Source organism: Vipera ursinii (assembly GCF_947247035.1).
Source record: "Vipera ursinii genome assembly, chromosome: 1".
Taxonomy (NCBI): Eukaryota; Metazoa; Chordata; class Lepidosauria; order Squamata; family Viperidae; genus Vipera; species Vipera ursinii.
The window spans coordinates 318,713,787-318,857,965 of NC_139512.1; the positions used below are offsets into that span (position 1 = coordinate 318,713,787).

A 144,179-nucleotide genomic window follows, 5' to 3' on the forward strand; every position below is an offset into this window, starting at 1 on the left:
AGTACACACACACACACACACACACACACACACACACACTGTGCATTTTCCACAAACACTCTATACTCAAAATAGTTATATAGATATAAATTATATTAATTATATTTCATTTGAAAGTACCTTTAAATAAATTTTAGACATGTCCATTATACTATTGAAATAACTTTCTCAATGGTTGAGTTTAAAAACAACAACAAATTAACTACTTGGAAGGATAATACCCTTTAAAACAATCCATCAAATCAAGGAAATTGCATGATTTTCTGAAATTATTTAAAAATACTTAAGTCCCACATAAAAACTTTCAACAATAACCCTGAGGAACCTTAGGTGTGAAGCTACACATTTCCCAGTTTCTCCAGTTACTGAAAACTTGATTTGTGTTCTTAGGGTTCTAAAATAATTTCCTACAATACATGTTTACTGTTTCTTTCCTAGATTTATATTTTGCATTTTTTTTCAGGGACTCTCATAATTTTACATAGGATCTCCCTTCATTTAACCCCACAATAATCCTACCAGATTGATGAACCCAAAATCATTCTCTGATGTTCCAAAACTGAGAGTACATTTGAACAGATCTCCAAATCTAATACCTGAGCCATCACTCTACTCTCTCTCTCTCTCTCTCTTAAATACAACTTTAATTGATCTAAGGTATAGATTTGCCAAATACTGAAGTAATATGGCAAATAGTGAGGTTAAATATCAATCTTCTAATGCCCACTCTATTAGTAGCATCACTAGTTAAAGTACTAGTTAAATCCATTCTCTACCAATAGATTCAACTATAAAAACCTGAAGAATTGATTGATTTCTAACATTTGTATAGCCATCCATCTTAAAACAACTTATTATGACAGCATAATAAATATTATTTTAGTCTTTTAACTATGACATATTATTAATTAAATCTAGGATCATCTTCATGTAAAGTATCTATCTATCCATCTGCACACAATATATATTGTATTATGTGTGCATTCCTCCCACACATATATATTGCTGACTTTAAAAAACTCTCAGTTTTCTGTTATTAAATTGTTTCCTATAGAAATAGGCAAAAAAATAAAATAAACGGTTTTATTTGGGATACTCCCTTTAAAATAACTTTATCATTAATCTCCTCATTATAAAAACAAGACAAGAATGTCCAGAACTCAACTATATGATAAATTACACACTTCAGTTATATTTATTGTCCCGCTGTTCCAATGCAGAATAGCAAACCATTCATGCTAGATTTTTGTCAAGACAGATGGATTTAACTCACCTGGTATGCTCAGCACAGAGGGAGAACTGTCAGTTTTCTTTGGGATTTGGTTGCTGTTCCAATGCCAGCGAATCTCAACAGGCTCAGGAGGCCCCACAGCATGACATGTGAGATTGAACGGTTTATTTCGGGTAACATTCAGCCCCTGGGGCTGCTTAATGAAATGTGGCAGTCCTGCAGGCAGCAGAAGTAAAAGCACTACTAAGAAGTTGAAAACAAGAGACATGTAGAACTACAGTGGCCTCTCCAACCCATGATGGTTTCTCCATTGTGGGACTGTGGATGACAGCAGTTATAAACCATAACATCTGGATTTCCTCAAATTGGAAAGACTGGACTTATATGATTAAGCTTTAAGCATTAAGTACAATGATTTCTCATTGCAGTGTCATTCAGTCTCGAACCTGAGATACTAAGTGCCATATTTAATAGCTAGAGACGAGCAATCTTAATATGATCAAATGATAAACACAAGAGTTCAGTGTTTCTCAAACTTGGCAACTTTAAGATGTGTGGACGTCAACTCCCAAACTCCTGCCACCATGCAATTTTAAAACAAGCAAGGAGGTTGTGGGTTCTTTTGATGTTTTATACAGTAATCTTCAATTATGGTATTTTTAAATACTATTTTTTTACAATCACATAAGAATGAATACACACACACACACACACACACACACACACACACACATGAATGATCACTGAACCAATTCATGTTGTGTATTTTAAAAATGGTGAATTATATAAAAAAAGGTAAGGAAAGAGCCTTGATACTCAGCACAATGACTAATGGCGTGCTGGAATTGTTGTTAATAAATCAATAAATAAAAATACAACAAAGTTAAGTGCACCAGCCAAAATGGATAGGAGCACTTGAAACTCAAGCCCCAAAATAGTACTTTCAAAATAATTTCCAAAGGTCTTCACTGCATGAAAGAATTAAGCAATTGAGCAAGATGGAGTAGTAATCTTGCTATTCTCATTTTTACCCATATCAATTGAGATAGGACTTACGCTGTACAAAATCTAAAAGCTCTGCATGCCTTTAGAGCGTTTCCTCTTTGCCTTCATATTTTAATTAATAGATAATATAATTGATTATAAAATCAATCTGATAGTCCATCAAGATCTCCTTTAACCTGCTATTTCTACCAGTCTGGCATGGTGCTGGTCTGGCTCACACTGCCATCCATACCCTATTAAAATTATTCTGTTTTCCTACTGTAGGGTTTTTTTAAAGAAAAATCTGTCTACTTAGATGGAAATTATGCATTAAGGAAGAAAGTCACAGCGATTCCCCAAGGCCTTGTTCTCTCAGTCTCTGTGCCCAGTCAGGTGCCCAGTGTGGTTCAAGTCAACAGCCTCCATGGATCAAGCACTAAATACTAGATCTTGACTTATTACAGCAGATCTGAAGTGGGAGGTTTATGGATTGGTGATAAATCTTCCTCCCCAATAATGGAGCAAATCATCAAATGTAATACCATGATGTCCCAACCTTCCAACAGCTTCAAACTGGTGCATTAGGAGCTACAGTTTCCAGTATTCCCAGTCAATGAGCACACTTGTAGGGGTCCAGCATGAGAAAAATTACTTTAAGTCAGTTTTCTCAGCCTCAGCAACTTCAAGATGTGTAGACTCCCCAAATACCCTAGCCAACATGCTATCTATGGAATTCTGAGAGTTGGAATCCATATTAAAGTCCCTTAGGTTGTTTTTGAAGTCCCTTTTAACTTAACAAGGTAGTGACTTCTAAGTTTGTAACGGAAGACAGCCTGAAGTATACTTTGAATAATCCAGTCCCATTAGATGCATTAAGTACTTGCTCACTAAAGTGGGAAGTGATTGGTCTCCATTCTCTTGAACAGTATGTAACCAATGATGTTATTTAAGTGAACATAAAAAGATCTCAGGGACAACCAAAGTATCTCTATCATTCAGGTAATACCACCATATTTCTATCTCTTCCTTGGCAAAGGAGAATGTGAGAATGTAGACAACGGTCCTCTTTTTGCATTTAAAAACAATTCCACCTACCCATGGAGTTTCTCACCCTCAGCTAGAACTGATGTGAGAAACATTGGGTTTTGCCAGGTGATGCTAAATTGCAGTTATCTAGACAACAAGTACCAAAATAAGAATGTTAAAAGTTATAGTAAGTAGCATCTATGTAGGGGGGCAAGGGGTAGTCAATTTCCACTTATTTCCTAGAAACTGATAGAGACACAGAGAGAAAGATAGATTTTTCTCCAATATCTTCAAGGAATCAGCATGATGGGAAGCACCTCAGCCATGCACTTCCTTACTTATTCTATAAAAAAATTTCCCTGTCTTAGTTTAATTCATTTCTCCTGTACCTCTGGTTATCTAGGAATTATCACTGTCAGATTATTTTGCAAAATCATCCCACACATTAGGCAACAAGTATTTATTTCAGATCTAAACGTACCTTCCAACAAAACCAAAATAGGATCTGATTCAATTTCCTCATTCTGAATTTTCAACTTGCAGCTATAAGACCCATTATCAGAATGATGAGCATTGGATATACTACAGAAGAAAAGGGGAAAAAAGACTTATAAGGCCATCAGTGTTCACTCTGTGACTTAGTCAAGACTCTGGTATTCCTTCTTCATAATGAAATAAATGCTGCAGTATTTTAAGGTTCATTAAAAATAAATATCATAGGAAGGCAGCCCACAAGGGAAATAACTCTGGGACTTTTTAAAAAGAGCATTCTCAGCACTTAAAAATGTTTCCAAGTACTGGAAATAGCGTGGTGTATCCTCATTCTTCATAGTCCCAAAATGGATGCATATAGCTCTCATTAGCAAGAGCGAAGTAGAGTTTTACATATGTGGCTTTCAGAAAGCCTCCTGGGATAGACAGAATAACAAGAGAGAGTAACAATTCCATGGTTTGGGATTTCATTTTGCTTTGCATATATATAGTGAGGGGAAAGATGTATGGGTAATAGAGGATGATTCTTAGCCTTCTGAAATAGTCCACATAAGAAGCACACCTAAGAGCACTAGCTCTATCCTTATTATAAGGTTACATTAATAGAATATTGCAAATATGAAAGTACCTCTCCCATCCCTCACTTTTACGCTCCAAAAAATTAGGGAAGGTTCCTTCAGAGACATTTTTGCCACCCCTTCTCCTTCACACTCATATTTGTTTATAAAACCATTGTATTACCTAGGGCTTTTCCTCCTATCTCCCAAGGTCATTCTCACATACCACTACAAGGAGGCATCTGCTCACACAATCCAAACTCAAAAGTAATGATGCTGTGTTTTGCTACAAGCTCTCTAAATACATTTCTAGATAATCTTTTCTTTGCAAACACAGTGACTACATTCATCCCATAAGGTACAGAAATATTTTAGCAAGAGAACCCTTGCTGCTGCATTTACTGAATTTCTTTTATCTTGTCTCGGGGTGTTCAGTGAAATAAATGTTCCATAATTCAAGATGAGGAGATAATGAAATCAATTCACTCACTGTCCCTATTTTGTTTCATATTTGAATTTTTTACAACAGTCCTAAAATTAGATTTCTTAAATGTGGTGTGCCTTTCAAACGCATTGTATGTGAGCTTTCAGATTTCTTAGTCAGCATGTGTCTGATAGTCTCAATATATCTGGAGAGTAGTACATAAGTTGATTTTGGGATCATTGAAGAAAACACATAATTATAACAGGTGAGAAGAAGGAAGGCAACAGGTTAGGAAAAACTGTCCCCTAGGGTGAGTCTAAATAAGTAAATGTGAAAATCATCTGTGATCTATGGATTCTTCCATAAATATTTAACTCCAGAAAATTTTAAGAAGTTAAAATTAAATGGAATAAACACTGATTACCTGAAAGCAACTTTCATAGTGGTTACTTCATTATCATCAAACTGGTAATATTGGCTGGCTATCCTGCCAACATCAAGAATTTCCTTTCCATTTTTCCACAAGGTAAAAGGTGGGAAGTCTTGCTTGACCAGTGATTTGGGAACATCGATCGAGCAATTAAATTTGATATCCATATGTTCAGCGCTTAGTATAGTTCCTACTGTAGGATTAAACTTAATTGACTGGAGAAGATGACCTGCACGATCTCCTGATGAGGTGACTGTATTGATCTTTGCAAGCCTGGAATCCATAGGAGATGACAATGCAGTGACTGGAGAAGTATAATTTAACCAGGCCAGAAAGGACTGCGCTACCGGTTGTATACCGACTGAGTCCATCTCATATGAATATGACTTTGTAGATGTTGTCAAGGCAAATTCCTTTGTTTCTCTTTTTCCACTAGCAAGACCTGTAAATTAAGAGGTATAGTTTTATCATGTTCAATTTCAATTTCGGAAACAATGTCCTTCCTCCCTGTTATCTTCAAAGCTTCTTATTGTCTTCACCATATTTCAGCCAAATAGTTTTGCTTCTGCATTTGTGTGCTAGTTTCTTAACAAAACCTTTTACAACAGCTCTTTATAAACATTCCTTTACAACAGTTTTGTAAGAATTCTTTTTTTTCTGTATTGTTTTCCTTGATTATTTTCTGATATGAAAAATTATTACTAAACATCTAAGGTGCTTTTGTGGGAGGGATGTTTGTGTGAAGCCCTTTATTAATCCATGGTTGTCTCTGATAGTTAATATCCTATTGGGATATGGAGGAAAAGACCTTCTCCCAGCGGCTGTACTTTGCTAGAGGTTACCCACATATACAGATAGACAGACACCCCAGAGCCTCTGAGACATTTATTAACAACTTTTCTCACAAAGAAATGGGTTATAGACTCCAATGCATTTATACATTAGAATGTTGTGAAAAAAGCATAAACAGCAAATATCGTCTTCAGCAAAACTAAAGTTCCACATGACAAATATTTACTACATGGGGCTGCCCTTGAAGAGCATCTGGAAGTTTCGGCTTGCCCAAAGTGCAGCAGCACAGGCAGTTTATGTGAGCACTCAGATCAGCACACATTACACCTCTGCTCTGGGAGCTACATTGGTTGCCAGTTTGCTTCCAGGTTCAATTCAAGGAGATATAGGAATATAGCCAGCCGTACCAACAGGCTGAAAAATAGCTTTTATCCGTGGGCTGTTAGGCTTTTAAATGGGATATAATCTCTGAACTTATGCAGAATTGACTTGGGAGGCCGGTGTGTGGTGTAGTTGGTTCACATGGTGTGGTAGGATGGAGGGTTTGTTGTCACTGTGTGTTGGGGGGAGGGAGCACGGGGGGAGGCTCAGCTAATCTCAATGTACACATGTTGTACTTTGACTATAAAGGTTTATTATTTATGTAATAATCTATATAGTACTAAAACTCTCCTGCCTGCTTATCTGTTTGTAACCTTTAATTATCCCAAACAGGGCAGGATAGCACAATAATTTTTGAATAAAGGACCTTAAACCTGCTAACTTGAAGAATGCATATAAAATCCAGGACCATTCACTCCTGTGCAATTGAAATTTTAGGGATCCTGCCACGCTACTATAATCATGTGATTGTGATTTCCAATGCTCCCAGCCAGCTTCCCACAAAGTCAAAGGAGAAGCAGGCATGAAATTGGAAATCATTCCTGCTCCCAAAATAGAACTTCTATAGGACTGCATGTGTGAAACCTTAAACTCACTGTTGTAAACACAGACATTGTGATTAATTAATTTCTGCATATTTGCAAACTTCATCTAGAGAAAAAGTTAACTGAACTTTCCATTGTCTACCTTCCAAAGTGACAGACTTCTGCCTTACATGTTGTCAGAATGCAGAGGAGCCAGAGAGGTGCTAGAAAGGGGCGCCTGCACTTGTCTTTCTTTTGCCATTAATTGCATTTCTTTATGTCTCCTTCAGAATCCATGATCTTCCGAATTGTTGTATTTCCAGAATTTGTCCCAGATATTTTATTTTTTAAGGAACTGGTGGTAGGGATTTTAAAAGTTTGTCAAAATTTGACTGTACTTTCAGCTGAATTCTAGTGTATAATTAATACCTCATCTTGTTTGGAGATACAACGTGTGATTCATTCAATAATATGTCCATACACAGTGGAAAAACTCATCTCACCTATCCCCATTATTATTTTGCTCGGCAGGAAGGCTACCTTCTGGATTTGGGAGAGCCCATTTTTGGAGATGGAGGGGTTGCTGTTTAGAGTTTCAAAAAGAAAGGTGAAATTTATAGGGCAGATGAAGAGGAAACCTTATCAGATCACCTTATTCAAATTTTAAAAATGCGATCATACTCAGCCTGCTTCTTTTCAACACTATTGCATTTTTACTGTTTTTGATTTAAAGAAAAATCAAACTGTCATAACTTCCCCTTAATACTATTGCTGACACTGCACTACAACTGCAGACAAAAAAGAAGGAAAAATTAACAAAACTAAAATATAGAATTATAGGGCTGAAAGGGATTTCAGAGGTCTTCTAGGCCAGGGTTAGGCAACCTCGGCTCTTTTATGACTCATGGACTTCAACTCCCAGAATTCCTGAGCCAGCCATGCTGGCTCCGGAATTCTGGGAGTTGAAGTCCATGAGTCATAAAAGAGCCGAGGTTGCCTACCCCTGTTCTAGGCCAACCCCCTGCTCAAGGCAGGAAACCTTATTCCATCTCAGTCAATTAGTCGTCCAGTCTATTTTGGAAAACCTTCAGTGAGGAGTACCCACAAGTCTGGGAGACCAACCTTTTGGGCACCAGGGACTGGTTCCGTGGAGAGAGGTTTTTCCACGGACTGGAGGGTGCATGGTTTTGTATGCTGCCTGCATCCCGTGGATGGGGCTTTGCTTGTTTGTGCAGACCAGTTGCTTGCGTGCCACAGCCTGGTACTGGGCCATGGACCGGGGGTTGGGAACCCCTGATTTATTCCATTAATTGTTCTTATTGTTGTCAGAAAAATTCTCCTTATTTCTAGGTTGGATCTTTCTTTTAATAAGCTTCCACCCATTACTTTTTGTTTTTGCTTCTGGTGCTTTGGACAATGTCAGTCCCTCTTCTCTGTGACAGCCTCTCAAGTACTGGAAAACAGTTATCACGTCCCCCCTAATTCTTCTCTTTGACAGGTAACCATATCTCCCTCCCTCAACTGTTCATCATATGATTTAGCCTCCAGACCCTTTATCATCTATGTTGCCTATCTCTGCACACTTTCTAGGGTCTTGGCATCTTTTTTGTATTGTGGTGACTAAAACTGTACACAGTGTTCCAAGTGTGGCCTTATTATTGCAGTCTAATAGTTATCATTTCTCTTGATTTATCCGCAACTGTATAGTAATAGTTTACCTTCCTTATGGAACAGAAATTAATAAGAGAGAAAATCTTGAAAAGTTCTTAGAAAGAATAGATGGGGTATTCTAGTTAAAAGGGAGAGGGGAGCTGTTCCCCTTTTCTGAAGCAATAGCAGCAATAGAAAAATAAGCACATTTTACCAGACATGGGCAAATCATGAACCTCCACATAATCATGGACCTCAGTCTAATCAGTTCAGCTAGCGTGATTAATATTAGGGAAGACTGAAAATGTAGCTTGTGTCACTATACTTTAACGGGAGATAGGCATTGCTTGAAGATGTCTTAGAAGAGATCTAGCAGGCACTTTGCCTTTAGAAGCATGAATTGACAAAGCATCTCTGGCATATCTACCATTTGTGCAGACACCTCACTGCATGGGTACTATGGATTTTGCCTTTAGGGAGGAATCCATGGGGGACTTGCTTAGCAAATAATTACTATGATTTGAAAAAAAACAACTAAAGGCTGAAGAAGCACATGTTCCAGCCTCACTCCCAAACTCCAGATTATAGTAAAATGACTTTGGTATTTCAGAGGACTTTTTTAAGGCAAGCACCAAAGGAATCAATTAGCTTTGGCTTTTATAAATAGCTCCCTCCTATCCCCAGAATAATTACTGTAGATTAGCCTTTTAATGACGCTATATTTTTCTTTAGCATATTTTTCTTCAGATATGGCCTGATTCATATTACCAGCTGGCATGCATTTCCTAAACCCATGCCAAAAATGGTACTGGATCTCAGTTTTCTTGCATACATGCATTATTAAATGCAGGTTTGGTATATATTTTACCATGCTAGTTCATCACATTTGCATCCAAGAAATGCAGAATAATGTTTTCTGAGAATAATTTTATGAGCTGGTAAAACTGAGTAGAAGATAATTTTATGAGATTTAGAATTGGGGTTCTTGTACACTGTTTAGCACATCACTGTGGGACACATCCATTATTCCTAGTTCTTTATTTTTATAAGAACAGCTAGCAGTAAAATCAATGCAAGCACAGATTATAGCATGTATTTATTTGTGTAAGATCTATCATTAATTTTAAAAAAATATTGTAATCTAATCATCTCTGTTTAATTAGGGCATTCTGCCCTTCATGACCAATAATTCAACATAACACAAACAATTATCTTTGTACATATCTCACCCTGACCAAATGGTTCTCTAAACACAGAATTTGTCTTACAGCAGCATAAGTTTGTCTCATTCAAAATAGGCACAAACAAAGCATTCTTCAACAGCCCCATCTAGCATTGTCCTTTACTGATTAAGCTGCCTTTTTGAACATTTACTAGAATAAAGAAGTGGAAGAAGTATTAAGTAACCAGCATCAGCCTGAGACAGGCTTCAGAGGGGATTACTCTGCAGATGCGAGTTTCCTCTTTGCAATCTCCTCAATCTCCTCGCTGGACACTACAGCGCCTGGCTAAGTATTGCAGCCTGAGGATTAGAGCCTCATTCAGAACAAGGAAGGAAAAGAGGCGCCAGGCAGGCAACTGTCTTCGCCCCGGGCATCCCAGGAAGCATATCAGGCCTCTCCAATGGAGATTTCCATTTGGACTTGGCTCCCCGTAGTAGGAAACATTTGAGGATTCGGTGAGTTCAGACAAAACCCACGTCTTACTTTCTGGTTCTGGCATAGTCCTGCCTCCGCGATAGAAACTAGTCAGGAATACTTGGTATGCGGGAAATGGAAATCAGCATTCATTATGGGTGTCCTAAAGGTGTTTTTTTTTTCCCGAAACTGGACTTGGTTTTTCCTTGAAGACCTTTCATTTCTCATGACAAAGAAAGTCCGGTTGCCTTTCGAAAAAACACCTATTGGACCATCGCGACCTGGATGAGCGAGAAAATCCGCAGACATTCTTTTATGGGTGTTTTCCAAATCCCTGCCTTGAAGGGCTGTACTCTGTCCACCAGCCTCTGAGGAGAGGACCGGTAGTAGCCTTTTCTGTGTATACAGCTGCAAGTGTCAGGTCACGACCCATCAGCCCTCCACCCCGACTTTTGGCCAGTCTCTTCGGGCGCCCCGATATTCAGGATAGTCCCCAGTGAGGCACAGCACCTTTCTGCCACCTCCGTAAGAGGGGAACCAAAGAACTGCTTGCGTCCCGCCCGTGGGAACCCAGCAGGCTGGAGAGACGCCCTTACCTTCGGCGGAGGAGGCCAGCAGCAGCAGCAGCGGTAAGAGTGGCAGCCCCCGAGACCCCTCCATGGCGGCGAGGGCAGACTTCTGCAGAATCCGATCCGGGCACTCTGGGGCTCCCCTTTCTCACCACCTCGACCACCCCGATCCGCGGTCGAGCGGATCTCGGGCGCCCAGCTGCCTCCACAAAACTTCCCTCCGGCCAGAATGCTGTGCCCAAAACAAAAGTTCTCGGGCAACTCACGGAGAGGCGGCGCCGAGGAGAAAGCCCCGCCTCCAACTCGGTGCTGGCGGCGAGAGGTGGGTTACGCGGGATGGGACGGGCCCTGCCTGCGGCTGAGAGGGGATAGAGGACGGCGGGCGGGGGACGGGAGGAATTCTGCATAGGGAGGGGGATTGGATCCCATATAGCAGGGGTCTTCAAACTTGGCCCTTTTATGACTTGTGGACTTCAACTCCCAGAATTCCTCAGCCAGCTTTGCTGGCTGAGGAATTCTGGGAGTTGAAGTCCACAAGTCATAAAAGGGCCAAGTTTGAAGACCCCTGCCATATAGAGAAATAGCTTCCAGAAGGAGAGGGAGGAAGCGAGAAAGAGAGTGAACCATTTGTCTGAACCGGCTTCCTGCCTGAGAAAGATGGTTGGACTAGAAGGGACCTCCAAGGTCCCTTCCAACTCTGTTAAATCTGTTCTGTTCCGTTTGTACTGTGAATCCAGTCCAACTGTGACCAACGTTTGTATGAAATAGGAGTTGTAGTCTAATGTGTATGGAATGAAGTCTGAAGAAGGAAATCTATTTCTAAAATAATTTGTGTTAGGTCAAGCGATACACTTGTCTTGGAGAAACTGTAGCCACCTGGTGACTTTCATTGCCCATCGTTTCTAGGTGGCACGGGCAAAGGTTGGGCTTCCCGGAAAGGACGATAAGCGTCCTGATGATCTGGACTGGAGGCTCTGCAGAAGACTGCCGACAGAGCTACCTTCGTGAAATGCAAACTACTGATACTGCTTCGTCAACCTTTAAACTTTGTATCTTCATTTCTATAACAGCCCTTGAGTTTGTTGTAGAAATGAACCCTGAAATGTTACCTGAATTTCCCAAGTTTTTTTTTTAAAATCCTCTTCCTCTATGCAGGTTTTATGTGCGGGCATGTTAGCATCAAATGAAAATCTATGGTGTTGTAAAGAACTCTTGAATCTCAACCATTCTTTTCCTAATTTTGAAGATAAAATGATGGAGAGTGATTGGTGCGATTTAATAGGCTTTATTTAGATTTCCTCTAGAGTTCCTCTGATAACTAGAGAATGATTTCTCCATAACCTGACATCTGCTAAAATATTTTTTCTAAAAAGCTATATGGCTTTCTAAATTCTCTAGATTAGAACTTATGAAACTTTAATGTGTAATTCTACAGAATGTTTAATACAATTTATGAAATTTAAAAGAAGCAGAACCGAATTCATGCAATGGCCTTTGTAATCAAAAAGATTTGAAAGACCCCAGATAATACTTCCTAATCTAATACATATAAAAAGCACGTGCCTCTCCACTGAGCTACAAACATTGCCCTATAAATGATGTATAATTTAGCTACTATCTTTAAAAATAGTTTATCAGAAGTTCAGAACTATAAAGTAATTCAAGTGAGACTGGTATACAAATCAATGTTGTCCTGAACCTAATTCTTCAGATCTATCTTTCCTCTTTCTAAAAAGTCCCCTGATAAAGAATTGAGTTTTTTCAAATCTAGATTATTAATCAGAAATGAAAACCTAGCAGGGAGTAAATGGTTAAAAGCTTTCTCTCAGCTTTCACATTAAAAACCCACTCTGTATGAAATCCCCAGTGTTTATTTTTCCATAAAATGGGGAATGGGGTAGCAGGGGTGTGGGGAAAGAATGAGAGACATGATCACATGTTCATTAATGGTACATACTATTAATTTAAATCTGACCTGAACTTTCATAGGATCTGAAATGTTTACTTTTTGAAGGGAAAGATTTTCTATATTTTTGCTAGATTAGCATTAGATTATGCTAATCTTTAATTATAGTTGCTGCAGTGGATTAATATGTCTTTCCACTCAAAAATAGAGGAACATGAAAGACATTGGACCTTATAAAGTGGATATCAAAAGCAAATAAATAAAAACACAAATAGGAAGCCAATACATTCTTTTTTATTTTTATTTTTTTTAAATGTGCAGTATACCGTATATTCTAATTCAGTATCTGCTCTAAGCCATACTTCTGGCAATGTATTGAATTTCTGCTTCTCGCCTTTGGCCCCAGCAACAGTTTAACATCTTGAAGTAATCAGAAGCTAAGAAAAGGCACATGCTGTGCCGCTAGCAAGGAAGGACCAAGCTAGACGTGATGGCAGCAGCCATATGTTGCTGCCAGGTTCCTCTGAAACGGAGGGGAAAATGAATATAAAGCACAGAATCCATGGATGGAGGGGGACTGTTGATCCTCCTCAGAATTTCTTCTTCCCTTTCCTGGCTGTTTTTCTTTGAGTGAGGTAATCTATACCATAAGGGGGAATATGCACATTTTAAGAAAAGCAGTTTCAACCAGAAAAAGGCAGTTGGGGAAGGGGTAACTGAGCACCCACTCTTGTGCTTTAATTCCCCTCCCCCTGTTTTTGTAGAAAATTAAGCAGTGGCAATACACTGACATGCTGGCTCTCACAGATGAGAAATCTAATTAACAAAATAATTGAAAATCCTACGGTGACCCTTTTCTTTTCTTTCCAAATTAGGTTCCATTTTCCTTATAATTCTCAAGTAGATGTTCTGGAATCTGAAAATTCTTAAAAAAAACAACGTATTATTACTGTTGCCTGATGATGATGATAATGATGATGACGATAATGATAATGATAATATTATCAAAGTAGACAACTGCCTTCTACTGGGCCGGATCCTTCATCTCACCTCTCTTGAAGAAATCTACGCTGACTTTCAGCACACAACTTTTTATCAAATCATGTGGGGATAATACGATCCTTTTAACCAAACGCAACCAGATTTTGTGCACAGACCATATGCATTTGGAAAGTCCCATTAGTAGGCACTCTCTTCATACCTGTTTGTGCAGGTGTTTGCACTGATGCTAGAATATGAGAGCTTTTCACAGAAGTGTGACATGTGCATAATGGGACAAAAAGAGTCAATACAGTATGAATGTGTCATTTACAGCAGCTCACAATCAAGAAAACAAGATTCTTACAGATCTAGAAGAGGTACTAAATATACTCACATATATGCCCAAGGAGGTGGATCTAACCATCAAGTTTTTATCAAAACTATCATGAAAAATGTGCCACTGGCAAATAAACTCTCTCACGTTTTTTCATGATACTTTGATTATCAAGTTAAGGGCCTGCTTACCTAGGTGTGGGCATACCTGGTAATATACATGAGAAATATAGGCACTTTAAAAATATTACCATTTGTAACTGCAGCTAAATCCATCCACAGATCAGCCAAACCTGATTTTAGGTGCATTTTGGCAGCTAAAATTCTCAGCTTATACATGAGCATATACAGTAAGTTTATTACAAAGTGCCACTCCCACATATTACTGGCTATTTCACAGAGTCAGGAATGTTCCCCCCCCTCATTTTCCCTCCTTTTCTAGAATAATACCTGAGAAAGATGCTATAATACTTTTTCTCCTTTATTAGTCTAATGGTAATACTTGTCTTATATCCAGAATGTCCTTGGTTTGAAGCTGTTAGAAAAATTTTAATTAATGCATAATAGGTTTATTCAATAATGCACTTATTTTTGAACATTTTGGGGAGTTAGTTCAAATTTCCAGTCAGATTCACAATCTGTAGCAAGTGATTACCACAGAATTAGCATTCATGCTTTACAGATGAACAGGCTTTAAAAATAAATGCCCATCCCCAAAAACTCAGATGACTCTGTCTTTTTAAGGGAAACATTTTTTCTGTGGGTATCTGAGTTCATAGTATGGTAAAAAAGAAACAAGAAGTTTTCAAAGTGGGTGATGCAAAGAATGTTCTCGGTCTAATATATTAGTCAAGCCAAAATACAGATAATCTAGTCTACGTGTACAATTTTGAACAAAATCTATAAAGGACTTTGTAATTTAAAGGTACTTGGGAAAGGGCCAGAACAAAGAAAGCAATAGATGCAACTTGGAAAGTGAAAATAATATGGAGACACGCTATATGTTTCCTTACAGTAGTTTAATCTTCATAACTTAACAAGCTTGCTAAAGTTAAACAATAAAAGGATTGAGACTTTCTGTTTCATGATCTGCTGGGTGTGGGATGTTAGTCTTAATGTTTCAGGGTTGGGCTATTTTCTTCTCAGGGCTCAGGATTGACAAATACCGAATGCTTGAAATTAGGTATACATTCAAAGTTGATGCATTCACTCAGAATTGTTTGGTGGGATTTAAATTTTCTATTATTTTTTTCAACATAGCCTGGCAAATCATTTTGATTTTGTGAGCTCCTGAAAGGGTTTTGGAGGTGGGGCACCCCCAGGGGTTTTAGGACCAAACCTTAAGAAATACTGGTATAGAGTGACTCTTCCAGCTCAGTGTTGCTTTGTTACTAACCTTGTATCCTTTTCTCATGAATGTTTCCATTATTTTTACTGCTCTAGAAAATTTGTCAGGAAGGAACATATGGATTGCTGCACATATATTTTGAGAAGCTGATCAGAAATTGTTCATCAAAGATAAAAATCCTTTAGTAAGAAATTCTAGGGCAGTGATGGTGAACGTATGACATGCATATCAAAGGCGACATACCATGTTTTGAGTGACACATCAACATTCACCAACATCCAGCAACAACTATTCGAAAGCACACGCCGTTCTCACACAATTTTCAGAGGCCCCACAAGAGTGAGGTGTGCTCACGCAATCTCCGGACCTTCTTGAGTTTATTTCACTCGTATTTCATTTGTGTAATTATTTGATGTTCTTTGCAACAACATACATGATTGGGCTATATTTTTTCAAATAAATGTTTATGTAAAGAATTGTTTCTCTTTTATTCAGTGGGTTGGGGATGACATGCCAGGAGAATCAAGTTAGGCATTTTCTGAATTTTTGATGCACCCAACCCAAAAGGGCACGATGAAGGTTGCCTGACACCTAGTGGTGATGTATTTTATTGTTCATTATTTCATTGCTTATTTCAAATCTTTTTCAAAGTCATCCATAGACAGTGGTGGGATTCAAATATGTGAACAACCGGTTCTCTGGGTGGATGCTGCTTCCAGAAGTCTATTCTGGGCCTGGGCAACAAAAAATTAGCTACCAGTTCTGCCAAAGTGGTGTGAACTGGCTGAATCCCACCACTCTCCATAGGTATGTGCTTATTTCTCAGGAGCTGCAGAGAATTTAATTTGATTAATATCCTGAAAACAGATAAGAGTGTCTTGTAATAATATTAATATTTTATTTAATGGAGTTTCCAAGTTGGACTTTCTCTCTGGAATTAGCATCATGTGTAGATTTCAGGGTTTTTCTTTGTTGTCTTGTCAAACTAGCATCTATTTGAATTTCATTTTATTAGAGAGCGCCCAATGTTCAAGTCTGTCAACATCCTTCTGTATCTTAAGCCTATCTTCTGGAGCATTAGCTATTCCTGCCAGCTTGGTGTCATCTGCAAATTTGATGAGTTCTCCATCTATCTCCTCATCCAAATCATGGGTGAAGATGCTGAAGAGTACTGGCTTAAAACAGAGCCTTGGGGTACCCCGCTGCATACTTCCCTCCATGTAGATACAGTTCCATTGAGAACTGCACATTGAGTGCAGTTGATCAGCCAATTACGAATCCATCTGGTGGTGATGCTGTCTAACCCACATTTTTTTTATCTTATCAAGTGGTAGGTTGTGGTCTACTTTATCAAATACCTTACTGAAATCCAAGCAAAATAATATCCACAGCATTCCTCTGGTCCACTAATTTTGTCACCTTGTCAAAGAATTGGACAAGAAAACTTGGAACTGATAGAATGCTAACACAGTCCACCTAATGAAAGAGAATATATGAAACATATGAGGGAACTATGAATGGACAGATAACTTGCACCCACACTAACTAAGAAACAGTATTTCAACATAGTGAAAATGAAACTGCTCTCACAGCTTGAGATAGACCAGCTACACATTATCTCCTGGACTCAAGAAGACTCAGAAGAACAACTCCTTTCTTTGCCTCTTGTAATAACTTATATTTATCTTGTGTTTTTCCCTTGCCACAGAAATTTAGATATATCCTTTTGCCATTGTTTAAATGGTGAATCAGTTGTCAAAGCAAGTACTGTCTGAAACAAATACAACATTCTAGAAAAGACATTCACATTCAATCACAGAAATTCTCCCCAGCAATGAATGACAATTGTATTTTCTTTCACCTTAACATATCTTTTTAAACTTAATTCCACGTCTTCACTTGGTTATTTTGAAATAACATACAATTCATATTTATCATGGTGATACTCAAATATTTTACTTTCTTCTCAATCTTAAAACCTGTTGAATTCAGCAATGGTTTAATCTTTTATTTTCATATTTTTGTTAACATCTTCATCTTATGCTTATTAAACTTAACATTTTCCTCCGAGCTGACATCTGGAGAGATAACTGGGGAAACGCCTGGGGGAGTCATCACACCAACAATCTGAGCCCTCATTTTACTGACCTCATAAGGATAGAAAGCTGAATCAACCTTGAGCAGGTCAGGATTCAGTTCCTGGCAGCTTGCAGAGTTAGCCTGCAATACTGCATTCTAACCACTGCACCACCTTGGCACCTGTTTGTTTTCCTTTGTTACAGTATATCTCCATTAACAATTATTTGTGCTTTCTGTGTGTTCTGGATCAAGCACATTGTAATCGTGATTTAATTCCTTGTTAAGACTCTTGCTGGTCTGTTTAAGCGAATTTAGTCACATTTAATGGCCCTTTCCAGACAGTGAACTCATAAAGCACCTGGTTCATCTGAAATACCTTTATTTTGCATGTAGAAGAAGGTTACAGCAGAGAAGGTGTGGTCAGGTGAAGACTGGACGGTACTTTAAAGTCGAAAGACAGTAACAGGATTACTGTCCGCATGGCTTGTGTTCAGATGTTACAATGGAGGATGGAACACAAGGGAACAAGGAGAAGGAGGAAGTCCAACCCAGAAGGGGTGGATCCTAGTGCAGCATCATGAGCAGGATAGGAAATACATCACAAAGGGGGAAGGTACTGGTGGACCCAATTAGCATATTATAATTTCCCAAGAACAGCCACGTGGTGGCAGCACACTCTCCGTCTGGTATTTCATAATACCACCATATAAAGCCCATAACGGTAGTTATGCAAATGCAAATACATGTTTGTGGTTTGTTGTTGTCATAAAACACCTAAGAAATATTGTAATAAATCTGAGAAACATATATAAAAATAAACATGCATACATATAAGACATGAATCAGAGGAATACAAAATAAACATGATATATATGAGGCATAAAACCTGAGAGTCATAAGAGGTAAACATGCGTCCATATAGGACATAAAACCTGAGATATATAAAATAAACATGCATATATAGTGCAATAATAAGAACTGCCATTTCAGGCTGAGGTTTTGCTTGTTGCATTCGAGACCTGAAAGATATAAAAGAACATGCATATATATTGCAATAATAAGAACTGCCTTTTCAGGCTTCAATAGTCAGGATCAGGTTGAAGGCACTTTTCTTCTTAAAGGCAGGATTCAAGAAGGAAAACGAGTTCAGTCTTCAAGAGGTAAAAGCAGAACGAGTTCTGTAATGGGTTTGATGAAGGTTTTTATGGTGCCTTGCTTTGCGACTCTTACTTCCACTTTACGTACCTTCCCATCATCACTAAGAATGGCCTTCTCTATAAGTCCCATGGGCCACTCAATTCTTTGAACTTGTTGGTCTTTGAGCAGAACAAGGTCTCCAACTTGAAGATTGGGGTATTGATTTTTCCATTTTCTGCAACTTTGCAACAGAGAAAGATATTCCATCTTCCATCGATTCCAGAAGCAGTTGGCAAGGTGTACTACTCTCCTCCATTGATCATGATACAGAGTTCCTTTTCTGAAATCTCCAGGTGGAACAGGAACAGATCTGAGCTTTTGAGTGAGAAGAGTAGCTGGAGTGAGGATAGTCGGGAATTCTGGATCAGTAGACACTGTAACTAGTGGCCTTGAGTTGATTATAGCAGACACTTCTGCTAATAAAGTGGTCAAGACCTCATGAGTAAGCCTTGTGGAGTTCAAGTCCATTAACATAGAGTCCAATATTCTATGTGTGATTCCTATCATTCTCTCCCATGAGCCGCCCATGTGGGAAGAGTGAGGAGGATTAAAGATCCAAGTGCAGCCCTTTCCAGCTAAAAAGTCCTGGACTGACTTAGAATTGATTTCTAATTCTCTGCAGGCTCCGATGAAATTAGTTCCACAGTCAGATCTTAATGAGTTTACTGGTCCTCTTATGGCAAGAAATCGCCTTAGAGCATTAATGAAACATGAGGTATCCATGTATTCCAAAACCTCAATGTGTACTGTCTCAGCCCTCGTTCGGAGAGCAGGGAAAAAAGCAACCGAAACGAGCGCCAAGTCCTCAGGGAAAGGTGTATTGTCAACAGACAGCAAATCCAAGGAAAACAAAGTCAGCGTTGGCCGCTACCCGCAACCAACGCTGCTAAATACTTGTCGAATGTAAACGCCCACACCCCACCCAACCGCACCCATATCCGCCCATCCCATACTTAAAGACCGTCCCTCCCCGGAAACTCCTTTCGATCCCTGTCCTGGCACCCGGCACCCTCCATCAACCAGGTAAGCCCCCACCCGATACCCTGACCCACCACCATCATGTGCCACCCTCACACCCCTCCCCTGGGCCGGCGCCACCCATCCCAATCCCCAGACACCTCCCCGCCCTGCCACGGACCCCCGCACCATCAGGTATGTAAGCCTGTCGGGTTCTCAGCCTTGCTAGCCGGTCCACAAGCCACAGTCCCTCGTCCTGCACACAGGAGGGTGGGAGGCAGAAAGCAGTTCCCCGCAGGCCTGCCGAGGCCGAGTCCTTCCACCGGCTCCGGCGTCGTTTCAGTTGCAGGCCTCGCGGCAGACTCAGGCCCATCCCCCAACGAGGCCGCAGAGCCTGTCGGCACCGAGTGGAGCCGACCGGGCCGTTCTGCGCATGCGCGCGCTTCCCGTGGAAACAGGCGCCGCAGCAGAAACAGGCTCGTCGTGCGCATGTGCGTGCCTCCCAGCTGGCCGTGCACCCCGTGTTGCCGCCGCTGCTGCTCCAGCGAAGGGCAAGGTGCAGGAGCTGCCCGCCTCAGATCAGGCTCGCCAGGGAGACGGGAGGAGTGCAGGTGCCTCAAGGCGAGGGTCTGGGGGTGCAGCACTAGTTGTCGGAGCCCCACTGAATGTCGGGCCCGCAGGGCACAACATGCCGCCCCTCCTACTAGGGCCCCTCCTGCAGGGAAAGACATAAGGGGTAAGCAATCGTTCACCCGGCTTGCGGCCTCCACCCGTCCCCCACTCGGCTTGCCGGGGTGTTGTCGCTGGAACGCCCGCACTAGCCAAGGAGCATGCGCATCCGTTTCCCACACCCATGTTGCCTCCTCTACGGGGTACCCCTTCCATCTGATCAGTCCCCTGGAGTCGAGGACTTCCTGTACCTCAAAGTGCTCGTCGTGAATGGGCCCAGGTCCCCCCTCTCCTGCCGCAGTAGAGACCGCGGTGGCGGGCTTCAGCAGGCTACTATGGAAGACCGGGTGGAGTCTACCCAGGATCTTTGGTAGTTGGAGCCTCACCGTTACGGGGTTAATCACCTGTACCACCCGGAATGGTCCGATGTACTTGGGCCCCAGTTTCTTACAGGGAACCTGCATACGCAAGTACTTGGTGGACAGGTAGACCAGATCCCCCACCCCTGGTACTGCGAATGCCTTCCGTTTTTTGTCAGCCTGCTCCTTATACATTACCGCAGCTTGCTCTAGTGCCTTCTTTGCTGCACCCCAGGCCTCCTCTATCTGCATCATCCATTCCTGAGGCTGACAGGGGGCCCCGTCTTTCGGGGTGCACTCAGGGATCGGGACAAATTCGTTGCCAGTCACTAAAGGGGGAGAACCCCGTACTACTGTGAACGGCGTTATTGTATGCCACCTCTGCAAATGCCAAAAGGTCTACCCAGTTGGTCTGTTGGTAGGACACATAGCACCTCAAGTAACGTTCTACGGTGGCATTGGCCCGTTCTGCTGCACCATTGGTGCTAGGGTGATATGCTGTGCTGAGCCCCTGTGATGACCCGATGAACCGAACGAACTCCCTCCAAAAGCGTGCCGTGAATTGCACGCCTCGGTCTGATATTATACGGTGCGGCACCCCATGTAGACGGTAAATGTGTGTCACGAAGAGCCAGGCCAACCGACAGGCCGAGGACAAACCCTTACAGGGGACAAAATGGGCCTGCTTGGAAAACAAGTCCACGACTGTCCAGATGACATTGTGGCCTTTGCTCTCAGGTAGCTCAAGGATAAAGTCCATAGCGATGTCTTGTCATGGCCGGGTGGGGTCAGCTACCCTCTGGAGAAGGCCCAATGGTTTCCCAACCATGGGTTTGGTGGTAGCACAGATGTGACACCTTCGCACGTATTCTTCTACGGTCTTCTTCATATGGGGCCACCAAAATTGTTGGCGTGCCAGGTGTAGGGTTTTCAGGAACACATAATGTCCTGCTTGTTTGGTGTCATGGCACTGGTATAAAATCTGTTCCCGCAAGGACGCAGGCACGTATATCCAAGTTCCGTAGCAAGCCAAACCATCCCGCATTGTCAGGAGCCCTGGGTGGGTCTGCAGTCAGTCGTCCCCCTGAAGAGCCTTTCGAAGGTCCACACACAGCTCATCCTGTGTCGCTAGGACTACGTCCCCCTCCCAGGCCGTTCCCTCTGCCCCGGTTGGTACGAGTGCCTGAACGATGTCTTCCCTTTTGCTCTCATATTGTGGCATATGCGACAGCGCATCTGCCAGGAAGTTTTTCCGCCCCGGGAAATACTTTAACACAAAACGGAAACACCAGAAGTAGAGTGCCCACCGGACATGCTTGGGCAACAACCGTCGGGGTGCCTGTAGGGCCTCCAGATTTTTATGGTCTGTCCACACCTCAAATGGGTGGACAGCCCCCTCCAGGTGATGTCGCCACGTTTCAAGGGCCCAGCGAACCGCGAAAGCCTCCTTCTCCCATATCGCCCAGGCACGTTCCGTGGGAGTAAACTTCTTGGACGCATAGGCGCATGGTTGGAGCACCCCTTCCTTGTTCCGTTGGAGGAGGACGGCCCCGAGAGCAACATCACTCGCATCCGCCTGGACCACATAGGGCAGGTCAGGGTTTGGATGCAGCAAAACCGGTTCTTTGGCAAAGAGGGTTTTGAGTGTCTCAAAGGCCCGTTGGCACGTTAAAGACCATGCCAGTCGAAGTCCGGGTTGTGGCTGTACCGTCAGCTGTCGCGTACGAAGGAGGTCCATGAGCAGCAGGGCGATGGCTGCGAAGCACGGTATAAACTGCCGGTAGAAGTTAGCAAAGCCTAAGAAGCTTTGCAGTTGATGCCGCATCCGTGGGGCTTGCCATTGTTGGATGGCCTCCACTTTCTTGTGATCCATTTCCACCCCTCCTGCGGAAATCCTATACCCCAGATAGTCGAGCTGTGTCTTGTGGAATTCACATTTAGACAGCTTTACGTAGAGCCGTGCTTCCCGTAATTTAATCAGCACTTGCCGTACCAAGGCAACATGTTCCTCCAACGTTGCCGTGTAGATTAAAATGTCGTCCAAGTAGACCAGGACTCCGCGGTACAAAACCTCATGCAGGACTTGATTGATCAGCTGCATGTAAACAGCAGGGGCTCCCTGTAACCTGAACGGCATCACCCGGAATTGGAAGCTCCCCAGGGGACAGTTGAACGCTGTTTTCCACTCGTCCCCGGCCTTAATCCTGATCCGGTAGTATGCCTCTCTGAGGTCCAGTTTGGTGAAGACACGGCCTTTAGCCAGATGTGCTAGTAAGTCCTTCATCAGCGGGAGTGGGTAGAGATGCTCGACACATACTGCGTTCACTCCGCGATAATCCACACACAGCTGAAGCCCTCCGTCCTTCTTCTCGCGAAACAGGATGGGCGCCACCATTCTGGACCATGCTGGCTGTATGAACCCCCTCCCAAGTTCTTATCGATATATCGCCGGAGTTCTTGCATTTCCTTTGGTGACATGGCGTACATCCGTGGTTTCGGAAGTCTGGCACCAGGTTCCAATTCGATAGCGCAATCCATAGAACGATGGGGTGGCAGTGTGTTGCACTCATGCTCATCAAACACATCCATCAGGTTGGAGTAGTCCCGAGGCACCTGGACTTCCTGGACCAACCCGCCCCCACAGGCCCTCTCCCGCTCCCCCGTGTTGGCTGGACCCATAAAGGTGTGTTCTGGAGGGGGCTGGGGCCTCAACCCCAGTTGGAGATGGCGACAACCCCCCCTCCCACCAAATTGTGGGGCCCCACCGGTCCAACCACGTGAGCCCCAGGATGATCGCCTCTGTCATGGAGGGCACTACTATGAACCGCAGGGTCTCCCAATGGTCACCCATCTCCAACCTGACAGGCTCTGTGACATGGGTGATGGGCGCGCCCCCAGGAGAGACCCGTCCACCTGTTGGAACCGTAGGGGAGTTGCCAGCCACCTTGTCGTGACCCCCAACCCAACCACCACTGCCTGGCTCATGAGGCATCGAGTACTGCCCAAATCAACCAGGGCTTTGTATGCTCTCTTTTGCCCCATACGGGGACTGACTAATAACACAGGGAACACAAAAGGGCACACCGGAGCACTCACCATTGGGTCCTCCTCCTGTTCTTGCTCCTCAGTGCTCTCGTACTGCACGGGCACCACTGGAGTACTGTGCCTCCCACTCCTAACCCCTTGAGACGTCGCAGCAGGATACCATGGTCGATGGTATCAAAAGCCGCTGAGAGGTCTAAAAGGACTAGGACAGAGGAGCAACCCCTGTCCCGAGCCCACCAGAGATCATTCACCAGCGCGACCAATGCCGTCTCCGTGCTGTACCTGGGCCTGAAGCCCGATTGGTACGGGTCTAGATAATCAGCTTCATGCAAGAACAAAGGGAGCTGTTGCGCCACCACGCTTTCAACAACCTTCGCCAAAAAGCGAAGGTTGGAGACCGGACGAAAGTTGTTTAATATTGCTGGGTCCAAGGCAGGCTTCTTGAGGAGGGGTCTCACCACCGCCTCCTTCAAGGCGGCGGGAAAGCTACCCTCACTCAAAGAGGCAGTAATCACTGCCGGGAGCCAGCCTCGTGTCCCATCCCGGGCCGCATAAGTCAGCCAGGAGGGACACGGGTCCAACAAACACGTGGTGGAGCTCAGCTTCCCCATGATCTTGTCCACTTCTTCAGGAGTCACAGGATCGAACTCCTCCCAGATAACATCGACAAGGCTGCCCGTATCCTCGTTGTCAGACTCTGCCCAGTCGGAGTCCAAACCGGTCCGGATCTGAGCGATTTTGTCCGACAGAAATCGACTAAACTCCTTGGCTCGACCCTGCAAGGGTTCCTCCCTCATCTCCCGATTAAGGAGAGAGTGAGTTACTCTAAACAGGGCAGCCAGGTGATTATCTGCGGACGCGATGAGGGTGGCAAAGTGTTTAGACCTTGCCACCCTCATCGCCGCGAGATAAGTTCTCGTGAACGACCTTAGTCGTAACCGGTCAGATTCGGATCGGCTGGATCTCCAACAGTTCTCTAGGCCCCATCTCCGACGCTTCATCTCCCGGAGCTCCATGGAGAACCATGGAGCCCATTGGGATCTGCGCCGGGTCAAGGGCCGCATGGGTACAACTTGGTCGAGTGCCTCTGTGGCCGCCTTTTCCCAGGCTTCCACTAGGGCATCGACCGAGCTGTGGGCAAAGGAGGCAGGTGGGGGCCCAAGCGCTGCCTGGAACCACTCAGGGTCCATCAGGCGCCTAAGACGGAACCATCTCATAGGCTCAGCAACCCCACAACGGGGAGTGGCAAAACGGAAGACCAACCACAGGAGATGATGATCGGTCCATGACAGGGGTGTAATAATTGGGGAACCCCCACCAAGATCATCTAACCACCGTCCGGATAGAAAAACCAAATCGAGCGTATGACACCCCCCATGAGTTGGGCCCTGAATAACCTGCATCAGGTCCATCGCCGTCATGGAAGCCATGAACTCCCGAGCTAACTCAGATGATCCTCCCAGGGATGGTAGGTTGAAGTCACCCAAAACTATAAGCTTGGGGAACTCAACCACCAACCCTGAAAGGATATCGAGAAGCTCAGGCAGGGCTGCTGCTACACGACTAGGCGAAAAGTACACCAGCAGCAAGCCCAACTGAGCTCTAGGGCCACATCTCAGGAGGAGGGACTCACACCCGACTATCTGGACTATGGTGGCCTCCCGCGGACATAAGGTCTCCCTCACAACTACTGCCACTCCACCGCCCCTACCCTGAGCCCGAGGCTGGTGCAGCACCCGGAAGCCTGATGGGCAAAGATCAACCATGTGGACCCCGCCCTCTGGGCCCAACCAGGTCTCCGTAATGCAAGCCAGGTCTGCATGCTCCTCCTCAATCAGCTCACGAATGAGAGGAGCCTTATTCATTACGGACCTGGGATTAAAATACACGAGCCTGAGCTCAGGTGGCTGCTCATCCTCGCTCCCGGTACCACGGGCCAAAATCAGAGGGTTGGAGCGCATCACCGCTTGGAGACAGCGGGGACGCACTCCCAGATATTGATATGGCCCTCTGTTCATACACCTGCGGCCATTCCCTACCGCCATGGGAATAGGCAATCCCACACCCCACTCTGGGGCCCCGTAGGCCCCCAACCCAACCCCCACCATGGCACGATCAATCCCCGACCTGGTCTGAGAAACGGTTGGTGGAACCCCCCCCAGTTTCCAACCGAACCTGTAAACCCACCCCCCTCCCTAACCCCACAAAATATTTCGCTAAAAAACACGCCAGGGGCCTCTTGCTAAATTTGCAAAGGAGGCTCCTGTCCCTGCCCAGCCATCTCTTGGGGGTCCCAATAATTGGGCCCGTCATCAAGAGGAACGATGGAAAGGAAGGTGGGTCGCGCCCAGGAGAGGGGGGCACCCCTGAGCGCAAATAAGTCTGTGCTGGAGTAAGATAAATAAACCATTTGTCCGGGTAAGTCCAGTCAGGCAGTCCGTCAGTCTAAAAATGAAGAACTGGAAGGTCAAGAGAGTCCAGTCCACCAGCTCCCTGCCACTGAGCTGGGTACCATTCAGGTGACTTCCAAAATAGAACAGGCACCTCCCTCTCACAAAGGTCCCGAATCTATCATGGGATGGACAAAATACCAACCCAGTAGGGCATACCTCCCTAGATCTCTTACCTCTAGGGAGGCAGCAGGTGGTATAGGTTGGTATCAATGAAAATACAAATGAGCCGCCCTCTCAGGGAGGCTCGTTCAAGACCTTCTTAATACAATAGGGACCATAGGGAGAGAAGGAAAAGAGCAGCAGTTATCAGGCATAACCTGAAGGTAACCATGGTTAGGTTGGAGAGCACGGTTCATTTCAAGGCGGGAAGAGCAAAGCGAGGAGAGCAGGAGACGCCGGATGGCAGACAGATGGACCCCAATGCAGGCAGCCGAAGACCGGGTGGCAAAAAGCATGTTGTTTGGCCAGCCTCACAGCGCCCAAAGTCAGATGGCCCCACGCCAGCCACAGGTCTCCTGGTCGAGAACAGGCAAAAAGCAGCCTCAAGCAATCCTCCACAGACCTCGCAGAGACCACGAACCGGCAAAACGCCTCCATTCTGCTCGCCGCCGACCACCGACCATTCCACCACTCTATCCCAGTGCCGAGTCAACCTCCATTGCAGAGCATACGGGGGTATCAGAGGCCACTCTAGGCCGCGGCTCTATTGGCTCCGAGGATCCACCACTCAGAGCCCTCCAAGCCGCGGCTCCTCCCAGCTCCACTGGGACCTCCAAGATGAATACGCCGAAGCTCGGATGGAAAAATGGAGGGCTGAAACTCCAACAGCGTGCCGACCCTTCCTCCCTCTCATTTCAATCGTCCCTCCGAGCCTCGACACAGAGGAAAAGCATCTCCGTGGGCTCGTAGGGTCCCCAGAAGACCGGTAAGGACGCCAGGACTGGAAACACTCCATTGAGCTCAGCCCAGCACGTCCGCCATCTTGGGCATGCGCTCTTACGGTCTTTGCCTTCTCAGTGGGCCGCCGGCCACCAGGAAAGGCTTTGGGCCATCCCCGAACGTCCTGCAACCCCACATCCAGCTCCACAGCCACGTGGAACCACTCCTGCAGCCAAGCCGGGACACCACGTACCACACAAGCCAAATGAAGGGCACCGTCCAGGCCGGCCCTGAAATGGTGAACAAGAAGGCGCTCTGGCCATGAGCGCAGTTTTCCGGCCACCTTACGGAACTCTCGTACATAATCCACTGCCGATTTGCCTCGCTGCCGTAAAGACAGGATGTCAGCTTCGGCCCGATGCACTCGGGAGATGTCTTCAAAGCGGGCCCGTAACGCTTCCAGAAAGAGGCCAACATCCGCGAGCTCGCGGGCATGGTCGCTGTATAAGTCGACCGCCCAGGCCGCAGCCTCTCCTTGCAGGCAAGCCGTCACCGCCACCACCATTGCCCACTGAGATACATAGGCCTGGGCATACTGGTCCATGTGGCCTATCACCTGGCTTAAGAACATCGCCAAGCGGTCAGGGTGGCCGTCGTATGAAATCGACAGTGGTGGTGGGCCCCATACTACACCAGGTCCCCAAGAGCCCACCTGTGACCCCAAAGCCGGGGGGGCCCCAACCACGGCTGACCGGGTCTGCCATCTGTTCCCGACCAAATCCCCGCAGCACCCCGGCCGAGGGCTGCGGGAGCCAGGCCCTCACGGGGCACACCGAGACCGGGCGGACTCTGGAATGGTGGACCAACCAAAGGGGAATGGGACGGCCCAGACCAGCCTGCTGGAGCCCTCAGCAAGGGACCACTGGCCTGGTTCCACCCTGGAATCAGCGGCCACCCATGAGGTTGGCTCCTGGCCGCCAACCACCCCGAATCTGTCTCACATACGGCCCCACAAAGTTCAAGTCTAGGGATTCTGTGCTCAGGCTTGGGTGCCAACATGGCTTTGCCAAACAAAAACCCTATTTATTTATTTATTTATTTATTTATTTATTTATTTATTTATTTATTTAGATTTATATACCGCCCTTTCCCGAAGGACTCAGGGCGGTTTACAGGGCATTTAAAAGACAGTCAATACAAACGTTAAAACAAATTAAAAGAGATTAAATAGAACCCTGAGAAAATTAAAACCCAGTTAAAATTAAAGTTAAAAATATTCTCAGCCTGGGCCAGAGAGCTCGAAGAGCCAGGTCTTCAGGTCCCGGCGGAATGAACGGAGGTTGGGGGCAGTCCTAAGCTCCGCAGGCAGCTGGTTCCACAGGGCAGGCGCACCCACTGAGAAGGCCCTACCCCTGGGTGTTACCCGCTGGCAGTCTTTAACTGGCGGCACCCTGAGGAGACCCTCCCTGTGGGAGTGCACTGGACGAAGGGAACTTGATGCTGGCAGCAGGTGTTCCCTCAAATATCCCGGACCCTTGCCATTTAGGGCTTTATAGGTCATCACCAGCACCTTGAATCTCACCCGAAGGGCAAATGGAAGCCAATGCAGCTCGCGAAGTAGAGGTGTTACATGGGAGTATCGGGAGACCCCCATCACGACTCGCGCGGCCGCATTCTGCACCAGTTGAAGCCTCCGGGTGGTCCTCAAGGGCAGCCCCATGTAGAGAGCGTTGCAGTAGTCTAAACGGGAGGTCACGAGCGCATGAGTGACTGTGCGTAGGGCATTTCAGTCCAGGTAGGGTCGCAACTGATGCACCAGGCGAACCTGGGCAAAAGCCCCCCTGGTCACAGCTCCTATATGGTCTTCAAAAGTGAGCTGCGAATCCAGGAGGATGCCCAAGTTGCGAGCCCTATCAATGGGGGGTAACACCTCACCCCCCATCGTTAGAGATGGAATAGTCTGGTTGACCTGAGATGCCGGTATGCACAGCCGCAGTGGAATACCATGTTCGATGGTATCGAAAGCCACTGAGAGGTCTAATAGGACTAGGACAGAGGAACAACCCCTGTCCCGAGCCTGCCAGAGATCATTCACCAGCGCGACCAATGCCATCTCCGTGCTGTGCCCAGGCCTGAAACCCGATTGGTACGGGTCCAGATAATCAGTTTCATCCAGGAACAGAGGAAGCTGATGGGCCACCACACTCTCAACAACCTTCGCCAGAAAGCGGATGTTGGAGACCGGACGAGTCCAAACCGGCCCGGATCTGAGCGATTTTGTCCATCAGATGATGACTAAACTCCTCGGCCCGCCCCTGCAAGGGATCCTCCCTCACCTCCTGGTTAAGAAGGGAGCGAGTCACCCTAAACAAGGCGGCCGGGCGATTATCTGCGAACGCGATAAGGGCAGAGAAGTAATCAGCTTTCGCTGTCCTCATCGCCGCAAGATAAGACCTTATAAAGGTTCTTAACTGCAATCGGTCAGATTCGGATTGGGTGGATCTCCAACAGCTCTGTAGACCCCATCTCCAACGCTTCATCTCCCGGAGCTCCACAGAAAACCATGGAGCCCAATGGGATCTGCGCCGGGTCAGGGGTCGCAATGGTACAACACAGTCGAGTGCCTCAGTGGCTGCCTTATCCCAGGCATCAACCAAGGCCTCAACTGGGCTGTGGGTGAGGGCGATGGGTATGGACCCAAGCGCCATCTGGAACCGTTCCGGGTCCATTAGGCACCTGGGGCGGAACCACCTGGTCGGTTCCGCCGCCCAGCAGTGGGGTGTAGCATAACGGAAGACCAGCCACAGGAGATAATGGTCGGACCATGACAGGGGAACAATGACCGGTGAACCCCCTCCTAGAACATCCAACCACTGTCCGGACAGGAACACCAGGTTGAGAGTGTGACCCCCGCATGAGTCGGGCCCTGAATTACTTGGGTCAGGCCCATGGCTGTCATGGAAGCCATGAACTCCCGAGCCAACTCAGACGACCCTCCCAGTGAAGGCAGGTTGAAGTCACCCAGTACCATAAGCCTGGGGAACTCCACTGCCAACCCTGAGAGAGTGTCGAGCAGCTCGGGCAGGGCTGTTGCCACACAGCTGGGCGCCAGGTATGTGAGCAACAAGCCCATCTGAACCCGAGGGCCACATCTCAGGAGGAGGGTCTCACTCCCGCCAGTCTGGACAATGGTGGTCTCCCGCGGACATAAAGTCTCCCTGATAACCACCACCACCCCTCCACCCCTGCCCTGAGCCCGCGGCCTGTGTAGCACATGGAAACCTGGGAGACAAAATTCAGTCAGAGGGACCCCTCCCTCCGAGCCCACCCAAGTTTCCGTAATGCACACCAGATCTGCGCATTCCTCCTCGATCAAGTCACGGATGAGGGGAGCCTTGTTGACAACGGATCTTGCGTTAAAATAAACCAGCCTAAGCTCAGGGACCTGATCACCCTCACCCCCGGGCAAGAGGGTGCTAACCGGAGGGTCGGAGTGCGCCACCGCTCGAAGACAGCGGGGGCGCGATCCCAGATGTTGATATGGCCCTCCGTGCAACCACCTGCCACCATTCCCTATCGTCGTGGGGATTTGCAGCCCCACCCCAGCACACACAGAACCAGCAGTCTCCGCCCCCAACCCTATCTCGCCAGAACCCTTCATAGGCCCAGACTGGGTACCAATTAAAAAGTCCCTCCCCACCCTACTGTCCCTCCCCATCCCTAACCCTTTAAAATACCTAGCTAAAAAATATATCAGGGGCCTCTTAATGCGTCTCCACCAGAGGCCCCTAGTTAAGCCCAGCCACCTCTCGGGGTCCCAGCAATTGGGCCCATCATCAAGGGAAATGTTAGAAAGGGAGGCTGGTCGTATCCAGGAGGGAGAAACCCCCCTGAGGGCATACAAGTCCGATCTAGAGTATTGTACTCGAGCCATGAGATAGAACTGTCCATATGACCCATTGTTCACAAATGGGGTCAGATGTTATTAAGATGATAAGATGTTAGTTAAGATGTAAAAACATTAAGTCTGGAACATGTCTTCATCCAGCAATCCGCCAATCCGGCTCTGCTCTCACCTGAGCCGGTCCAGACAAGAGCCCATGACTGTCCTCTCACCTAGCCATGAGATCCAGCCTGGGATGGATAAGGGCAGCATTGCTGGGGGAGCAGATATCCCCCTTGCTAGTCTGTCACACCAGCAGGGGATTGATAGCCAGTCCAGGGCCCTCTCACCATGGCCTGTCCTAGACTCCTTCCGGAACATCATAGGGAGGTCACGGGAACAGGAGAAAAAATGTCCCAAATCCTGTTCCAGCCTCCAATCCATCTTGGAAAGTAACAAGGAAAGACCATCCAAACACGCTAAATCCATTCCTAGGGCAGCAGGGAACTCAGTCATAAATGTCAAGTGCTCAGATTCAAGCAGCCAAATCTCCATCGTCCTTTGAGACAAAGAAGGAGACAGAAAAGTCTCCCCCATAGCCTCCACGCTGAAACGGGAATCCGTGGCCATTTTATAAGCGGAAAGGCCAGTAGTAACAGTCAGGAGTAGAGAGATCCACGCGGCTGCAAACGGTGCCCTCCAATTGAGTTCAGGCACCTGATAATCCATCCAGGGGTCCGCAGCAGGATCCTAGGCTGCCGAAGTCATTTCAGTCTGACGAAGCTCCCCAGCGCCCGAGGCAAGTGGAAGCCATTTTATAAGCGGAAAGGCCAGTAGTAACAGTCAGGAGTAGAGAGATCCACGCGGCTGCAAACGGTGCCCTCCAATTGAGTTCAGGCACCTGATAATCCATCCAGGGGTCCGCAGCAGGATCCTAGGCTGCCGAAGTCATTTCAGTCTGACGAAGCTCCCCAGCGCCCGAGGCAAGTGGAAGCAAGCGATCAATTCAAGCCAGCACAGCGCCCGACAGCTGATCCAGAGCACCAGCTGATCGGCGGCAGGTTACAGGCCGCCCGGCCGCTGCCGCTACCGCTGCTACTTCTCTGGGGGGGGAAAGGCTCCACACCGCGAAACGGTGCTAGCCTGTTGTTCCTACACCCCCCCTCTGAATATGCCCCTCGGCTGGGCTTTTGTGAGCCTCCCAGTCCCCCATTGTGTCGGCTCACCGCAGAGCTCAGCGAACGCCGCCCGTGGTCGCTGCCATCTTGGGCAAAAAATAAAAAATAATATAAAGTCTTATAAAGTTTATAAAGTCTTTTTTTCTGGTTTATAAAGTCTTGAACCTTGAGGTAGGCAACAGCTGCTATGGCCTCAGTGGATGCGTCTGAGAAAATGTGAATTTTCCTTGTCTGACTTGCTGTAAGGGAGGCTGGAGTGTAGCAGCGTGGTATGTCGATCCCATCTAAGGCATGTAGAGATTGTTTCCAGGACTCCCATTTTGGGAGCTTGTCTCTTGGTAATGGTGTGTCCCAGTCTTTGGTGGACTCTGAAAGCTGTCGTAGTAAGGATTTACCTTGTATGGTGATGGGAGCTACAAAACCAAGTGGATCATATAGGCTATTCACTACTGACAAAACACCACGTTTGGTGAATGGTTTATCGATGGAGCTGACATGAAAACCAAAGGTGTCGTTAGATAAGTTCCACCGTAGACCCAAACTTCTCTGTTCGGGGTGCGTGTTCACTCCCAAATTAAGGTCTTTAAATCCTTTGGCATAATCACTTGGCTGGAAGGCTTTCATAACTGCAGCACTGTTTGAGGCGAATTTGTGGAGTCTAAGATTAGCTTCAGAAAGCATACTTTGTGTCCTTTGGAGCAGGTCTATGGCTTCTTCATCTGTGGGTAAGGATTTGAGTCCGTCGTCTACATAGAAGTCCCTTTCGACAAAATGTCGAGCATCTGCACCATAGTCTTTCTCACCTTTAAGAGCAGTCCTTCGTAGACCATATGTTGCAACAGCAGCTGAGGGACTGTTTCCAAAGACATGTACTTTCATGCGATATTTGGTTACGTCATTGTCCATGTTGTTATCACTGTGCCACAGAAACCTTAAGAAGTTCCTATGGTCTTCTCTTACTTTAAAGCAATGAAACATTTGCTCAATGTCAGCTGTTATGGCTACGGGTTCTTTTCTGAACCTCATAAGTACACCTACAAAGTTGTTGGTTAAGTTTGGACCAGTGAGAAGGGCGTTGTTCAGGGACACACCTTGATTCTTGGCGCTGGAGTCAAACACTACTCTGATTTGCTTTGGCTTGCGTGGGTGATACACACCAAAGAAAGGCAAATACCAGCACTCATCATGTTCTTGAAGAGGTGGGACTGGCTCAGCATGGTCGTTGTCAAAGATCTTTGCCATAAAGGCAATGAAGTGATCCTTCATTTCGGACCTGTTCTTTAATGTTTGTTGTAGTGATTTGAGTCTAGATAGTGCTTGATTGCGATTGTTTGGGAGTTTGGCTCTGGTAGAACGAAAGGGTAAAGGTGCAACCCAGTTGTTAGACATATCTTTGGAGAATGCAGTGTCCATCACTTTGATGAATTCTCTGTCTTCAACAGACATGGCTATTCTGTTGTCATCACGTGTAGTATGAAACACTGTGCTGCCTAAGTTGTCATCACAGGTGACGGAGGTAAAATCAGATACCTTGATGATGTCAAGAGGTTTCTCCTTCATTTCATAGTGGTGAGGACATTGTCTGAAGTGAGATGCCCGTCCATTGTTTAAAATATTGGTTTTAGAGGAGTTGATCTCAGCCGGCGTGTGCATCCTATTTAAGCATACATCTCCCACTATTACCCATCCTAGGTCAAGTCTTTGTGCACGTGGGGCATCAACAGGTCCTACGCACTGCTGGTATATTCTATGAACCCTGATCATGTCCCTTCCCAGCAGGAGTAAGATGTCGGTGTCCATATCCATTGGTGGAATCTCCGTAGCCAGGTGCCTTAAGTGGGGGTGGTGATACACAACTTCTGGGGTGGGAATCTCTGCCCTGTTGTCTGGTATTTGGTCACACTCAACCAATGATGGCAACGGTATGCCCTTAATCACTTTGATATGGGAAATCATGAACCCATCAGGTCTTCTGCCAGAAGTCTCTATCCGACCAGAACAGGTGTTGAGCATGTATGGTGTTGCATGTCCTTCTATGCCAAAGATATCAAAGAATTTGGGTTTGACCAAGGATCTGTTGCTTTGCTCGTCTATTATGGCGTACACCTGGACGGCCTTTTCAGGCTGACCCTTTGGATATATTTTAACTAGAAATATCTTGGCACAGGATTTATGAGTGAAATTGTGTCCACACACTTCAGTGCATGAAGCTGACACATGTGTAACTGGAGCATGACGTTGGTGCTCCCCGCCATGGTTTGAAGCAGGGTTGGATGTAGGTGATTGCTGTCGGTTGCCTGGAAGTGGGGCAGGATGCATAGCTGTAACGTGCTTGTCGCTGTTGCATTCTGTGCACTTGACAGGGGCTTTACAATCTTTAGCGATATGGTTATATGAAGCACAGCACCTGTAGCATATTCCAAGTTTTTGGAGAACCTCTTTCCGCTCATGTGTAGTCTTGGCTCTAAGCTCATGACATTTCCTGAGAGGGTGAGGTTTTTTGTGAATAGGACACTGATGATTGGGATGTTCCTCTCCACCAGCTGCCCCACTCCGTTGAGTAGGGGATGATACAGGAGGTGAGATGTCCGTCTTGTTTGTAAACACAGCTCCACGTGAGTTTCTGTGTTTAGGTGTGGTGCAATCATGCCTTGATGATGATGATTATGCAGTAGGCACACTGGATTGATGTTGGTTGAAACTGTGATCGTTTCTTGTCCAGGTGTGTCTGCCGGTGAACCTTGATGATGATGATGTAGCATGCGCACTGGATCGAGGGTGGTTAAAACTGGGATCAGTGTTCATCCAGGCGTGTTGACTTATGAATTCACAAAAAAGTGAGAACGGGGAAAAGAAACATCATGGCGTCGTTTGTAATCTGTGCCCTGCCGTTTCCAGTCCATCTGCATGCTGTATGGCAGTTTGGACACCAGTGGATTAACACCGTAGGAGGAATCCAGGTGGCATAGACCAACTAGACGTGGGTCTTTTTTTGCCGATTCTATTTCTGTAAGGAGATCACTTAGTTTCTGAAGCTTATAATGGTCATTGTTGCTTATCTTTGGAAAGTTATATACTCTTTCGTATAAGGCAGCTTCTAACGCTTCTGGGCTTCCGTAGGTTTGGTCAAGTCTTGTCCATGCAGCAGCAAGACCTGTGTCTGGGGAGTCAACGTGTGCTACGCTCAGCCCTTCCACATGATCTGTGGATTCTGGGCCCAGCCACTTTATGAGTAGTTCAAGTTCCTCTCTGGTGTTGAAGTTGAGATCGGCAATAGCAGCTTTAACGGTTGCTTTCCAGAATCTGTATTTCTCTGGACGGTCATTAAACTTTGAGAGGATAGAGTTGAGAAGCTCTCGGCGAAACATATATTTGGCATGATCAGAGCGTTTTGACCCCTCAGTCCGTGATGCCAAAGAAATCTGTGGGATTCTTTGGTTGTGAAGGTTCTCTGGTGAAGCAGGATGAGGTGCACCGGGATGGAAAGATGTTGCAAGAGCATTCAGCTGTGGTGTATGCCCTGCGGTTTGTGCAGGCTGTGGAGTCAACCATTGATCATTATTGGGAATTACATTGTCATTGACAAGAGTTGATGCCGTTTGAAGTGTTGGCGCACCTGTGTTGTGGGGTTGAATAGGTGCAGGTCTCTGCATGCTTGGGGTCTGGGTGCTGTTCGTAGGAAGCACGGTTGACACACCTGTGTCGCTTTGAAGAAGAGGTGTAGGCCCTGGCAGGCACGGGACTTCTATGCTATTTGTGGGAAGCACAGTTGATGCACCTGTGTTGCTTTAAAGAAGAGGTGTAGGCCCTGGCAGGCACAGGACTTCTGTGCTGTGTGTGGGAAGCACGGTTGACGCACCTGTGTTGCTTTGAAGAAAAGGTGTAGGCCCTGGCAGTTCTGTGGTCTCTGACTGGTGAGTGGGGAGTGCTGAAGATGAACTTGTGCTGTGGTGTTGAAGGTGTGCAGGCCCTTGCAGTTCTGGGGTGACTGTGATGTTTGTAGGCATAATTTCCCAAGAACAGCCACGTGGTGGCAGCACACTGTGAAATATAAATCAGACCTACAATTTTATAAATTTCTTTCCAAAATTTCTATTTTCTAAAACCTTGAACAGAAACTCCCAGTTCAAATTGTCAAAGGTCTCTGCATCTAAGAAAATCATTGTGACTTGTTTTTCATTATGTTGCTCCAAATATTCTAAAATATCCAACACTGTTTTGACATTGTTTTTAATGGGGTTTTTTAGGTAAAAATCCACATTTATCCTCACAAATAAATTCTTCCAAAATTATGTTCACTATATCAGCTAGAATTGTTATGAATAACTTGTAATAATTGTTCAATAATTATATCAATCCAGGATTTCTTTTTAAAATCAAATAGCAATAGCAATAGCACTTACACTTATATACTGCTTCATAGTGCTTTACAGCCTTCTCTAAGTGGTTTACAGAGTCAGCATATTGTTCCCAACAATCTGGGTCCCCATTTTACCGACCTCGGAAGGATGGAAGGCTGAGTCAAACTTGAGCCTGTGAGAATCAAATTACCAAAATATTGTCCCTCTTCAGATATTACTGATATATTGGGCTTTTTTCAACTCTTTGGTATCTGTCCTCCCAGTAGGATAAAGCTCATTGTATATTGGTAGAGATTGTACAAATTCATTCTCAAAGCATTTATTAAATTGCTTGTTAAGCCCTTCTTTTATCTATTTTCAGTCTACATATGTTTCATTTTCACTGCTTAACATGGTCTAGTCCCGTGATGGCGAACCCAGGGCTTTTTTTCTCATAGAACACTCAGAACGGTGTTCCAGAACCTTTTTTTTGCAAAAAAAAAAACAACCAAAAAAACAACCCAGCTCCCTTATTGGTTTTCCTAAGCCTATTGCAGGGCTAGCAATCTTGGCTCTTTTTTATGACTCGTGGACTTCAACTCCCAGAAATCCTGAGACAGCCATGCTGAGGGGAAAGGGAGAGGTTTCCAAGCTGAGCCATGCTGGCTCAGGAATTCTGGGAGCTGAAGTCCTTGAGCCATAAAAGAGCCTGCACTAGAGGAGGACATTAAAAATATTTACAGGATTACTTCTTTAGAAAGTAAACTTTTAGAATCTAAAACAGCTAATTCAGAAAAGCCAACAGGAAAGAACCTCACATTTTTCATCTGCTTCTGTCTTTTGGAAGGTAAAATTAGATAACAAAATAATCTATTATGTTAACATCTCTGCAATGAAATCAAAGGTAACAGGAAAGAAATGAGAAATATTTTTCTCAATGTAATATGTCTAATTTAGCTGATTCTAGAAAAAAATAGTATCTTTTGTACACTCTTGAAAACTATTTTGAATCTAAACAATTCTTAAGAATGAAATATTCTTAATTTGGACTTTACTTTTACTGTTTGGACTGGTGTGTTTTGAAAAATAGATTATTTAGAATCTAGTTAGGTTGCACTTCAGTCTTTAAATAATTACGTAACCTAGTACCTAGTTTCAGCGTATAAGACTACTTTTTAACCCATGAAAATCTTCTCAAAAGTCAGGGGTCGTCTTATACGCTGGGTGCTGAAAATTTAGGGACAGGGCTGGCTGGAAAACCTGGAGCGGATCTCCCATTTAGTCTGAGCAGGGAAAGCGGGACCAATTGGAGAAGAAGCTGCAGTCTGTGATTTTTTACAGGCTGGGGTCTGGGCGTCTTTCCTTCTAAAGTTGAAGAGCAGCTGTAGTATATCCCAACTTGAAAGGCAGGTGGGGAAGGCAGCAGCCAGAGCAGCAGCTTAGCTCTAAGGACACATTTGACTCAGGAACTGGGCGGGCTGGCTGGAAAACCTGGAGCGGATCTCCCATTTGGTCTTTTTTTAAAAAAATCCCATTTATATCCTGCCCTTCTGCGAAGACTCAGGGTGGCTTACAATTTAAAGCACAAATCAATGTGCTTAGCAATAGCCTTCATTCTGTGTATATGCCTGTTTATTAGGGCTTTCACCCCCCCCCAAGCAGCATTATTACAAAGTCAGCTTATTGCCCCCAACAATCTGGGTCCTCATTTTACCTACCTTGGAAGGATGGAAAGCTAAGTCAACCTTGAGTCTGGTGGGATGCGAACCTGCACTAATTGCAGGCAGCTTGTGTTACTTAAGGCTTTGCGCAGGGAAAGCTTTAGAGTGAATTAGGAAAAGTGAAAAAGTGAATTAGGAAAATAGGGAATGGTTGCTGGAATCAGGGGCTGCCACAAAGAAGAGAGAGTCAAGCTATTCTCCAAAGCACCTGAAAGCAGGACAAGAAGCAATGGATGGAAACTAGTCAAGGAGAGAAGCAACCTAGAACTAAGGAGAAACTTCCTGACAGTTAGAACAATTAACCAGTGGAACAACCTGCCTCCAGAAGTGGTGAATGCTCCAACACTGGAAGTTTTTAAGAAGAGACTGGACAGCCATTTGTCTGAAATGGTATAGGGTTTCCTGCCTTAGCAGGGGGTTGGACTAGATGACCTCCAAGGTCCCCTCCAACTACTTCTGTCCCTTCCATCATCATCATCTTCTTCTTCTTCTTCTTCTTCTTCTTCTTCTTCTTCTTCTTCTTCTTCTTCTTCTTCTTCTTCCTTCTTCTTCTTCTTCTTCTTCTTCTTCTTCTTCTTCTTATTATTATTATTATTATTATTATTATTATTATTATTATTATAGTTTAATCCACTTGCACTGTTTTATGTTTACATGTTTGATGACAAACAGCCTTATGTTTATAAGTGACAGTTTTCCTACTAAGCACCTGCATGTCATAAGCATTTGAATTAAAATTACCATATTAAAATCAAATCTGATGTTTTTTAATTTTTATTTGGTGTGCGTTGGAAGAGGGGTAGTCTTATACGGCGAGTATAGCCCAAACACCTATAATTTAACAGGAAATGTAGGGGGTCGTCTTATACGCCCAGTCGTCTTATACGCCGGAAAATACGGTATATACATAACAATATATGATGTTTTCCCTGGTGAGCTTAACATCAATAACAACATTTATTAAAAAGGCTAAAATAATTTCTGGGGGTATTATCTGTATAGTAAAATTTTGGACAAGCAGTGATCATGTTACATATGTGCATAAGCGTAGTCAGTAGCATATGCCTTTTGAAAAATATCAAACATGCAAAGAAACAAAAATAAGTCCAAAATATCTGTATTACATCCAGAAATGCCAACTTTGCAACCAATATTTCTCATCCATAACTATGGCACCCTAAGGATACCTGCATACATGCAAATGTTTCTCTGGGATCAGTACCTGCATACATGCAAATGTTTCTCTGGGATCAGTCCTTCCAGTAACATATACCTAAAAACAGTTTATTGCATTTGGCAATTGTACTAAAAAAATCTCATTCATTTAATTTGAAATCAAGTGAAAAATTGATTTAAATTATTTTATTAAAACAAATTAATGGCAATTCTTTTATAAAAAGTTGCCTCAAACAAAATGAGTTTGACATGCCTGCTCTAGATAGTTGAATGCTCCAAAATAAATTCTAAACCAGGCCTGTACATGCAGCCTACCAAGCACCCTTGGACAGAGCACAGACTTTTTTTTTAAAGTAATAAAATCACCACCACTGTCCTGAAAGTCATGTTGCCTAGTGCCTCCATGGCTTATGATGACCACAAGCTCCAACACTGTAGATGCTCCTCTAGTCACCAAATCATTGATTAGCCCACCAGCATTCCTTTGCAGACCACAAAGATTTTTAATTTATCAGTGTGGGCCTTTCCTTTCTACAAGATAATAATAATAATAATAATAATAATAATAATAATAATAATAATAATAATAATAATAATAATAATAAGAAGAAGAAGAAGAAGAAGAAGAAGAAGAAGAAGAAGAAGAAGAAGAAGAAGAAGAAGATGGAAGGGACCTTGGAGGTCATCTAGTCCAACCCCCAGCTCAGGCAGAAAACCCTATACCATATTGGAACACTGCTATCATGTCACCCCTCACCCTTCTCTTCATTAAACTAAAAAAGGTAAAGGTAAAGGTTCCCCCGCACGTGTGTGCTAGTCGTTTCTGACTCTAGGGGCCGGTGCTCATCTCTGTTTCAAAGCCGAAGAACCAGCGCTTGTCCGAGGACGTCTCCGTGGTCATGTGGCCGGCATGACTAGATGCCAAAGGTGCACGGAACGCTGTTACCTTCCCACCATAGTGGTCCCTATTTTTCTACACATACCCAATTCCAGCAACCGTTCCCTATATTTTTTAGCCTCCAGTCCTCCAATCATCTTTGTTGCTCTTCTCTGTACTCTTTCTAGAGTCTCAACATCTTTTTTACATCGTGGTGACCAAAACTGGATGCAGTATTCCAGGTGTGGCCTTACGAAGACATTGTAAAGTGGTATTAGTACTTCATGTGATCTTGATTCTATCCTTCTGTTAATGCAGCCTAGCACTGTGTTGGCTTTTTTGGCAGCTGCAGCACACTGCTGGCTCATATTTAAGTGATTGTCCATTAGGACTCTGAGATCTCTCACACAGCTACTACTGTTGAGCAAGGTACCACCTATACTATACCTGTGCATTTGATTTTTCCTGCCTAAATGTAAAACCTTACTTTTTTCACAATTGAATTTCATTTTGTTCGATAGTGCCCAGTATTCGAGTCTGTCCAGATCCTCCTGTATCTTAAGCCTATCTTCTGGAGTATTGGCTATTCCTGCCAGCTTGGTGTTGTCTGCAAATTTGATGAGTTCCCCATCTATCCCCTCATCCAAATCGTTGATGAAGATGTTGAAGAGCTGCACAGACCTCTTCTAGATTTTCCTCTTGCCTTTCCAAGTTAACTCTTTGGTCTGTCATTGAGCAAGAATTGACTTTGTAGGGAAGCATATTATCATTTGATATATATTTAACATATGTTCTACCTTTATTTACCAATTATATAATATTTGTATGCAATCCACATGCGAGGTTTGGGGAAACTTACAATAGAAAAATATATTTTTAAAATCATAAGATTAAAACATCGCTGCCTGCATTGCGCAGCCCCGCCATATAAGAGTGGTGCTCCCACAGCACCAGCCGCGCCAGCTCCGGCCCCAGGGAGGGGAGCCCGCCGCCAACTCCCTTTGCACCTGTGACTGCAGCAGCAGCACCCCCACCCCCCCACCTCCTGCACCCGCCAAGATGAGAGTTCCGGCACCTTTTTTTTAGAAAAAAAGCACTAGGCGAACCTATGGCATGCGTGCCACAGGTGGCACGCAGAGCCCTCTCTGTGGGCACGCATGCTGTCACCCCAGCCCTAAGCCTTCAGCTGGGTTTTATAAAACCTTTTTGCTTTAGGCCTCTGCCGCTGTGTGCAAAAATCAAACAATAAATTTCAACTTCTTGCGGGGAAAACAAAGATCTCACAAAGTTGGAATTGATAGATTGAACTTTTTAGTCCCACCCAGTCTGCTCTTACCACTGCAGCCATGCCCACCCAAAGGGCCACACCCACCCAATGGGCCACACCCACCCGGCACCTGATGATACATAAGTGGGTTTTGGGTTGCAGTTTGGGCACTCTAAAAGGTTCGCCATCACTGGTCTTGTCATAGGATGTGTCTACCAAAAAAAAACAAAACACCCCCAAAACCCCAACAGAATATCTACTACATGACTAGAATAGCAGCATCTAGTCGTGAAAAATAATAGTTTCTCCTTAGGAAAAGTCACCTTGAGAATTGTGCTCCATTTCTAGACTCTTTAGTTTAAGAAGGAAGCAGAAAATATAAATAGATTAAGAGGAAGGCAACAAAATAACCGGTCCATGAGAAGGAAGGTTGAAGGACGAAGGGAAGACATTACACTTGAATGACTGTCACATAAGAAAGGCCAAGGTTTAATAACCACAGCTCTTGAGGACAGAATCCTGACAAAAGAGGGTTTGTGATAGGAAATGAACTTCTGGCTGAACATTAGGAGAAGCTTAACTGTAAAAGCAATTCAACAATGGAACTAATTATCAAAGTGGATACACTGTACATTTTCCTACTTCCAGAGAGATCTTACTAAGGGAAGATGAATTGAGCAGCTCTCAGTTTCTATTCCACCATTACTTATTATTTTGCAGGTAACTATTTTTTAACCTTTTCTCTTTTCCTACTTAAAACTGTTGGAAGTAAAATCTGGGCTGTGTTTTATTCCAGGCCGGGAGAGAGATGTAAGAAAAAATGAATTGGAGGCAGGCTGCAATTTTGGAAAGAAGGTCTCCATTCATTTGGTAGCCAGAAACAACAGTAAGAGTAGCATATTTCTGGGGTGGCTGACAAATTGGGGTTGAGAGTATATGAGTTTTTATACAATTTTAGGGTGATTGAGATGTCTGTTCCTGTGCAATATGTCCTTTAATAGTTTAATGGCTATTGCCAGATTCCTATGGGGTCATGTAGGGGTCATGACTGGCTCCACAGGCAAAAAGGGAAATGTAAATCCTAGGTGTTTTGTTTGAACTAATCTTGTCAGTTTAGGCTCCTTGCCTATTGTGCTGCTTATTCGGAGCTGCTGGCTGTCCTTTGTTTATAAATAGACTGGTCCATGTTTATCAAAGCATACAAAATGCCCATTTATAATCCCTAGCCCAGGGGTCAGCAACCTGAATCAGTGAAAGAGGCACTCGGAACCGGTTTATTTATTTATTTATTTATTTATTTATTTATTTATTTATTTATTTATTTATTTATTTATTTTATTACATTTATATACCGCCCTTTCCCGAAGGACTCAGGGCAGTTTACAGGGTGATTAAAAAGCAAAGATACAAAAGTTAAAAACAGATTTAAAAAATTATATTCATCCCTGCATAAATAAAACCCCAGTTAAGATTAAGATTAAGGCTAAAATTAGAATTCTCAGCCTGGGCCAGAGAGCTCGAAGAGCCAGGTCTTCAGGCCCCGGCAGAATGAACGGAGGTCGGGGGCAGTCCTCAGCTCCACTGGCAGCTGGTTCCAAAGGGCAGGCGCCCCCACTGAGAAGGCCCTATCCCTGGGTGTCGTCCACCGGCAATCTCTTACCGGTGGCACCCTGAGAAGACCCTCGCTGTGGGAGCGCACTGGACGAAGGGAACTTGATGCCGGCAGCAGGTGTTCCCTCAGATATCCCGGACCCAAGCCATTTAGGGCTTTATAGGTCATTACCAGCACCTTGAATCTCACCCGGAGGGCAACCGGGAGCCAATGCAGCTCACGGAGTAGAGGTGTTACATGGGAGTATCGGGAAACCCCCATCACAACTCACGCGGCCGCATTCTGCACCAGCTGAAGCCTCCGAGTGGTCCTCAAGGGCAGCTCCATGTAGAGAGCGTTGCAGTAGTCTAAACGGGAGGTCACGAGCGCATGAGTGACTGTGCGTAGGGCATCTCGGTCCAGATAGGGTCGCAACTGGCACACCAGGCGAACATTGTTCCCTCACAAAAGGAAAAACTCGGAGCCGCAAAAAATGTGTGCGCATGTGCAACAGGGTTTGACTGAAGTGGAGCCAAGGCGAGATATGCACCTACCCTGCATATTTGAATTGATTGGTTGAACCTTTTAGTCCCACTTTTTTTTTGGACTGCACATGGCAGAGGACTGGGAGCCGCAGGAGACGGCTGAAAGAGCCGCATGCGGCTCCGGAGCCTCGGGTTGCCTCTTCAGGCTCCTGCTTGGAGTGGCTTTCCTATAGCACAAAGACTGGCGCTGCTTTCTGCCTTTGTTAAGGAGATTTTTTCTTCTCTACTCCTTTAGAGGAAATATTCTATTCTGTCTCTTTTAATATTCTGTAGAATATTTTATTCTAGTGAGGGGGCCCTTCACACAATTCCCCCCTTTTGGGCTATGTATATTTACATATATTGCCCAACCTATACCTTGTCAGAACAGTCTCTGTATTTCTTGTCTATCTGGCACATCATGAGGGATATTTGGTTGGCTTCCTTACTTGGGTGTCTGTTGAGATGGGAGGTTATTTTGCAGGCTATTGGGGCATGGGAAAATACACCTGTGAAGACAGCAAAGAAGGATTCCCATGATGGTTATGGCAGTGGTTTTACAAAGGAGAGCTTTCACCCAGTGAAAGTCTGGCAGCCAGGACAATAGTCCTATTAAGTCAAAAGGAAATTTTATAGTACCCAATATTTTGTGCCAATTTTCTTAGACATTTGATGTCATTTTTTATGAGCTGTGAGCTTCCAGTCAGGTTGAAGCAACACATGCCCCCAAATTTTTCACAGCCATAATTATGTTTTAAGAGTCAATAATCAATGGCTGCCCTATTTTTGAGAGTTGCTTCCTGAACCTACCTTGGCTATCGGTTTAGTTTGTCCAGGGCTTGGGATGTCGACTTGAGGTTTTTAGCCAATGTGCAAGCCAGGCTATTAATATTTGTGAAATTAGGCACAGTGAGCTCTGGAACTCCCACTAATGAGACTGCCAGTACAACAAATTCTGCCTTCCTGGGCAGCACTGTTTGTGAGTCACAATCAAGTATTGGGAATAGGAGCTATCTTTTCTGCCACCTTTTCAGTGAGGGAATAAGAATTGTTACTCATCTGGGGGTGCAAGTTCCTACCCGTGGAATTGGTAAGGAGGTATGAATAGACCTTAGTGCCTAGGGTGCAGTTTTATGTAGAGGTAGGTGAAGGTTTTGAATGATGCGTGGGTGTGCAGCTATTGCTACAAGAAAGGTAGAAAAAAATATCTTTGACAGATTTCCCTCCCACCAGACAAAGGTCCGAAGTGTTCAGGACTTGTTGTGCCAACTATTCCCAAATGTTACCTTCCATGAATTCATTTCTCTGGTTAATGACAGAATAAATGAGGGGAAAGAACTTACAATGAGTTTCCGCCCTCCAACCATAGTTTTCCCATTTGTCTTCTGAAGCTTTGAAGAAAGTCTTCAAATCCACAGAAGACAGGAGGTTGGTCTAGTTGTCATCGGTAGTTGATGAAGCACTGAAGACACTGCTCCAAAACTGAGTTTGTTTGTTCGATGCCCCTATTCATTTGCAGATGGTGACTAGAACTGAGCCCTTGGTCAGTACATAATAAGTCCAGAAAGAGTCTCCAAAATTTTGATGTTAATTGGACCCCCCTGCCAGAGATAAATCATTGTGGTGCCCCATGCAGGTGGTAGATGTGATGTAAGAACATCTTTGCTAACCCCTTCACAGTGGGTATCTTCTATTCAATGCCTAGGAGGTTTTAGCTCTATGTTCTGTCCCAGCCTACGTGAGTCCTTGTTATGCTCACAAGGAGAAACCCCTCTTCCAAGAAACAGGCAGGAACCACAAGAAAAAAACCAACCCCTTTTATTCTCACAGGCCTGAGTAAATGTCCCAAGGAAAACAAACACAGTCCACAGAAACGTGATCCTCAACACGAACGGTTGCCTTTGGTAACTAGCACTTCCCACACCTTCCCTTTTATAATTTAGCCAAGGCGTGGCTTCCTAATGCCTTATCCTTTGCCTTTGGAGCCACTCCATTGCATTGTCTCTGTCCTACTCGCTTCTCTTGCCTGCACTTTTGTGCATCCTGGATTTGTCCCAACTGTTCTTCATCACTGTCCAGCTCAGGCTCCCAGCACAGCTGTATCTCAGCCTGAGCGTGAGTAGAGGGGCCAGGCTCCTCGTCCGACTGTAAGTCTTGGAGTCTTCAGAGCCTTCCTCTGACTCTAACATCACTCCCTCCTCCTCATCTGATACCTCAAACTCAGCTGCTGGATCCACTGGCTGGCGAGGAATCACAACATTCTATGGGCATGGTGATAGGAGTGATCAGGCCACTTATCAAGGGATTGTCATCTGAATTGTTATCAATAAACCCCTGGTCTTCCTCTTGTGGGGTTAGTTCCCTCCTCTCATTTAGGTGAGGGGGTGAACTCTACAACCTCCGTGCTCCTCAGGGCCGTTTCCTTTGTGTGGGGTTGTGGTTTTTCAGCTCCTCCTCCAGTGCCTGGTTTCCCTTCTTAACAGGATGGTTAGCTCAGCAATCTATGGCTCTGTAGCCCTCTTTCTACAGTTAAAGCAAGTGGTGGATTCCATCAGTTGGGCTTCAGCTTTGACTACCTCTCTCTTCCTTTTGGGAGGTGGCCTCTTCCGGGCTTTGCCAATGCGGTACTTGTCTTGGGTTTGGTCAATTTCTGCTTCTTCAGCTAGCATGCCCTAATCATGGAGATGAGCAGTCGGGGCTCCTCTCGTGATGACTCTTGAAACAAGCGTTATTTCAAAAGGAACTTTTACTGAAAGTAATTGCAGAGAGCTCAGGTGGAATCTGAGGTTCCTGCACAAAACCTTAAGCTAATTTCCCATTGTTCAAACCCCACCTCAGTACCCCAGACCATCAGGAGGCAGTGCGTTGCCGCCAAGGTGTTATGAGAACTCCAAGATGAGAAGATGATAACAAGTCATCCTCTTGGCGCTGCAACCTTGGTAACAAGCTGAAACTGGCCAGGAGTCCATCCAGTTGGCCCTGATGGCCCATTCCCTTTCCCTAATTCCCACACAGACACTTTCGCTTTCCCATCAAAGCGAAAGCATGCAAGCCCACGCCCCCCATCCCTGAGAATGGCAGTGTTCTGACAGGGACCTGACAATAGGCTAGTGATGGGATTCAACCAGTTCACACTGGTTCAGCACAACTGATACCTAATTTTTGTTGAGTTCGGCAAATCGGTTATGATAAATCTGAGTCTCCACTCCTGGCCTTCCTGTCTCTGGTTTTTCCAAGTTTTTTTCAATCCAGTGCTGAGTTCTCTCTCAGCTCCTCCCTTTAGCTGTTTGAGTCTTGCTGCTCACGCTCCTTAGGGTGATGGAGGAGGTTCTCCAAAGTACCGACTGAAGCTGATGCCATGTTCCTTGCCCAAGGGAGATCTCCTCCATCACCCTTCAAGCGGAGGCGGGGGAGGGGAAGGCAGGAAATCTGGATGCGCTGCACAGTGGCAGCAAGCAGAGGCAGGCAGATGAAGCCTTCCCCCCTGCCTCTGCTTGCTGTCACCATGAAGCATGTCTGGATCACCTACCTTCTCCCCACTCTGCCTCCGCTTGCAGGATGATGGCAGTCTTCCTTGGGCATGGAACAGGGCATCAGCTTCAATTGGTGCTTGCAGGGTGACAGAGGAGGTCTCCCATGGGCTTCTCCCACTTTCTCCTTCCTCCTCCTCCTTTGAACAGCCATTCGCTCCCATTGCTGCTTTTTTAGTCCTGGATCTTGGTTTGTCCAGAGCCTGTGCAGAGGGTCTTTGGAAACGAAGCCCTGCAGCGATTGGGTGGGGTGGGATGGGAACCATTCCCTTTGTTTTTGGACCAGCTCCAAAATGGGCTGGAAGGAGCAGCCCAAGGACTCCAATCTGACTTTGCAGTAAGCAAGGCTATTGGAGGCACATGAATGCATGCTAGTCTGGTGTCTCAAAAAACAGGTTTTTTTTCCTCTGTGCTAGATTTTCGCTGCCATACTGTTTAACTTTCTTTAAAGTTTATTTGATGCTGAATGCGGCTCTTTCTGCACAGGCTCTGGACAAACCTCTGGGACTGAAAAAGCAGCAACGGGAGCAACGGGCTGTTCAAAGGAATAGGAAGGAGAAAGTGGGAGAAGTCACTACCAAACAGGCAAGGTGCAACAGATGTTGGGGCATGATAGGCCTGGCTGCGGGGGCCCTTCGGCATGGTAAGTTTTTGTGGGGTGCATGGGGCAGCAGCCCCCTTCCCCACCTGCCTCATAGCAGCAACCCCCTCACCTACCCCCCTGTAGAGAACCGGCTGTTAAATTATTTGAATCCCACCACTGCAATAGGCCTATAGAATATTTTATTCTGGGGAGGGGACCCTTCCCACAAAACAAAGCTAGATTCTATTTATTTCTTGTGAGATTAATTTATCTCCCTGTAGACAAGAGAGGGATATATACCTCAAGGCTACATGGTTTGAGAATTGAGACCAACAAAGTTTTGTCCCACAAGTTCAGCAAAGCCACTAATCATTGATTAAAGATGTTCTAGTTCTGGATTGACCGGTTCTATGAAGCCCTACAGCACCTTATAGAACTAACACCAAAAAATGATGTCCTTATCATCCTGGGGGATTGGAATGCTAAAGTAGGAAGCCAAAAGATAACTGGAATAATGGGCAAGTTTGGCCTTGGAGTACAAAATGAAGCAGGGCACAGGCTGATAGAATTTTGTCAAGAGAATACGATGGTCATAGCAAACACTCTTTTCCAACAACCCAAGAGACGGCTTTACACATGGACATCACCAGATGGTCAACACAGAAATCAGAATGAATATGTGCTCTGCAGCCAAAGATGGAGAAGCTCTATACAGTCAGTAAAAACAAGACCATGAGCTGACTGTGGCTCAGACCATGAGCTTCTTGTTGCAAAGTTTAGGCTTAAATTAAAGAAAGTAGGGAAAAGCACTAGGCCAGTCAGGTATAAATTAAATCATATCCCTGTTGAATATACAGTGGAGGTGACAAATAGATTTAAGGAATTAGATCTGATAGACAGGGTGCCTGAAGAACTATGGACAGAGGTTCGCAACATTGTACAAGAGGTAGCAACCAAAACCATCCCAAAGAAAAAGAAATGCAAGAAAGCAAAATGGCTGTCTGAGGAAGCTTTGCAAATAGCTGAGGAAAGGAGGGAAGCAAAAGGCAAGGGAGAAAAAGAAAGATACGCCCAATTGAATGCAGAATTCTAGAGAATAGCTAGAAGAGATAAGAATTCCTTCTTAAATGAACAGTGCAAAGAAATAGAAGAAAACAATAGAATAGGTAGGACCAGAGATCTTTTCAAGAAAATTGGAGAGATGAAGGGAACGTTTCATGCAAAAATGGGCATGATAAAGGACCAAAATGGCAGGGACCTAACAGAGGCAGAAGAGATTAAGAAGAGGTGACAAAATTACACAGAAGAACTATACAAGAATGAGCTTAACGTCCCTGATAATCACGATGAGGTGGTCACTGACCTCGAGCCAGACATCCTAGAATGTGAAGTGAAGTGGGCCTTAGAAAAGCTGAGCAACAACAAAGCTAGTGGAGGTGATAGTATTCCAGCTGAGCTATTCAAAATCTTAAAAGATGATGCAGTAAAAGTGCTACACTCAATTTGCCAGCAAATTTGGAAAACTCAACAGTGGCCACAGGATTGGAAAAGATCAGTTTACATTCCAATTCCAAAGAAAGGCAGTGCCAAAGAATGCTCAAACTATCGCACCATTGCACTCATTTCTCACGCCAGTAAAGTTATGCTTAAAATCCTACAAGCTAGACTCCAGCAGTATGTGGATCGAGAACTACCAGAAGTACAGGCAGGATTTCGAAGAGGCAGAGGAACTAGAGATCAAATTGCTAACATACGCTGGATCATGGAGAAAGCTAGAGAGTTCCAGAAAAACATCTACTTCTGCTTCATTGACTATGCTAAAGCCTTTGATTGTGTGGATCATAACAAACTGTGGCAAGTCCTTAAAGAGATGGGCGTACCAGACCATCTTATTTGTCTCTTGAGAAACCTATATGTGGGCCAAGAAGCAACAGTGAGAACTGGACACGGAACCACTGATTCGTTCAAAATTGGGAAAGGAGTCCGGCAAGGCTGTATACTGTCGCCTTGCCTATTTAACGTATATGCAGAGCACATCATGAGAAAGGCAGGGCTAGATGAATCAAAAGTTGGAATTAAGATTGCCAGAAGAAACATCAACAACCTAAGATATGCAGATGATGCCACTCTAATGGCAGAAAGTGAAGAGGAACTAAAGAGCCTCTTGTTGCGAGTGAAGAAGGAGAGTGCAAAACTTGGGTTGAAACTAAACATTAAGAAAACCAAGATCATGGCATCTGGCCCTCTCAATTCCTGGCAAATCGATGGGGAAGAAATGGAGGTAGTGACAGATTTTATTTTCCTGGGCTCCAAGATCACTGCAGATGGGGACTGTAGCCAAGAAATTAAAAGACGCTTGCTCCTTGGGAGGAAAGCCATGGCAAATCTAGACAGCACACTAAAAAGCAGAGACATCACCCTGTCAACAAAAGTGCGTATAGTCAAGGCTATGGTCTTCCCAGTTGCAATGTATGGCAGTGAAAGCTGGACCATAAGAAAGGCTGAGCGCCAAAGAATTGAAGCCTTTGAACTCTGGTGCTGGAGAAGACTCCTGCGAGTTCCTTGGACTGCAAGGCGATCAAACCGGTCAGTCCTAGAAAAGATCAACCCTGACTGCTCTTTAGAAGGCCAGATCCTGAAGCTAAAACTCAAATACTTTGGCCACTTAATGAGAAGGAAGGACTCACTGGAGAAGAGCCTAATGCTGGGAAAGATTGAGGGCAATAGAAGAAGGGGACGACAGAGAATGAGGTGGCTGGATGGAGTCACTGAAGCAGTAGGCGTGAGCTTGAATGGACTCCAGAAGATGGTAGAGAACAGGAAGGCCTGGAGGAACATTGTCCATAGGGTCGCGATGGGTCGGACACGACTTCGCAACTAACAACAACAAGTTCTGGATTTCTTGGATTACCAATTCCAATTCAATAATTTCCTGGTCTTTTAAATCAAAAGTCATCAAATTGGCTGTTTAGCAACAAGACTAAACTGTGACTTTTATTAGTATTTGCATATACTTTTTGTAACATTGTGCTACAATTATTTATTGTGAAGAATGTTTTCTTCCATTTATTATAGGAAATGAATGGGTATTTGTTTATTCTAAATTTAAAAATAATCCCAAAGACTCTTTTAACAACCAAGGGAAATGGTAGGACATGTAACAAAGACAACCACATACTCATTGCCATTGCAAGAGTTTCCACGGGCTTAATGAATCCAACAAAGAAAGAAAAAAAACAGGAAATGAAATGTTAAAATTATTTCATATCCATTCTTCCCCCAGTGACCAAAAAAAGAGTATATAAAACACTATTGCTTTGAGTAATGCAATTTTCAGGGATGGATAATTTGTATTCTGAAGAATTATTCTGTACATACTAATTTGGTATAACAATGATGTACTTCAGAAAGCATTTTGTACAAATTTAAAGGTCATGGTGTAAAACTGAATGTACGGTAAATTGTCTCAAATATGTGCCCTTTAGGGCTTGATTTATTGGTCATCTGCAATATCAAAAACCAGGCCTAATAAAATGCATTATATAGACTGAAGTAGCAGTGATCCATCTCTTTCAAAACAAAAGTCATAGAATTTTGCATTTTTTGAAATTTCCAAAAGATCAAGTGCTTTCCAACAATAAAAATGGTGCAATAATTTCTCTTTGAAGTTATTATGGGCTGCATCTTTGAGATGCTTATGATTAACATGACTATTTTATATTGAGTGGTTTTAAAATACCAATCCATAGTTGTTAGTTATTTAAACTTATCATGCGAGAAATGAGATCAGCCATCTGTTGGGGACATATGAACTATTAAATGCTGTTATATTCTGTAGCTTAATAAACTGATTGATCATTCTTAGGATCAGATTTATATAAAAACATTAATATATCTGAAACACAACAGTACAACCAGCAAATAAACTTGTAACATTTAAAAAGCCAATACATTTATTATATATATATATATATATATATATATATATATATATATATATATATATATATATATATATATATATATATTTATATTTATATTTATATTTATATTTATATTTATATTTATATTTATATTTATTAAATTTTTATACCGCCCTTCTCCCGAAGGACTCAGGGCGGTGTACAGGGCAATAAATATCAAAATGCAAAGTACAAAAGTTAAAAAACATTAAATAATTATGCCCGATTTGCATGTAGAACTTATGTTAGAAAGTATGTGAAAATTTATCTTCAGTGCCAAATGTATTTTTATTTATTTATTTTTTATTTTAATTCCATTTATATCCCGCCCTTCTCTGAAGACTCAGGGCGGCTTACAAGCTTAGCAGTAGCCTTCATTCTATGTATATGCCTGCTTATTAGGGCTTTTACACCCCCCCTAAGCGGCATTATTACAAAGTCAGCTTAATTGCCCCCAACAATCTGAGTCCTCATTTTACCTACCTCGGAAGGATGGAAGGCTGAGTCAACCTTGAGCCTGGTGGGATGCGAACCTGCAATAATTGCAGGCAGCTGGTGTTACTTAAGGAGGCATTAGCCCACTGCTCCACCAAGGCTCAATAATGAATTCAAAGGGAAAATTTTTTAAACAAATTAGATGGATGTGACATGCAAAATAATGATGATGATGATGATGATGCACTACAGATAGTAAAAACCTTTTTTTGCTTTTCTTAAAGTAAAGCAGCCTTGGTATACCTGAAGAAAAGGGAAAGTTCCTTCCACTCACACATGATAACAAATTAACAGTGACTGTCTCATCATTCCTATAAAGGGTGAACTACATTCTGTTCTCGGTTAATGAACAAAGAACATCAGAGTGTGAACTTTTGAAAGGGTCTTTGTATTTGTGCAAAGTGAATTTATTGGTATATTTAGTTCTGCTCCTCAACAATATGAAAAAGAAAAATGTTTTCAATCAGTTCAATTTTTTTATACATTGTCTGCCACAGTTATACAATAGCTGATGCTTGGAACTGAATGAGGCTGCTGCTGCACTAGAAGAATTGATTTATCCCACAGGTTCTGAATGAGTTGTCTCAGTCCAAGGCACAAATTGCTGGAAGCATCGCTTGGCATATTAATGTGCTGGATGACTTCCAGGGACTTGTCACTAAGAAGAGGGTTCTTCAACAGAGCCTTATTAAACGCTTGCATAATTGTGGCATTTGTATTCATTTGGCTGAAAACAACTTGAACTAATAATACAGTATCTGGAAAATAATAAGAACTTGCTTTGGTGGGTTTGTTGAAATTTGTGAGGTTTGCTTGTTAGCCATTTCCTGGAATAGTAAATCATTGAATTATCAATTACCGTATGTGCTATTAAAAATAGAATAATACATTTTCTAAAAATTATTATTAGTTGTTTTTACAATCTAACAATTAAACAATTAAGTTGTAATTGAAGAGCATAATTTGTTTGTTTACCTAAATGTAGGAGAAGAACTGGAAGAGCCAGGGACAGGAATAAAAAGAGGGATCGGTTTAGAGTTGTTATGTGCCACAAGTGAACCTAACCCTAACCCTAACCCTTGATCGACATTGACCCTTATCTAACTCTAACCAGATGCTGATCATTGGGAAGATTCATGTGCATAAGCTTTAGCAATAAACCAGTACGGACCTGGTTTTCACACCCGATATTAAACATGTTTGATTTCTAAACTGTATAATTTAGGATTGTGCTGAATATTCTATAGGGTAGATATTGACTAGAATAATTTCAGTGGAGGAGATTTCCCCCATTCCAGAAAGTCTGACTGTGTGATTATCAAGTTTTTATAATATTGTTTTATGTCCTTTATGTACTCTCCTTGCAGAGGACAAAATACAATATGACAAACTTGAATCAAAGATGAGACTTTTCTCTATTTAATGTAGATACTCAAGGTTTTGCAGTATATAGCTGGGATTATCACTGAAACCTGTATAACAACAACAACGTCAGGACAACTTTCTGACGAGCAAAGTCAATGGGCAAGCCAGATTCACTTAACAGCCATGTTACTAATTTAACAAGTGCATTGATTCACTTAACAACTGTGGCAATAAAAGTCATAAAATGGGGCAAAACTCAGTTAACAAATGTCTCACTTAGCAACAGAAATTTTGGGCTCAGTTGTGGTTGTAAGTCAAGGACTACCTATATCTGTTTCAAGCACATTGGTAGAAATAGTAGTCAAAGAAAAAAAATACTATATACAGAGGACCATGCTAAGAACTCCTGCCTTGGGTGGGGGGAGTTGGATAGAAGACTTCCAAGGTCCCGTTCATCCCTATCATTCTACGCCTTGATTTAAAATGTCAGCAAAGATTCCATCAAAGTAAACCCAGCTATATCAAACAACTAACTTTTTTGAGAGTGTCAGTGAGCATATGGTTGGAGGTGAAATTTGCTAATAATTTACTGTTTGGATTTTTACAAACTGTTGATGGGGTCTGACTGTTCTTTAAATAGATAGGAAAAAGATATTTGGATAATTGCAAATACTTTAATGAAGATGTTGACTTGGGGCATGACAGTTTTGACAAAGGCAAATTTGAGGTATCAAGAGAAAAAAAATTGAACTAAAACTGCTAACATTAAAGGTAAAGGTTTCCCTGTCCAGCTGTGTCTAAGGTGCAGTGCTCATCTCTCTTTCTTGGCTGTGGGACCCAGCATTGTCCGAAGACATTTTTCTTGGTCATGTGCTATGTGCTGAAGGCACACGGAACACATGGAACAAAATTTGCAGATGACACCAAGCTGGAGGAATAGCCAACACTCCAGAAGATAGGCTTAAGATACAGAAGGATCTTGACAGACTTGAACATTGGGTACTATCTAACAACACCAGCTGCCTGCAATTAGTGCAGGTTCGCATCCCACCAGGCTCAAGGTTGACTCAGCCTTCCATTCTTCCGAGGTAGGTAAAATGAGTACCCAGATTGTTGGGGGCAATTAAGCTGACTTTGTAATAATGCCGCTTGGGGGTGTGTATGAAAGCCCTAATAAGCAGGCATATACATAGAATGAAGGCTACTGCTAAGCTTGTAAGCTGCCCTGAGTCTTCGGAGAAGGGCGGGATATAAATGGAATTAAAATAAATAAAATAAATAAAATGAAATTCAATGGTGAAATAAGTAAAGTTCTAGGCAAGAAAAACTAAATGCACAGGTATAGTATAGGAGGTACCTTGCTCAATAGCCGTAACTGTGATAGGGATCTAGTGATGACATACAACGCCCTACATGGCATGGGTCCGGATTACCTACGGGAGCACCTACTGCCAGCGTCAACACCCCTCCGTCCTGTGCGCTCTCACAGAGAAGGCCTCCTCAGGGTGCCACTGGTCAGAGAATGCCGGCTGGTGGCCCCCAGGGGGAGAGCATTCTCAGTGGGGGCGCCAACCCTCTGGAACTGCTTGCCTGCCGAAATCCGGATGGCCCCCGACCTTCGCACCTTCCGGCATGACTTAAAAACCTACCTATTCCAGCAAGCCGGCCTGGCCTGATAGATAGATTTTGGGGTTTCATTTGTTTTTACTATTGTTTTACTGTATACTTACCTTGCTCTGTACACCGCCCCGAGTCCCTCGGGAGAAGGGCGGTATATAAAAACAAACAAACAAACAAATAAATAAATAAATCTTGAAGTCCTAGTAGACAATCACTTAAATATGAGCCAGCAGTGTGCTGCAGCTGCCAAAAAAGTCAACACAGTGCCAGGCTGCATTAATAAAGGGATAGAATCAAGATCACGTGAAGTGTTAATACCACTTTACAATGGCTTGGTAAGGCCACACTTGGAATACTGCATCCAGTTTTGGTCATCACGATGTAAAAAAGATGTTGAGACTCTAGAAAGAGTGCAGAGAAGAGCAACAAAGATGACTAGAGGACTGGATGCTAAAACATATAAAGAATTTTATTTTTATTTTATTTATTTTATGGTTATAGAATGGTTGCTGGAATTGTGTATGTCTAGTTTAATGAAGAGAAGGACGAGGGGGGACATGATAGCAGTGTTCCAATATCTCAGGGGCTGCCACAAAGAAGAGGGAGTCAAGCTATTCTCCAAAGCACCTGAAGGCAGGACAAGAAGCGATGGATGGAAACTAATCAAAGAGAACTAAGGAGAAATTTCCTGACAGTTAGAACAATTAATCAGTGGAACAATCTGCCTCCAGAAGTCGTGAATGCTCTAACACTGGACGTTTTTAAGAAGAGACTGGACAACCATTTGTCTGAGCATGGGGTTGGACTAGAAATTCTCAAAGGTCCCTTCCAACTCTATTACTACTACTATTACTACTACTACTATTACGGTTATTGTTATTACCTTCCCATCAAAGTGGTACCCATTAATCTACTCACATTTGCATGATTTTGAATTGCTAGGTGGGCACGAGCTAGGGTAAAGATTGGGTCTTGGGTCTTGAACAGGGGCTGTCAGCACAAGCTCAGCATCTTTAACTGCTGAGCCATCACACCCCCTTGTATAGCCTCCATTTGTATAATGGGCTAATATTATAATGCCCATTATACAAATCTACATTATTGCAGATAACTCAGGTCTCCACATATGAAAGAAAACATAATATAACTGGAAAAAATATAAAACAGGGGCTCAAATACTTCCAAATACTTCCATTTAAGTGGGAAAAAACCATGCAAAGGTTTTTCTGCATCTTATGAACTAACTTATAATAAATAAATAACTTATTTATTATTGCATACTCTTTAATGGCCCATAGTCCATTTCATCAGACACATCCAATTTTGTCCATAGTACGATTATCTTCTCCAATAGTCAACATTCTGTTGTTTAAGTGAGATTAGATTATAATGAGATCAAAGGGAATTAAAGCCAACTGGGAAGTAAGATCCTTCCCAGCACTTGCCCCTTGGAATGTCTACCAAAGATTTGTGAGAGCTATACATGACCTTATTTAAATAAGCCCCTAAAATCTGGTCCTATCCCTAGGCTGATTGATATAACCCCAGTGTAAATTGTTTTGGTGGTACTGGCAGTTTCTTGGACATTTGTTTTGTATAGTTTATGTAATGTTCTACTTTTGTTTCATGTTGTATTCCATCCAGAGTTGGGATGGAGTCAGGAGACCTAAACATTTATTAAATAAATAAGTGGTAAGAAGTCAGTAATTAGCTTTATTAACAGCTGCCATGTTGGTAACATAGGATTTTATCTGAACTGATTGGTTAAAAAGGATCTCTGCTCATCTAACCAGCCAAAAATCCTGTTAGTGTGGAATGGATATCATGTAGTTCATTAAACAAACTGGTACTTTCCAGATAAGTTAAAACTACAGCTCTTATTCACAGCATGGGCAATTGGAAACATAATCCCAACAAACCTATTAATATCTGAGTACCACTTCTTTTAGAAACAAAATATGGCAACAAACTATAGTGCCCTCACTGCTTTGGTTGCAAAGCAATCCAAGTACGTTTGACACGTCTTATTTTAGAAATCAAACCTAATCTGCACAAGCTATTACATTTTGATGTGCGCTCTTACTATGTATTGTTTCAGATTACAAGAAGATCTAATTTTAAAAAGCATTCACAAAAACAAAATAAGGTTTACAAATAACAAAAAACCATGAAGCACATTAATGTAGAACAGGGGTCTTCAAACTTGGCCCTTTTATGACTTGTGGACTTCAACTCTTTGCTTTGCTGGCTGAGGAATTCTGGGAGTTGAAGTCCACAAGTCATAAAAGGGCCAAGTTTGAAGACCCCTGATGTAGAACAATATAGGTGTTGACTTCAATTCCCAGAATTCCCCAGCTTCCCTATCTGGAAGTTGAAATCCACACCACTTAAAGCTGCCAAGGATGAGAAACCCGATTTTAAGATCATTCAGTTCATTTCTATTATATCAGGCCAATATTTCAACAGTTTGCATGGATCATCCTTTCCATATCAAATGACAGGCAGGAGGAGGCCGTCTCTGAGTTCACTAAGCAGAGATTGGACTATGCTACAACCAACCACATAGCCCTTCCCTACAGCCAGCAACCAATTGCCATAGAAACAGCTGAGGGTTTCATCCTTATCACCATAGTAACTGCCGAAAGATTCCATTCCTTCGCTCTCTTCTTCATGCCAATAAGACGAAACGGAAGAAAGGTGCTTCCTAGGCCAGGGGTCAGCAACCTCGGCTCTTTTATGACTCGTGGACTTCAACTCCCAGAATTCCTGAGCCAGCACAGCTGGCTCAGGAATTCTGGGAGTTGAAGGCCACGAGTCATAAAAGAGCCGAGGTTGCCGACCCGTCCTAGGCTTTCTCTTTCGCCAACCCTAGACAGTCATCAACTCCCGCTGTAGTCCCGCCCCTCATTCCTCGCGAAGGGTGATGGGAATTCTAAGATGGCCGCGCCCGCTTGAGAAGCTGGGAGACTTGCTGCTGCAACTGCAATCGCTATCTGAGGGGAGACGGGGACACGGGGAGAAGCCGCTGCAGCTTAGGCCCGCAGCCGATCGCCCTTTCCTGTGTCACTCAGGTCCGTGAGTCTCTCTGCCTCCCACAGCTTATCACAGTTAGTTCCCGTCTTCCTTTAGCTTTCCAGTCCACCAAGGGCTGGCTTACACGTTGCGTGCCCAGGGACTCTCCCGAGTGTTTCTAACTCATTCATTCATCGTTATCAGCAGTTATGACAAATTTGTGCTGTCAGAGTGATCGCTGACATAGAAGGCCGTTATAGTTATTTTCCTTCTTTTTCAATTGGCATGTGTTGGCATTCTCAGGCTTTCTTTTCAAAATGTTCAAAGGATGTACCAAAGAGGGGAAAAGTTAAGTGACTATTTTTATTTGAAACTACAAATGAGTAATCATAGGTAGAAACAGTGCTTTTTTTTGTAAAAGAAAAAGGTGCCGGAACTCACACATGTCATACAACCCACCTTGCCTACCCTACAAGGTTCCATCCAAAAAAAGGTGCTGGAACTCTGTTCTGAGCGTTCTGTGAGAAAAAAAGCCCTGGGTAGAAACAACATCAACAGTTGTATTGAAAGGGAGTGAGGAAGAATCTCACTCTAGCAATTTTTAAATATAGGCAGTATAAAAGTGTAACAATTTTGCATTATTCTATAATTTATGCCCATTTATTTGACAGAAATTTTTAACTCATATAGTTTATGATTGTTATCTGGCAGCGTTATATCTTACAATATCAAGATATATTGTTTTATTGTATCTGAAGGATAGTCCTGCACATATAATAAGAGGTGTGTTATTGGAAATACTTTGTTGAATGAAAGGCATATAGCATCTTTGGAATTCAGCAATCCATTTCATATGCTTTTCTAAATCACTAGAGATAGCAATTTGTGTCAATTATTAGGTAGAATTTTAGAAGAATATTTTAATTGATGATTTCCAGTGCAATGATGGTTTAGATGTTAAGATATTTTAGTTTAGTTCCTTCTTTAGTTACAAATTTATGATTTTCAGGAGTATTGGTATCAATGAGGCTAACAAAATCAGTAAGAACTGCACAGTATCCTGTATGCTTTGAAGGATCCTGTGTAATCTGGTTTCTGTTTTGGACTTGCTGTAGAAATAATGTTGATATTTGGAACTCATGTCGAACATCTATGAAGAGAGGTTAACAATGATTGCAGCAGGGGATTTGCAGGAGTTTGTCCCTTTTGGCCGTGACCACTGCAAACATCATCCTAATGCGCTTAACCTGCAACTACGACAGCTGCAACCAGCTTCAGAACTTTGGTCATCAGATGGAGCAGCTGGTTTGGTGGGATCACTTCAAGAAGTTACCATACATGAGAAACACAAGGTATAAATGCGTTTGAAAGTAGTATTTTATATTTAGCAAACTTGTATTTAGCATAGAATGAGAAAATGGTAAAGCACTAAAGTGGGACAGGATAGGGGAAATATATTAAGAAAATGATTAGTCCATTAGTGGGGGAAAGTGGTAAGAAGGTGACAAGCAACAGGGAGAAAGCAGGACTATTTAACTCGTTTTTTGCATCTGTCTTTACACAAAGGGAAAAAAACAGTCCAACCTATCAAAAACAGTGCCATAAAAAACAGCATAGAAACACAAGTTAAGATAGGCAAGAAAATGGTAAGTGAGCACCTGTCCAACATAGATGAGTTCAAATCACCAGGACCAGACGGATTACACCCCAAAGTTCTCAAGGAACTGGCAGACGTGATCTCAGAACCACTGAACTATATTTTTCAAAGATCCTGGAGCACTGGGGAACTACCAGAGGACTGGAAAAGAGCTGATGTAGTTCCCATCTTCAAAAAAGGGAAAAAAATAGATCCAGGAAACTACAGACCTATCAGCCTGACCTCAATAACTGGGAAGATTCTTGAAAAGATAATCAAACAACGAATCAGCGAACACCTAGATGCAAACAAAGTCATTACTAAAAACCAATATGGGTTTGCCAAACAAATCTTATTGACCAAGTGACAAAATTAGTGGACCAGAGGAATGCTGTGGATATAATTTACTTGGACTTCAGTAAGGCATTTGATAAAGTAGATCACAACCTACTACTAGATAAGATAGAAAAATGTGGGTTATACAGCATCACCACCAGATGGATTCGTAGCTGGCTGACAGGCCGTACTCAGCATGCGGTCCTCAGTGGAACTGCTACATGGAAGGAAGTGTGTAGTGGGGTTTCCCAGGGCTCTGTTCTGGGCCCAGTGCTTTTCAACCTCTTCATTTGGACGAGGGGATAGATGAGGATCTCATCAAATTTGTAGACGACACCAAGCTGGCAGGAATAGCCAATACTACAGAAGATAGGCATAAGATACAGGAGGATCTGAACAAACTGGAACACTGGGCGCTATCTAAGAAAATGAAATTCAGTGGTGAAAAAAGTAAGGTTCTACATTTAGGCAGGAAAAATCAAATGCACAGGTATAATAGGTGCTCAATAGTAGTGACTGTGAGAGGGATCTTGAAGTCCTAGTGGACAATCACTTAAATATGAGCCAGCAGTGTGCTGCAGCTGCCAAAAAAGCCAACACAGTGCTAAGCTGCATTAACAGGGATAGAATCAAGTTCACGTGAAGTATTAATACCACTTTACAATGTCTTGGTAAGGCCACACTTGGAATACTGCATCCAGTTTTGGTCACCACGATGTAAAAAAGATGTTGAGACTCTAGAAAGAGTACAGAAAAGAGCAACAAAGATGATTAGGGGACTGGAGGCTAAAACATAAGGAACGGTTGCTGGAATTGGGTGTGTGTAGTTTAATGAAAAGAACGGCAAGGGGTGACATGATAGCAGTGTTTCAATATCTCAGGGGCTGCCACAAAGAAGAGGGAGTCAAGCTATTCTCCAAAGCACCTGAAAGCAGGATGGAAACTAGTCAAGGAGAGAAGCAACCTAGAACTAAGGAGAAACGTCTTGACAGTTAGAACAATTAACCAGTGGAACAACCTGCCTCCAGAAGTGGCGAATCCTCCAATAGTGGAAGTTTTTAAGAAGAGACTGGACAGGGGGTTGGACTAGATGATTTCTAAGGTCCCTTCCAATTGTTGTTGTTGTTATTATTATTATTATTATTATTATTATTATTATTATTATTATTATCGTGTTTCTGAGTTTTTAGAAATACATAGGTAAACATTGAATAGATACAACATGTAAAAAGTGAATTAAAAGCATTGATCACACCAGTAGAGCATAAACAGTAGGTTTATAGAGCTTAGAATGTAAGAGATAAGCAACAGCAGTAAAAGACCTATTCTCTATTTTGGAATGCTTACTATCTGCCAAATTGCTCTTATTCTCTCTATACTTAAAATCCCTTCTGTTCTCTTTCTTCTACCAAAGCAAAATTTAGAGCTGTCCCAGGGTATTCATGGATAAACTAAAGAAGAAGGCTATTACTTTTTTTGTTAGGGCTAAAATATTAAACAATGTAACAATGTTTAACACTGGAGAAGAGCCTAATGCTGGGAAAGATTGAGGGCAAGAGAAGAAGGGGACGACAGAGAATGAGGTGGCTGGATGGAGTCACTGAAGCAGTAGGTGTGAGCCTAAATGGATTCCAGAAGATGGTAGAGGACAGGAAGGCCTGGAGGAACATTGTCTATGGGGTCGCGATGGGTCAGACACAACTTCGCAACTAACAACAACAATGTTAAAATATTAAGTACCATAATGATTTGTTGAGACTTCATTGTGACTATTATCCAGTTTGGATAATAATGATTAAAACATCAGATTAAAAACCAGGAGACTGAGTTCTAGTCCTGAAAGCCAGCTGATGACTTTGGTGTAATCACTTTCTCTTAGCCTAACCCACCTCCCAGGATTGTTGTTGTGAGTAAAATAGGAGGAGGAAGGACTATTACATATGTTCGCTTCCTTGAATTGTTTATAAAAAAAATAATAAAGATGGTATAAAAATAAATAAAATGTTTCATATCTTCTGCATTCTACTTTTGACTACATTAATAGTTCTGAAAGAAACAAATATTCTGAATTTTTTGTCAGATGTTTTTATCAGATTATTACAGATTATGTCTGTAATTGTGCTGTATCGCCTATCAAACATATTTTATCCATAAGCATACACTATTAGTACCAAAAATTGCTGAGAAATTCAGGAAAACATGGTGATACTTAAAGCACATATTGCTTTTGAAGCTGTTTCTAGAAAACACCTAAAATTTTGTGGTTAGGTTTTAAAATAATTTTTGCATTAGCCATTTTAGAAAGCTAAATCAACTAATCTTCAACAACCAACCAGAACAGGGTTTACTTAGGTTATGTAGTGCAGAGATCCCCAATCTTTGGGGCACCAGGGACTGGTTCCGTGGAGAAAGGTTTTTCCGCGGACCGGAGGGTGCATTGTTTTGTGTGCTGCCTGCATTCCACGGATGCGACTTTGCTTGTTTGTGCGGACCAGTTGCTGGCCTGCCGTGGCCTGGTACCGGTCCATGGACCGGGGGTTGGGGACCCCTGATGTAGTGTGTCATCATTTTTCTTAAAAGCCATTACTGCACAGTAATAATGATATTCATTTTTTTTTTCCTTTTAGGAAAGTTGGAAGTTAAGGAAGGGCATCAGTGAGGTTGGGGAAGAAGTAGAATATGATGAAGAACTGTATGTGGCTGGTAATATGGTCATTTGGAGCAGAGGAAGTAAAAACCAATCTTCAGCAGTTTATAAAGCATTTACTGTTGACAGCTCTGTTCTGCAGGTACGAAAAGTAGTATTGTGTAGAGTTTGTTTAGCTACATTGCCAAGGAAAGTTAAGATCATGATTGCTTTTATGCTTTATGTTCAGGAGAAATTTGTTTTGAAAATAATGACCAGAGAATGGGAAAAAAGCTTCATTAGCACAAACTGCTCAATGTCCATGTGATTTATAATTTCATTTCCTGGTTTTTTATACATACTTCAGCTTAAAAAACAGCTGTTCAGAAGAATGTGGCATATGAGAACAAGGCTGCATGACTGAAAAAAAGGGATTTTTCCCTCAGCAGATGGTATCATTAAAAAAAATTCCCCTGAAATGGTTATTGCCCTATTAATAATGAGAGCATTCTTTCTTCTACTTCAAAATAAAATAAAGCATGAGACACAAGTTATTTTCAGGAGGAAAATAGGGAAAAAGAAGAAGATTTATCATTTCTCATAAAGTCCTGACCTAATTTTAATGTCCCACATCTCTGCTTTAAAAAATCAGGCAAGAAAGCCAATCTTCATTTAATGTCCACTTGTTCAGCAATCACCCAAAGATACAAGTCCTTACAATGAGTCCTCACAGATGTGGCTGTCACAGCACCCTTATGATCACATGATTGCAGTTCAGGTGCTTAGCAATTGGCTCACAATTACCACATTGCAGCATCCTATCCTCATGTGATCACCATTTGCAACCTTCACTGCTGGCTTCTAACAAGCAAAGTCAATGGGGAAATGAGGCCTCAGTTGGCAGTTACATGATTGCAGGATGCTGCAACCATACAGGAGTCACCTAACAATAGCAACTTGTAAGTCAGTGTCAACCGTCAAACAATTTTTGGCTGCAGCCATCATCACTTCATTTTCGGTTGCCACAGTGATGGGAGGGGGGAGATGTATTCTCTTAGTTTAGACATAACTGTTCTGTGGGAACCAAGGTCAAGTTACCTAAGTTTTGGCGGGATGAGGCTTCTGTTAGCAAGCCCACCAACGAAGTTAATTGGAGCTTGTGATTAATGACATACAGTAGGGGTGGGAAGTTCAACTTTTTCCTTTGTAACCTGGGAGGAGGGAACTTTCAGTCTTGGTTTCACCTTTGAATGTGCCCATATTATGTAGCTATTAAATGTGTTCTTTGAGGAAAACAATTGCCTTCGAGTTCTTATTTCTAGTGGTCTCATCTATTGGAACCATGACAGACAGTGTGTTCATGTGATATTGCCACTTACAACCATATTGCTTAGTAATTGCTTAGTTTTCAGTCCCAATTACTGTTAAGTGAGGATTTCCTATAATATCCTGCACTTTTGGCCTTAGTCTTCAGGACAAAATGTTGGCATTTCAGACTTAATCGATGAAATCATAAGAAAAGCATGCAGCTTCAGGTTTTTTTCCCTTTCCTTCATCTCTAGAGTAAGAATGGCGTAACTGGGTAAAGTACCATGCTATTGAGTGAATTAACAGTGCTTTGGTGGGTTGATGGGGTAGACAATTGTTTTTTCCTTCAGGATATTTTTTTCATTTTATTTTGCCTTCTAATATCTCACTTTTACGTATGGTTGTTGCCATTTTAGCGGAGCTATACTCAGCCAGCATTTGAAAATCAAAACGATAATAGCATAATTGATGATATCTAGTTTTAGATATATAGAACAGAGAAGAAAACAAAGTAAATTGCTTACTTCACTGAATATTTTTTTTATTTTAGGCATTGTGGTGTGATTTCTCAATACCCCAGGAAAAACCTGAAAGAAATAAAGGTAAAAGTAATCTTTTAGACCATTTAAGATTGGAATAGGAAAAGCATTGTACACACTGATATGAAGCTGTTTCAGAAATCAATGCAGAAAATGCAGCCTTTTTGTGACAGAAATAGATGAATGGAAGATAATTTGAATCTCAATTGTCTCCCAATTTAGACAGCTGTCAGGTCGTAGAAAAGTGTATCTGCATATTACAGAGCTCTTGCATAAATATCCACAGTATTGAAGGAAAGGATTACACTGCTGCTTTACCCTTTCAGGTAAGCTGTATTGAAGTATTATTTCACTTCTTTCTTTTCTAAGCAGAAAAGTAGCTGCAATAGATTCTGGATTTTTTGAAATGTTTTTTATGGTTGCACATTGTTAAAGGACAATTATTCAGCACAATAAAAATGTATAAATAATTAAAACATGAAATTTCTGTTAGTTTGATTGAATTGCATATTTTTCCACTATAATGAAATATATTTTAATATAACTTTTTATAGGTAGCAAATGTCTGGCCAACCAAATATGGCTTGTTATTTGAACGTAGTAGTTCATCGCATGAAGTATCTCTAAATCCAAACAGGTAAAGAAAGTTGATCATTGCTTAGATCAGAGCTCCCCAACCTTTTCAGCTTTGTGGACGGGGCGGGGCAAGGGGTAGAGGAGATGGTTCCGCACTTGCACATCCTCACTTGTGCAAACAGTGGGCGAGTGCATGCATGCACATTCCCTTTGCGCGCATCCCCACTTGTGTGAACAGCGGACAAGTGCTTGACCAGTCAATCACAACACATCTCCCAAGATTGTTGTTGCAGTGATAAATTGAGGAGACTCCCCCAAATAGGCTACATGCAGTCAGAGAAAAAAATGAAATATAAAGACAAAATATCATAATTGCCATATTCCCAGGTTTCAAACTATTGTTCAGAGTAATGGATGGGGATTATGCAAATATGCATATGTGTATGCATACCATCTTATTTCCTTCTACTTTAATTTGTATGCCTAGCTTATTAGAACATTTGTAATCAAATCATAGTTCATTGTTAGTATGCAAATTGTCACATCGGATAATTTTGGACATGGCCTTCAATTTGTAGTTGTTTATCAGAGCATTTCATTTTTTTTTTAGAGAACCTTTGCCTACTATGTTCAGCATGCTCCACCCATTAGATGAAATAACACCAATGGTTTGTAAGTCTGGAGGTAAATTACGTAATGTACAAAAAGATAATTTTAGATCTGATGTAATCAGAGACTTAGCTTTGTTGACTATTCTCTGCATATTAAAATATTTTTTAAAATGTGGGATATTGGGATACATAGTGAATTGTTTAAAATACGAGTTCAGATATACGTATTTTATATTTATCTTGAAATTGAATACATAGAACAGTAAGTTTGAATTGTTTAGGTTTCCCCAACCTTTTAGATATTTTAGATGGCAAACTCCCATAAGTCCAGTCACCATACTGTACCCAGTGGATTAGGGTGATTAGAACTGTAGTGCAACACATCTGGAAGACATTAAATTGGAAAAGGATTATCAGGAAACAGCTCTGCAGCTGGCTAACCTTGCTGGAAGCTAAGGAGGACTAGACTTGGTTAATACTGGGATGGGAGGCCTATAGGGAATATAGGGCTTTAAGCTAAGCTGAAAAGTTGAAAAAATATTGAAAAAGCCAGTGGCAGACCACTTTTGTGTTTTTGCAAAAAACCATGGACGTGTTCATGAAGTCATTCAAAGTCCAGCTAGACTTGGAGGAGGCTAATTTTCACTTTTAAAAAAAGTTGACGTTTATCCCATTATTTTCAGTGGTGGAATTTAGACACAAAAGAAAAAGGGACATAACAGACATACCAAGGAAAAAGATTACGGGGGCATAAGTTGAACAATTGATTTATTTAAAACTAAAGCTATTTAAAAATGTAAAGTATACAGATAATTGTTTTTAAATCATGTCTCTTGACAGGTAATCAGTTTGATCCTCTCTCTATTTAGCAGCCTTGTTTGCCTCTGCCAGAATACAGTATGTTGCTGATTATTCCATGAGAATTGTTTTCGTCAATGCTGAGCCCTCCATTCTCATGACGTATGATGCCTCTCAGTGCTTGCATTCCATATGGGCCCTTCGAAGAGTAAAAGCAGAGGTAAAAAAATAAGGGTGAGGTGAACATGGTATCATAGAAAACAAGGAGGATAATTGATGGCTTGCCTATTCTGTGACTATTTGTTGTTCTGTGTAGCTTGTAACAGTCACCCAATTATGTTGGGTTCTAAGATTTATATATTGGGCAGAGGTCAGCAACACAGTGGCCTCCTAAGATTTTAGATTATAACTCTCACAATTAATGATCATTGTCTGAATTACTGGAAATTTATGGAAGTGATACTTAGAACTTCGGAAAGACCACTTTTTAAAAAATCCTGTCTTAAAATGTGAAGTTATGCATATGATTACTTGAATCACACAAACACATTTTCTATTTATATGTAGGAGCAAAGTGCAGTCTTGAAGGTCTCTGAGCAGACATGGACCGCACAGCAGGCAGCTGCCAGCAGTTCCTTCACTGTCCATCTTAAGAGTCTATCTAAGGGTGACTCACCTATGGCTTCTCCATTCCAGAACTATTCCTCCATTTGTAGCCAAAGCAGGTCGGCATCATCCCCCAGCATCCATTCCCGTTCACCTTCCATTTCCAACATGGCAGCTTTGAGGTAGGTTGTTCACTTTCTCCTGTCCTTGTATTTTCTCTTATTTCAGATTATAATTATAGCAGGGATCAAGCAGGCTGCTGAGATCTACATTTCCTTTATTTATGACTATTTTGTAAACAATGAAACTAAGTGAAATTTCAAAAAATTTTAATTTTAGGAGTTCCTGCTATAGTCATAAGTACTTGATTTCTTAATTTCCCCTTCACAGTTTTTGAGTAACCCTGAATAATTTCAGTGTCACAGTTATCTTATATTTATATATTGCCATAATTGCTTATAGTGTTTTATTTCACGAACGAAGGCAATTATGCACATCTCAGGATAATGTTGCAGGATCCAATCTGGGTCGGTCACCAGGACCAGAGGTTTAGTCATGTCACATTCTGATGAGAGAGAAGTTCCCTGAGGATAGGCTCCAGCACGAGTCCAGAAATTCGGAAGACTAACCTTCTGGTCCCAGTATTTTATTTCATTTAGTTTATTGGTATATAGGAGTCCTTGTTCTGTACTAGTACTCGGTAGTTGGCCAGGGGTACTGGCTGCCAAATTTGGCTGGCTTCAGAATTGGATTGGACCAATTTAGTCATGGGGATGCCTGTTAGCCTTAATGGCAGTGTCCCTGCCTCCCCATTGATTGGGAGACTAGTAGCTCCCTTGTGTAGTTGGTTGGCCAGTGTGAGAACAGACTACTAGACTAGGTGGCCCAGGGTTCCAACCCAGAAGAGCATTGCTTACATTCTTATGCTATGTTCTTAGTTTGTAGTATTTGAAATCCTAAGATGTAAGAATTTGGGCCTGTAGTGGAAAGGGAAGTTAGTTGCTGTACATGTATTCTCATAGAGAAAATAAATATATTTCTCTGTCTTTGCAGCCGATCTCATTCTCCAGCCTTAGGAGTGCATTCTTTCTCAGGGGTACAGAGATTCAACTTTTCCAGTCATGTTCAGTCGCCTAGGAGGCACAGTGCCTGCCATTCTCCAAACAGTGCTGCTGAGTCATTTCTTGCCCCAGAAACAGAACTCATTGTTCCAGAACTTTGCATAGAGCATCTATGGACAGAAGCCTTAACTACCCTGAGGTTTGGAAGAATCTATTCCGTCTAAAAGTATAGTCTTTAGAGAATCCTGACTTCCTCAAACCAAATGATTTAACTTTCAGAGAAGAATACATTGTGTGGCCATATTTTTGCATGTAACGATAAGCCAGCCTCTGACTTGAAATTCTCTTGCAACCATGAATGCATTAAGCCTCTATTTCCATTTTCTTTGCCTAATATGTTTATCTTCTTGTATAAATGACATGACAATATTGAGTTCATATGAGTGGACATTCACATTGTGATTTAATAAGCCAGGATCATAAGCTTATTGTGTAGTAAAATATAGTTACTGCACTGAAACAATGAAGAGCATTAATAGTGTCTCCCCCCACCCCCCAAAAATATGGAAACTTGATAAAACCATAGTATGGCTACCCATTCAGTCTGATTGAACTCTGTGATTTCCTTCTGAGTTCATATATATAAATATATATTTAGCATTTAGACCGATAAGACAAATACTTAAGTTTTTTTACTTGAAGGTCTATATTAATTATTTTTTGCTTATAAATGTTGATAGGGAGAAGAATTGTCAAGCCTCCAAAGTATTCATTACAACTGATTTTTGTGGGCAAAAGTTTTTGTGTTATTTAGTGGAATCCCAGCTCCAATTACGGTGAGTATGTTTTGATATTTATTATTTTTATATATTGTATACATTTAAAAATACAGCTTAGTTTTCCAAATGCATAGGAAAATATTGATTTTTTTCACATTTCATGTATTAATCGGCTCAAGGTTGATGCAGCCTTTCATCCTTCTGAGGTCGGTAAAATGAGGACAGATTGTTGGGGGCAATATGCTGACTCTGTAAACCACTTAAGAGAGTGCTGTAAAGTACTGTGAAGCAGTTATATAAATCTAAATACTATTGCTAATTTGTAATTATCTTAGTGAATCTGATCAGAAGTTTCATTTTTAGAACTAAAGTGAATACCCTATGCCCTACCATTCAGTTATGCCAAACTATACTTAACAATTCATGGCTTATAACCTACCGGTATGTATAAATCACATTTTTGATTCTTAGTCATTGCCTGATAACAAAGCATAATCTGCCAATTCAGACATTTGCTCCAAATCAAAGGAAAGCTGTTTTTTTTGTCAAAGTTAAATGCACTCCATCTAAATCTGATGCCTGGGGCTAGGTCAAATATTTATGCATATTGTATTGTATCTCACTGATAAACATTTTTTAGTTTCTAGAAAAAATTGCTCCTGTTGTATTACAGTCACTTTTATGTAAGATTGTTTGGTTCCCCCCACTCCACTTTTAGGTGTGTCAAGTTTCAGCAGAGTAATGACAAGTCACAGTTGATCTTTGGTGCTGTTACCAATATCCAGGCAAAAGATGCAGCTCCAGTTGATGTAAGTATGAGTGTGTGATTTTCATGTAACTTGTATTAATTGACAGCATTTACCCAGATTATTGCAGATTAATGTATTCTCTTCATTTGATGGATTTACAGAACGTTGAAACAATGCTTGTTCTGGAAGGCAATGGAAACCTAGTGCTATATACTGGAGTGATTCGAGTATGTAACTTATTTTTCTTCATTAATAGCTTATATATGCTTTATCCATGGTATCTATTGTAATATTTCTCTCTCTCTCTTATCTTATGCAAGTCCTTTCTATTCTGTTTATGTGCCCTCTTTTTTCTTTAGTATTTCCCCTATGTGTAATAGCAATTCTGTTCTTCTTTCCATTTCCCTTTCATTATATTATGTATGAATCTTGTTTTCTTCAGATGTGCGCTATTGTACTTCATTGCCTCTATTTCAATGAAATGTAGGGTCAGACATGTGACAGTCATGTCTGTTTCTTCCTCTTTCCTACTCCCACTTATTTTTGAAAACAATATAAAAAATGAAAGCTGCAATTAACAATAAAAAGGGAGCGCCTTTTAAATTTTTCTACTCTGAGAGAGCTTTTTTTTCCTTTTATAGTAGAAATCATATTGCTCAGGGCAACCAACACAAAAAGGGCAATTTCCAATAGAAAATGCTCCAGAAGATGAAAAATAAAATAAAATAAGGGAACAGGAAATTCAAAAGCTGATCATTAAATCAGCTGCTTATGAGGGATGCCAACATTTACCTGAAGTAACCAGGTCCTTTGATGTACTGTAGGGAATATCTGTTTCTTTCAACTCAATAATGAAAAGAATAAACAAAAGTTTCATAAGATTTTTAAATATACATTATAAACATATACTCTTGCATAGTCTCAGAGTGAGCGGAGACAGATTTGGGGCATTATTTATTTATTTTGCTATGTCTTGGGTATGCAAAAATTGCCAGTTCTGTGAGTAGGCACTAATAGGTTAAGTAGTAGTTAAGGTAAAATCTAAGGTAGCTGCGTATTGTCAGGATTCATTCAGACTTGAACTAGAAGATCTGCAGCTAGAGATTCAAGAAAACACCTTATTAAATACTTTCATTGTAGATATTAGAAACATCTTAATAACAAAGCTTTTGATATTTAAGCTCTATATACAGGTTATTTCTTTCATCCCTACTATGTAGTAAACTGACAGTTGTTCATTTCTCATTGGGAGAAGTGATTGGCACCCATGGATCTTCAGGTTTTGCTTGTTTTAGCTGTCACACATAAGACATTATCCATCTCTGTCCAATGGATATTTTATCACAATAGTTGTTAAGTATAGATCTTGTTCCAGAATTCTGGATCAGTGTTCTTCAAGCCTGACAATTTTAAGATGTTGAGCTGTTCAACTGTTCTAGAATAATTGCTTAGTCTTAAAGTCTTAAGGACAGGAAGGCCTGGAGGAACATTGTCCATAGGGTCGCGATGGGTCGGACACGACTTCGCAACTAACAACAACAAAGTCTTAAGAATGTTTTACCTTTAAAAACTACCTATATTGAAACGACTGTCTGCTTTGTTTCCTATTAAAAGGTAGGAAAAGTATTTATACCTGGTTTACCAGCTCCTTCAATGACAATGTCAAATCAAATGCCTCGTCCAAGCACCCCCCTGGATTGTATCAGCACTCCTTCCAAGCCTTTGAATAAACACCTTGGTCCCTTAGATGAGGTAAGGAATAATGACATTTCTTTAGCTGGCAAGGCTTGCATTGCGTATTTTTTTCCACATCTCTGTATGTTACTATTAAAGAATCACTTCAGAAATTTTGCCTTACCAAGTGGTCTTGTTTTCCTTAGGGCGGCTTTGTATCAGCAGTTAATCAGTCTTCTTTGTACATTGATGCCAATTCACCTATTCCAGTTGTCAGTAACCAAGATTGTAATTAATACAGTCAAGTGTTTTTCAGACTTGGCAATTTTAAGATGTGTGGACTTCAACTCCCAGAATTCCCTAGCCAGGCAGAGAAACACTGGTTTATACTGAGGATTGCCCATAGTCTTTTATTACAAAGTCCAAAAATTACACATCTAGGCCATATTACAGGTTAAGAAAACTACACGGAAGTCAACTAGGACTTCAGGCAATGTGTTGGTAGACTGCTGTTCCCATTGCTCACTTGCATGTTCACTTGAGCTATATGTTACTCATGTTTGATTCAAATAGCAGTCAGTGGGAGTTGCTAATTTGAGAGAGGAATGAACTACATCATCTTAGATTTTTCCCCACTATGATTTCCTGTAATGGTTTTTTCCTTTTCTCCTTTTATAGAAAGGTGTGCTGTCCCCTGTTCCAGAGTTGAGGGATTCCTCCAAACTTCAAGACTCCTCTTATATTGATGATTATACTTTTCAGCAACTTTCAACTTTTATTCATTCTGTAAGAGATCCTGTACAGAACAGAGTGACTCTGGTAAATTTTACTCCTTAAGTCTAATAATTTGCTCAAATATCGCTTGTATTTGGATCTCTAAACTGTGGCTTGAAGGATTTACTCTATTTTTGGTGGTTTGGATGTAAATATTAACCCAATGTTTTTGTGTTAAACTGGCCTGTATCTGGAGGAAATAAGAGATTTATTAATACTGGGAAATGCTTGGAAAACTGGAAACTTATCTGAATAGATAAGGTTTGAGACTAAAACTGCTTTAGAAGTAGGACATAATATACACGATCAGAACATCTGATAGTTATTGGTCGAAGGAATCCTGTCTGTTTCCTTGTCATGCTAGTATTTAGGTACTTGGGCAAATTTCTTTTACTGTATTTAAGTACATTTTACAACATAGTACAGTACAGAGTGATTTACTGCTATAGGAGTAATTGATTTTTAATCCCACCAATTATAAAAGGGTCCTGCAATTAATATCTGTATCATTAAATTATTTTATAAAGAGATGTCTCCTTGTGCTTTACTTAGGTTTCTTGATGTATTAACTTTCTTGAACGATTAAAATGGAGGATAACAATGAATCCTTTCTAACTAAAACTGTCACAAGGCTGGAAACAACAGCTTTCTAATTGTCTTTGGGATACCTTAAATCTGCTATAGTTTATATAATAATACATATTGCAGATGCTGAATGTACTCCTTGTGGAATAATGTAATGAATCTTCCTTCTTTTAGGAATTTAATAATGGCTCAATGGTTAGAATCACCATTCCTGAAATTGCAACTTCAGAATTAGGTATGATGTTAATTCCATACTCTCATTTTCTTTTTATTAATAACTGCTGGTAGAATCAAGCAAATTAAAAGCCAGTCATCATTAGAACTGCTGTTGAATCTGAGGCCTTAACAATTCATTTCTCTGTCTAATTAAGTTAAAAAAAACCCAGCTAATGTTAAAAAATGCTATTCATCTCATTTCATTAGAAACCTGTCGCATTCTTCCACATGCAATGTGTCATCTTGATTTTATTGAAATATGCAAGCTGATCTTTTGCTGAAATAATTGTATTGGCCTCAAACATGCCAAGTGAAGCATAGAACAAGCCTTTGGCTTACAAATAACTGGGTTCTGGATTACTGACTTACTAACATTCTTTTTTGTGTTCTTCCTGTCTTACCTTGAATAGTCAGAACATGTTTACAAGGCATTAAGAGTATCCTGCCCAAAGAGACTGCTATCCAAATACTTGTCAGATGGTATAATGCCTACAATGCACCTGGAGGGCCAAGCTACTATTCAGAGTGGACCTTATTTGTGACCTGTCTCTTGAACATGATGGGTTATAACACAGATAGAGTGGCATGGACACGCAACGTAAGTAAACTTGCCATCTTATAAATGACATTGGCTGCCTTGGAAAGTGTGTTGTTACCTTTGCTGTAGGTGTTTAAACAATGACCGAATGACCATTTATCTAGAATGCTTTAGTAGTGGATTCTTACTAATAATGGGCTGATCTTCAGGTTCCTTTCTAATCCTTCCATTCTGTGATTCTTGATTTCGAGTCATCTGCTAATGTCATTCAAAAAAACCATTCCCTATAAGTGCTTATTATTTTCAGATGCCCTCAATAAGGTAGTACTTGCCTTGCTAATATTAATAAAAGAGACTATTGAAATCATGTAGCACTCTTCTTCCCCTCATTTCATCTCTCCCCCATGTTTTACTTTCAAGTCCTATATTTTGCAGAAATCTAGTGCTTTTTGTTTGACTGAAGACACAATATTATTTGGTATTACAGGGATCTTAGATTAAAAGAAATCTTAGATGCATATGAATTTCTATTATAGGAACATTTGCTCATAATCATTTTTTGTGCACAAATAGAAGTGATACATAGAGTTACTATTCATTATTTTGAATTTAATGTAAGCGTAACATTGAAATGTGAATTTTCTATTATTTTATAATTTACAAATATTTTCCTTGTGAGTGAAACTCCGAAAGATGTTTTTATAAACAATACTAACAACAACTTGATTTGGGCTTGCTGTCAGAACAGATCTCATCTACAGTCTCCCAGTGGCTATTCCTAAATAGGTTAGCATGGTAGTCTTAATAGAAATTCTTATCTTACTGCCCTAGCCATTCACACTAAATTTCTATTACTATACCAAAAATGATACATGGAAACAATTCATAAACTGCCTTACATGAATCCATCTTCTCTGCATACATTGTGGTCAAGAGTAAATTGTTGTCTGGAAGCAATTCACCAACCAGTTAAGATGGTTACATCTGATTGCTTCTCCTTAGCCCCACTGCATCCAGCTTTTTTTTATTTCCAAGTTGGTTTCATTAAATTGGGGGTATTGAGTTTTTGAAAAGAGTCGTTTTGAATCCTTGTATCCATAATTTGTGGACTAGGAGATACAGTAATGTATTCATTCTTTGAAACTGCTTATAGCAGAAAATACGTAAAAGAATAATGGAAAATGTTATGTGGAAGCTTTGAATTTCATCACAAATGGATCTGAAATATTCCTGTGATATCCTGAATTTCTATGTGATGATTCCTTTTCTGTTCACTTCAGCTTGATTTTGAAGGATCTTTGTCGCCAGTCATTGCTCCCAAAAAAGCTCGGCCTTCAGAGACAGGATCAGATGAAGTAAGAGAAGAATTAATTAATTAATCATTCCAGACAGGTTAATGGATCATGTATATACACAGCAAAAAAGAGACTTGTTTTTGTCTTAAGGCTAATATAATTTGTTGATTTATGATTTAACGAGTAGCAACTCTATTTGTAATCTTCAAAAAAGTTTCCATGTGTTACTGAAGGAAATTGACATAGAGATGTGCAAAACAATTATTTTGAGTTTGAAACAGGCTATTCTGATCTTGAGACTAGTTTGGTACAGTGATTAAAGGTGCCAGGTTAGAAACTGAGAGGCAATGAGCTCTAGTCCTACCTTTGGCATAAAGCCAGCTGGATGACTAATCTAGTCACTCTGAGCACTAAGACGAAGGTGATGAGAAAACATTGCCAAAACTCTTGCTGAGAAACTGCATAGACTGCCAGGCAATTGCCAGGAATCAGGACTGACTTGAAGGCATAGATATGCATGCACAACCCCCCCACACAGACACCTTATAGGAAATTTTCTGACACTTTCTCAGTTACACAGAAATGTTCTCATGTTGTTCGGACCTTGTTGAAAAAAATGGTAAAGCTTTAAATAACGCTTTTGAACTAGGAATGCTTACAATAAAATCAGATGAGTTGTTCAAAACAGTAGTATGCATATCTCTAATTACAAATGGATGTACGTAAGTATGTACATATTGTACAAATCAGGCCATAGTCTACCTAGCCAAGCAGGTTTTACTCTAACTTAAGTTCCCTCATAGCGGGGAGCTCAGTCAAATATTAGGAAACTCCTGCAAAAATCTATTTGAAATCTAGGCATTTTGGGAGAAATGATTTATTTTGATTTATTGATCAAATGTATATAGCGCCCCCCCCCCAAATATCACAAGTGTTTGAAGTTGAATGAACGAACATTACAGGATATGGTTCCCCACCATCTTGCAGACATGTAGGACCAGCTCCTCAATCTCAGCCATCTTAGTCAATAAGTGTAATGCTATGTGAGAGTGACCTTGTGAAATGAGGCGACGAGATGCTGCCTAGGAAATGATCAGACTCGAAAGGGGAGAACTGCCCCCACTTCCCGTGGTCTAAGGCTCAGAAGAAGAAAGTTAAGAAGGAGCCATCCTGATTGGTCAGGCAGTTAAAAGTGGCAGTATGTATAATTGACTACTACAGTGCACTGGACATGAGGCTGCCCTTGAAGACCATCTGAAAGTCTTAACTGGTCTAGAATGTGGCAATGCAGACAGTGATGGAAATGTCTCATTATGCCCAGGTAACACCTATGCTTCATGAACTGATGCCAGTTTGTTTTGGGGTGTGATTCAAGGTGCTGGTTGCTACCTATAAAGCCTTCTATGGCATAAGGCCTAGTTACTTTGAGGATCATCTGTCCCCCATTGTATCTGCCCAGCTGGTTTAATTTGGCAGGGTTGATGTGCTTTGGGTTCCATGGATTAAAGAATGCCACCTATTAGGACCCTGAAAATGTGTCTTCTCCATAGTAGTACCTGCTGTTTAGAAGGGGTTTTCCCCAGAAAGTTATATAGTCCCCACCTTATTGGTATTTTGAAGGCCCTAAATATGTGGTTCTTTGCCCAGGCCTTTGATAAGGATAATTGACACGACTTTTCTTCCTTTTCTGTGTTATTTATTTATTTATTTATTAATTACTCAACTTATATTCCCCCATCTCACCTTATTAAAACCAATAAAAACATTAAAACAATGCATAATAACATTAAATTAGTTTAAAATTAATAAGGTGGGATGGAATGGAGCAAGATGCGCAGGTGGGACATTAATTTTAGTCTGTTAACCGCCTCCAGAATGATGTACCCCAGACATGTCAAACACAAGGCCCGGGGGCCAGATCTGGCCCGCAAAGTGGTTTCATGTGGCCTGTGAAGCCATCCTGGAAACAGTGAGGGAACAGCCCCCACTGCCTTGGCCCTGGCTCAGAGACCCTCCTTCTGCCAGAGACCCTCAGATCTGTCCCACTCCTGCCCAGGCCCCCATAGGCACCCTTGATGCGAACGATGTAGAGCTGGCCACGCCCACCCAGTAGGCCATACGCACTGTAGCCACGCCTACCCAGTAGGCCACGCCCACCCTGGCCATACCCACCCGGCCCCTTGAGGGCAACCGCAATGCTGATGTGGCCCTCAATGAAATTGAGTTTGACACCCCTGATGTACCCCTATTGGGATCCCAGGCCACTTGGCGGAACCGGATCTTCAGGCCTTTTTGGAAGATCAAAAGGGTAGATGCAGATCTCAGGGGGGCCACACTGTTTCAAAGGGCAGGAGCCTTGGCAGAAAAGACTCTTTTCCTGGACCCCACCAGTTGGAACTCCTTGACTGACTGGGTCCACAGCATGGCCTTTCTGTTGGCATGAGTGGGGTGGGCTAATTCCATCAGGGTGAGACAGTTCCTCAGCTAAGCTCGGCCCATGTTATGAAGGGTTTTAAAGGTGATGGCCAACACCTTGAATTGAACCTAGAAGCAAACTGGCAATCAGTGCAGCTCCTGGAACAGCGATGTAACATGGATTGCCTTAGAGATCCCAAGAACTGTCCTTTGTGGCTGCATTCTGTGCCAGTTGTAGCTTCCAGATACTCTTCCAGGGTAGCCCCTTGTAGAATGCATTGCAGTAGTCCAAGCAAGAAATGCCAGAGTTTCCTTCTTAATTTATTTTCTCTGCCATCTCTGTTCTTTTATGTTGTTCTTGTGTTTTTGTATTCATTTTTGTTCCTTCTTTTAAATGTTTTTAACAATTTATAAACCATCCAAAGTTGCTGGAGGTCAGGCAGCATATAAATTTAATAAATTATTTATTATAATTATTATTCCCAATAAAGTACCGTGCTGCAGGATATTAATTATAATAATTATTTTTTACTAAATTTATATGCTGCCCATGTCACCTAGAAATTACTCTAGGCCACGGGTGTCAAACTTGCTGTGTCTCGTGATATGTTGCAACGTATCGCGACTTTTTTCGCATTACCAGAGCTGGGGTGGGCGTGACCTCCGCATGATGCAAACAGCCCATGGGACAGCAGTTTGACATCCCTGCTCTAGGCAGCTTACAACCAAATAAAAGCAACAAGATCAAACGATAAAACAATAAATATTAACTAAATATATTTAAGGTGCCTCAATTTTTTAAAATTCCAGTATAATACTAATATGTACATTTTAAACATCTTTGTTATTTTTTTGGCCTCAGTTGTTATTGTGTCAAAATGCTTACTTCAACCTAACAATCCAGTATGAAGCACTCTATTACCTGTTAATGTTTGTTTTACCAGGACTGGGAATATTTACTAAATTCAGACTACCATAAAAATATTGAGTCTCACCCTTTGGCTAAAGCTCTGCGACTGGATCCATTGGAAGCTAAATTCCCTAAGGATACTCCTTCACACAACCACTGCTTGGATTCCACCACTCTTCTCTTCCCCCACATCCCTGTAATTTTCTGTGTGCTGCATTTAATCTATGAGGAACTCAAGCTGAACTGCTTGATGAGTGAAGGAATTCGTTCTCTTGTTGTTCTTCTGGTACAACTGGCAAGGTCAGATCTCCTTGAAAGAAATTTGGGCTAGTTGTATTCTTTTACAGTAATGAAGACATCTTTGAATGAAACTTGCAAGCAGATATACCTTAATCGAAGCTTTATCTGCTGCATTTCAGTCAGCAGAGTGAATACAAGAGCTTCAAAGAAAAAGGAGATAAGGCTTCTTTTGCCTGGTTCATTTTAGTTTGCCACTTCATTGTTATAGGCTGCCATCTTATAAATCTTGGAAATATGCCACAGAGGAAATAATATTCTGGGGATCTTGCTAGCTACAGGCTAGGAAAACTGTTAGTGCTCTCTACCTGTTGTGGTAGATGTATTCCAAAAGTGAGACAAGTGGATTTGGAATGGTATTTGATCCCCTGAATTTAAAAACGGGTGGGGGTGGGGAAAGAGTATAGATAGTCCTTGACTTACGACCACAATTGACCCAAACATTTATGTTGTTAAGTGAGACATTTTAAAAAGTGAATTTTGCCCCATTTTAGAACCATTTTTGCCACAGTTACTAAGTGAATCATTGCAGTTAAGTTAGTAACACAATTGTTAAGTCAGTCTGGCTTCCCCATTGACTTTGCTTGTCAGAAGGTCGCCAAAGTTGATCACATGACCCCTGGTCACTGCAACTGTCATAAATATGAGTCAGTTCTCAAGTTGAGTTTTGATCACGTGACAATGGGGGGATGCTGCAACGGTTGTAAGTTGTAAATCCCAAGTTGTAAGTCAAAAGTCACTTTTTTTCAGTGCCGTTGTAACTTTAAACAGTCACTAAATGAACTGTTCTAAATCAAGGACTACCTGTGTTCTGTCTAAGCCAGGATGACAGAGTAATTGGCAGTTCTTTTTCGTGAAACCTCTTAATGTTTCTTGAATTATTATTTTTTCATTAATGTTTTTAGGTTTATTTGATCTATTGTAAACCTTTGTAAGCATGAATGTAACAGGATATAAACTCTGGAAAAGTCAAGAATGTTTAGCTATTGCAATGCACATTTTCTAAAAGGTGCCTATAGCATTGTGCCTGCTTCTGCACTGCAGAAAATGTAATGTAAGGTATGGCTTTGTATATTGTGATCTTAAGGTGGAAATCTGTTGAAATCAGTCAGAAACTACAGGGATGTCCTTATCACTAGGCAACATATAAAGGCATGGTTTTGATTATTACAAAAATGGGAGAAAAGTGGCAACTATATTTTTTATCCCCATGAGCTATCAATTGGCTTTTCTGCCTTGGATGCCCAAATATCAAGGACTGCCTGCTCTTGCTTTCCTTATGTGTCTGTGAGCTGGAGTTTGGAAAATAGTTGAATCCCCATTCTCTTCTCCCCTTTCCTTAATTACCTGAAGAAGCATCTTCTCAGGTATCTACCTACCTGGAACCTAGGAACTTTCAACTAAGGTCTTTTCCAAATGCTTCCTCCACTGAGACAATTTCCCTCCACAAAAGAAAAAGGCATGTCAGCAATGTCCCAGAGAACCTCATCTGATGCCTTCATTATGGTCTGTCTGGCACCAAGAGAATATATTTTTTGTTTACCCCAACATTTAAAAAAACATTTTAGAATAATGAAATACTGTTTTGATCCAGTTTTACTGTAATTTGTGCTGCTGCTGCATGCCTACTTTTGTTTTGATCTATACAATGCTGGCATTTTTATTGTAAACCATAGTTTATATGTTGCATGCTTTTAACAAATAGGCACTCTAACAAGGGAAGTATGAGATAATTTAAAAATGTAATAAGTAAATATATTTTTTGTGTTCATCATTCAGTTTTTATATTATTCTCCTTTTAGGGATTTAAAACTGGAAGCTTATCTTGATTATTACTACAGAGACTATCCCATGCTTGTCAAGGATTCCAAGCAAACATGCATAATTGATCCTAGTAAGTATCAAGAAAACAGTTAGAATTCTTGACAGAAGATAGTGTGCATTATTAATAATTTTAATAAAAATATTTGAATTTTTTTCCAGGTTTATCATAGAGGTATTAAAATAATCAAATCTCAGCTGATATGAGCTTGCTTTCTGATTTTTGTGGGAGATCTAGTAACATTGTTTTAGTTAACTATGAAGGTGAACAAGAAATATGCAATGTTTTAGGGTTATTGTAACCTATCATAAACAATTCTTATTAATTTCTTCTAAGCACACACATAATAGGTTTTTTCTTCTGTTTAAAAACAGCTGCTGGTCTCAGAACATTTATTTCATAAACGTGAATTTTGAAAATGAGAATCCTGAGGAGATTTTTTGGGTGACATTGTTTTGCCTTCTGAGTAAATATGGGAGAAAGCTCAGCAGATTGCCATTATAATAATAGCGAGGAAAACAAGTAAACCCCTGCCATCAAAGAATTTAGCACTGTTTATCAAACGGTGACTTTTTTTCATTCAAAAAGGACTTAGGTATCACCAATGTCAATTTATATCAGTGCTTTTCAAAATTGGCATCTTTAAGTTACGTGAATTTCAGCTCCCAGAATAGTGTCGGTATATTTCAACTCCCACAATGGCAAGGGAATTCTGGGAGTTGAAGTCCAGATATCCTAAAGTTGCCTGCTTGGAAAAATGCTGGGTTTATATATAGAAAGCTTAATGCCCAGAAAAAGTAGCTTGGTTCTCTATTTTTACAGGCAGTAAGGCAGCTTTGATATAATTTTTAAAATGCTATATGAATGACTCCAGTTCTTTATGATTAAGCCCAAACAGGCTTTATGCTTCATCCTTCCTTTTTTTCGGCTGAGCCACCAAGTATCTTTCAGTGGCTGTCTTCTTGCTTGAAAGGAGAAAGTGTGGGACCTTATCCTTACTTGCCTGGAATCTGTGAAAGGAGCAAGCTGGTAGTGCTGGTATGTATTAAACTAACATTCTAGAGAAGTGATTTGATTCATTGAATATAAATTAAAATAATCAAGTAATGAAAAAAAGTTTTCAGCTGCAAACTACCTAGAATTTTCTGCATATGAGAAAAAGATAGATTGAAGGAAGAGAGGAAGACTCGCTGAATGCACAAAGAATTGATTTGTTAGGAACGGATTATTCAACAATCAATTGCTGTTATGCTATAATTCTGCTTCAAATAAAGGAGAAATTTGTATAAACTACTCAGATATGTTTGACTACAGCTACTCAGCATGTGGTTCTGGATGATATGTTTATGCACACAATTATTGTGGTATTAGTGAACTATTGGAGGCTTTTTTAAAAAAGAAAAATGTACAGATAGACAGGTGCCACTTTTATTAGTCTGTTTTTGCCAGAAAATACCTTGGATATCACTTAATATAGAAAAGGACATATTCTTCCTCCCTCCTCTGTTTAACTCTGAGGATGCTTTCTAAACGAAAATTTATTACAGTTGAACAGATTCATAATGTACCTTTAAATAGTTTTCTTCTATTTTCTGAGAGCTAAATACATACTAGAATTTGGAATTTCAATATTTATTTTACTTAGTTATTACATTTCGATCCCTAATATAGAAATGCACCTGTTTTCCTTAACAAAAACAAAAAAGTTGTAAGTACATTTATTGAAATAAGATTCTGAGCAGTAACCTTACATCAGATGTGCTGAAGCCAAAGTTCTGGAAGCATAATTTCGGTATTAGTATCGATACCCTTCCTAAATTATAGCACTATTAGGCAACTTGTGAAGTTGATGCCATGGCAACAGGATGTGACTCCCCAGCAGGGTCTCCTGCTTATGGCAACATTTGTTTTACATACAGATTTCAAATAATACTCTTGGCACTACCAGCTGAAATGATCTGAAGGTGCAGAATCAGAAAGACTCTGTCTAGGGCCTTGAATGGTTACTGCTTATAAATAATATTGGTTTTAATAGGTTAATAGTCTGGATCTAAATAATGCTGCTTCACACCTTCATGTAAATTTGCCACTGAGCCTGACTTAATTTGGTCTTGAATATAGAAGTACATCCTCATATGTATATTTAATAAAGATCTCCAGATTCTTTTAAGCCCAAATATTGGCTCATCTCTTTTCCCGGTAAGATGAATTTGCTGACTCTTAATGTAAGTGGACTCTAACGCAGCATTGCTTTCTCCCGAGCAGAGCGTTGTACTGTATATACTTGGTGATGAAAGTGCTGTTTCAAATGAAGCCTCCAACTATTTGTCCAGGATAACAACAGGTAATACAATTTCAGAGCTACACAGATTCTGAAATGGATGGTTTTGCCTATTATTTGATGCATCATCCCTGCTATAAAAGGATAGGAGTGCTTGCATTTCCATTGCTTCTCCTTTTCTTTTTTAGGACAGCGAAAGCAGCAGACTGAACAGGAAGAAACTAGGTATGTTATTTGGTGGAGGAGAGAATGTTGCCATTTGGAAGCTGTCCTCGTTTGTTAGCTCTCATGAATAACATTAGAATGTAGCTCTAAGGATATTTAAGGGCCTCCCTTGTGTTTTTGCACCCTCTCCAGTTTCTTCCTTCACTATGTTAAGTATGCTGTACTTTATGCTGTACTTTATTTCCATGCAAGGCTGCAAAATGAACGTGTTAAGGTGAACAGAGAGACTAAGAGCCGGCTAAGAAGAAGAATCTTGCCCTTATTCTTCTAGATTGGCTTGCAGGGTTCCATCCGTGTGGATTTTTCCCCTTTTCAGGCAATATTTAAAACCGTTGGGATTCAAGGTTTCTTAAAATTGTGTATTCTGATTTGTTGCAGTTATAGTCCTTCTTATCAGCTATCTATTACATAACACTAGCAAAGCTAGAAGAAATTTTCCTTCTGCCCTCTTCAGCAGCCCAAATTTCATAGCTGTAAGTGCTTGGGAATTTTTGTAAGCAGTTTATCTTCAAACATCCTGACTTGCCTTTCCCTTATTTTCCATTTGTAAATTTCTGGAATATTGTTTTATGACTCCCATAATACAATAGGAAGTAGGGAATAGAGGTCCTTTTAAAGGGGCAGTATGTTGGGAAAGGATGCAACAGATATATATTTGGATGTCAAAAGTATCAGTAACTTATATTTATTTCCTTTTTAGCAGGTGCAATGTGAGGAACAGCCCATCTGCTTCTAGTCTTGCAGAAAAACTAGTTGTCTGGATGGCAAATGTAGGTAAGGAGATCTATTATTATTATTTTTTGTCAAAGATAAGGATTTTGTACATCAAACCAAAGACATTTGAATACATTTGGCATGCAGTGTTAGACTTCCTAAGTATATATGGAGAATGGAAACTTACTTTTTAAGTGACTGATATATGAAGCTAGAAAGAGATAGTAACTTTAATGAACCGGTGGCAACTTGAATGGTGGATTGTTGCTTGTAAAATACCCCATTGTTGTCACAGGCCAAAACAGATTTTATAGTTTGGTTATTCCAATTTAGTATAGGAAAAATAGTGGGATAAAGGAAATATGCGTACCCAGCTTAAGAATAGGCTTTGAAGTTCGGTTCCATGAAAACTTTTCTGTCTCTTTGTTCCTGGGGCTTTAAATGGACTTATAAAATATGTAAATATTCTGTGAATATGGACTTATAGAATATAGAATGTGAAATGATTCTCATTCTCTCTCTTAAAACAGGATTCACTTTAAGAGACCTGGAGTCTTTGCCGTTTGGAGTTGCTCTTCCTATCAGAGATGCCATCTATCACTGTCGACAACAGCCTGCCTCTGATTGGCCAGAAGCAGTCTGCCTTCTGATTGGTCGTCAAGATCTTTCCAAACAGGCTCGTGAGGGAAACCTGCCAAAATGTAAAGCAGTAAGTAATTGAATTTCAAAAAAGCAAAATTGAGAAGATCATTTTTGTTTAGCTTTGATGTAATTAGATGTTAGTATTTTTGTCATTTAAATAAAAGTTACTTTTTGCTGGAAAGAAGGTTGAACAAATATTTGCATGTGCATCCTTGTATTCAGCAGTTGAATCAAAGTGCATATCTGTGGAAAGTAAGATGACCTTGATGGAGCAATGCAAGAGCTATTGCCTAGGCCAGTGATGGCGAACCTTTTAGAGACTGAGTGCCCAAACTGCAACCCAAAACCCACTTAAGTATCGTCAGGTGCCGGGTGGGTGTGGCCCTTTGGGTGGGCATAGCTGCGATGGTAACAGCAGACGGGTAGGAGTAAAAAGTTCAATCAATCAATTCCAACTTTGCGAGATCGTTTTTTTTCCCCGTGAGAAGTTGAAATTGATTGATTGATTGAACCTTTTTTTTTTGCACACAGCAGTGGAGGCCTAAAGCGAAAAGATTTTATGAAACCCAGCTGAAGGCCTGGGACTGGGGCAATGGCGTGCATGCCCACAGAGAGGGCTCTGCGTGCCACCTGTGGCACGCGTGCCATAGGTTCGCCACCACGGGCCTAGGCAAAAGGGGCTGTAGCCATTTTTAAGTTCAGAACAACCAGATAATGTTAGGAAGCAACTAATACATGCTTCCCTAATTCATTGAACTATAAGAATGAGGAAGAGGTACATCATGGTCAGATTTGCAAGTTTCTGTTATAATAGCTCCTCTCAGTTAAAGCAGATGTAGCTTTCTTGTAGAATTGATTTCTTGGTCAGGTCCATCTAGTGGGGATGACACTATCTTTCTTTTCCACAGTCTGACCCACAAATGTTGTCATCTGATATGCCTGCCACAGTGGAGGCAGAGGAGGAGGATGATGGGATGAATGATATGAACCAGGAAGTGATGTCACTGATATGGAGTGAAGACCTGAGAGTGCAAGAGGTGCGCAGGCTTCTACACAGTGCCCATCCAGTCCGTGTCAATGTAGTTCAGATGCCAGAAGTCAGTGACCATGAATATATTGAAGAAAAAGAAAATCGGTAATTTTTCTCGCCTCTTAAAAGTTTCTATACTTTGTACAAAGAATTGTACTGTGTTGCAATACAGAACATTATACTGCGAAGTACTGGTTCATATACTTTTGCTGGAGTGAATTACCATCCTATCCAAGACACTGCATATGCGCCTCCATTATAACAGTTACAGCCCTTGCAGTGTTAAGTAGTTCTTCCCGCTCTTTCCCTTGGCTGGTTAAACAAGAAACTCCGCTGATTGGCAGAAAAATAGATCTCTGTTTTGCATTTGCTATTAACAGAAGGAAACCAAGCAATCTGAATCCTCTCAGTCACTGACTGGCAATTAACATTGTCTCCTTGTTGCCAAAACAGAAACAGTGACATGCAAGGAGAGCAGAATAATGGGGCTACCCTTAGAAACTCAGGTTCTGTGGGTTATTTATGGTTTATATCTTTGCAAAGAATTGGAAAACGGGAAGAAAGAGATGGATGGTGGCTGAATTGCTTCCTCTACTACTCACAATAGCCCCATCCTTACTGGCTATTGCATATGAGGGACAGAAGGCACAGGGAGAAGGAACAGAGAGCTTAGAAAGTCCTGGGAGGACTGAAAATGGGTTTTTCTCCCCTTGTTGATATACTGCCTGTGCATGGGGTAAATCTTTATCCCAGGGAGATTTGGTCTACTAGATCATGCCAACCACTGCCCAAGTTTGTCTGAGGAAGGAAATGGATGAACTTGAGGTCACAACACCATTTAAAGTCTGAAGATAACAAATGCACTGAAGTGACCCTAGCAGTGTTCACCCAGCACAATGAATCCCAAATTAACATGTTTTAGTCTAGCATGTTGTGGGAATCTAGCATAATGTAACAGAGCACAATACAAACATTATGCTAAGTATAGTAGACTAAAACTCCACTAGTTCCGCTGTCATTTGATATTTTTAAAATATTTGACAAAGTAAAAAAAAAACTTTTTAAAAAATTGATTTTGAAAATGGGATTTTGAAATAAGTGTCTTTCCATTAATTAAAAAGTGGTAAGTCACTATTAAAAGCAGCAGTTGGTATCAATGCAATAGAATTTGGAATATTTTCAAACATGTAGAGGTAACCAATGAAGACGCTACTGAGCTTTTAGCAAATATTTGGAGAGTTATTCATGGTCTTAATGTAAAAATGAAACATGCAATTAGTATTTGCAGACTATGTGTTTATTTTATTTTTTTATGAAGTTTAGTAGTGATGTACCTCAGTTACAATTTGAATTAAACCAATAATTTGATTGAGGTTATGTTTGACGGAGTCAGAACATCTTGTGGGCATCAGTGTAGCTTTATACAGCTCATGCAGGATAGAAGAGAAAGGAGGTGATTCACCCAGCTGTATTTATGGCCCAGTTAAAACTTGAGAGGGGAGATGGTTATGGAGAAGCAATCTAAGCAATATTTAAAAATTTTGAAGGGTAGTTGTTACAGGAATCGTAGGGCATTGTACTGAGCTGCTAAGATAGCATGAGAAGCCACTGTCTGCTACTGGTATGATGTGACAACCCTCCCTCCCCGGAGGCAAGAGCATTCATTGATCATGCAGAGAAGACCCTGGGACACCTTCTGTTAGAGCCAGACTTTTGTGTAGTATTAGCGGAGAGAATTTGCAGTGTGACCATCTTCACCTTGCTCAGGGAGAGTTTGCCTTCAGTTTTATTTGCTACAGTACACACGGTACACTTTAGCCGTGTACGTTTGTCACTTGAGGATTGCAATGCCAATGCTGAATTTATTTATACAGCCCTAATAAGCAGGCATATACATAGAATGAAGGCTACTGCTAAGCTTGTAAGCCGCCCTGAGTCTTCGGAGAAGGGCGGGATATAAATGGAATTAAAATAAAAAATAAAAATAAAAATATTATATTGAATTCTGGGTGGCTCCTTTGTATTAGGATATCTTCACTGCAGAGATGCACATGTAACCTTACCATATACATTTCTTGCATCTATGACAGCTGGAGGTGCAACTTCTTCCCTATTTTAACAGGCACCATCTTAATGTACTCACTGATAAATGGAAAGGGGGGGTTTAGGTACACAGCCATTTTCAAGATTGCTTTCAATAAATCTGATTAATGAAACTCTTGAGAATGTAACTCATAGAGTCCCATTAAGAATCCTTTGTGAGCAGCTGGGAGAAGTATCTTTATGCATATTCATGCATCAGCAACACTTAGATTTAAAGTCTTTCTCGCAATTGTAAAGCAGCCTATTAGACTGTTAAACATTTTTCTTGCTTGTTGTACTATGCTCTTTTCATTGATATTTATTGGATTTTTTTAAAGAAATATGTATGCTGCTTTTCCCATTCATAAAACAACTTGCCCAAAGCAACTTACAAAATATTCATATTAAGTGGAAGAACTTTGGTCCATAAGTTGTGTAATATATTCATTGAGAGCCAGTTTGGTGTAACGATTAAGTTACCTTGGGCCAGTTACTCTTTCTAGGAAGCAGGCGATGACTAACCACTTCTGAAATGCCTTTCCACGAAAACTGCAGTGATTTGTCAAAGCAGTTGCTAGGAGTCAACACTAACTTAAAAGCACAACCTCCCTCCTCCACCCCTGCCCCATATTCATTAATATCACAGTTTGCCGTTAAAAAGTTTCCATTTGTTTTAAATATTGTTGCTTACATCCTCTTTTCTGTTACAGGCTTCTGCAATTGTGTCAAAGAACTATGGCTCTCCCTTTGGGAAGGGGGATGTTTACTTTGTTTTCTTATCACCCGGTTCCAACGGAGCCGTTGCCTATTCCCAAACTGAACCTGACAGGTATATTCAACAGAGGGATGCATACTTTGATGCATACTTGGGTTAAGATGTGAAATGATTTGTGCTAAAATTGGGTTTTTATCATACTTTCAATGGTATTTTACCGTGCTAGCTGGGGAATGATGATAAATTGTAATGTGATCCCTTAATTAGGCATTTTCCTATTAAAAGAACATCCAAGATTTCAGCTTTGCCTCCTTTGCAGCGCCAGCCTGCCTCCACTTCCAGCCCCACGTTAAGTGCAGCCACTGGCTATGGCACATTTGCCCGTCCCAGGCCTTCAGTACGCTTGTGGAAAGGGGCATATAGGAACCAGGATCTTTAGATGTTAAACTGATGAATGCACTGTGAGGGAGAGCCAGCCAATACAGCTACAGCAATCTCCACATCAATTGCTAAAACAATTTTGTTTATGAACAGTTTACTTGCTTTTGGAACCTGAGATGTGTTTCATATCCTATAGAATTAGGAGGTACACCCATGTATATCCACACTGTATCTTGTGATGCATGGAGGATGTACTCATTATGGCTGCCTCTTCCTGAACTGTGCATGTGGAGGATGGGAAGAAGAAACTGTATCCAAACTTGTTCTATTATTCAGAGTTAATTCTCTGAATAATTCCTTCATTCTCCTGTCTTCCACTTGTAATACTCCTTTTTCAAACAGTCCCAAGTGATTTCCCTTTTTATTTTCCCTTTGTATTAAATAATCTTTGGATTATTTTCTTTGTTTTGTCGTGCATGTTTTGAAGCACCGAAGCTCCTTGGGTTCAACAGAATTGCTCAAAATAATTTGTAAAGTGCTGCTGTCAGTGTTTTGAAAGCCTAATGCACTAAAAAAGGAGAATAAAAAATTGTTGTCGTTTTACACTTCATTTATTTATTTATTTATTTTTAAATTTTATCCTATATAGGCCGGGCTCCCCCTAGGAATACCACAGTGGATCTCAACAGTGGGAACATAGATGTGCCTCCTAATATGGCTTGCTGGGCAAACTTTCACAATGGTGTGGCTGCTGGGTTGAAGATAGCTCCAGCTTCCCAAATAGACTCTGCATGGATTGTCTACAACAAACCCAAAAACGCTGAACTTGCCAATGAATATGCGGGCTTTCTCATGGCTCTGGGCTTGAATGGCCATCTCACAAAGCTTGCAACACTCAATATCCATGACTACTTAACAAAGGTGAGGCCATAATTCAAAAGCAAGAGGTAGATAATGTTTTCTTTGGGCCAATATATGTTACTTTCTTTATATTGAGATAGATAGGATTATCGCACTAAAAGCCACTTCACAAACTGAACAGTGCCACTGATTAATTGAGCAGTGCATTTCCTAACCATTTAATTCACTGTAGTGATTGGCACTGAACTTGTATTAGTCATACAGTTTTAATTACATTATTAGTTGTAATGCAGAATCTGTTCTGTAGGTAGTTTTCTTGTATTGACGGTCTCATATTGATGGTTCTTAATGCAAACTGAAGGCCTGGAGGAACATTGTCCATAAGGTCGCGATGGGTCGGACACGACTTCGCAACTAAGAACAACAATGCACACTTTAGAAATATACTGAATATTAACTCTTTTATGAATTTTTACAGAATCTTCTGTGCTCCAATTTCGACAGCAGTTTTTATATTTATGACTGATGTTCAGATGTCATAGTAAACTACTATTAATATATAATTATTAATATAAATTGCAGTGCAGTTTAAGAACCACGCCACTAACCGCTAAAATAAGCTCTTGGGTGGTTTCATTTGGTGGCTTATACAAGTACTTCTCTTCAAGCAAGATACGGTGTCTAATTTTTGTGGCTCCCCTCCTTTCCATTGTGGTCTTTCCCCATCAGAAATTTCTCCAGCAAAAAGAACTACAGTTGTTTAAATGGAAAGGTAGAGAATGTTTCACCTTACATGGACATGTTTCCTATGAGCCAGAGTCTCCATTGCTCCCAAAGTAAAATATAAAATGTAAAAGTCAGTAACAATCATTTTGCAGTGAGTTTTAATTTTGAGCATATGATACTCAAAGGTATGTGTGCTTTAGTGTACAGGCAGACCTCATTTAGCAACCGCAATTGGGACTGGGAAGTTAGTTGTTAAGCAAAGCAGTCCCTGAGTAAAACCATGACTATATCATTATGATCTTACTTCAGCTTTGCTTTACTGACTTGCAAAGGTTATAAATGCAATAATTGCTTGTAAAGTTACTTTTATTTCACCAGTGTAACTGTGTATGATCAGTAAAATGAGGCAGAGGCTAAACGAGGACTGCCTGTATTGCCTTGGATTCATTCATGCTTCTAATCAAGATGTTTTTTTCCCTAATGGCAGGGTCACGAGATGATGAGCATTGGGTTATTGCTAGGTGTTTCTGCTGCCAAGTTGGGTACAATGGATATGTCTATCACCCGGCTGCTTAGTATCCACATACCGGCTCTTTTGCCTCCGACTTCCACCGAACTGGATGTTCCTCATAATGTGCAAGTGGCGGCTGTGATAGGAATAGGCTTGGTGTACCAAGGGACGGCTCATAGGCACACTGCTGAAGTTCTCTTGTCAGAAATAGGTAAGGAGGAAGTTTGGGATTATATCTGTATTCTACGCAAAGCAACCATGATTTGGATTATTTATTTATTTTATTTATTTATTTTATTTTATTTAATACTATTTCTATACCGCCCTTCTCCCGAAGGACTCAGGGCGGTGAACAGGGCAAGAATAAAAATACAGATTACAAAAGTTAAAACAAGATTAAATAAATGCCCACATACTAAAATACATCTTTAAAACCCAATAAAATAACCACAACAACCCCCCCCCCCAATCCCTTCATCAGGCCAGGCCAGCTTGTTCAAAAAAGTATGTTTTTAGCTCGCGGCGAAAGGAGCGAAGGTCGGGCGCCGTCCGGAGCTCAACCGGTAGCTGATTCCATAGCTCCGGGGCGCCCACAGAGAAGGATCTCCCCCTGGGGGCCACCAGTCGACATTCTCTGACCGGTGGCACCCTGAGGAGGCCCTCTCTGTGGGAACGCACAGGGCAGAGGGAAATCGATGCCGGCAGCAGGTGTTCCCTCAGGTACTCCGGACCCCTGCCATGTAGGGCTTTGAATACCATTACTAGTACCTTGAATCTCACCCGGAAGACAACTGGTAACCAATGCAGCTCGCGGAGCAGAGGTGTAACGTGGGAGTATCAGGAGACTCCCAACACAACTCTCGCGGCTGCATTCTGTACCAGTTGGAGCTTCCGGGTGGTCCTCAAGGGCAGCCCCATGTAGAGAGCGTTGCAGTAGTCTAGTCGAGAGGTCACGTCTGACAAAATACATCACACTAAGACAAGGGAAACTATTAAAGTGGCTGAGGTGAATGCTTCTTATTTATCAATCAAACATATGTAGATGCCCATCTCATGAGAAGTACTCTGAATGGTGTGCAATGATCTAATAAAAAACATATGTAAAACAAGCATGAAAAGTATAAAATGTCAACTTTAAAAATAGAAGTTAATTAAAAGTATACGAACCTCAGCCAGTGAAAGAATGAATATATTCTCCACCTCCATAGTGAAACCAAACATATCACAGATTCTCTGGGACCCCCAGGCCTGCTGAAATAATCAGCTCTTGAGGAGCTTCTGGAATATCAAAACGAATGGAGATAACTTAATTTCATGCCGGGGGGGAGGGGAGGAGATGTTCTAAAAGTTGGGTGCCATGGCAGCAAAAGCCCATCTTCTGCTACCTACGAAATGTAAGTCCCTTGCTCCGTCCTAGCTGCTTCCTCCATTTCCACTATTTTCTTTCCTCTTCATTAGTGCTTAGTAGTTTTTCCTACTTGTTCTTAATTTGTTTGTTTCTTGTTCTTAATTTGATGCAAAGTACTTTGCATAAAAAAATACAAGGTTTCCCATTTTACCAGGATTTTGAAAGAGACATTGGATAGTTTCAGTTATCTTATAAAATGAGTTGAAAGGTGAAAAATGGACTGAACATCTGAAGTTTTGTCTAAGTTTTTTATTGGTAACAATAGTACAGATATATTGAATAAAAATAGAATGTTAGCTTGCTCATTTTAAAAGTTGGTTAATAGTTGGATTTATGTCTATACTTATTCAGGGCGCCCCCCAGGTCCTGAAATGGAATATTGTACTGATAGAGAGTCCTATTCGCTGGCCGCTGGCTTAGCTTTGGGCATGGTTTGTCTTGGGGTAAGTGTGCTTTTTTTCCCTCTCAATTTTTGTGTCATGCCAAATTGTTGCAGTAATTTCCTTCAGAAACCTGCAAATGTCAATTTGCTGAACAAGTTGCATATTTCAATTTCCCTGCAAATATATGAATTGAATTGAGTCACATTTTCTTCGCATACAGAAAGTAAATAAAATGCTTAACTTTGTTGATTTCTTCCTCAGCACGGTAGCAATTTGATAGGCATGTCAGACCTGAATGTGCCTGAGCAGCTCTATCAATATATGGTTGGTGGCCATCGGCGTTTTCAAGCTGGAATGCACCGTGAAAAACACAAATCTCCAAGTTATCAAATTAAGGTAATGTTTTTAGTTTTCCAATATTGTACTTTACAGAGAATCAGTCTATTTACCTTAGTAATATCTACATCGCCTGGATTTTTTTTGTGTGCACTTCTGCTATTTGTCCTATTCACCTTTTTTGTTATTAGAGCTTTTATTTATTTGCACATGCCATCCACATAATCACTTGTAAGGCTGAGTTGTGTTTTATTTAATATGGAACTTCCTCAGGTATCTTCCATGCTTTTTAAGCCTTGTTACATTCTACCTATAATTGGCTGTGAGAATTATCTCAAGGAAAAGGAAGAACTGCAACCACAGCAATGACAAGATAAGAGAAATATGAGTCCAAAGCAGGAGTAAAGTTTGAGAAAGTGTCTCTTTTTCCCCTAGTTCTCTTTAGGATAAAAGCATAGAGTGGAGAGGCACATATAAAATTGCATGATTCTGTTACTGTAATCTTATAAACATGTTTGCAAGTTTAATTTTCAATGCAGTATTTCATACACATTTTTTGCAAACACCTTTCTAATTACAATATATAGTTTCGACTTGAGAATTGCTTCATAGACTTCACAGAAAAGAATCTGGACTTCTGGTTTGCCATTGCAGCCGCTGCGGCCGCTGGAAGGCAAACTCCATCTTCCACGTTCAATTTCGCTCCTCTGGGGGACCCTGGAAAGGGTCAAGAGTCACCCTGTAGCGGCAACAAGCAAGGGGGTGACCCCTGCTCGATTGCAGAAGGGTGGTAGCCCTTCCGCTCAATCCAGGGCAGCCCTCCAAACCAGCAGAGGAAAGACCAGCCATACTTTTCACTAGGCTGCAGACAGCCAAAGTCAAACTTACCACCAGGCACTTCTAAAGCAGCGTGGATGAGACTGGGTGAGATCTGAACCTCTCTTCAATCCTGAGTATTTTCTTTTCCTGTAAAAGCTGCCCAAAGTATCTTCCCCCCTGGGAGCAGAGAGGGAAGGGAACTTCTATCCCACCCTCTCAGAATAGCAGTGACTGACTATCCAGGAGAGTTAAAACACTGGAAGAATAACATTAACCTAACTGGATTTATATGCTTCTAAAATTTGGGGACCAAAAGATTTCTTATCTTTACTGAAGACTTTGGTTTTTATTTACAAAAAAGAAATAAAATTGGAAAAAAGGATTATAAAAATTTTGGACTTCAAAAACCTTAAATGGCATTGATGACATCTTGTGGCCAGGTTTGATATTACAACTTTTTATTGTCTAAAGGAGACTTGGTTGGAAGCCCAGACTACAGATAAGAGTTTTTCAACCTTGACAAATATGAGCTGTGAGAAGCTCAGCTGTGTTCTATACTCAGTTGTAAAATTATTTTCATTCTCTGACTTTAAAGCTCTGAATTTAACACACCATTAAGAGAATATGGATGAAGACCAGGAACAGATTCTTTTTATGTTGAAAGCAATACATGAAACCATTCTTTCAGCTTGTGGTGAAATAAGATGCTACAGGAAACAACAAGATATCAGCCTAGATATACAAACCCAAATTTTGCCTACAATTAAAGAATCAACTATGCAGAAGATAACAGAAGAAGTGGAACAATTCAATACTATGATAGAAGATTCAACTGACCAACAAATACAGTCAATGGATAATCTAGAAAAGGGACTGACAACACTGAAAAGGAAAAGACTTTCTATATAAACCAGAAGAAACTTGAGCAAGAAGAAGAACAGACCAAATGGAAGACAAATATATCAAGACAACTATGGGGTTCTGGAATAATAAAGAGACGATTCGCTAGCCCTTCCAAAACAATGGCGACTGGATGGTCTCTTTTATTTCAAATAATATATATATATATATAAAACAACAGAGGGAGATCTATTTGATGATTTAAAAGCACTGACATGGAAGGCGAGCTGGCAAAGGAAGAAAGCCAGAATAAGGCTGAAGAAAATTGGGGTTTTGATTTATTAGAGAGGATTTTAAATTACTAATTAAAATAGAATATACTCAAATAGACAAGATATTTATTTATTATTTTTTATTTTATTTTAATTCCATTTATATCCCGCCCTTCTCCGAAGACTCAGGGCGGCTTACAAGCTTAGCAGTACCCTTCATTCTATGTATTTTGAATACTAGATTTTGATATGAATTGAGATAAAGAAAATTTTGGTCACTTAAAACTTGGAAGTACAAATATTAAAAGTTAAATTTGAATATTGATGGGAAATTAAAAATTGGGGAAAAAATAAATAGGATATTCATTTTCTATAAAGATTGAATGTAAAAGTAATTAAGATATGTATAAGCTAAAATGTTGATAAATGTAATTAACATGATTTTACTTAGTTGATATAATAAGAACTGTGTTAGCTTAAATATGAGACAGTAGATATTAAGGGAAAAAGAGGAAATATTTGATGTTGAAATAGGGGAAATTTTGGTCGTTAAATTTAAGACATTTGGAAATTAGTTGAAAATAATATATTGTATATATAATTATACTGTATTATGAACTAGATGATGTAAGATGGTGGGAAATAGAATATACTCAAATATATAAGATGTGTATCTTGAATATTAGACTTTGTTATGAATTGTGATAAAAGAAACTTTGGTTACCTAAAACTTGGAAATTATAAATATCAAATGTTAAATTTAAATATTGATGGAAACTAAAAATTGGGAAAAACTAACAACAGGACATTGATTGTCTATAAAGTTTGAACGTTAAAGCAACTAGGATATGTATAAGCTAAAATGTATTGATAAATGTAACAATGCTATTTTTACTTAATTGATATAATAAGAACTGTATTTGTTCAAATATGAGACAGTAGATATTAAGGGAAAAAGAGAGGCAATATTTGATGTGGTAGCTTGAGATTTGTACTAAAGATTTTTGTATGTTATTGAATTATCGATTAACCCAGCCACCAAGTTGCTTTTTAAATACTTAAATGTAAAATTAGAAAATCAATAAAATATTGCAAAAAAAAGGAAAAGTAAAGAATCTGGTTCCCATATTGAACGAGGAAGTGTAAATTAGTTCATAGCAAACTAAATGAAAGTATCTCTCATCCATAGATGTCTGCAATATCCGTCACTATAGGATTTAAACTGAATGTATGTTTTATTAACAGGAAGGAGATACTATAAATGTGGATGTAACTTGCCCAGGTGCAACTTTGGCATTAGCCATGATCTATCTCAAGACCAACAACAGGTATGAGGCTAGGAGATCTGGTTAAATACAATATATGGCATACTCGGAGGATCAATCTAGTTTCATGTTTAGACCACAGTAAGCTACAATAGTACTTTTGTGTCTTAGGGGGAAAAATATGTCACTCTTCCCAAGCAGACTATCTGTTTCTACCCTAGTTAGCCTTAAATCTGAATGGTAACTGCATTCTTAGATTCATTTTCACCGCTCTGCTTCAGAGCATACTATTGCTCAAGCACCTGTCTGGAACTTTTTAAAGTAGCAATCTTTTTTCCTGGAGTTGGGTGGAAGCTGTAGATCAGGAGTGTCAAACTGGCAGCCCGCAGTCCGGATTCGTCACACGCAGGTCACGCCCACCCCAGCTCCACAAAGGCAAAAAACGTGATACGTCAAATTTGACACCTGTGCTGTAGATGGTGAAAGAGTGCAGTACAGAATTTGCCTAAAACATTCCTTTATACAGCATTTGGACTGTTTATTATATACTAGTATCAAAATAGCATTTTGAACCACCGTTACTGTTTTCATTAAAGTGGTAATTTAAGGTATGAAAGCTTAGTGCTTAAAGGTAGTTCCACCTTCAGAGTGTTCTCTGTGGGATATGTTAGGGGCTTTGGCATTCAGTAAATATAAGAAATACTTGCATTTCAGACTGAGCAAGAAGTACTGACCCCATTATATCTTTCTTAATGTACAAGAACTGTAGTTGGGCAGTGGATCTGGGAGATTAAAGAAAAATATATACTGTATAGCAATAGCAAACTCAGCCATTTAAGATGCATTGAAGTAGTTTCCCATGCTTCATTAGGCAAGCCATTTTAATTTACAATTCTGCTTTTATGTTGTATTTTGTTAGATCGATTGCTGATTGGCTTTGTGCTCCAGACACAATGTATTTGTTGGACTTTGTAAAACCAGAATTCCTTTTATTGAGGGTATGTTTTTATTTTGCCTTTATTCTGTTAGGAAAGGAAGCAGCTCAAAATAAACTGATAGTGTGCACTGTTATATTAATCTTTTAAAATGTGCTACAGATTATCTTGCCAGGTAGTTCAATCACTTTATTGCTTATCTAGTGAGCTAGCCTTTAAGCACACAGAGTTCCATCCTGCCCCAGTTAAGCTCATTTTTCATTTTACATGCAAGACTTGCCATATCACATGCGGTTAGCAGAGATAATAGCAGAAAAACAGCAGAAAAACACCACATTTTTGTGATATCTTACTATATATTCATATCCTACGTGACTCAGTACAGTTCATACCATTTAAGAAATCATCCTTTTAAGTTTTTCAGCAACATAAATTTAAATCAGAATCGCACGTCTTAGTTGTATCAGATAAAGCTGTTTGAAAAATAAAGCATCATGTATATTTTATTTCAAAATGCAAAATGTATTTCCATGATCTAATCTGCTTGGCAAAATTATGATGGTTCCATCCATGTTGTTACAAACACCATTAGAAAGTTCTGTGACTGGCACATCCCCCCCCCCCAATTGTTCTTTCTGTCAGGTTTTATGCTCAAATTTGAGATATTCTTGAACAAGAAGCATTCATTGCCTGTTTTAAAATTTTATGCTGGCAATGACAGGAGTGTATTTAAAACCTTTTTAACCATACATATTTTAAAAAAAATCCCCACAATGATGTTGACAATTTATCTTAGTTATGTGCTTCCAAATATTTCTAGTTAACTCATAGCAGTTTGATATTTTCCCACAATGAGAAAAGAAGCACAGGAATCAGGATTAAATTTAGGCAGATGTGTCTTGTATCATTTTGGTCTAAAAAACTTATTTGCTAATTAACAACAATCAATCCATGAAATTCAGAAGTCTGGTATCTTTTCAAACTAACTTATTACATGTCATAAACTTTGGTAAAGTGAGGTATATTTCATAAAATTGTATGCCTTTTAATTACAATTATACAGGTATAATTTAAGGTACAGTTATACAGATTTGGGGCATTTTTCATTTATAAATATAAAATGGGTATTCCATCACTTTTCAATGAATTGATTCCATTTTGATTTCTTCACTTACATTGACCACCAGGAGATAGATATCATGTCATTGGTTTTATTCTACTTGGGATTCATGCGTTCATTTTCTGTAGAGAGTTGAAGTCCAAAGAATAACATCTGGCTTCCTATGTCTGATAAATCCCAAATAGGACAAAAACTGCTCATGTAATGCTTGTCTCCTGGTGGTCATTGTAACTGAAAACAGCAAATAGGATTACACTGTGCAAAATTAGAGATATTTCTTCCTGTTCCAAGGAAGAAATATATATGAGTATATGAGTCTGAAAATAACGTAACACTGTACACGGGGGCATTGCATAATGTAACATCTGTATTTGCTCTGAGAGCTCAAGAATTGGTGAACTGTATATATCATTCTAAGGGACGTGGTGGCTCAGTGGGTTAGGACGCTGAGCTTGTCGATCTGAAGGTCGGCAGTTTGGCGGGTCAAATCCTGAGTGCCATGTAGCAGAGTGAGCGCCTGTTACTTGTCCCAGCTTCTGCCAACCTAGCAGTTCGAAAGCACGTAAAAATGCAAGTAGAAAAATAGGGACCACTACAGTGGGAAGGTAACAGCGTTCCGTGCGCCTTTGGCGTCTAGTCATGCCAGCCACATGACCACGGAGACGTCCTCGGACAAGCACTGGCTCTTTGGCTTTGAAATGGATGTGATCACCGGCCCCTAGAGTTGGAAATGACTAGCACGCATGTGCGGGGGAACCTTTACCTTTTAATATATCATTCTAATAGATTTAATTTTTTCTGATTTCTTAAATTATTGTAGTATCTGACCTCATTATCATAACTTAATTTTTAACCCTCTTTTGAATGTCATTTTTCTTGTCTGAAGACACTTGCTCGATGCTTGATTTTGTGGGAAGATATAATGCCCAGTTCAAAGTGGATTGATAGCAATGTGCCACAAGTAAGTTGCTGCTTTCAAAATGCTTGTTATATATAATCAATGATATCTGGATTTTCTGCCTTTCAAGAATGCTTTGTTCACTAGTATTCTTGGATCTTGAATATCTGCTTCTAAACCTCAACCTACTACAAATGAATTTATTTGTTTAGTGCATGGCACTACAAACGAATAGGAGGATAGGAATACTCCATAGCACTTCATTGGTTTGTGTGAAAAGTTTTTTAGTTTCTTTAGGTCTTAGCTGAGTATACTAAAGTGCATTTTAAAACAGCACACGTGGCTGTGCATTGCAAAATGTTTGAGTAACAGTAAATGTTTGATGGGCATTTGGGAGATCCAACTTCAGGTCCATCCTCAACCAGGGACAGTGAGGGGGGCACTTTAGGTCAGTGTCTCCTGGCCAAATCTACCCAAGAAGGTTTTTGTGAATAAAATGAGAGGATGGAGAGCTTTATATGCTGCCTTTAGCTACTGAACAAATGACTGGATATAAAGTTAGCAAGAGGACAACATTATTTGGGCAACAATTGTACAATCTCTATTAATCTCCCAAGAAACTTTAGAATTTCTTTCAGCATAGACTGAAAGTCACTTTTCTTATATGGAGTCAGTTAAGCAGTCCGTAAGATCCTACGTGATTGTGGCTGTATAATGTAGACTTGCAAGATGCTGAGAATCTCACTTTTTTCTCATTGATAAACAGTTCATAAATTGAAGAAAATGTGAGTGGTGCTTTCAAAAGTCAAACTTCTGGAAATCTGAGAAACCTGTCCATCTTTTTTTTTCTGTCTCATAATAATTTAGTTGGAAACAAGAAGTTCCAAACTACGTTGCTTGCATTAACCAGAAGCCTCCCTGAACGGAGTTCTAGGTGTTAGCTGTAGGAGAATGTGATTTTTATTAATTTTTCCTCCTCCAGAGATTCTTTCTTGCAGAGAATGTTCTGTATTAAGAAATTGCTTCCACCCTTGCCTTTGACAGTCTGGTAACTTCCCAATATATTGTATAGCAATTTGTACCATCTCCATCAGCCACAGAAGCCTGGTTGATTGTGTCCTTTTTAATAAAAGATTAATTTAAGAGAGGATGTCTTTTGTAAAATTGAGAGTCACCAATTGCACTTACTACATTTCCATAGATCGTTAGAGAGAACAGTGTCTCCCTCCATGCAACTGAGATGCCCTCATCAGAGGATCTTAATCTGGAGACTTTGGCGTAAGTGATTGTGTTCAGTCTTGCAGAATTCTTAAGCAGGTGAAATAAAGGATAACTCTCAGGCTTATAGCAACAACAATAGCACTTAGGCTTATATACCACTTCATATCACTTCACAGTACTCTAAACGGTTTACAGAGTCAGCCTAATTTCCCCAACAATCTGGCTCCTCATTTTACTGACCTCAGAAGGATGGAAGGCTGAGTCAACCTTGAGCTGGGCAGGATTGAAATCCTGACAGTTGGCAGAGTCAGCCTGCAATACTGCATTCTAACCACTGCACCACTATGGCTCTATACACATTCATTTCTGTGTAAAAACTGCTACAAAGTGACTGAATGCCAGAAACTTGAACATATAGACTATTTTTGAAATCAGACTAGTGATGCCATGTAAATTAAATGGAGTGTAGCACTAATTATACTGCAAATACAGTATGAGGAAGTACCCTTGGAGATGATTATATACAGGTATTTTTGTTTCTTGAATTTCTGGAGGAGAATAATAATAATACGTGGAGTAAGTATTTTTGCCCTACATTAGGGCCTTCCCATCCATTGATATTAACGATATCAGCTTATCAATGCATAACCCATAGGAGTCTCCTCAATTACAGTAAGTTTAAAATTCCATTTATAATCACCCTCAGTATATTCTGACTGTGTGGAATGGCATGAAAAACCAGGGCCACACATTAAGTTCCAATTAGGCTAATTTGTTTTTCATGTCTATGCTCAGGAATCTAGTCGACTAACGATTAGCACTATTTTGGTATTAGATAAAGAGTTAACAGCATTCAAGAGGGACTTAAGTCTGCTTGTGGCAACATGAAGAGACTAGGCTGATTCTCTTGATTCCACCCTCAGGCTTTGTCACTCCTTCTATACCAGGGGTCTGCAACCTTGACAAGTTTAAGACATGTGGACTTCAGCTCCCAGAATTCCTCAGCTATGCTATGCTATGAGTTGTCACGGTTGCAGACTTCTGTCTTATACTGAGTCATGATACTTTTCAAGTATTACTACATTATTGATACTTTTCAAATGCTATTACTGAGTAGAGAAAAGTGCTGATTTCTGGCTTCATCTCATAATACAGCTGGAAGGGTCTCCCAGTTCAAACAGGAGGGTTGTGCAGTACGTCTGATAGTTGAGATGAGGACTCGAATTGCTTGTTTACTTTCACATTTCTCATTGGGCAAAAAACCCCGTTTCATAGGTAGTAGATTGCATATCATTTAATAGATTGCATACCATCTAATTTGAACATGAGGGTAGATTGGTACTTTGGGACCTGATGAAATTTGTAAGAGCCAAACCTTTTAAAACAGAGGTGCCCGGTGGCCGTTAATCTAATATTTCAATAAATCTGTTCGTAGATGGCTTTTAAAAACAAATCAGATTCATATCTTTGGAAACCAGCAGTCTGTGTATGACTCAGCTACTTTCTGAGCAAAGAGAGCTGTAGTAAGTAGTAAATGAGAAGGAGGTGTAGAGAAAGTGGATAATCCCTTAATGGATTCTTTGCAGCAGCACAAAACTGTTTTGCCACTCTTTCTTTAGGATCTCTTTTTCTATAGTGCATTAGATGAAATCATTGCAGTTGTAATGGACTCTATAAAAAAGGAGCTAGATAGCTCTCAGGATTTCATTTCCTTGTTTTCTTCCTGGACCATTCTTCATTCCATTTCTCTTCTTTGGAAAACTACCATTTACTATATTTACTATTTACTATATACTATATAAAATAAGACCTTCCAGGCATACCGGAAGGTCTTATTTTATTCAATAGTCACTGTATCTTCTAGAAGCAAAGCTATTTCAGGGCATTTCCTCAGTGACTCAATTCATTCCTTTAGTATTCCTCTCCAGGAATTAAGAGAATGCAGCTGACCTGCTGTAGAAGGAACTGGAGCCATTGCTGTTTCCCCCCTCTTTTTTTTAAAAAAATGAGGCAATGCAGGGCACTATGATTAATTTTTCACAATATTTCAAAAACTTTTATATTAAATGTTTCTTTTTAGGCAGGCTCATATCTATATCATTGCTGGGGCCTGTTTGTCTCTGGGTTTTCGATTTGCTGGTTCAGAAAATCTGGCTGCATTTAACTGTTTGGTAAGTAGATTAACAGCTAATTAGTATTTGACGTGATCTACGCAGCTGGGACATTATGCAAGTCCAGAGTACATTACTGTGCTTCCAAGACCTCTGTTTCCACTTGGTTGAAAGATGAATGAGAGTGTCGGGCTTCATGAATGCAAGATTACCTAGTGTCAGCATGCACAAAAATTGAAGAAAGTAGAAGAGGGCAACTCTCCTTTAGCTCATGGCTAAAATAATGATGGTTTCTGGGCATCTCATGACTGATGAGCTCATTGATACTTAGTTAACTTAGATCAAAAGATACTGTATACATCTGTTTTTCTTAATACATAGCATTATTCTGTAGTAATACAATTGCCTTCTTTTAAAGTCTTCTCTCTCTGGCTCTTCCCAGAGCCTTTTTTCCCCAATGATCCGTTATTTCGGTATTTCCCAGTCAGATTCTTGTTGATGTCTGGGGATAGTGGAAATTCCAGTCCAAAACATCTGGACCAGGGGTGTCAAACTCAATTTCATTGAGGGCCGCATCAGCATTGCGGTTGCCCTCGGGGGCTGGGTGGGTGTGGCCTGGGTGGGCATGGCCTACTGGGTGGGCGTGGCTAAAGTGTGTATGGCCTACTGGGTGGGCATGGCCAGCTCTACATCGTTCGCATCAAGGGTGCCTATGGGGGCCTGGGCAGGAGTGGGACAGATCTGAGGGTCTCTGGCAGAAGGAGGGTCTCTGGGCCAGGGCCAAGGCAGTGGTGGCCGTTCCCTCACTGTTTCCAGGATGGCTTTGCGGGCCGCATGAAACCACTTCACGGGCCGGATCTGGCCCCCGGGCCTTGTGTTTGACATGTCTGATCTGGACAATACTAAGTTAGGGAAGGTGGAATTAGTCTTTTAACTAGGTGTACTTGTTGGACAGCTAGTTAACATAAAATCTATTCCTTAACTATCAGCCAACGTTTTAAAATGGAGTAGTAATGACAATGCTTACCTTTCAATATATTTAAAAACACAACACTGCAAAATGTAGCATGAATACAATATTGTGCAGTTGAATGTCTGTATTTGTTTTTAGAGAACTTCATGAGGACCATAAATGAGACATTCTTCATTTGCCTGATAGAGATTCTTGCCTTAGCCAGATGAACCTCAAATATATTTACCATTGATTCTATGAAAGAGGAGAATTTCCTTATGGCTAGCACTGTACCAGAAGGTCTAGTTTGCATGATTGGAATCTCTTGAGTTCTCTTTCTATTCTGTGCTAGTTTTTTCATTGCCACAATATATTTCTTCATCTTGAATTTCTCTTTCTAGTTTGCATTTGCAAAAGACTTCATGAAATGTTTATCATCAGCCACAGCTTCCATTGTAAGTTTCTTTAAATTCATTACTGTATTAATAAAAGTGAAGTTGTATACTACTCTTCTTGTTTAAATCAGTTGGGGTTTATTAGATCATCAAATTAGCTCACAGAAAATTCTACATTGCCTTATCTTTCCATGTCCATGCACACATACTTAAAATTAATTGATGTGTTTCATTCCCCCCTGCTGCAGCACATTACACGGATCCTGTGAATAGCTTTTCACATGAATGACAGAGTTTATTGCAGGAAGCATCTATGTTTTGAGCATGTTGTGTGGAAAGGATCGTGTCTAATAGTTGCCTATTAGGTAGTAATTGTTGTAATAGTAAACTATACAGGTTGCTTCAGTTATATGAATGTAAAAAAAAAGATATACTTTCTGGAAAGTATCAGGGTTTTTTTTAGTAGCTAGGGTGTAAACCAAATACTAAGAAAGAGAATTTTATGTCTTAACACTATTAATAACACTGTTCTTCCATTTTAGTAGAGGAAGTAACTTTGGGGACTCTATGAAATAATTAGGAAAGTCTTATTATACAGGATAATCATAGTAAATAAATGTTGAGATCTATTAGACATACAGTAGAACCAGATGCCATATAAAGCAATTCCTAGGGAGTAAGAGGCAGGAGAAATGAAAATAATGCATTTAGGATGCATTATTATTAGCAACTAGGATGAGTAAAGGCCTAGAGACTAAAACATTTGAAGAACAGTTGCAGAAATGGGGTATGGTTAGTCTAGAGAAAAGGACTAGGGGTAACATGATAGCAATATTGCAGTATTTGAGGGGCTGCCACCAAGAAGAGGGGGTCACGTTATTCACCAAAGCACCAGAGGGCAGGACAAGAAACAATAGATGGAAACTAATCAAGGAGAGAATCAACCTGGAATTAAGGAGAAACTTCCTTACAGTGAGGACAGACAATTAACCGGTGGAACAGCTTGCCTTCAGAAGTTGTAAGTGCTTCATCACTGGAGGTTTTTAAGAAGAGACTGGGCAGCATTTGAGATTTATCAGGCTAGTAGGAATTCATATTCCTCTCAAAAGTAATATCTACACATTCTCTTTTTTTCCAAGGGTTCTTAATTTTAGCAACTTTGTTTACAATAAATAACAGTATTAATATTGCTAGTTAAATGGTTGGCAGCCCAAATCCCTTAACGATTACTAGTAGAGACAATCTGTCTTTTAGCTCCTCTTTGCTTAGATTGCAAAAGGCATTTTTTGTTGGCTAGGAGCTGGTATTTTTATTATTTTTACCTGCCAGGGGCTGTAGTTAGGGTAACTGTAGCTGTGATAAGATAACGTTACTGGGGTGGGGCGGGGGGGGGGGAAAGGGAGATTCTCTGCTTGTTTCTTTCAGTGTTTAGGTGATGGGGAAGATGTTTAACATTTAATTTGATTTGCACCCACAAAAGAAAAAAAAACTTGACCGTTAAAATCAGTATTTTCCCACTGAATAATGATGGAATGATTCTTGGGTGCGTATGTACAGGATGTGGGTTGCTTATTCTTAGTATAAATGATTTTTTTTTCCAGAGTAAGTATTGCGGAAGTTGGTGTGCTTTATATAGTCTGTTGTTTGCTAAAATTAGTTCCTCTAAAGATTGCAATCTAGCCAGCTTAGAAGCATATTGAGAACATGCAAATTAGGTATAAAACCATCTCTTCCATATTTCTTAGGCTGGACACTATAACTTAGAGACTTGTCTGAGTGTGGTGTTACTTTCCCTTTCAATGGTGATGTCAGGATCTGGGAACCTGAAGATCCTTCAGCTCTGTCGTTTCCTACACAAGAAGACTGGTGGAGAAATGAACTATGGATTCCATATGGCACACCATATGGCTCTGGGGCTCCTCTTTCTGGGAGGAGGAAGGTAATCTGTGGTTTGAGAAAGTCTTCTGCTCCTTAATCCTTTATATTTCCATGCATATAAACATCCAGAAAGGAAAAAAAAAACCCAAACCTGAAAAATGTAGTATCTCTTTGCTATTAACCTTGGTATACAGATAGAAAATAGCATAAAGAAATAGAATAAAAGAGTTGGAGGGAACCTCGGAGGTCATCTAGTCCAACCCCCTGCTCAGGCAGGAAACCCTATACCGTTTCAGACAAATGGTTCTCCAATCTCTTCTTAAAAACTTGCAGTGTTGGAGCATTCACCACTTCTGGAGGCAAGTTGTTCCACTGGTTAATTGTTATAGGCTGCAAGGAAGGATAGCTCTTGTCCACAATATTGCTTAGTTCTATGAGTTTAGGATTGTCATAGCATTTAGTTTAGGATAATCATAGCATTAGATTGGTTGTTTTTAGAAAAAGTTCTTCCTGGTTCCTAGGTGGAACAAAAACACAGAAACATTGAAAAGGATCTCATAAGAGCATTTTCAGTAATGGCACTTTCCCCGATGGTCTTCCACTATTTTGTTAAGATTTGACTTAATAACACAGTGTGTAAATGTTATCTGATATTTAATCGCCTGACCTCCGTTCCTTCCGGCGCGATCTCAAAACCTACCTTTTCGAACAAGCTGGCCTGGCCTGATGGGATGGGGTTGGGTTTTATTAATCTGTTTTAACCTACTTTTTAATGTGTTTTAACTTATTCATGGGCATTTTGTTTAATCGTTTTTAATTTTTGTATCTTGTTTTTTAATATGTATTGCCCTGTTCACCGCCCTGAGTCCTTCGGGAGAAGGGCGGTATACAAATAAAATTAATAATAATAATAATAATTAATAATTTATATGTTCTACTTTCTCACCTTTATGGTGTAATTCTTGGTAACTTAAAAATCACATCCTCTTGTATTGGCTTTATAGTTTATCATCATGTTGCGAAATCATAAGTACTGGTAATAGAAAGACAGGATATAAATTATTGTATCAAAAAATAAAACTAGAATAAAGAGCAGGACTGAGTGACATTACAGTGTCCCAGAAATTTAGGTTTGATGATATAGATCTTTCCATGCACCTAGTAGTAATTCCAAATTCTTTCAAAAGCTAGTTTCCTAGAAGAAAAATAAAATATGCAGAATATATTTCTGTAAATATGTTTAACTAAAGCAAATCAATCATGAAGAAAAAGCTAAGAGCTGACAGTGATTTGATGGCATATAATAAATTTTTAAAAGCAAGCCAATGGGATTGAGTTATTCTTCCATCTGTCCATGTAAAGACAGCATATTTTGCTTGCAAATTTTGAATGAAATCCCTGTCATCTCCATTTAAAAACTCTTGGCTAATAGGGCTTTTGGCATAGAACTGATATTATAGTCATTATAAGTTGGGACCATATTTTGGCTTGACAAGGAAATGCTTTTTATTGTCTCATGGGAAAATATTGTTTCTTTACAGATATTCACTTAGCACGTCAAATTCATCGATTGCTGCTCTTCTTTGCGCGCTCTACCCTCATTTCCCAGTTCACAGTACTGATAACAGGTAAAGGGACCTGATTAGGAGGTAGATAGAAATAGTTTGGCCTGATATGTTTGTCATTTGGCAAATAGGATTTCAACTTGTAATGTCTGGTGAATACATATTCATTTAAAAACAAATCTTTGTGTAGTAATTGCAGAGATCTAGAAGCCTAACATTTTGATATCTCTGCTAGGTCTTCAATTATTTATTTAAATTTATTAGCTGCCTAATGCCACATTTACTTAATACTGTATAATAAACGGAATAATTTTCAGTATGTGTAAAGAAGACTTGGGACAAATTGTGGAAGGAAGAAGAAATACGAAAAAGCTTGAAAACATCATGGAACTAGAAATATCTTAGTTTTTTTCCATGCATACTATGCAAAAAGAGACAGAATCTAAACTGGAGACTGAAGTTCTACTGTCGGAATAGACCCATTGAACTGTGTGCCAATCTGGCCAATGATATTCACCAACTCTGAAATTCAATTAAATCAATAAATCTGTCTGTCTGTCTATATCTATCTATCTATCTATCTATCTATCTATCTATCTATCTATCTATCTATCTATCTCTTTCTTTTTCTTTCTTTCCTTCTTTTTCTTTCCTTCTCTTTCTTTCCTTTTCTTTCTTTCTTTCTCTTTCTTTCTTTCTTTCTTTCTTTCTTTCTTTCTTTCTCTCTCTTTCTTTCCACACATCTTACCACAGAGTGACTGAGTACATACCCAGCCTCTGCAGTCTATACATACTAATGCACTAAAACCACAATAGTTTTAGCAAGTTCTTTAAGGAGCAAAAGTGGCCTCTTTTTCTCTCTCTCTCCCTCTCTCACAGGAAAAAGGAAAGTTACAACTCAGAAATCTTTGAGGTGTGCATATATGCCTGCACCCTTACAAATCTACAAATTCTAATTTCAGAAGTTTTAATTCCAAATTTATCTTTGATACCTTTTTAAGGCTCTCCAGAGCACATTCTTTTTCTCAACAACTATGAAATCTGGATCACTTTGAAAAAAGTGTTTCACAGAATCAAGACCACATCTCTCCAAAAGTAGGAGGGGAAAAATATTTAAATGGATCTTAGGCTATTCATGAAAGATGGATGGATTCATACAGAAAGAGTCATAGCCTAGATTATTTCTTCTCTGCACAGGTATCACCTTCAAGCCCTGCGGCATCTGTATGTCCTGGCAGCTGAACCCAGACTCCTTGTCCCTGTGGATGTAGATACAGATACCCCTTGCTATGCATTGCTGGAGGTTACCTACAAGGTATGTGACACATGGAGAAAAAAAGGTTTTATTCTCTGAAAAGCGGGTTAGGGCAGGTGAAATAACTGCACAGTGCTGCCAGACCTTGAGAAAGCCAAGCTATTCTTTGAAAGACTGGGAGGGATGGTAACTCACAATTGCTGTTTTGAGTTAGGAAATCAAATCCCGAGTGCCGTGTAACAGAGTGAGCATCTGTTACTCGTCCCAGTTTCTGCCAACCTAGCAGTTCGAAAGCACGTAAAAATGCAAGTAGAAAAATAGGGACCACTACGGTGGGAAGGTAACAGCGTTCCGTGCGCCTTTGGCGTCTAGTCATGCCGGCCACATGATCACAGAGACGTCCTTGGACAAGCGCTGGCTCTTTGGCTTTGAAACGGAGATGAGCACCGGCCCCTAGAGTCGGAAATGACTAGCACGCATGTGTGGGGGAACCTTTACCTTTTACCTATTTCTATTAAAAAATCTAAGGTGTGTAACATCTTTGTAAAACATTAGACCATCAACATTGCTATGTAACTGATGTGGCTGGTACAATTTAAACCACTACCCACCACTAAAAGTTAATCTCAGGGAGTACCCTGCCTCCTAATCTTGGAACATTTGGTGCATTCCAAAGCAGACTGCTCAATTTTTTAACCCTGGAATAACCCTTGAAATAATGTTCAGATCTCAGGGAAATCCTGCATTAAAAATATCTACAGTTCACAGTACATTAATACGATCATTAAGTTGTGGATATAATCATCCAATAATAATTGTCAAAGTGCCAAGTTTAAAAAATGTGTTGTTTTTTTCAATCACAATCTCTCATGGAACCACTTCCGACCTCTTGTGGAATCCCAGGTTCCTGGAGATCCTGTTAAGAAAGGTTGGCTTAAAGAAATAGCTACACGCCACACATAATTTGGCATAACCTTAAGATAAACACATGAAATGAAGAATACGATTCTGAAGAACAGACAATGTCTGCAGGATCAGTTCATTATTTTGTAGTACTGAGGAGAGAGTAAAGCACAAACTCTGGAATCTTCTATGGCAGAAATATCACATGGCCTTAAAATTAGAAGATTTTTCCATGTAATGCGTCTACTTTCTTGAAACCTGGTTGTTTCATCCCATGCGATTTAGAAAACATCTTTCATGCCTGTAATGAGAAAAGCAATAATTTGAATTTGAGATGGGGGCTTTATACATCCTCCTTAGCATATGTGGTTTGTGAATGTTTTCTACATCTTATGTTTCATATTTTTTGACTAAACTGTTTTGTATTTCAAAGGGCACTCAGTGGTATGAAGAAACATCTGAGGAACTTATGGCACCCACCCTTCTCCCTGAACTTCACTTACTGAAGCAGGTATGCAAGATGATTCTCTTTTGCAAAGTTACTGAGATGTAGCTCCTAAACCCCCTGCACATGCAGACAGCATTTCTGAGAATGCATATTTAAGAAGGTGATATGTTCGTCAAGGGCAAATCTTCATATATCAGACTCCCGTCGACTTTGCCAGGAGGAAGAATTCTTTGGAAAGTATGGGGACTTCCCCTGAAATAAGGAACTTGAAGGTTTTTTTGTAATCTTATATCTACAACTTAAATTTGTTATGCTTCCAGATCAGAGTGAAAGGTCCCCGATATTGGGAACTGCTGATCGATTTAAACAAAGGGCTGCATCATTTAAAGTAAGTGTCACGCTGAACATTCTGAATAGTTGCATTTATTTATTTATTTATTTATTTATTCGGTTTATATACCGCCCTACTCCCAAAGGACTCAGGGCGGTTTACAAGGCAAAATTTAAAAACAATACAAAATTAAAATTAAATTAAGTCTAGCCGCAAAAAATAAAATCAATGTTGGAATTCAAATATAAACAGCTGTTTCCTTTTCTAGTGTGCTACAGATAGTACTTAACACCATTTCTCAACGACTTATGATCGGTCCTTAAAGTTATAGCTGTTGTGGCACCATCACAGTCACACAATCAAATTTCAGGCACTTAGCAACCTGTGTGCGCTTAGGACCACAGGGGCACTTTAATTCCATCCAGCCACTATCTCTTCCCTTCTATGCCCTGTTGGCCCTCTGTGCTTCATGCCTCCCGCTGCCCTTTCACTGTATATGGAAGTATATTTAGTATACTGAAGTATTTGTTCTGTACGATCCATTTTTAAATTACATGAACAACCATATAGGGCATATCTTCTTGCACTTTGTGTGCTAAAAGAATAAACAAAATAGTTCAACTCAATATTTCTCTCTTTTTCTCCCCCAGATCAATTCTTTCAAAGGATGGTGTGCTCTATGTAAAACTAAGAGCTGGGCAGCTTTCGTACAAAGAAGACCCCATGGGCTGGCGAAGCTTGCTAGCACAGACTGTAACTCACCGAAATGCAGATGCCTATGCAGTGAAGGTAGCTCTTCTCCCCCTTTGAAATTACCGTGCTGTCTGCTGCCATCTAATCATACCAGCAGTGATGCTAGATAAAACTTTTTCCATTTTGAAAGAATGTTTAACTAAAAGATGTTCCTTAGAAAGCTGAGTTGGGTAGTGGAAAATGAATTCAGAGATATGGTAGAAAAGCAGTCACCAGGAGATTAATAGTATCTGCAAAGTACAGGCATGCCTCGTTTTATTTCCCTTCACTTTATTGCTCTTTGCAGATATTGTTATTTGCAGATTTGTTTTACACGACCCTGTACCAGTAAACAGATTACTTGCTGAAGGTTCAGATAATAACGAGCACTCTTAGTAATAAATTATTTTGGTTATGTACATTTATTTAGACATAATGCTATCGCACATCTAACAAACAACAGTATAGTGTAAACGTAACTTTTACATGCACTGGGAGACCCAACAATTGTGTGACTTGCTTTATTGCGATATTCGCTTTATTGTAGTAATCTGAAACCAAATCTGCAATATCTCCGAGAAATAGCCTAAAACTCAAAAACATCAGGTTGCCACTAACCTGATTGCTTGATTGATTCATTCATATACCACCTCATTCCAGAAATTCTAGGTGGTGTTTAAAGAAGTTTTTTTTTTTTAAATGTAAGCAATAACAAACCATAATGCTCCAGATCCCCTCAAAGACTTCTGGAAAACTCAAACTTTAACTATTCTCCAGAAGGTGATATGAATACAGACCACTCTTGCCTTGGGGGTTAGCAATTCCAAAGGAAGGGAGTAGCCACTACTTCCTGTTCTCCCTCATGTTAAGAAGGGACCTTCCCTTTTCACTTAGGTCAAGAGGGCAGCATCTATTTGGGAGAAGTTGTCTCTAAGATCCAAAAGGGCCTGAGCTATATAGGATTTAATAATCAGCACCTTGAATGGCACCTGGATAACAGAAGTGCCATGCTGGGAGGCGGGCACAGATACCTCTGAGGATGAGAATTATGGAGCGTGGGAACTATCACAGAAAACCCCCATTCCTGAGCCCAGCTCTTGAGAGGATAGACTCTACGTAGTGTCTCTCTCATGATCTCATGGGACAGGAAGAATCATTTTGAAGATACTGTAATATCCAACATAGTACTATATAGAGCTTTATATGTAATAACTACCATTCTGAATTGGGCTTGGAAGCTTATAGATTACTAATGCAATGGCTTAAGAACAAGTGCTAGGTTGTCAACGTGCATCTTGTGCATCAGCAATCAGACCACTTCATTCTGTAATAACTGTAGCAGCTCATGGAGTGTACTCCGGTAATCTAAACATGTGGAGATGAAGGCATGACTATTTTTCAAGAAGTTTTTACCAAGACACCGATGGTGTGGGTGGGGGATGTAAAATGTACTTTCTCAAAAAGAATAATAGTTTGTAACCAAAAAAGGGAAATCTTCTAATTTCAAATATCGTTTTATTTTTAGCCAGAAGCTATTTCTGCTTTCACATCTGATCCAGCACTGCTTTCATTTGCTGACTATTTTTGCAAGCCAGCTGCAACTATGGGGCAAGTACGTTGTCAGATGTAAACCTAGCTGGGAAAATGGGGGAGGGTGTGTAAGGGAATTAGTTATATTGGTCAAAAATTCTGAAGTGTCTGATGACATAGATGATCCTTATCCAACCTGGATTTCCCAGCTATATGGGGCCACAATTCCCATAATTGGCAGCCAGAGGATATGTTGACTAGAAATTATGGGAACTGTGGTCAAAGACATAAGGAGTAACGAGGATGATCGTCAGTAAGGTGGATAGACTTAATTACAGTGGTGATGACAGATCATTGAAAGACTTAAAAGGCCAAGTTAGGGACATAATGGAGAACACGATTGCCAAGTCACCAATTTATTTATTTATTTATTTTAATTCTATTTATATCCCGCCCTTCTCCGAAGACTCAGGGCGGCTTACAAGCTTAGCAGTAGCCTTCATTCTATGTATATGCCTGCTTATTAGGGCTTTCACACACACCCCAAGCAGCATTATTACAAAGTCAGCTTATTGCCCCGAACAATCTGGGTCCTCATTGCCTTCATCACTGAAGCTGTGAAAATATTGTAGGAATTGGTTTCTCCTAAAATAGTTCCCAACCATGATGAAACATTTAATATCTATGCACACATTGCATTTTAAATAAATGAATAAGAGATTCATCATTTTGCATTTAATTCTAGCTTTCTGGTATTGGGATCCAAGAAGAACATGTAATTCAAGTCTAAACTGAATGCTGTGTTCTAGATACTGTAAAACAGAAAATACTCCCAAGTTGTTTTTGAATTGGACTAATTAGAAAAAGCGCAAATGTTTAAAAGAGTAGATGGTGTGCTTTGTAAAATATATTTTTCTTATTTCAGAAACAGGAAGTTTTTGACCTCTTTTCATCCATTCTGTATGAGTGTGTTACTCAGGAGAATCCAGAGATGTTGCCAGCTTATATAGCAATTGACCAGGTATTTTTTTTTCTCCTCAGCATGTCTTCTTATTCACGTACACACTTATTTTTTAGTTTAAAGAAAACAAACATTAAGTGAATTTGCAATTTACAATTATTTTGATTTCTTGAATTATGCTTTAAAAATCTACTCGTAATAATTTATCCTTAGTCACATTTTATTTTATGCCTTCTAGAATTCAAGTTTCCGTTATTATCTGTAACAAACATATATCTGAGGGAAATCAAATCCAGTGGATTTATCACCACCTTGTGATAATTATCTTACATGTAACTCCTTTGCTCCTATTGTATTAATTTAATTCCATCTTCATTTCCTTTTGTGCTAGGCCGTGAGACGATTAGAAAAAAAAGAAATGTCTGAGACATTTGATTTATGGCAGATAAAGTTGGTTCTAGAGTTTTTCAATTCCAGAAGTCATCAGGAAAGAATAAGGAAAAATCCACATGCAGGGCTTTTCATGAATTCAGAATTTTTACCTGTGATGAAGTGTTCTATCGATAATACCTTGGATCAGTGGCTGCAAGGTAAAGCTTTCATTACCTACTGTACTGGTAGAAGGCTACAATAAGTTCTTTAAAATGAATATGGTTTCTACTTTAATTTTGACTTTTGAAGAAAATTAATGTAATTAACAGTTCTTTGTTAGTATATATTGAAAATGGAGGCATAGGCACACAAGGGAAGTATCAGTAAGTACAAGATAGTGTTAGCCAAAGAAAAACACACTTTGGAAAAAAAACCTAAGAGATGCTCATCTATTAATGATGCTAAATCCATAATGAATACTTTTAAACTGATAATAGAGTGAAGAAAGAGGAAATAGGTAATGGTGATAGTGAGTGGTATGAAATTTCACAGAGGAAGATATAGTCAGTTTGCTAGAATTTTGAACAGAACTCTACTTTCCAATATTTGGTGCAGATCCCTATTATATCCCCTAAAACAGGGGTGTCAAACTCAATTTCATTGAGGGCCGCATCAGCATTGCGGTTGCCCTCAAGGGGCCGGGTGGGTATGGCCAGGGTAGGCGTGGCCTACTGGGTGGGTGTGGCTAGAGTGTGTATGGCCTACTGGGTGGGCGTGGCCAGCTCTACATCATTTGCATCAAGGGTGCCTATGGGGGCCTGGTCAGGAGTGGGACAGATCTGAGGGTCTCTGGCAGAAGGAGGGTCTCTGAGCCAGGGCCAAGGCAGTGGGGGCCGTTCCCTTACGTTTCCAGGATGGCTTCGCGGGCCACATGGAACCACTTCGCGGGCCGGATCTGGCCCCCGGGCCTTGTGTTTGACATGTCTGCCCTAAAATATCTCCCTTGTGTGTTTTTCAGCTGGCGGTGATATTTGTTTGCATTCCTATTTAAGTGGACAACTTATTGATGAATCTCAATTAAGTATGTTGGCATGTTTCCTTATATATCATTCAGTCCCAATTCCAGGACAGCTGTTAGCTGGAGGCTTGGAAGGTAAATTTACCATTTTGACCCTTTTTAAAATATTTTAATACCAAGGCAGAGGTCTCCAACCTTTCTCAGTCAGCAGACCAGAGGGAAAAGGAGGGGGAAGCATTTTATGTGCGGGTGCACACACAAACGGGGCCACGAGTGAGAGAGAATGAATTTACGATAGAGCAGATGAAGACTAGATTCATTGTCACCATTTAATGTTGTTGGATAAGTAAAACCCAAGAAGCTAGAGAAGGCATGAAACATAACTTTTAAAGCATGGTGATGTGATTGTCTAAATCAGGAGTGTCAAACTGCCGGCCCACGGGCCAGACGCATCACACAGAAGCCACACCCACCCCATTGCCGGCAATGGCAAAACGTCATGTGACGTCGCGAGTTTGACTTGTCTGGTCTAAATGTATTAAGTCACAGTCAGATCTCTGAACCCTGTTAAAATGTAGCTATTTGGTCGCTGTGTTTTAAATAGGAAAATCAACACTGCTGTACATCACCAAAGGGCTATGCAGGTAGTCCTTGACTTATGACGATTGAGTCCAAATTTTTTGTTGCTAAGTAAGACAGTAGTTAAAGGAGTTTTGCCCCATTTTATGACCTTTTCTGCACAGTTATTAAGTGAATCACTGCAGTTATTTAGTTAGTAACACGGTTGTTAAGTCAATCTGGCTTCCTTGTTGATTTTGTTTGTCAGAAGCAAAGAAGGTTGTAAAAGGTGATCACATGATTGATTCCAGGACATGCAACCATCATAAATATGAGTCAGTTGCCAAGCATCTGAATTTTAATCATGTGACCATGAGGATGTGGCAAAGGTCATGTGAAAAACAGTCATATGTCACTTTTTTCAGTACCATTATAACTTCAGTCACTAAACGAACTGTTGTAAGTTGAGGACTACCTATATTTGTTTCTAAAACACAGCATTTTTGTACATATGTTCTTACAGCTGCAAAATTGTTTTCTCTCAAAATATTTTCTAGGTAGCACAAGTTTTTCTGAGCTCCTCTTGAAATTCAAACCACTGAAGATGCCAGTTCGTGCACTGCTGAGGCTTGCACCTCTTTTGCTGGGAAATCCACAGGCAATGACTTTGTGAAACCAATTACACAAGATTGACATCTGAGTAACCAGACATAATACCAATGTAGTATTTTACATGGAATGAAAGATACATAGCAAAGATAGAGCTTTGCTTTCAAGTTCACAAACTTAACATCTAACACATTTCTCCATTCCCTTTTTATGTTTTCAGAGTGATCAAGAGAGATTTATATATATTGTTGGACGGCTGACATGCCAGTGCAAATTAATACATTTACTTTTGTAAATAAAATTTGTTTGCAAAAAACAAAAGGTCTTGATGATACACTTGAAAAATAGACCACCTGGAAGTAAAATATCAGATCCACGCAGTGCAGCAGTGGATCACCAGTGGGGGAAATGCAGACACTGTCTGAAATATTTCCATATAAATCTCCAAAGTCTCAGGTTGCTCAAAAATAATACAAAAATCTAGTAACATAGGCAGTGTCCTGTGCTACTCCTATATTCTGTGAATATTCAAGAAGAAGGTTTACTTAAGTGGTTTGGGACATTCAGTCTTTCCCTCTGGGCTACTTTATAGCAGTGGGTCCCCAGCCTCTGGGTTGCAGCCCACTAGTGGGCCATGAGAGGACTGCAGCTGGGCCACAGGAATCGCTGGTGAGCAGCAGGTGAGCTCCATTTGCATGAGCGCCAGGAGCGCCACATCCCAATACTTCTTGCCCTGCATTGCCAAAGCACCCAAACACATAACACAGATTGATGGATATGAGTAGTGCTCATCTTATGACCACCATTGGGGCCAGAATTTCTGTTACTAAGCAGGGTGGTTGTTAAGTAAATCTCACCCAATGTTAGAACTCTTTTTGCCATGGTTGTTAAGTGATTCATGTGGTCATTAAGTGAATCTGGCATCCTTTGTTGGAAGCCAGCTGGGAAGGTCACAAATGGTGATTGCATGTCCCAAGACTGCAACTGTCATAAATACATGCTGGTTGCCAAGTGCCTGAATTTTAATTATGCAACAGTAGGAATGCTGTGAGGAATGTAAACATGAGGGCCAGTTGCAAGTCACATTGTTCAGTGCCACTGTAACTATGAATGGTTGTTAGATGAATGGTGGTATGTTGTGGACCACCTGTAGAAGCCACATTTACGGTGGTCACTCGTATGTGAGTCCACAGAGTCAAAAACCTTTGTTGGTACAGGAATAAACACAAAAAGCACTCTTCTCAGAGGACTGCAGTTGCACGGATAGTCTTGACTTACAATCATTTGTTTAGTGATTGTTACAATAGCACTGAAATGTGACTTATGACCATTTTTCACACTTATGACCACTGGTGCATGCCCATGATCACAGGATCAAAATTTGGATGCTTGGCAACTGGCATGCATTTATGGCAGTTGCTGTGTCTCACATTTTGTGACCTTATTTGCACCTTATCAGGGCTTAATTACTTTAAATGAATAAATAGCACTAATGTTAACTGAAATTAATATAAACTCTTATTGCATGCTGCAAAAATGAGTTTGATGAGCTATTATTCCTAATTGTTTACAAGCGAGATGGTCCACAAATTGATAGCACAATATTATATACATTTATTCAGGCCTCAGTCCAAATCAGTGTTTCTTACATTTCTAGCCCGTATTAGTTACTAGATCTGATTTCAGTCAACCAACAATCAAAGGCTCATTAGATGACTCATCTCAACCTATCCCACAAGCTTGTTTTGGGAAAAATTGAGAGATGGAATATTTAAGATGCTCCCTTGCACTCCTATTTAAAAAAGTGGCCTATAAACCTAACAAATAAACTGATAATAATTTTCCAGGTTTATACAAGATAATGTTAAAACATAATTTACAAATCATACTTGTTGGTTTCACAGTGCATTAATCCATAAGCCATATTGAGGCTTGGCATGTTTTAATTCAGCAGTAAGTCTGTGATATTTGCCTATTCAAGATTCTCTCCCACCCCATCCAATATTATGCCGTTCTACTGTGTGACAAAAGTTTGTAACCTAGTACTGTATATATTCTCAATTTGCTACTAAGAAATAACCAGCAACATTTGTGGAAAACGTCTGGGAAATAGGGAAGAAACATGTAAAATACCCACAAAGGAATTTGTACACATAGTCTTAAAAATACATCAGAGAAACAGATTTCTTCCATTTTTTATAGAGATAGCAATAAAAAAGAGCATCAACTTGCTGTCATGGTTAACATGCTGATTATTTTAAGTTCTAAGCCTCTCTTAGGCATGAAAGCCAGCAGGGTGACTTTGGACTACTCTCTTTCAGCCCAACCCAACTCACAAGCTTGTTGGGAAAACAGCAGGAAGAGTATTTTGCTGTTTTTTGTTGAGCAAATAAATACATACAAAGGTGGGATAAAAATATAATACCAACCATAATAATAATAGAGAGGCTAATTCTGACTGCACAAGACCAAGCTGGAAGAACAAATACATTCAAAACCAGAGTTAAGAAAAGAGCAACAGATAGCAAAAGCAAAGAAGCTGAAGAAACGGTCCACCAAGCTGCTGAAAAAAGATCGCGCAAAGTGATTACAAGCAACGTCACGACAAAGCAACAATTACCTTGCACTGGGATATCTCTGTAGGAAATATCACTTGCCTGCAAGCAAGGATTGGTAGGACCACGAAACAGGCTTAAGTAATAGAAAATGATGGCATTAAAGTGCCCTGGGATTTTACAACGTCTGCCACACAACACCCACGACTTAACAATTGTGGATAAGAAAGACCAAAAGTCTGGATAGTGGAGAGATCAGAACAGACGAGAAAGAACAGGAGAAAACCACAAGATGCAAACACCTGCAAGCAGAAGTAGAACGACTGCCGCAAAAAAGCAAAGTGCTAAATAGTAATAGAAATATTACTAAATATAGAAATATTAATAAACTAAACTAAACTAAACTAATAGCGCCTTGAGATGAACACCCCCAGGCATTGACACAAAAAAAAACCATCGCTCAACTGCAAAAGGCAGCTTTCTTGGAACAGCTCGCATCCTACCGTGGTATCTTTAATATTATTCAACCACGTCTGCCTATCCCAGGTCCTTGGGAAAGACTCGATAGGTGGGCAAAAATGCCAAATCCAGTTATAAACGTCGGGCTGACTCTGCGACCAGCCATCGTAACGCACACGAAATGAAACTCTCGTGTTAATACAATGGGCTTAAAAATACGTACGTGCGGGTTCTTGTAAAGCGGCAACTTCCACTTTCCCAAAGCCCGTTCGTTCTCAGGCGAAATCTGCACGTGAATCCAAGTTCTCGGTTCTGGCGCATCGCTGCAAAAGAGAAACGCTACCGACAATAAAAGGGCGGGGAAATGCAGTCATCTTTACTCGGCTTAATACGTTCTCAGAAAATGTGGCAAGTGAAAAGAGCTGCTACGCGCAGCCCCTAGAGCAGGGGTAGGCAACCTCGGCTCTTTTATGACTCGTGGACTTCAACTCCCAGAATTCCTGAGCCAGCATGGCTGGCTCAGGAATTCTGGGAGTTGAAGTCCGCGAGTCATAAAAGAGCCGAGGTTGCCCACCCCTGCCTTAGAGGAAAGCTTCCTGTTTCATTTAACAAATGGAGAAGTAGCTGTCGTCAGATTTGAAAGCAGCCGGTAACGTGGTCCGGACCAATGATTGGGGCAGGGAAGGCTGAGTTTCATTTCTGGCGCCCGTTACAAACGCGGCTGTTGCGCTTTCTCCGCACACGTGGAGAAGGCGCCCCTTTTGCTGGTTGCTCTCGCTTGTTGTTTTTTTTTCCCAAGCTAAGCCGAAGATAAAAGTGGTCGACAGCCGCAACGTCTGGGTGGCTGGCGGATCAGAGTCCCTTAGTAGAAAGCGATATTAGGGTAAGATGGAGTTCCGTTACTTTAAAATCGATTTTGGGGGGGCTGCCTCCTTAGTCATGAGCTTTGGTCTGGTCTACACTACGCCGGCGGATGCTTGCTTAATAACATTGTTCGTACTAGAGGATCCCAGTTGATATACCGGGGTAGTGTAACTATCAACTGGAAATGTGTGTGAGAAGTCCAGCTGGTATTCTCTCTAATTGCTTAATACGGGATGCAGAGTGGAAGCCCTCAGGAAACCCATAGCTTCAACCCCTGGACTGCAAATACTGTACACATTGCACGTGTAAACGCTTGGAAGATCACGCTCTGGTGACGCCCGTTTGTCTCTATAGTTAGTATATTGATGACCTAGCTAAAGAATGAAAGATGACATACATTAACTCTGGATTAGTAACCTTGTGGCGGGTTGTTGTTATTTATCATTTTGGGATGCCTCTAGTTATATGGAGAAATAATGTTCTTAATCGTAGTACAGTTATGTTTGAGGGTGAAGCTTCGTTCTCATCGTACACCCGGGCTACAGATATTTGCCACTATTACAAACAAGTTAAGTTTTTCACTGGAATGGGATTGGTATTGGAAGTTTGTGGGATTATGAAATGAAATTCTGAACCTGTGGAGGGTGAGAGAAAGTAATAAGACCTTGTTGGGGAAAAAACTGAACTTTCTACCCTAAATTGACTTGGCCCCTTGAGAATTCAAATTCCTTTATCAGCATAATACCAAGCTTGATGGGTATTATTCTGTAAATCAACTAGAAATCAACTTTTCTAGATAACTGAGCAATCTGCTCCACAAAATAGAGTGGAATTTACTTTTCAATTAGCTTGTGACGCTATTGATAAAGGTTCAATAACAAGCATCAAACTGTTTTGCAATGTTCTGATTTTTAAGACTTCAGAAAATCCACGAATGAACAAATGAAATCTTACATTTCATTCTTTTTACCAAATCAGATATTTCCATTTCCATTACTAAATAGCAACAATCTCTCCTTGCCCTAAATTGCATTAGAAAAAATAAATCGAATCAAAATGAAGAATTTAAAATAAAGACCTGCTGGGAGGGGAAGAAGTTAAGTAGGTCTGTGGAAGAACTGTTCAGTTTATATACCCAGAATAAATTCTGTGCTCGGAAATGATAATTTTGTTCATCAGGTCTAATTCACAAAAGTAAAAAATCTGATAAATTCCTTAAACTACCCTTGAATGAATCTGAAGGAGAGCCACAGCTTCATTTTCAAGGAAGAATAAGATTTTAGATTTCTTAGATTCTAGGTAATTCTCTTACTGCTAGCAGTAGGTCAAATCACACTATTATTGCTTAAGCAGAGTCAAATTCAAATGGAGTTTCACATTGATAAAGGAATTTATCCTTAGCTATATTATGCAGATTAGAAAATCAATCCACCTTAAATCGAATTATATGTATGTCCCGTGTCTGGGACTAAGCAAGTGTATTCTGAATGCTTAACAAACATTTAACAGATTATCTATCTATCTATCTATCTATCTATCTATCTATCTATCTATCTATCTATCTATGCCGCACTCTTATTGAATATATTCTTGATCAGTTCTTATTACTCTTGTGACTGAATATTGCCAGGCCCCCATTTTTAGTCCATGCCAACATGAGGATTCCCCTGAGCTACAGATCAACAGTATCTCATTACAGGTAGTTCTCAACTTACAACCACAATAAGGACCAGAAAATTCATCAAGTAGTGCAGTTGTTAAGTGATAATCACACCCTTACCTGTGACTTCTTTTTGCTGCGGTTAAATGAATCCCCTGGTTGTTATGCAAGACATCATGTGACTGCAACTTGCTGGCTTCCCCATTGACGTTGCTTGTTGGAAGCTAGCTGGGAAGGTCACAAATAGGGATCACGTGACCATAGGTTGCTGCAATTGTCATAAGTGTGAACTGGTTGCCAAGCATCTAGATTATTGATCACAGGACTGCAGGGACGCTGCAGAAGTCATAAATATGAGGACTGCTCATAAGTCATTTCTCCCAGCTCTGTTGTAATCTTGAATGGTTGCTAAACAAATGATCGTAAGTTGAGGACTACTTGTGTCATAGATTTCCAATTTCTGTTCCAAAAAATAAAAAAGTACTTTAGATGTAAGCTCCTGAACTAACTTTACTTGTATAAATATAGCACAGGTGGTTAATTTAGTAATAGGTTAAGCATTTGTGTGAAAGATGGCTAGCAAGTTGTATTTTAGCCAAACGCATTTTATCTTAATATATTAGCTAGACATGAAACTTCTTCAGGGAATCCCCAGTAATTCTTATAGTAGTCCATGCCATCACTCATGCTTAGCATCTGATGGTAAAGATAGACTTGAAGACCAGTCTGAAAGGAAGATGCTGAGAATGGAGTGGGGTAAGGGCTTCAGGCTAGTCCCATTTCTATGCACATATGTATTTTTGGTGGGATATATTAGTAGTAGTTTGCTTGCTATTTTATTTATACTCTTCATATTTTTCATGATTAGTTGGTGTCACTAGTTGATCTTACCTATTTACACACAATACTGTGGGTGTGATTTTTTTCTTTCATCAGTTGGTTAAAGTCAATTGATGCTGATTTACAGTCCTAATAGCAGGATAGTTGCAGCCAGTGATGTAATATTACTGAGTGATAATAATATTAACCTTTGTTTTCTTCTTGGAATGGAAAGTTGAAACTGGAAACCAGAATTACTGCAGGGATGCATCACTTCATGCTCCCCCACAGGTTGTGAAACCTGAGCAAGCAGGCTAAGGCATATGAGACACAGTATTGAACGTGGCAATCTTGACATAATTTCCTCTCTTCCCTCTTCATAGTATCATGAATTATCTGTAATTTAGGTGAGAATTAGAAATCGAGAACATGAATGTACTTGTTGACCTGTAAATATATTTTGGAACCTATACAAGTTCCCAACCATGAGGTTGGAAATGATGGGAGTTGTAATGCAAGACTTCTGGAAGGTACCGGTAATAGTTTCAAGAAAAGCTAATTTAGATCTTAGAAATCTCTGTGCAGAGAGAGAGAGAGAGGTTGCTGAAGGCTTGACCTTCTGGTGACCTCCAGGTCTACATCTGTGACTGGAGTTAGGCAATGATTATATCTTCCAAAGCTCACCTAATCAAAGAAGGGAACTGGTGTCCTTATAAGGTAAAAGAGTAAAATTTGAACACTCCCCTATTTAGCTCAAAACCTCTGTTTCCTCTAGCTATCTTCCTCTTTTCAGTCTGTGCTTAAATTAGGGCTCTTAGATCTAGGCGGCAGAAATCACAGTAGTCACTAGATGGCAGCTAGCAAAGGTTTCTTTATGCCTTTACTGTCCTCTAGTGGTCATCCAGATTTTTAATAGCTCAAGTCCTTATTAACAAGCAGGAGTAAGTATCAAGGCTCAGGAAACACTTAAGTAATGCAGTTCTTTTTGAAACCCACCTTTTACATTTATCATTGCAAGAATTTTCTCAACTGATCAGAAGTGACTGACCTTTTTTACTGGGTTTCAGTGCATATTGTAGAAATCAGTATACTAAGTTTTTGAAGACAAATAAATTAGGATTATGATCTGCTATCTTTAGTGCCAGTCAAGGTGTGCTTATGAAAAGCACTAACAATATTCATAATAGACAATTTCATCATGTATTACTTCTCTCCTTACCCAAACTCACTGCTACAGTTCTTTGAGAAGCTTTTGCTAGTATAATTTTCTTAGTGACTGAAAGATTTTCCTAAATGCATTCAGCAACTTTACAGGGATCTTTCCCTCCAGTCTTCTGGTATAATATACTTCCTCCCCCAAATCCTAATTGTTTTTGTGGCAATAGGGTTATTGTTTAATGTTATTAGCTTTTCTAATGGTACAGTTTCTATTAGATTATCAAGAGAAGAGATAAATGCTAGAATAAGGAAAAAATCTATGGCAACCAAGGCCATTACCTAATGATTGCAAAAATACTTGATGTGTATAAAAAGGTAAAGGTTCCTCCACACATGCGTGCTAGTCGTTACCAACTTCCGTTTCAGAGCCGATGAGCCAGCGCTTTTCCGAGGACACCTCTGTGGTCATGTGGCCGGCATGACTAGACGCCAAAGGCGCCACGGAACGCTGTTACCTTCCCACCGTAGTGGTCCCTATTTTTCTACTTGCATTTTTACGTGCTTTAGAACTGCTAGGTTGGCAGAAGCTGGGACGAGTGACAGGCGCTCACTCTGTTACGCAGCACTCGGGATTCAACCCGCCAAACTGCCGGCCTTCTGTTCGACAAGCTCAGCATCCCTTGATGTGTATAGTGTACTTTAATTATCAATGTGAGCAATTTGCTGATAAATATGAGATTTTAAAATTATCTAATTTCCCAGAGCTTATGGACAACCCTCAGCCTTCATGGAGGTCCTCAAAGTACAACTGGACAAGGTAAGGCCAATACTTTTTGCCTAGTTAGGGACACTGGTTATGTTAATTGAGGGGAATTTAAGGGGCAAAATGAGTGCCATAAGCCTTCGAGAGTGAAAAATCCATCTTTTTAAATAGAAGAATCTCAAAATCTAAAAAGTTTTTGTTCTTTTTATATTTTTTAAGGATCAGAAATGGTCACCTTCTGCTTGTTTGTAATAACCAAAGATAAGCCAAGAATCCCATTTTATTAGGATTGAGGACAGCTGTTTAACAGAATATTTTGGAATATCTCATGATTGTTAACTATGAAATTCAAGACAGAAAAAAGGGTATTATATCTTTTTAATCCTTGCTAAAAAAATAATTCGCTGTAGGCATAGATTCTTTCGTTATGAAAATAGTGAACAAAAATGAAACCTTGGGTTTATATAAATGATTGCATTGTGTTATAGTGTTTTTTTGACAATTAAACAGCAGTTAATATATCAGGTTAATTTAATACTCATTCCTAATTTGCTCATTTGTAAACTAGGGTGTGGGTTTTAAAAAGTTTAATGCCTTGCTACGTATTAATAACGGCATTTTAAAGTAATCTATAAGACATCAAGATGAATCATTATGACATTTGGTAATCACTCATTAGTTTTTACTATCTACTTTTGAGATCTAGTTCTGTCATGAAATAATAACTTTATCATATGTACTTATCAATATATGTTGCCTCAATTGATTATATTTTTATAACCAAAACTTTATGTAGGCGAAAGTAAGATGTTATTTTAAAAATTATGATCCGCTTGTAGATTCAGATTTTTAAAAACATTTTCAAAATATGAGAAAACTTTTTGTTAGATCATTTTAATGTTCTAGTCCAGTGTTTTTCAAACCTGGCAACTTTAATATTATCAAATTTGAAAAACACTGTTGTAGTCTAAGGAATGTTATTTCCTTTTTCCCAGAAAAAAAAGGATTATATCTCTTCACTAGTTGCTTGCAGAATTTCTGGTTGTTATAAGAGGAGCAATTAGATGTAGTCTATATGTTTTTGTAGTGTTGTTTATATTATTGGATACCATATTTCGCCCTTTCAGATTTTTTGTGTCAGTGTGAAGTTTCCTTTTTCTTTCCACCTAACTGCAATACAGTGTTATTCAATCTCTTCAGACTTGGCGCCATCTAGTGGAGGTAGTTAAGATTACTGTACTGTTTTAAGATGAGGGAAAAATATGGCTAAAGAGGCTGAAAAATGTAACTTTTTATAGAATCTGTTCTATTAATATCATCATCATCATCCCACATAAGTCCACTAGGCTGCAGGATAAAGACCTCTTCTTGGAAGTTTATGGACTGTAATCTACCATGCTGGTCTTTTCTATGTTGGTAGAGAAATGTTTTTCAATTTCCTGGGCTAATGATGAATCAGAGTGACTGGCCCAGAGTCCAGCTGGTATATTGTACACAGGCCAAATTCTTTTTAAGTGTCTCTTCTAAATTCTACAAGATAAAACTGTAAGTAGAATTTCCTTTTGCCCCCATATTGGTAAAGATGCTTTAAAAGTAAGATCCTGCTGAAGTGTATACTTTTTAGTAAAACAGTATGTGTTATTACAGACTTTGTATTATCTCAAAAGCCCTTTAAGTAAAGGCAATAATGCTGACAGAAAGGCTCTCTCCAAATTATACTTTATCTCTCCCTAAAACTACTCCCCCCCCTTTTCACGACCCTTCAATCCCTTTATTTGGGCCAGAGCTGGGGCAACTGAATAGAACTGAGCATTTACTGGCCAAATGCCCTTCCTGATGCCTACATGGAGTTCACAGCAGATATTTTCTCTTTGCGCTCTGATAGAGAAACATCTGTTGCTACCTAGGATTGAACTCTCAACCTTCTGAGTGGGAGGCAAACATCTTCACCTCTAGGCCACTGCACTGCTTTCCCTAAAACTGCTTTACCATTACTAAAATCTATGTCCTGGTTTACCAGCTCAGTTATTAACATGAACCCTGTGTTCAGAGGTAAGGGCATTTTAAGTAGGGCTTGTAAGATTGGAAAGTTTCTCTGAGAAAATTGTTTGGTGTAGTGGCAGGTTAAGTCTTTTTCTTTTTTTGAGCTTCAGATAAAGATCAGGTATGTTGTTTTTTTAATAGGTTCATAACTTCTAAAAGCAGTGTTTTGGTTCCTCTACTTTTCATGTTAAAATGCTGCTCTTAGAATTATTTATTTTAAGCTTCTTAGGGATTGAAAAGCATGATACTAAAGTATGATGCATTTGTACACAAATGGAAGAGAAATTTTCTTTGGAATGACTCAGCACTAGTTCCTTAGTATTGTGAGGTTTAACTCAAAACACTCAAACTTCCCTTTACTGCTTTATGTGAAAGAGGAAGAGATTGGCAGCATCTGGCTGGCCACAGATTCCCATTATGTTGAAATTTGGGGAACTGTGTATTGTTTTAACTTATTAAAGAAATCAGAATTGGACCACATGTTTTATGATTCTGCCTTAAACAATCAACCACATTTTTTTGTTTAGATGCATAGTATAAAGCAGACGTTTAACATCAGTCAGACACACGTTGGCTGGTATCCAAAGGAAGGGAAGAGGGATGCAGAATTTTTTAGATCCACCAGCACTCATATACTGGATGGGAAATGATGGTTTCTCAGGATTGCCAAGCCAGACCACTAAGTATCACATTTGAAAAATACCTCTAATTGCTGGTATTCTTCCTTCTCACATTACACTGTAATCAGAGAATCATAGCTGTCAGGCATTCTCTCCCATTATCTGTCTTAGCATTACCTATAATAAACTAAAATAAAAATAGCTCATAATAAAAAATCAGTAGAACATAATGGTTTGAATGCTTCCTCTGTTAGATATAACAACAGTATTTCATGGCTTAGAGTTGTCTACTTGCAAGGTGATGAACCAGAGTAATATAGCAGTTGCATTTTTTAGCAGTAGATGGCAATAGCAATACACTTGGAATGGATGATTGTGTTCTGGCTTTGTTTTTGTTTTTTATGTTTTCCTTGAACAAGGAAGGTTGATATTTTTAAGACCAAAACAGAATCACGTTCTCCCTCTCTTCTCTCAACACACACACATACATATACACACAGAAAACCATATCACATGATATGTCTGTAAACAGAGAGGCCAAAGAGCAGCTGCAACTTCTGATCAGAACCACAGAACAGTTACCAAAAGGTCTTCTGAGGACAATTTTTTTTTAAAAAAATCAACATAACAAAAACTCTCCTCTGGAGCTCTAATTTTAAGAGCCTTGCAGTCAAACCTCCATGATTCATGTAAACAGAAGTGGAGCAACTGGTGAATAATACCGATAGGGCCTTTCTGTAAATATTTAATCTCAAGTCAGACTTCCACTGAGCCAATGGGTGTTTGGTATTAAGGCAGCTGCAGCCTTAGAGAAAGACACAAGAACTAGGAAAGAAGCATTTCTGTTGTGTATATCTTTTACATTATTATTTTTAGTATGTTAAACATTATTTTTGACCTGCTTTAATAGATGTAGTTTTGACTGTTTTATTACAGGAAACTCTTATAGGGATGGCATTTTAGAAGCCTTATATAAACAAAATGAAGTAAAACACAAATAGGACTATTGGTGTGAATTAAGACGTCATAGTCCTTTAAATGCTGCTTTAAATATCTGTATTTCACATTTTATTATATGATCTTCACCCACAAGTAAATTGGGACAAAAGGAGAGCTTTGAGAAAAGATGAACTGGTCTTCTGCAATGAAGTAATAGGATTATAATATCCAATTAGGTTTAGGTGTATGACAATATCTCTGAATGCAAATGAAGCTAAAGATTTGTTTTCATGCTGATTATGTGTGAGGCAGCAAAGAATTCTTATTACTCAGGTAACCACATTATTCTAGTAAGAGTCCAATTAACCAGATTAATTTATTGCAGCATGAATGGTCCAATAAATACCTTTAGTCACTTTTGAAGTCCTTACAAAAAGGCTGGGAGAACAGTAAGTTTCCTTGCAGACTGTAAATTACTCATGCTTATTTAATCAATTCATTTGTAATCTTGTAGATTATGTAATTTTCATCACACCTAATAGTAGAAAATTTTATGAAATAGCCCTCACATCACACAGAAAACAAGAAGTCCTACTTCTGCACATTAGAATAATTTCATGGAACTTTGAAGAGTTTCATGGGTCTCTGTAAAGTTTAGCAAGCTCACTGGGCAAGGCATGTACCTGAAGATGGAATTACCAGATGAGTTCAATTTCCAAAGGTAGAATAAATCAGGTTGTTGCTGTTGTAATATAAGTAAGACTTAATATTGCCCTTGCTTGACAATCGAGCAGTTCTCCATCACTGGCCCTGTTCATATAAAAAAAAAACCCTAGCCCTGTCAGCTGCAAGGCCAGTCAAATCTCCTGGCATTGGGTTCTGGAAGCACGTGGTCAAAGTTATTAGGTCAGAAGATGTCATTTGAGGAATGTAGATCTTCCTTTATTTTCTCTATGACAAAGGCCCTTGTATTTGTAGAGAATATCACTTAGTCCTTTCCATTGGTCAACCAGCAGCTGTATAATAGCTTTGTGACTGTATTCAAACTGTATCTGGAAGATGGGATTAATATTATCAGATCTTAATAATGAGTTTGGTACAGGGAAGTTTTGCTTTCACTTTTTCAGCCATTCTGTCTCTTTGGTCTTATTTTTAGGCACAGTGGAATGATTGTCTGGGCTTTAGTGTCCTCAGAATATGGCTAAGTGGAATTAATTTAACCTTGTGCAAAACTAAACTAAATTTAATCCAATGACGACCGACTGCATTAATTGATACCTCACAATGCACTAACCACCTATTTTCCAGTTAAGGATGTTGTAAGAATTGGGCCACTTTGTGTTGATCCATTAGGAAATGACTATAGAGCTGGATTATGGAAACCCAATTTATTGGATTGTTCACAGTTTTACATGCAAACATATGCTTGTCCCATGAGAAGTGAACCCGGTTGAATTTAGATTTTTATTCCCAGAAAGATACGGCTATTTTGATATCTTCTTTTTCTGTTTAGAATTTATGAAGATTCTTTCACTGTATTACCATAGCAAAGAAATTTAGATTTTTAAAAACTGTTTTGAACAATTACTTTGTTTAGGAATGGAATATTAACTTGTCAATAAATAAGCATGATAATATACCTTTAGCACATATATTGATGTTACAGAGGTCATTCCAGTAGCTATCTAAAATGATCTCCACCTTTGTTAAGAAAAAACTGCAAATATCTTTTTTAAAAAATACTGTTTTCTGTTTGAGAAGTTCCTAATGAATTTCACTGAAGGATTGTGATAGATCTGAGTAACAGTTGAATTTTATTTCCAAAAACTGATAGAATCGCTTTTCTTTCATCCCAGTAGGCTTAGCTACAACTAGAAACCATTCCAATGAATTCATCCAATGTGATGTCTGCAACTTCCTCCTCATTCTTCTACAGAACTACTAAAGGTGGCTTACAATAGTTTTATTAAAGACACTTTTACTTTATTTTTTTCTGTCTCTTAAATGTGTTTACTAATATGACTGAGGAGGAATTCTGGAGAATGCAGATGTTTGGTGCAATGGCTAAAACATTGAGCTAGAAACTGACAAAGAGCTCCCTTAAGCTTAAAAAGTAGCTGGAGCTAGTTATCTTCCTCAGCCCAACCTACATAGTAGGGTGGTTGTAGGGAAAATAGCCCCTTCATGGATTACTGCCTTGTCGTGGCAAAGGGGCTTGCGTAATTTGATGAAGCTATGAGCTAGCCGTGCAGGGCCACCCAAGACGGACAGGTCATAGCAGAGAGTTTTGACAAAACATGATCCACTGGAGAAGGAAATGGCAACCCATTCCAGTATCGTTGCCATGAAAACCCTATGGACAGTACCAAAAGGCAAAACGATATGACGTTGGAAAATGAGCCCCTCAGGTCATCTTCCAATATGCTACTCTGGAAGAGCAGAGGGCTAGTACTAGTAGTGCCAGAAAGAATGAGGTGACTGGGCCAAAGCCGAAAGGACGCTCAGCTGTGGATGTGTCTGGCGGTGAAAGAAAAGTCCAATGCTGTAAAGATTTTTTCTCCATAGGAACCTGGAATGTAAGATCCATGAATCAAGGAAAGCTGAACATGGTCAAACAAGAGATGACAAGACTGAACATCAACATCTTAGGAATCAGTAAGCTAAAATGGACAGGAATGGGTGAATTTAATTCAGATAGCCATCAGGTATACTACTGCAGGCAAGAATCCCTCAGAAGAAATGGAGTAGCCTTCATAGTCAATAAAAGAAAAGGAAAAGCAATACTGGGATACAATCCCCCAAATGACAGAATGATCTCAGTTTGAATCCAAGGCAAATCATTCAATATCACAGTAGTCCAAGTCTGTGCCCCAACCACCGGTGCTGAAGAGAATGAAATTCACCGGTTCTATGAAGCCCTACAGCACCTTATAGAACTAACACCAAAAAATGATGTCCTTATCATCATGGGGGATTGGAATGCTAAAGTAGGAAGCCAAAAGATAACCAGAATAACAGGCAAATTTGGCCTTGGAGTACAAAATGAAGCAGGGCACAGGCTGATAGAATTTTGTCAAGAGAATACAATGGTCATAGCAAACACTCTTTTCCAACAACCCAAGAGACAGCTCTACACATGTACATCACCAGACAGTCAACACAGAAATCAGATTGACTATGTGCTCTGCAGCCAAAGATGGAGACGCTCTATACAGTCAGTAAAAACAAGACCAGGAGCTGACTGTGGCTCAGACCATGAGCTTCTCGGTGCAAAGTTTAGGCTTAAACTGAAGAAGGTAGGGAAAAGCACTAGGCCACTCAGGTATGAATTAAATCATATCCCTGTTGAATATACAGTAGAGGTGACAAATAGTTTTAAAGAATTAGATCTGATAGACAGTGCCTGAAGAACTATGGATGCAGGTTCGCAACATTGTACAAGAAAAGAAAAGAAATGCAAGAAAGCAAAATGGCTGTCTGAGGAAGCTTTGAAAATAGCTGAGTACAGGAGGGAAGCGAAAGGCAAGGGAGAAAAAGAAAGATACACCCAACTGAATGCAGAATTCCAGAGAATAGCTAGAAGAGATAAGAATGCCTTCTTAAATGAACAGTGCAAAGAAATAGAAGAAAACAATAGAATAGGGAGGACTAGAGTTCTCTTCAAGAAAATTGGAGAGATGAAGGGAATGTTTAATGCAAAAATGGGCATGATAAAGGACCAAAATGTCAGGGACCTAACAGAGGCAGAAGAGATTAAGAAGAGGTGGCAAAATTACACAGAAGAACTATACAAGAACAAGCTTAACATCCCTGATAACCACGATGAGGTGGTCACTGACCTCGAGCCAGACATTCTAGAATGTGAAGTGAAATGGGCCTTAGGAAAGCTGAGCAACAACAAAGCTAGTGGAGGTGACAGTATTCCAGCTGAGCTATTCAAAATCTTAAAAGACGATGCAGTAAAAGTGCTATACTCAATTTGCCAGCAAATTTGGAAAACTCAACAGTGGCCACAGGATTGGAAAAGACCAGCTTACATTCCAATTCCAAAGAAAGGCAGTGCCAAAGAATGTTCAAACTATCGCACCATTGCACTCATTTCTCATGCTAGTAAAGTTATGCTTAAAATATTACAAGCTAGACTCCAGCAGTATGTGGATCGAAAACTACTAGAAGTACAGGCAGGATTTTGAAGAGGCAGAGGAACTAGAGATCAAATTGCCAACATATGCTGGAAAATGGAGAAAGCTAGATAGTTACAGAAAAACATCTACTTCTGCTTCACTGACTATGCTAAAGCCTTTGATTGTGTGGATCACAACAAACTGTGGCAGGTTCTTAAAGAGATGGGAGTACCAGACCATCTTATTTGTCTCCTCAGAAACCTATATGTGGGTCAAGAAGCAACAGTGAGAACTGGACACAGAACCACTGATTGGTTCAAAATTGGGAAAGGAGTCCGGCAAGGCTGTAGCACATCATGAGAAAGGCAGGGCTAGATGAATCAAAAGTTGGAATTAAGATTGCCGGGAGAAATATCAACAACCTAAGATATGCAGATGATATCACTATAATGGCAGAAAGTGAAGAGGAACTAAAGAGCCTCTTGTTGCGACTGAAGAAGGAGAGTGCAAAAGTTGGGTTGAAACTAAACATTAAGAAAATCAAGATCATGGCATCTGGCCTTCTCAATTCCTGGCAAATAGATGGAGAAGAAATGGAGGTAGTGACAGATTTTATTTTCCTGGGCTCCAAGATCACTGCAGATGGGGACTGCAGCCAAGAAATTAAAAGACACATGCTTCTGGGGAGGAAAGCCATGGCAAATCTAGACAGCACACTAAAAAGCAGAGACATCACCCTGCCAACAAAAGTGTGTATAGTCAAGGCTATGGTCTTTCCAGTTGCAATGTATGGCTGTGAAAGTTGGACCATAAGAAAGGCTGAGCACCAAAGAATTGAGGCCTTTGAACTGTGGTGCTGGAGAAGACTCCTGCGAGTCCCTTGGACTGCAAGGCGATCAAACCGGTCAGTCCTAGAGGAGGTCAACCCTGACTGCTCTTTAGAAGGTCAGATCCTGAAGTTGAAACTCAAATACTTTGGCCACCTAATGAGAAGGAAGGACTCACTGGAGAAGACCCTAATGCTGGGAAAGGTTGAGGGCAAGAGAAGAAGGGGACGACAGAGAATGAGGTGGCTGGATGGAGTCACTGAAGCAGTAGGTGTGAGTCTAAATGGACTCCAGAAGATGGTAGAGGACAGGAAGGCCTGGAGGGACATTGTCCATGGGGTCGCGATGGGTTGGACACGACTTCGCAACTAACAACAACAACAACAAGGGAAAATAGCAGGTGGGAACTTTTGGTATGTACACTATCTTGAAATGACACAAAAAAGCAAAATATAAATAAAGCAAGAAAGCTTTGGGTTGGCCTAATAATAATATTGTGCTAATTAGGGAAGAATACTTAGTTTAGGTACCTTTTCTAATGTTTTTTATTTGGTTGTGGTTTTATCCACTTTGGTGTGAGTTTTTGGAATGATGTCTAAAATGTTCCCAGTCCTGCTTAACTACAAGTAGTGTCAAGCAGCTAGCTTCTTGCAATCTTGCTCCTTATCCCTCGATGATCTCAGTGCATGCTGGTCACTATTCCTTCCAAGCCATGGATTAATCTCCACCAACCATGAATGAGTAGAGAAACATGATCTCTATAAAAACAAAGGCTTTCCCCCTATTTCAGTCCCTTTTGCCTCTCTTTACAATGAGAACTCTTGGTTTCTCTGTTCAGTTACTCTCCCTCTATGTCTCTCTTTCTCTCTCCCCCTGACAGGCCTGTTATAACCATCCAGAGCCTCTTATCTGCCAACAGCAGTCAAAAGGCTGAATAAGACAGAGCTTATCTAGAGAGTGAAGCCTTATCTCAGTGTGTCTGGGAGCTGGCAGTCTCCCGTATTTACAGTCAGAGGAAATAATTTTCTCAGAAGACAGCAGGGATTCTGCTGCTAGATCTTGGTCCTTCTTGGCAACTTGGCAGCAGAGCTTTAAGTAGAGAAGTCAGTGGTCTTTTGGCACCATCTTCAAGTTTCATGAAAGACAAGTTATTTAAATCTGGAGATGGGAGGGCAATAGAGTTGCCTTCTTTTTCTTGTTCTATAATTCAATAAATATACATACACTCACATTCAACAGATATGTAGATACATAGTATGTACATACATGCCTTGCAAACTGTATGGGTGTATACAAACAAACAAATTATGGCAGCAGATTAAGTCACTGATCAGTGGTCAATTTGATTCTAGATTTTAACCTTTCTCCATATTAGATAATATATTAATATAAAAACTTTATTTTTACTATACCAATAACAAGACAACCTAAATTTCAGGTGGAGGTTAATTTCAAGATTGGAACGCACTGCTTGTTGTCATTCGCTATGTTATGTGGGAGTAGGAGCTGGGGTGAAGAGACGTGTAGAAAACAGGTAAGAGGGAGCAGTTGGATAGTAGATGTGGCAAGAGGATCAGAACGGAACCTCCTTAATTCACTGAGCTGTAAAGGAGACGGTGGGAGAATCATACTGTCAGACTTGGAAGATTCTGTTAATGTAGCTTTACAGTAAAGTAGAAATCATCATCATCAAGTTGAAAGGGACCTTGGAGGTCATCTAGTTCAACCCTCTGCTCAGGCAGGAAACCCTATACCATTTCAGACAAATGGCTGCCCAGTCTCTTCTTAAAAACTTCCAGTGTTGGAACATTCACAGCTTCTGGAGGTAGATTGTTCCACTGATTAATTGTTCTAACTGTCAGAAAATTTCTCCTTAGTTCTAGGTTGCTTTTCTCCTTGATTAGTTTCCATCTGTTGCTTCTTGTCCTGCTTTCAGGTGCTTTGGAGAATAGCTTGACTACCTCTTCTTTTTTTTTTTATTGAAAAGTTTTAAAATACAGTTTTCCTTTAAAAAACCCCCCTTCCCCCTCCCTACTACCCCCCCTACCTCCCCCCAACCTCCCTCCCTCCCCCTCTCCCTCCCCCCCTCCCCCCCCGACTTCCCAGAGCTAAATAAAGGTATATATATATAAAAAGGCAATCATAAACAACCATATACTAACAACTATAAATTCTAAAATCCATCACTCTCTAGCTTATATAGGATAAGACACACCTTAACAATATTAAATATATATAAAAAACTAGAATAAAAAAAGAAAAAAAAACGAAAGAAGACTTATTCGAATGCTACATAAAACTTCTTAACCCTATACTTGTTCTGGATAAACTCAATCCATTTTCTCCATTCCATGATATAACGTTCTTGCGAATGATCTTTCAAATAGGCCGAAATCTTCGCCATCTCTGCCAGGTCGGAAACCTTTAAAGTCCACTCTTCTACGGTCGGCAGTTCCTCTTTCTTCCAATATTGGCCTATCAAAAGTCTAGCCGCCGTGATTAAGTTCAACATCAGCTTGGTGTCCACAACTGTAGCTTGACTACCTCTTCTTTGTGCCAGCCCCTGAGATATTGGAACACTGCTATCATGTCACCCCTCATCCTTCTCTTCATTAAACTAGACATACCCAATTCCAGCAACGCTTCATTATATGTTTTAGCCTCCAGTCCCCTAATCATCTTTGTTGCTCTTTTCTGTACTCTTTCTAGAGTCTCAACATCTTTTTTACATTGTGGTGACCAAAACTGGATGCAGTATTCCAAGTGTGGCCTTACGAAGGCATTGTAAAGTGGTATTAACACTTCACGTGATCTTGATTCTATCCGTCTGTTAATGCAGCCTAGCACTGTGTTGGCTTTTTTGGCAGCTGCAGCACACTGCTGGCTCATATTTAAGTGATTGTCCACTAGGACTCCAGTCTCTCCTTAAAAATCTCCAGTAATGAAACACCCACAACTTTTCAAGGCAAAGCATTCCACTGGTTAATTATTCTCACTGTTGGGAAGTTTCTCCTTAATTTCGGGCTGCTTTTCTCCTTGATTAGTTTACATCCATTGTTTCTTGTCTTGCCTGCTGGTGCTTTGGTGAATACGTTGACCCCATCTTCTTTGTAGCAGCCCCTCAAATACTGGAATACTGCTATTTTGTCATGCCTAGGAGATGATAGCCATATCCAAATCCTTCAGCCATAAGTTTTAGTGTTCAGACTCTTCATAGGGTTGCCCATGAAGAACATTCAGAACTTCAGCTGAACCAGAATGCAGCAACATGCAGTTTTGGGCACACCATGATATATTCATGTAACATTGCTGTCATATCATCTGCACTGCCTCTCAATGAGTTTCTGGGTGCAATTCAAGGATCTGGTTGTCATTTTAAAGTGTGTGGTTGGGAACCATGTTACTTGCAGAATTGTCTCTTCCTAGTAATTTCTTCTACCTCACCAGAACTGGAAGAATGGCCATGTTCCAGGACCACTGATAAACTAGCATTATCTGGTGGGTCCCCAGAAGTGTGACTTCTCTGCCATGGCACTTAGCACCAGCCTCCTTCCTGAAATACACACAGCCCCATCTCTACTGACTTTTTATAAGGCTGTGAAGACCTGATTCTTCCCCCAAGGGTGTTAACATACACTTTCTGGCATGGGTATATATAATAGGTGGTTTTGTGGTGTTATTGAGCCTCAGTACTGTTTTATTTATTTATCAGTTTAATGGAATGTTCTGTTTTTATCTTGTTTATTACCCAGTGTTTCTTGGATAGCTGAGGGATGGATGGATGGTTAGAGTTTATAGACTCACTGAAATATATCCATGGGTCTCTAAGGAGGCTATGAACTTCAGATTAAGAACCCCTGGTCTAGTACTTCTCAGTATCTTACAATGTTCTGGTAAATTTTATATATACCTGTACATCTATATTTATATCTCTGTTTCACATTGCATTCCTTATTTTTACCATGTTTATGAAGAGATACTCACAAATGAAGGCAAATATATGTGTCCCAGGATAATGTTGCAGGATCCAATCTGGGACCACTGGTTTTATTTTCCAAGCTTTTGGACTCATACTGGAGCCCATTTTCAGGGAACTTCTCTCTAGCAAAGTCTGTGCTTTGGTCTGTTCTGTGTGGTATTTACTGTAAGTTTAAGTGCTATTGCTATTATAATACTCATAAAATCTAGGATCATACGTTTGTGTGTTCTTCACCATCAGATCCCACACACTTATGTTAATTCACATCTACTTTTATACATATACCAGTCCATTGACAGCCAAGTTTTGTTAAAAGTTATATTTCATTAAGTAGGGAGTTGTAGTTGAGGACAGTAGAGTTATTTCCCCCCCATCCCTCATTATAACCTGCATCTGGAGATGGAACATCCCAATATGTCAATCCCACACATGGAGAATGTACCCATAAAATGCCAAGTTGAAGAATAGGCTGTGTTGGGGCCAACATCAGTAATCTTCTGGAACACATCCCATCTGATATCTTCCAATATTAGTTTCTGGAGAGAGGAGCATAAACAACTTGCAAGCAATATTTTCTAGTGGAGCAGTTGAAATATCTGATAGCAGTACAACTAAGGCAGCTTCAGCCAAATGTTTTAAAATGTTTTCATCTAATTTCTTGAAAATCTTCCAAAAAACCATCACAACAAAAAGCAATATATTAGCTGATTGATGAAGACTTCAAAATGCTACCAGTAACAAAGGCAAGGTAGAAATACTGAAAACCTGTTTGGGTTGTTTTTTCCAACCCCCCCTCCCCCGAATTATGTGTATTTACAAGGAAATCACTCAAGGCAGGATTCAAGTGTGAGATTAATAGAAATGGGATTAGGGTGTACTTTGAATGAGGTTAAATTTCCTGAGCCAGATGAATTTATTTATTATTTATTTATTTATTTATTATTGGGACTTATATGCCACCCTATCTCCCGAAGGACTCAGGGCGGCTAACAACAATAAAATACAATAATACAAAAGTTAAAAAGAAATTAAATTAATAGCCCCAGTAGAAAAGTTAAAATTAAGTTAAAAATTAAAAAGATTATTAAAATCCCTGTCAGTCCAGGTCAGCCTGATGGAAAAGGAGTGTTTTGAGGCCGCGGCGAAAGGACCGGAGATCTGGGACCATCCGAAGCTCAAGGGGAAGTTGGTTCTTTAGGGCTGGTGCTCCCACAGAGAAGGCCCTCCCCCTGGGGGTCGCCAGCCGACATTGTCTAGCCGATGGCACCCTGAGGAGGCCCTCTCTGTGTGAGCGCACTGGGCGATGGGAAGTCGTTCCCGGCAGCAGACGGTCCTGCAAGTATCCTGGGCCTAAGCCATGTAGAGCTTTAAAGGTAAGTACCAGCACCTTAGATCTCACCCGGAGGACAACCGGTAACCAATGTAGCTCACGCAGGAGGGGTGTAATATGGGAGTATCGGGATGCTCCCATCACTACCCGCGCGGCCGCATTCTGCACCAGTTGAAGCTTCCGGGTGGTCTTCAAGGGCAGCCCCATGTAGAGAGCATTGCAGTAATCTATACAGGAGGTAACGAGTGTGTGAGTGACTGTACGTAGGGCATCTCGGTCCAGATAGGGTCGCAACTGGCGCACCAGGCGAACCTGGGCAAATGCTCCCCTGGCCACGACTCCAATATGATCTTCAAAACTGAGTCGTGAATCCAGGAGGATGCCTAAATTGCGTGCCCTATCAACGGGAGGTAACACCTCTCCTCCCATAACCAAAGATGGAACCTCTTGGACTAAACGAGATGCCGGTACGTAAAGCCACTCAGTCTTGGCCGGGTTGAGCCGGAGCCTGTTCTTCCCCATCCAAATCCGTACTGCTTCCAGGCAACGGGACATTACATCGAGGGCATCACTGGGTTGGTTCGGGGTGGAGATGAAACCTGGGTATCATCAGCATATTGATGATACCTCACCCCGAAACCACGGATGATCTCACCCAGCGGCTTCATATAGAAGTTGAACAGGAGGGGCGAGAGTACCGACCCCTGAGGCACCCCACAACTAAGGGGCCTAGGGGCTGACCTCTGCCCCCCTGCCAACACCGTCTGTGAATGGCCCGAGAGGTAGGAGGAGAACCACCGTAAAACAGTGCCTCCCACTCCCAACCCCTCAAGACGTCGCAGCAAGATACCATGATTGATGGTATCAAAAGCTGCTGAGAGATGTAATATGACAAGGACAGAGGAATAACCCCTATCTCGGGCCCGCCAGAGATCATCCACCAGTGCGGACCAATGCCGTCTCCGTGCTGTACCCGGGCCTGAATTATTTGAAAGACAAAAAGGACAAGTATAAAAAGTGGAAAGAGGGGCACATAATTAAAGCAGAATATCAGCAAATAGTCCGAGCCTGCAAAGATGAAGTGAGGAAAGCTGAGGCTCAAAATGAACTAAGGTTTGCAACAAAAGTCAAAAATAACAAAAAAAAAAGCTTCTTTCAACATGTAAAAAACAAGAAAAAAGTTAAGGAAATGATTGGTCCACTAGTAGGAGAAAGTGGCACGAAGGTGACAAGCAATAGGGAGAAAGCAGAACTATTCAACTCATTTTTTGCATCCGTATTTACACAAAGGGGGGAAAAAACAGTCCAACCTATGAAAAACAGTACCGTAAAAACAGATTAGAAACGCAAGTTAAGATAGGCAAGAAAATTGTAAGTGAGCACCTGTCCACCCTAGATGAGTTAAAATAACCAGACCAGATGGACTACACCCCAAGGTTCTAAAGGAACTGGCAGATGTGATCTCAGAACCACTGAACTATATCTGTCAAAGATCCTGGAACACTGGGGAACTACCAGAGGAATGGAAAAGAGCTGACGTAGTTCCCATCTACAAAAAAGGAGGAAAAAATGGATCCAGGAAACTACAGACCTATCAGCCTGACCTCAATATCTGGGAAAATTTTGGAAAAGATAATCAAGCAACAAATTAGCAAACACCTAGAGGCAAACAAAATCATAACCGAAAGCCAACATGGGTTTGTCAAAAACAGATCATGCCAAACAAATCTTATTACATTCTTTGATAAAGTGACAAAATTAGTGGACCAGAGGAATGCTGTGGATATAATTTACTTGGACTTCAGTAAGGCATTTGATAAAGTAGGCCACAACCTACTACTTCATTAGATAGAAAAATGTAGGTTAGACAGCATGATCACCAGATTGATTCGTAGCTGGCTGACCGGCTCTATTCAGCATGTGGAATTGCATCTACATGGAGGGAAGTATGCAGTGGGGTACCCCAAGGCTCTGTTTAGGCCAGTACTCTTCAACATCTTCATCAATGATTTGGATGAGGGATAAATGGGGAACTCATCAAATTTGCAGATGACACCAAGATGGAATAGCCAACACTCCAGAAGACAGGCTTAAGATAAAGGAGGATCTGGACAGACTTGAACACTGGGCGCTATCTAACAAAATGAAATTCAATGGTGAAAAAGGTAAGGTTCTACATTTAGGCAAGAAAAACCAAATGCACAGGTACAGTATAGGTCAGTGGTGTCAAACTCAATTTCATTGAGGGCCGCATCAGCATTGCGTTTGCTCTCAGGGGGCCGGGTGGGTATGGCCAGGGTGGGGTGGCCTACTGGGTGGGCGTGGCTAGAGTGCGTATGGCCTACTGGGTGGGCATGGCCAGCTCTACATCGTTCACATCAAGGGTGCCTATGGGGGCCTGGGCAGGAGTGGGACAGATCTGAGGGTCTCTGGCAGGTGGAGGGTCTCTGGGCCAGGGCCAAGGCAGTGGGGGCCGTTCCCTCACTGTTTCCAGGATGGCTTCGTGGGCCACATGAAACCACTTCGCGGGCCGGATCTGGCCCCCGGGCCTTGTGTTTGACATGTCTGGTATAGGTGGTACCTTGCTCAATAGTAGCAACTGTGAGAGGGATCTTGGAGTCCTAGTGGACAATCACTTCAATATGAGCCAGCAGTGTGCTGCAGCTGCCAAAAAAGCCAACACAGTGCTAGACTGCATTAACAGAGAGATAGAATCAAGATCACGTGAAGTGTTAATACCACTTTACAATGCCTTCGTAAGGCCACACTTAGAATACTGCATCCAGTTTTGGTCACAATGATGTTAAAAAGATGTTGAGTCTATAGAGAAGAGCAACAAAGATGATCAGGAGACTGGAGGCTAAAACATATAAGGAGCGGTTGCTGGAATTGGGTATGTCTAGTTTAATGAAGAGAAAGATGAGGGGTGACATGATAGCAGTGTTCCAATATCTCAGGGGCTGTCATAAAGAGTCAAGCTATTCTCCAAAGCTCCAAGGCAGGACAAGAAGCAAGGGATGGAAACTAACCAAAGAGTGAAACAACCTAAAACTAAGGAGAACTTTTCTGACAGTTAGAACAATTAATCAGTGGAACAACCTGCCTCCAGAAGCTGTGAATGGTCCAACATTGGAAGTTTTTAAGAGACTGGACAGCCATTTGTCTGAAATGGTATAGGGTTTCCTGCCTGAGCAGAGGGTTGGACTAGATGACCTCCAAGATCCCTTCCAATATCATCATCACTATTATTATTATGTGCAAGTCAATACTTCTTCATTCAGTTGAACAGAGCTATCAAATGAAGTGCCACAAGAGTCATTCTTGGTTTATTTTTGATTTGAATGTGCAAGTAATTTATGTTATATTAGCACATGAGAAAATATTTGGTCAAACAATGAATAGAAGAGAGAAATAAAATTCAGAATGATCTTAATAGATGAGAGAAATAGGTTGAACATAAAGAAACTTAATGTAAACTTTATTCGTTTAGGAAATTAACTCAAAATAAATAGGACTACCTGGTGGTTGTGAAGAAAATTTTAAATAGCAGTTGATTGCAAACCAAATTCAAGTCAGTGTTTTTGTTACAAAGAAGATACCTGAAATTTTGAGCTGAATCAACATGACTATACTTTTCATATTGTGGGAAGTTATTGACTTCATTCTACATTAGTCAGACCCCACTTTTACTATGTCCAGTTCTAGGCACCACACAATAACAAGAATAAAAAGACATTTGAATAGTTTCATAGAATGGCAATATCAATAATCTGGAAATGAAGTAGGGTAAAGGTTATTTTTAGCCTTGAGAAAATGACTGTGATAAATTATTCAAATAACTGAAAGGAAGTTATATAAATGATAATCTACGTATGTCCAGAGTGCAGGGCAGGATATAGCAGATTTAAGTTGCAGAAAAGTAAATTCCAATACCAGAAACTATTAATTCAACGGTGGACCCATTCTTGTCATGCTACAAGAACAAAGGTAGCTAATTTCTTCATAACATTGTCACAACCAATGAAATATGGCTGAACCCATTATGCTTTAACTTGGATTATTGGACTAATCAGAAGGATTTTATTTAGTTTATTTAATAATAATAATAATAATAATAATAATAATAATAATAATAATAATAATAATAATAATAAAAGTTCAAAGGGACCTTGGAGATCATTTAGTCCAACCCCCTGCTCAGGCAGGAAACCCTATACCATTTCAGGCAAATGGCTGTCCAGTCTCTTCTTAAAAACTTCCAATGTTGGACCATTCACAGCTTCTGGAGGCAGGTTGTTCCATGTTGTTTCATTTTGTTAGATAGCGCCCAGTGTTCGAGTCTGTTCAGATCCTACTGTATTTTAAGCCTATCTTCTGGAGTATTGGCTATTCTTGCCAGCTTGGTGTCATCTGCAAATTTGATGAGTTCCCCATCTATCCCCTCATCCAAATCGTTGATGAAGATGTTGAAGAGCACTGGGCCCAGAACATAGCCCTGGGGCACCCCACTACACACTTCCTTCCATGTAGATGCAGTTCCATTGAGGACCACACGCTGAGTACGGCCTGTCAGCCAGCTACAAATCCATCTGGTGGTGATGCTATCTAACCCACTTTTTTCTATCTTATCAAGTAGTAGGTTGTGATCTACTTTATCAAATGCCTTACTGAAGTCCAAGTAAATTATCTCTACAGCATTCCTCTGGTCCACTAATTTTGTTACTTGGTCAAAGAATGCAATAAGGTTTGTCTGGCATGATCTGTTTTTGACAAACCCATGTGGACTTTTAGTGATGACTTTGCATCAACGTGTTTGCTGATTTGTTGTTTGATTATCTTTTCCAGAATCTTCCCAGGTATTGAGGTCAGGCTGATAGGTCTGTAGTTTCCTGGATTTATTTTTTTCCCTTTTTTGAAGATGGGAACTACATCAGCTCTCTTCCAGTCCTCTGGTAGTTCCCCAGTGCTCCAGGATCTTTGAAAAATATAGTTCAGTGGTTCTGAGATCATGTCTGCCAGTTCCTTGAGAACTTTGGGGTGTAATCCATCTGGTCCTGGTGATTTGAACTCATCTATGTTGGACAGGTGCTCACTTACCATTTTCTTGCCTATCTTAACTTGTGTTTCTATGCTGTTTTTTATGGCACTGTTTTTGATAGGTTGGACTGGGTTTTCCCTTTGTGTAAAGACAGAAGCAAAAAACGAGTTAAATAGTTCTGCTTTCTCCCTGTTGCTTGTCACCTTCTTGCCACTTTGCCCCACTAATGGACCAATCATTTCCTTAACTTTTTTCTTGTTTTTTATATGTTGAAAGAAGCTTTTTTTGTTATTTTTGACTTTGGTCACAAGCGTTAGTTCATTTTGAGCAGAGGTGTCAAACTCAATTTCATTGAGGGCCACATCAGCATTGTGGTTGCCCTCGGGGGGGGGCGCAGGTGGGTGTGGCTGGCATGGGCGTGGCCTACTGGGTGGGCATGGCCAGCTCGACATCACTTGCTTCAGGGGTTCTTGGGTAGGACTGGGGCAGATCTGAGGGTCTCTGGCAAAGAAGGATGGGACCGGGGTGAGTGCTGTGACATGGTCCCTCCCACCCTCCCTCCCTTCCATCCTCTGTTCTTTTCTTCCTCCCTCCCACCCTCCATTCCCTCCTCCCTCTGTTCCTTCCATCCTTCCCTTCCTTCCTCTGTTCCTTCCTTCCTCCCTCCCTCCCTCCCTCCCTTCCTTCGCCTTCTCATCTCTTTCCTTCCCCCACACTCAGGAAGGGATGATGGGAGGGGGAGGGATTGCCAGCATTAATATGCTGCTGCTGACCATTCCTATACTATGTGGGTGGGTGGGGGTGATCCTGTTGAAAGGAAAGCCTCATGGCTGCAAGGCTATAAGTGCTGGTGGGGGTGCGGGTTGGCGCTGATCTACAACCTGGTTGCGTCCATCAAAGCCAGAACAGATCGACTGGAACCAGCAAGGAGCTGCCCCGCCATCTCTGTCCTGCCCCCTCGGGTGTGCGCACAGGAGACAGCCAGTGCCAGCCTCCTGGCTGAAGTCACCCTGCAGGGCAAGACAGCCAGCAGGGATGCCGGACTCTACTTGTGTGCACACCCAGTGGGTGGGGTGGGGCTGCCCCGTGGATTTAAGGCTGAGTGTATTCTGGCTTTGATGGATGCAATCAAGTTGTAGATCAGCACCAGCTCCCCCCCCCCACCAGCACCTCCACCCTTGCAGCCACAAGGCATCGCTTTCATTGGCACAGACACCCCTCCCCACACAGGATAGCAAGACCGGCAGCAACAAGGCAGCGCTGGCAATCTCTCCCCCTCTCATCACCCCTTCCTGAGCATTGAGGAAGGAAAGATGAGGAGAGAAGGAAGGAAGGAAGGAAGTGTAGCAGAGAGGAGAATTGGGGGGGGGTTGGCGCTGGCTGGGAAGCTTTGCTAGAGCTCTGGGGATTCAGCAGAGAAGTCGGGAGCTCCAGAGGCCTCCGCGGATGCTGGGGGCGGGGCGGGGCTCTTGGGGAGGGATTTTTAAAGGGGAAGAGGAGATTGACTGTGGGAAGAAGATTTTAGTTTCTCTTTTCCGGA

The 144,179-nt window shown here is 40.8% G+C and overlaps 2 protein-coding genes across 4 annotated transcripts in view; one reads left to right on the forward strand and one right to left on the reverse strand.

Annotated features, from left to right (window-relative positions):
- Positions 1–10,932, reverse strand: part of MERTK (MER proto-oncogene, tyrosine kinase) — an 84,085-nt gene extending 73,153 nt beyond the window's left edge. For both annotated transcript variants that reach the window (XM_083348306.1, XM_083348305.1), the window contains exons 1-4: positions 10,725–10,932; positions 5,139–5,586; positions 3,723–3,823; positions 1,274–1,447 (exon numbers count right to left, since the gene is read on the reverse strand). In XM_083348306.1, coding sequence (XP_083204432.1) covers positions 1,274–1,447; positions 3,723–3,823; positions 5,139–5,586; positions 10,725–10,788 — 787 coding nt within the window. In that variant the 5' untranslated portion in view covers positions 10,789–10,932. The remainder of the gene's footprint in view (positions 1–1,273; positions 1,448–3,722; positions 3,824–5,138; positions 5,587–10,724) is intronic.
- Positions 10,933–57,954: 47,022 nt separating this feature from the next.
- ANAPC1 (anaphase promoting complex subunit 1) lies at positions 57,955–115,768 on the forward strand. 2 transcript variants are annotated; one of them, XM_083375169.1, is made up of 48 exons: positions 57,955–58,086; positions 59,143–59,379; positions 62,627–62,788; positions 64,484–64,535; positions 64,695–64,798; positions 65,027–65,109; positions 65,659–65,732; positions 66,529–66,677; positions 67,025–67,245; positions 68,117–68,323; positions 68,865–68,960; positions 69,622–69,712; positions 69,814–69,879; positions 71,267–71,404; positions 72,005–72,145; positions 72,860–72,920; positions 73,312–73,499; positions 74,720–74,794; positions 78,094–78,359; positions 80,159–80,250; positions 81,068–81,216; positions 82,444–82,522; positions 82,648–82,684; positions 83,385–83,458; positions 83,929–84,107; positions 84,949–85,175; positions 87,863–87,981; positions 88,898–89,169; positions 90,323–90,557; positions 92,106–92,197; positions 92,399–92,533; positions 95,650–95,732; positions 96,589–96,667; positions 98,611–98,685; positions 99,824–99,900; positions 101,924–102,014; positions 103,308–103,361; positions 105,047–105,240; positions 106,721–106,807; positions 107,942–108,059; positions 109,336–109,413; positions 109,671–109,738; positions 110,332–110,470; positions 111,939–112,025; positions 112,869–112,964; positions 113,296–113,494; positions 114,295–114,429; positions 115,410–115,768. In XM_083375169.1, the coding sequence occupies exons 2-48, from the start codon at positions 59,167–59,169 to the stop codon at positions 115,523–115,525; spliced, it is 5,853 nt and encodes a 1,950-aa protein (XP_083231295.1). In that variant the 5' UTR covers positions 57,955–58,086; positions 59,143–59,166; the 3' UTR covers positions 115,526–115,768. The 2 variants fall into 2 exon arrangements, with proteins under 2 accessions (XP_083231295.1, XP_083231296.1); XM_083375170.1 differs by lacking the exon at positions 62,627–62,788.
- The last annotated feature ends 28,411 nt before the right edge of the window (positions 115,769–144,179 follow it).

Bases quoted from the DNA above. Each gene is read 5' to 3' on its own strand.
- ANAPC1 (XM_083375169.1), top strand. From the start codon at position 59,167: ATGTCGAACATCTATGAAGAGAGGTTAACAATGATTGCAGCAGGGGAT. The intron at 72,921-73,311 runs GTATGATGTTAA...TACCTTGAATAG, and splicing joins AATTGCAACTTCAGAATTAG to TCAGAACATGTTTACAAGGC. The intron at 92,198-92,398 runs GTAAGTGTGCTT...TTTCTTCCTCAG, and splicing joins TGGGCATGGTTTGTCTTGGG to CACGGTAGCAATTTGATAGG.